Here is a 144179-nt window from a genome sequence, read left to right on the forward strand (position 1 = left end):
TGGACACATGGGGGACTGGATAGATTTATGGGGTGGGGCAGGATGGATAGATGGGGGGGTGCTAGGATGGATATATAGGGGTGGGCAGGTTGGACACATGGAGGCCAGGATGGATATATGGGAGGGGGCAGGCTGGACACATGGAGGCCAGGATGGATATATGGGGGGCCACGCTGGACAAGGGACTTTATTACTGCTTGGGGGCCAGATTGAGGATCTTTATTAGTTTATGGTGGCGAGAGGGGAACATTTTTACTTTAGAGTCCAATTAGGGACATTATTACTTCTGTAATATAATTTACTATTTAGGAAACGGTTTTCCATGGGATGGGACAAAAGGGGGGTCCTGTTACTGTGCAGGGCGGCAGTACGTTGCTTTATTTCTTCAACTGGTGTGGTGTAGAAGCCCGGGGAAAAGTGGGAATGTGCTCTAAAAGAGATCAGTTATTGATAACTGTGTTATTTTCTGCAGAGATGAATCCTGGCTGGAAGAAGTGATGGCAGACTGTGCCAGATGAAGAAGAAAAGCGAAGATGAAGAACTTCACCTAGAGACATCACTGGTGAGTCAGTGTATTACATGTACACTTACACTATATAGTATATACAGAGCTCCTATGTTTGTCACTGGTGACCAGTGTATTACCTATACACTATATACAGAGCTCCTGTGTCTAATGTCACCCGTGATAACTGTATTATCTGTACACTATATACAGAGCTCCTGTGTATAATGCCACCGGTGATCACTGTATTACCTGTACACTGACACTATATACAGAGCTCCTGTTTATAATGTCACTGGTGATCACTGTATTACCTGTACACTATATACAGAGCTCCTGTTTATAATGTCACAGGTGATCCCAGTATTACCTGTACACTGACACTTTATACAGAGCTCATGTGTATAGTGACAGTTTTGTCAGTATTGTGGTTTGTATTCCTGATCAGTATTGTATTATTTGGTCACTATGTAGTGGTAATATGTGGTCTGGTCATGGTGTGGCGATATTTGTCCCTTTTGTATGTGGTATTATTGGTGTTGGTATAGTGGATTATGTTGTGTATGGCGGTCATTTGTTCTTGCTGATATTAACTAGGAAAATATTTTTTGCCATAAGGCCACGGCCCCACTATCAGTATTTGGTCATTATTTTTTCTCAGGAGTGGGAGCCAAAACCAGGAGTGGGTGAAAAATGCAGAATTGTTGACTTGTTTCTATTATACCTTTTCTCTGATTGTTCTGCTCCTGGTTTTGGCTCCCACTCCTGAGAAAAAATACTGACCAAATACTGACCAAATACTGATAGTGGGGATGTGGCCTTAGAGATTAAATACTTGGACCAGAGCGTCAGAGATGCACTTACAGGGGTTCTCCGGTGAAAACAAGTAATCACCTCTCCACAGGATAAGTGATAACTTATTGATTGGTGGGGGTCTGACTACTGGGACCTGCACCGATCGGCAGAATGTGGAGCTTTTATCCCCATTAGACTGGAGCTCATGTGCGACTCGACCACTGATCCACTCATTCCCTCAGTGGCTGCAAGCGCTGCTTTTTTTGGAAGCCCCCAAGAGAACGAATGAGGCTGCGGTCAGACGTCCCACCTGTCGCTGCATTTTAAAATGGGGATAAGTGTCCTGTCAGGGATAAAACTTCCCCATTCCTCCGATAGGTGCGTTTTCCAATGTTCGGACGCAAACGATCAATAAGTGATCACCGATCCTGTGGAGCCCATGGATCGGTGATAACTTGTTTTAAACGAAGAAGCTCTTTCATGCAAACTACAGTAATTGTAGATCCGTTATAGTATGTGCACAGTAGATGTGCAGGAGACGCCAGGAGACGCTCCACTATAACAGGGATAGCGGATAACAGGTATTTGCATATAGCTGTAGGGTGGGCCCCTAGAGTCAGTTCCCCCTGTGGGCCCCAGACACCCCAGTCCGACCCTGTGTAGAGGAATTCAGTGTAAGTAGGGTGAGATTTGATTAGTTTGCCCTGGTTCTCCCAAACCAGTTGTTGAAATAACAGTTGGTTTGTCAAGCCAGGGGAGCTGCAGGGTACGAGCCGGTTCCCCTTTAATAAATTCAATTGTATCAGCGTATGTAAGAGATCTGCAGGCACTCACTGCCGGGGCAGAGGAGCCCTAATCAGCTTCCTGCCACATATAGTAGTCTTTCTAAGTGACGTGATGAGGTCCTCTCATGGTGCTGCTGGAGTCCTGCTGCAGAGGCTAGAAAGGCAGTGAGAAAGGTAAGTACTCCTCTTGAAGAAGAAAACGGTGTCATTTTTATTTCCATTTACTTTTCAGTGTTGAGAGGGGTCATACTGGGGAGGGGACAGCATGAGGGGCATGAAGTGGAGCGTAAACTGCGTCTGGTGGACAGATTAGAGGACAGCAGTGGGATAGTATGTAGCAGAGTGAGTGTGGAGGTGACAGTGGGGGAGAGCAGTGGAGTGGGGACAGCATAAAATGGACAGTTTGATGTCATAGTTCATAAGGGGGGTGGTGTGGAGGACATAGCTTATGAGGGGGAATAGTGTGGCATCATAGTTCATAAACAGAAGGCATGATTATCACAGTTCATAGGACGGATGGTGTGGAGGTCATAACTCATGGGACAGATTGTGTGGCATTTGTAGGTCATAAGTAGGATGGTGTGTAGAGATTATTTTGTAGGAGAGGAAAGAATGAGGCTGCGTGCCCACTATGCGTTTTTCAAGCGTTTTTGCCGCTGAATTTCCGCAGCAAAAACGCTTAAAAACGCTTGGTAATACGTGCCCCATGGTCCCCAATGATAATCCGCATGTGCTGTGCACATGCTGCGGAAATTTCCGCTGCGGATTATCATTGCGGAAATATCCGCAGCATGTCCATTAATTTTGCGAACACGCAGCGTAATTGCCGCCATTGACTTGCATTGAATCGCATAATATCCGCATGACTACAGTGCCTACAAGTAGTATTTAACCCCCTGCAGATTTAGCTGGTTGACACATGCGGAATTAACTTGGCATGGTGACATTTGTACTGTAGATCAGCCTGGAAGTGGGAAATGCACTGCAGCAAATTTTGTTTTTGTTTTTTTTTTTATTTTTTTTAAAAACGTTAAAAGTTAATTCAGAGTGTCATTTATAATTCAACCCCTCAAACCACAAGAATTCTGTTTGGTCCCCCAAAAGTATTAAGAAGTAGTTCAGGCACCAAGAATAATGAGCTTCACATGTGTGGATTAAAGATCTCTTTTGCCAGCCTTTTCTGACTATTTAAGACCCTCCCCAAACTTGTGAACAGCACTCAGACATGGTCAACATGGGAAAGACAAAGGAGCATTCCAAGGCCATCAGAGACAAGATCGTGGAGGGTCACAAGGCTGGCAAGGCGTACAAAACCCTTTCCAAGGAGTTGGGCCTACCTGTCTCCACTGTTGGGAGCATCATCCGTAAGTGGAAGGCTTATGGAACTACTGTTAGCCTTCCACGGCCAGGACAGCCTTTGAAAGTGTCCTCCCGTGCTGAGGCCAGGCTTGTCCGAAGAGTCAAGGCTAACCCAAGGACAACAAGGAAGGAGCTCCAGGAAGATCTCATGGCAGTGGGGACATTGGTTTCAGTCAATACCATAAGTAACGTACTCCACCGCAATGGTCTCCGTTCCAGACGAGCCCGTAAGATACCTTTACTTTCAAAGCGTCATGTCAAGGATCGTCTACAGTTTGCTCATGATCACTTGGAGGACTCTGAGACAGACTGGTTCAAGGTTCTATGGTCTGATGAGACCAAGATCGAGATCTTTGGTGCCAACCACACACGTGACGTTTGGAGACTGGATGGCACTGCATACGACCCCAAGAATACCATCCCTACAGTCAAGCATGGTGGTGGCAGCATCATGCTGTGGGGGTGTTTCTCTGCCAAGGGGCCTGGCCATCTGGTCCGCATCCATGGGAAGATGGATAGCACGGCCTACCTGGAGATTTTGGCCAAGAACCTCCGCTCCTCCATCAAGGATCTTAAGATGGGTCGTAATTTCATCTTCCAACAAGACAACGACCCAAAGCACACAGCCAAGAAAACCAAGGCCTGGTTCAAGAGGGAAAAAGTCAAGGTGTTGGAGTGGCCTAGTCAGTCTCCTGACCTTAACCCAATTGAAAACTTGTGGAAGGAGCTCAAGAATAAAGTCCACATGAGACACCCAAAGAACCTAGATAACTTGGAGAAGATCTGCATGGAGGAGTGGGCCAAGATAACTCCACAGACCTGTGCCGGCCTGATCAGGTCTTATAAAAGACGATTATTAGCTGTAATTGCAAACAAGGGTTATTCCACAAAATATTAAACATATGGGTTGTATAATAATTGACCCACACTTTTATGTTTAAAATGTAATAAAATTCAACTGAGCAACATAACTTTTTGGTTTGTGAGATTTATGCTTCTGTTCATAAAACCTACTCTCGTTTGCAGTTTGAAGGCTCTAACTTATTTGCATCTTATCAAACCAGCTAAATCTGCAGGGGGTTGAATACTACTTGTAGGCACTGTACATGTGGATATCATGCGGTTCAATGTGCGGATGGTACCCGGGTCTGGAGAAGAGGAGACTCTCATCCAGACCCAGATACCATAGTACCTGTAAAAAAAGAATTTTAAATAAAAAATATATATTATACTCACCTTCTGATGTCCCCCGGTCTCCTGTACGATGCGTCCTGGCTCCCTGGCGGCTCGTGATGGTATAAAAGGACCTTCCATGACGGCCGTGACCTAACTAACATGGTTCACTGATTGGTCGCGGCCACCAGCCACGACCAATCAGCGATATTGGCGCCAAATTTAAACACCGCTCTGCTGATTGCGCCCGGTTGGCCGCATACATATTCTAGAATACCTGATGCGTTAGAATCGGGCCACCATCTTGTATATATATATACATATATTTCACTTGGAATTCTAGCTCATTTTACTGTCCGATGTCCTTTAGGGTATGTGCACATCTTTAAGACAATGTTTTCCTAGGTGAAGCTGCTTCAGGAAAAAAATTGGCGGTCTTTTTCCTGAAGTTTAAATTATAACTAACTTCCGGCACCTTATTCGATGCCACCCTAAGAATGGAAATGCTTCTTCTTTTAATTGCTTCATAGTTTTTGAAGCATGAACTTGTTAAAAGAAGTAATGAAAGACTGAACATGTGCACAGCAATATCGTTTTGACATTTTTTTGGTGAGTTTGCGTCATTTTTTTAGTTGGAATCCAGGTGGAAATTGCCAGAAAAAGATGTTGTGTGTGTATACACTTAAAGAGGTTTTCCACTTTAAAAAAAAATGGTCCCCAAATGCTAGAACTTGTGTAAAATAACAAAATCAGATCGTATTCACCCTCCTCCTAGTGCTACTGCTTTAATTAGAGTTACCTAATTGTTTTATTCTGGAAACGCTTCACTGTTTTCTTTTCTTTGTGCATTCATGACTGAACCGTCCAATTTTTTCTTTTTACGTCCAGAACACTTTATTCTAAACACTTTCAAGCTGATCAAAGTTTTATTTTGCATAATTTAGAATACAGTCACGGTGAAAGTTTCCTTTAGACAGAATACTGTTGTGTAAGCATGTCTCTACTGTGTCTTTCTGGACTACCATGTAAAGAAGATCTGCCTGTCGGCTGCCAATATGTTTCTACAAAAAGACTTGTTCAATAGGTAGAAATACAATAAACAAGAAACACAAAACAGAGCAGAAGATATACAATACATATACACTCACTTTTGACTCTGTTAGATTGTTATCAGGGCCAGAATGACCATCTGGCCATTCTGACTGCATTGGCCTGCAACACCTTCAACACTATAAGCATCCTCAGGATGTGGATACTGTTAACACTTGTGGTGGAGCAGACAGCCACTGGCTCCCTGCTCCGCCTCTTATTCAGGCAGACCCCAGGCTGTTTCTCCTTGTCTTAACTCCTGCATGAGTCAATATGGGGGAAGGGGCAGTACAGCTGATTCACATTACAAACCTTTCAAACAGTCTGCAAGTGGCCTGTACCACACAACAACAGACATCAGGTGGTGCAATGACATCATAACATCACACAACATCACACAACATCACAGCAACTGTGCCGCTCCAGATACTCCAAATGAGGAGTGTACCATACTTAGTGTGGGAGCGGGATGAGTAATATTATGTATTAGTATTGTCATGGTTAACAGGCACAGTGTAAGCACTATTGTTACCATAAATAAGCACAATGGGGAAAGGGGAGTCATTAAAAGGAAGCTTAACTGGGGTTCACTTTTTAAAGGAGGCACACTAGGGTCATTACTACAAGGTGGTACAACAAGAGGATGATTTTTAACAGGAGGCACTATAGGGTCATTATTTAAAGAAGGCACAATGGGGGGTGAGGGCATTATTAAAAGGAGGCACATTGGTGGACATTATCAATATAAGTGTTATGCATCTGCCCCGGCTCTGCAGGGCTTCACCTTCCCCTATGGCTGCTACCCTGTGCTGTGCTCCACAACGGGTTTTACACAACCTGCTTTTCTGTGTCGTGTCTGCCTGCAGCCTCCAGTCAGGGGTGGATTAAGAGTAGCAAGGGCCCCGGGCAGTTTAGAAGGCGCGGGCCACCCCCCCCCACACACACACACACACACACACACCTGATTTATCACGTGACATGTCACATGATCCTCTGTGATAGATCATGTGATAGTTCACGTGAAATTAATTTGGCACAATATTAATTATAAGATTTTTTTTTAGGCTGTGTGCCCACTATGCGTTTTTTAAGCATTTTCGCAGCGGCAATTCCGCTGCAGAAACGCTTAAAAAACTCTTGGTAGAAGGTCTGCCATGTTCCCCAATGATAATCCGCATGTGCTGTGTACATGCTGCGAAACTTTCCGCTGCGGATTATCATTGCGGAAAAATCCGCAGCATTACCAATTATTTTGCGGAAGCGCGGCGTTTTCGCCGCCATTGACTTGCATTAGAACGCATGGAATCCGCATCCCTGCATCTGTAGATGCGGAATCCATGCGTTTCAATGTGCGGATGGTACCCGGGTGTGGAGGACAGGAGACTCTCCTCCGGACCCGGGTACCATAGAACCTGTAAAAAAAGAATAAAATAAAAAATAAATATTATACTTACCTTCTGATAGCCCCCGGTGTCTTTATTCGATGCGTCCTGGCTTGACGGCAGCTCGCGATGGTCTGAAAAGGACCTGCCGTGACGTCATTTAGTCATGTGACGGGTCACGCGACCGCTGACGTCGGCAGGCCATCAGAAGGTAAGTATATATTTTTTATTTTTTACCATTCTTTTACGGTCACACTATATAAATCCATGCCGGTTGCATGGATTTATATAGTGTGACCAAGTTGTCAAGCACTTTCCAAGTGATGCTAAAATCGCTTGGAAAGCGCTTGTCAAACCGCATGCGGAAATGCAAGTGAAGAACGCTTCACATCCGCATGTCCCTGGCAGGAAAACGCATGTACAATCCGCATGTAAAATCCGCATGCGTTTTTTCTGCCAGGGAGATGCAGAAACGCTCAAAAAAAATCCGGAACATTTCTGTATGGTGGGCACATAGCCTTACATTAATTGTATGTCTCAATATTGAGCACACGTAGCCATCTATACACAGCGGGAGGCTGTACGGTGCCATCTATACACAGCGGGAGGCCGCACGTAGCCATCTATACACAATGGGAGGCTGCACGTAGCCATCTATACAGAGCGGGAGGCCGCACAGCGCCATCTATACACAGCAAGAGACCGCACGGCGCCATCTATACACAGCGGGAGGCCGCACGGCGCCCCCCCCAGAGACAGCAGGAGGCCGCACGGCGCCATCTATACTCAGCAGGAGGCCGCATGTAGCCATCTATACACAGCAGGAGGCCGCACGGCGCCATCTATACACAGCGGGAGGCCGCACGGCTACCCCCCCCAGAGACAGCAGGAGGCCGCACGGCGCCATCTATACCCAGCAGGAGGCCGCACGTAGCCATCTATACACAGCAGGAGGCTGCAATGCGCCATCTATACACAGTAGAAGGCCGCACGGCGCCATCTATACACAGCAGAGGGACGCACGGCGCCATCTATACACAGCAGACGGCCGCACAGCGCCATTTATACACAGCAGGGGGCCGCACGGCGCCATCTATACACAGCGGGAGGCCGCACGGCGCCATCTATACCCAGCAGGAGGCCGCACGTAGCCATCTATACACAGCAGGAGGCTGCAATGCGCCATCTATACACAGTAGGAGGCCGCACGGCGCCATCTATACACAGCAGAGGGCCGCACGGCGCCATCTATACACAGCAGAGGGCCGCACAGCGCCATTTATACACAGCAGGGGGCCGCACGGCGCCATCTATACACAGCAGGAGGCGCCCCGGCGCCATCTATACATAGTGGGAGGCCACACGGCGCCATCTATACTCAGCAGGAGGCCGCACGGCGCCATCTATACACAGCAGGAGGCTGCACGGCGCCATCTATACACAGCGGGAGGCCGCACGGCGCCATCTATACACAGCGGGAGGCCGCACGGCGCCATCTATACATAGTGGGAGGCCGCACGGCACCCCCCCCAGAGACAGCAGGAGGCCGCACGGCGCCAACTATACTCAGCAGGAGGCCGCACGGAGTCACGCATGCAGTCACGCACACACACAAACATATACAGACATATACATACACGCATAAACACATTTGAAGCACAAAAATACATATAAACAGACATCACACAATGATATCTGCCTGCACACACACACACACACACACAGACTCACCATACCCCGGCTCCATTCCTCCTGCCTACTCTGACTTCTCCGTTGCAGCAGTGCAGGCCGGGCGCGCACTGCGTGACGTCACAGCTAGGATCCACCTCACAGAGAGCTTAATAACAATAAGGAGGCATGGAGGGGTTTGTTATTGTAAATACTATTATTATAAGGAGGCATCAAAGCAATTATTGTTATGAGGCACAAGGGGTCATTATTATCATTATTATTATGAGGAATTATTTTTATTAGTATTATAAGTCCTAAATGGAAGAAGTGGTCATGGCGGTCTGGGCTTAATGGAAAAGAAAAGGAAAGTGAATGACTGGGATCACCGAGAATGTCACTGGTGAATCACCTACCTACTATTGCACGTTCACTGTGTAATTGTAATATCTGTCTTACTACAGTAGTTTTGGCTAATGACTCGTATTGTGGTATTATACACAGTCAGCCAAGCAGCAGCTGTGACAGTGACAAATGATGCTGCTGCTCAGTGTGCCAAGCTTCCGCGCTGGATGTTTTAGGTTTAGTAGGAAGTCCCACCGTTCAATTCTATGGTGTGTTTTGTAGGCTCGTCTGCTAGTCATCTGCTACATTTGCAGAAAGGAAAATAGTATACTTGTAATGTTTATTACTGTTACTTTTATTCTTACAGTTGTGGAAGGGGCATGTAAATGGGTGTGTTCTGCCGAAATGGGCATGGTCTGCAAAAGAGGGGCATTGATTTCTAGCAAACAAACAGGGCACCTGTTGTTAAAAACTTTAATTTTCCCCTACCAATAGGAGGACAAAAAAGTCATTCTTTATCTGCTAGAACAGACAGAACTTTTGACTGAAGTCTAGCCAAAATACCACTAAGAAACATCTTCTCCAACTATGTTGTAGAATATTTAACTACGCAAGGCTATGTGCACACTTTCAAGTTTTGCTACTTTTTGCAGGAAAAACATTGCGTAAAATATGTGTGGTTTGGTTGCAGTTTGCATGCATTTTTTTAAATGTTTTTTCCCATTCAATAAAATGGGTCAAAAATGCTGCAAAAACATTGAAAGAATTGATATGCTTTAAATCTCCAAAGAAAAAAATAAGCAACATGTGCATGGGGTTTCATAAATCTCATTTACTTTGCTGAGACAGTAAAATGCTGCATTTTTCATGGCAAACATACATGGACGTGTGAACATAGCCTAAAAGTAACCCATGACCCCTGTTTTCTATTAATCCTGTGTAGAATGTATTGATGGCATTAATTTTTGTGCTGGGGATTCTATATTCAAAAAGCATCAAAGACTATCATATCATTTTATATTCCAATGATAAGCTCATAAATATCAGAAGCCAAGGAGAGAGATGAAAAGCTATGGGTTCAGCCTCCGCTCCGAAGGAGAGCACTTCATGGTGTTCAAGTCCTTGTGGTGAGACTACTGTATAAGAAAAACAAGAACTCTTATATTATTTTTCTAAAAAGGTATCCCAAATTAGTTCTACAAGGTCCAAAAGCTCTTTGCGCCTCTTAACCGTGACAGATATGGGAATACCTAAATCTAGTTTATTTTTCAGTATGGCACATCTATCTAACTATATCCTGCTCACTGTCTGATAACCTTGCCTTGGGATGACAAGCTGTGTATCTAATTAATTAGAAACAAAACCAGCATTCATCTAATGGACCATTATTTAAATTTTGACAGGTAATTACCAGCAAAGAAATGATAAATCCCAAGGAACAGTGTTTGTTTTCAGCAGATGCATCAATAATGCGCCTGTGTTTCACTGCGCCTCAGGAATATTAACCTGAGCCAAGCTGCTGTAAGCTCTGCCTGCCCCGGCTCCGAGTGTGAGCTACTTCTCTATAATTAATTCTTCATGTATCTCAAAATAGTCCAAGATGCTGTTCAGAGATGCTGCATCATAGCCTTCTATTTGTACTGTCAGTCCATGCAAAAATTGCACATAGGAATTTAAAGTGATATTAAATGGCCAACAATTAAAAAAGAGACTTCCAGATTAATACACTGGTAGTCGAGGATAAAAAAAATACCTAGATATTTGCTGACTAAGGGTAACTCCCGAAAGTGTACAGTGCTCCGCCATTGGTATAGCTGTATTAGAGGTTACAAGGGTACATGGATCCTGGTGCCTGGGGGTTTTATCTACCACATATGTGGACACTAGTAGAAGAGATGCAGGTGATGTTGTGGGTCCAGGTACAGGTTTTACTCAGGAATCTGGAGCTTTAGGGTGAAATCGCCCACATGTGATCAACACTTCGTCCACTGAGATGGCCTATTGCCACACAATACTATTTCACATTCATGAGGTCGCACCATCTAGCAGTACCCTCAAGCTACAACTTTGATTTACACCAAACCATTTAATTCCTTAAAGGAATTGTCCACTTCTCGGACAACCCCATCTCAAACAAAATGTTTGTACCAGTAAAATAACAACTCTCACACTCAATTGCAGTGTGGCGCCGTTCCAGCAGTTTCAGCATTGACTCTACCGCGGCTCACGTGATTTTGTTATGTTACATAATCCGTGCGCTCAATCAGCGCTGGCTTCACTGTCCCCACCTTTGGATGAATCAGGCATGAAAAGGAAGGCAAATCTGCGGCTGATGCTCACTTCCTCTTGATGTCTGAACATCCGAAGGTGGGAACAATGAAGCAAGCGCTGATTTAGTGCAGGGATCGCATGACATACTGTGGCATGTAAAAGTTTGGGCACCCCTGGTCAAAATTACTATTATTGTGAACAGTTAAGCCAGTTGAAGATGAAATGATTTCTAAAAGGCCTAAAGTTAAAGATGACACATTTCCTTTGTATTTTAGGCAAAAAAAATATATTGTAATTTTTTTCATCTTAAAAATTACAAAAAGGAAAATGGGCTGATGCAAAAATTTGGGCACCCTTGGAGATTTGTGTGTTCAGATAACTTTGACCAAGGTTTCAGACCTTAATTAGCCTATTAGGGTTATGGCTTGTTCACTATCATCGTTAGGAAAGGCCAGATGATGCAAAATTCCCAGCTTTATAAAAACCCAACCTCCTATAACCTTGTGCCAAAAACAGCAGCCATGGGTTCTTCTAAGCAGCTGTCTAGCACTGTGAAAATGAAAATGGTGGAGGCCCACAAAGCAGCAAAAGGCCATAAGAAGATAGCAAAGCATTATCAAGTTGTCCTTTGCTCAGTTTGAAATGTAATTAACAAATGGCAGTTAACAAGAACAGTGGAGGTCAACATAAGGTCTGGAAGACCAAGCTAAATTTCAGTGAGAGCTGCTCATAGGATTGCTAGAGAAACAAATAAAACCCCCTGCTCTTGACTGCAGAAGACCTTCAGAAAGATTTAGTAGACTCTGGAGTTGTGGTACAGTACAGGCCAAAAGTTTGGACACACCATCTCATTTAAAGATTTTTCTGTATTTTCATGGCTATGAAAATTGTACATTCACACTGAAGGCATCAAAACTATGAATTAACACATGTGGAATTATATACTTAACAAAAAAGTGTGAAACAACTGAAAATATGTCTTATATTCTAGGTTCTTCAAAGTAGCCACCTTTTGCTTTGATGACTTCTTTGCACACTCTTGGCATTCTCTTGATGAGTTTCAAGAGTTAGTCACCGGAAATGGTTTTCACTTCACAGGTGTGCCCTGTCAAGTTTAATAAGTGGGATTTCTTGCCTTATAAATGGGGTTGGGACCATCAGTTGTGTTGTGCAGAAGTCAGGTGGATACACAGCTGATAGTCCTACTGAATAGACTGTTAGAATATGTATTATGGCAAGAAAAAAGCAGCTAAGTAAAGAAAAATGAGTGGCCATCATTACTTTAAGAAATGAAGGTCAGTCAGTCCAAAAAAATTGGGCAAACTTTGAATGTGTCCCCAAGTGCAGTTGCAAAAACCATCAAGCGCTACAAAGAAATTGGCTCACATGAGGACCGCCCCAGGAAAGGAAGACCAAGAGTCACCTCTGCTTCTGAGGATAAGTTTATCCGAGTCACCAGCCTCAGAAATCGCAGGTTAACAGCAGCTCAGATTAGAGACCAGGTCAATGCCACACAGAGTTCTAGCAGCAGACACATCTCTTCAACAACTGTTAAGAGGAGACTTTGTGCAGCAGGCCTTCATGGTAAAATAGCTGCTAGGAAACCACTGCTAAGGACAGGCAACAAGCAGAAGAGACTTGTTTGGGCTAAAGAACACAAGGAATGGACATTAGACCAGTGGAAATCTGTGCTTTGGTCTGATGAGTAAAAATTTGAGATCTTTGGTTCCAACCACCATGTCTTTGTGCGACGCAGAAAAGGTGAAGAAATGGACTCTACATGCTTGATTCCCACTGTGAGGCATGGAGGAGGGGGTGTGATGGTGTGGGGGTGCTTTGCTGGTGACACTGTTGGGGATTTATTCAAAATTTAAGGCATACTGAACCAGCATGGCTACCACAGCATCTTGCAGCGGCATGCTATTCCATCAGGTTTACGTTTAGTTGGACCATCATTTATTTTTCAACAGGACAATGACCCCAAACACACCTCCAGGCTGTGTAAGGGCTATTTGACCAAGACGGAGAGTGATGGGGTGCTACGCCAGATGACCTGGCCTCCACAGTCACTAGACCTGAACCCAATCGAGATGGTTTGGGGTGAGCTGGACCGCAGAGTGAATGCAAAAGGGCCAACAAGTGCTAAGCATCTCTGGGAACTCCTTCAAGATTGTTGGAAGACCATTTCCGGTGACTACCTCTTGAAGCTCATCAAGAGAATGCCAAGAGTGTGCAAACCAGTCATAAAAAGCAAAAGGTGGCTACTTTGAAGAACCTAGAATATAATACATATTTTCAGTTGTTTCACACTTTTTTGTTAAGTATATAATTCCACATGTGTTAATTCATAGTTTTGATGCCTTCAGTGTGAATGTACAATTTTCAAAGTCATAAAAATACAGAAAAATCTTTAAATGAGAAGGTGTGTCCAAACTTTTGGTCTGTACTGTACATTGTTCTACTGTTCAGAGATACCTTCACATATATGGCCGTCACGGAAGAGTCATCAGAAGAAAACCTCTCCTGCATCCTCACCGTAAAATTTAGCATCAGAAGTATGCAAAAGAACATCTAAACAAATCGGATGCATTTTTGGAAACAAATCCTGTGGACCGATGAGGTTAAAATATAACTTTGGCCAAATGATCAAAGATATGTGTGGAGAAAAAAGGGCACAGAATTTCAGGAAAAGGACATCTCGTTAACCATTAAGCATGGGGGTGGATCAATCATGCTTTGGGGTTGTGTTGCAGCCAATGGCATTGGGAACATTTGACAGGTAGAGGGAAGAAAGGATTCAATGACATTTCAACAAATTATTGATGCAGACCTAACACCACCTGTAAAAAAAGCTGAAGTTGAAAAGAGGAAGGCTTCTACAAATGGATAATTATCCTAAACACACATCAAAATCCACAATAGACTACCTCAAAAGGCACAAGCTGAAAGTTTTACAATGGCCCTTACAGTCCAATGATCAGAACAGCACTGAAAATCTGTGGCTAGACCTCATAATAGCAGTGCATGCAAGACGACCCAGGAATCTCACAGAACTGGAAGAATTTTCCAATGAAGAATGGATGAAATAACTCAGACAAGAATTGAAAGACTCTTGCTGGCTACATAAAGCATTTACAAGCTGTACAAGCTGTGATACTTTCAAAAGGGGGTGCTGCTATGTACCGATCATGCAGCGTGCCCAAACTTTTGCATCGGCCCATTTTCCTTTTTCTAATTATAAAATTGTAAAAGTTGAAAATATTTTTTTTTTTCCTAAAAAATAAATGAAATGTCATCTTTAACTTTAGGCCTTTTAGAGATCATTTCATCTTAAATCTGCCCAAACTTTTACATACCACTGTAACAATCTCACGAGAGCCTCGGGAGAGTGAGTGCCGACACCGCTGGAACAGTAGCGGCACCGCAGATGAGTGAGCTGATTGAGAAGGGGTTGTCCGAGTAGTAGACAACCCCTTTAATGAGCATTCTATCTTGCGCCCTAAAGGGTTCACCAGATACTTATTTTTTACCCTTTTTTAAGAAAATAAACAAGGCTCAAAATAGTGGTGAATAGTGAAATAGGTAATACTTACTGATCCCCTGTTGTTCCAACACTTTCCGCATTTCCCAGCTGTCTCTATTCCAACAGGATTGACTGTTGCAACACTACAGTACAATATGTCCCCAGTGGTGTCCAGAGCTGCACTTACAGTTCTACTGCTTGCTATAAGAACTAGTTGATGGCTTTTTGACAGACCTAACAGCTTGGCTGAATTCCTATGTGCAGACTTACAGTTAATTTTGTTACTGAGTGCTATGTATTGCTTGAAGTAAAACTATACTTTCCAGAATAACACTAGAGCAATTTCTGTGCCGACAACGAACAAACAGGTACTGATAAGAAATTTCATCTAATCATCATTGAGAATTCTGAATTGTGGTGCTGAAAAGGTTTAAAGGAAATCTGTCACCAGGTTTTTGCTGCCCCATCTGAGAGCAGCATAATGTAGGGGCAGGGACCCTGATTCCAGTTATGTGTCACTTACTTTACTGTTTGCTAAAGTTTTAATTAAAAACTGTTTTATCTTCTACAGATCTACCAGTTCTTTGAATGCTGAACTTTGTATAGCCTGCTTAAAAAAACAGTGATTTTATAAAAACTACAATGAGCCGACCAGTAAATGACACATTGCTGGAATTGGGGCCTCTGTCTCTGACGCGCCCCCTGAGTTTTGGGTTACTCACTAGCCGGGCCGGTCGATGCTGGGGGATGTCACAGTGGCAGTGACCCGGTCCGTGACCCAGGGAGGTCAATTAAAGGAAAAGAAAAGGGGAATAAAGTTTTTATAGAGATAATGTTCGTGACGCCACCTGTGGTATGCGGCTATATGGGGCTGCCGCTGCGGTGCAGAACCACTGGAGCTGATGGTGACGCAGCAGAGTTGATTCAGCTCTCCACAGGCAGAGCTTAGCTCCAGGGCAGTATATGTAGAATGGTGGAGGTAGATGTTGTTGGTGCGATGTAATGCTGGTGATGGCGCAGATAATGACCACTCCACAGCTTAATGGCGGTTTCCTCTTATCTTTACTTGCGGTTTGATAAGCAGACTGGAGCACGGGTACTAGCTGGTAGTAGAGGTCCGGTCATCCTGGAAGCAAGTTGGGGATCCACCTCGCCAGGTGAAGTTGTAGGCCTTCCCTCTGTGCTAATCTCTTTGGCCCTGCTGCTTGAAGCTATGCTGCGTCCCTCGTCCCTGAGTAAAACGTCTATTCCTCACCTGTATGGCAGGCAGCTCGGGCCTTCCTTAAGTGTCGCTCCCATGTGGTGGTGCTGGGCCCTATGGTGCTGCTGTGCCACCGGGAATCTTGTAGGGCCAGGAGATCTGCAGTCTCCTGCCCTCCGGATTCTGCTGCTGAGCCTTCAGTGCCCCACAACCACTGACTCCGGTGTCCGGTTACTTTACGCTTCTCTCTGGGGCGAGCTTGTGACGCGCCCAGAGGGATATGGGGGGGAACTCGGTACCCGGGCCTTTACCTTCTGGGGATGTCACGGCGGCCGGCCCCCGGGCCCGCACCCCGGGGCCACCCCCCAAAAGGGGGTTTGCTAACAATTTTGTCTCGTGACGCCACCTGTGGCTCCCGGAAATGGGCATCAGCGCTGCTGCAGACCTCCGGGGGTGATGGGATGGCAGCTGGGATGTTTCTGCTCCCCACAGGCGGAGCGGGCCCCCGGGGCAGGGTTGATGCAAGTGATGCAGATGGCGACGCTGGGCGCTGCAGCGCGGGAGGGACAGCGTGGCAGAAACAACCGACAGAAACAGTGAGGCGCAGCCATCCGAGTCCACCCACAGTCCTCCAGGTTCCCCAGGCGCAATGCACAGGTGTCAGCCTCCCACGTCACACCGCGCCCGCCAGGCAGGGGACCAGCACTCCCCCAAGTATATCAAAAGCACCCAACGGGACCCCCCTTCCTCATGTTCCTTCCCTAGCGGACTTCCCGTGCTGGGTCTTCTCCCTCCTGCCCCGCGCCCCACCACACAAAGTCCCGATCGGGTACGCTGAGATCCCTCTGGGCAACTTGGAGTTCCCGGACCTGACTTGGTGCCCTTCACGGCGGCTTAGGTGCGGTTGTGGCAACTGCAACTTGAAAGTGCAGAAGCCTCCGGTTTTCCAGCCGAGACCTGGAGTAACTCGGCTAGCCCAGGGACCGGTTCCCTTCTTGCGGCCTGATCCATCTGACACTTGGCAGATTCGGGCGTACGGGTGCCGTCCTGCACTCACCGTACCCCCTGGGATCCCTTCTGTTCCTGGAGCCTGACTCCCCTCTCACTCTTGGGCCTCTCCTACCAGGCCCCACTCTGGAGCAGAGCTCCTGAAGAGACTCTGCTCCTCTCCTCTTCTCTCTCACTGCATAACTAACCTGCTACTCTAAGATGACTCCCCTTTATATACACCTCTTATTCAAGTGCTCCCCTGTTCTACGTCCTCCACCCACACCCACTACTGGTTCCCCCTCACTTTTGGTTCCCCCCACTCCAGCCAGGGACAGGGCAGAAGAAGAAGTGCATAATGCCTTTCCAGCCGGCCTGGAGTAGTGTAGTGTTGAGTGCAGGTGCTGGGGTCCCGGGCAGTACTCCGTCCTTACCTGAGAGAAGGAGATGCCACACCTCTGGGTGAGGTGCAGTACCTCTGTGGCGACTGAACCCTCAGGGGCACCACACTTGTACGCAGCTCCCTTCCCCAGGTCCTTCCTCGTCGCTCCCCTGTCTCCAACTCCTCTCAACTCACTCTTACTAACCCCGCCTCCAGATTTCAGTTTGAAGGGGAGGAGCTCCCCTTCCTGGTCTGGAGCCAGGAAAGTGTTGAATGCTGGTATACCTGATTAGGGGACCCCTCTGTGCTTCCAGGCATGGCATCACACCCTGTGAGGGAGGCAATGCTACTGTGGCAACCGGACCCCTGAGGTGCCACACTCCCCCCTAGTTAAATTCAGTACTCCCGGACTGAGGACACCTTTTGAATTAAAAAATTAACAACAATAACAATTCACATTGCAAATAGTTTACAAAGTCACTAAAAGGTAAAAATTGCAGAATAACAAAAACCAAACTAGAATTGAGAGTAGTCATTGCGGCGCTTAGTCTTTGCACCACTACCCAGGAATTGCCTTTTTTTCCGGATACCTGAAGGTTGGTTGGTGGGAACGGCCTCAACCCACTTTGTGTATCGTCCCTGGGCGTGGCTTCAGGGCACTCGGTGGGCCTGGTTTTTGGCCATGCCTGCAATTTATTTTCAAGGCCAACAATTAACTTTATTCATTATTGTCCTGACCACACCTAGTCCTGTGGTCCATTTGTCCATAAATTTAATAACTATATACACTCACGATTACTTAAAAGTTCTTACAGGAAGTATCTGTAGGCACTCATACTTAACGGTTGCAAACATATACTATACACCATTATATTATTTACACTTTAGTCCCTATAAAGGGTAGGGAGCTGACCTATGGTACTACAGGTTGATCTACGCAGTACATTTGTTGCCAATGACCTACCCGGGTCTTTAGTGTCTACTGCTGGTGTGGTGGGTTCAGTGTGGACTACACTACGGTTAGTCTGAGGTAATACCGGTAGGCTTGGTAGTCTTCTACGACTTCTTTGACTCACCATGGGTATGACAGATTCACCGCTAGCAGAGGGTAGATTCTCCTGATTTGCTGCTGATGAAGCATTTGATTCTGGGGCCGACTGGTCTCTCTGCTGTTCTAGAGTCTCTGCGGCTTCCGGTGAGGCTACTTGGGGAAAGGTCAGGACAGGTACTACCATTGCTTGGTTCACCTGCGTCCAAGACCGGGGAAATTCTCCAAGGATGGTTTGAACCGTTTCTTCCACCTTTTCTGTGTGCTGGGGGGCTATTTTGGTCTTCAGGTGACTGCCGCTGAAGTCTCTCCTCCATCTTTACTGATGAGGCATACCTTGGTGTTGTCGAAAGTAGAAGGTAAGACGGTGTATGGCTCAACCTCCCACTGATCATCTAATTTGTGAACTCGTCTTTTCCTTTTGAGTACCTGTCTCCAGGTGACAAGGGAACTGCAGGTGCGTGCTGATTATAAGTTCTCTCCTGCTTCTGTCTCGCCTGGGACAAACTTCTCTCTACACATTCTTGCACCTTGCGGTATTGTTGCTGCCGCTCCGTATCCCAGTCTGCATCTGGTGATGTCGTCTCAGGTGTGAAAACTCCCATGTCTAAATCAATGGGTAACTTGCCAGGTCTTGCTCTCATCAGGTAGGCGGGTGTACAGTTGGTGGAGTTCACTGGGATGTGGTTATATACAGTACATACCAAAAGTTTGGACACACCTTCTCATTTAAAGATTTTTCTGTATTTTCATGACTATGAAAATTGTACATTCACACTGAAGGCATCAAAACTATGAATTAACACATGTGGAATTATATACTTAACAAAAAAGTGTGAAACAACTGAAAATATGTCTTATATTCTAGGTTCTTCAAAGTAGCCACCTTTTGCTTTGATGACTGCTTTTCACACTCTTGGCATTCTCTTGATGAGATTCAAGAGGTAGTCATCGGAAATGGTCTTCCAACAATCTTGAAGGAGTTCCCAGAGATGCTTAGCACTTGTTGGCCCTTTTGCCTTCACTCTGCGGTCCAGCTCACCCCAAACAATCTCAATTGGGTTCAGGTCTGGTGACTGGAGGCCAGGTCATATGGCGTAGCACCCCATCACTCTCCTTCTGGGTCAAATAGCCCTAACACAGTCTGGAGGTGTGTTTGGGGTCATTGTCCTGTTGAAAAATAAATGATGGTCCAACTAAACGCAAGCCGGATGGAATAGCATGCCGCTGCAAGATGCTGTGGTAGCCATGCTGGTTCAGTATACCTTCAATTTTGAATAAATCCCCAACAGTGTCACCAGCAAAGCACCCCCACACCATCACACCTCCTCCTCCATGCTTCACGGTGGGAACCAAGCATGTAAAGTCCATCCGTTTACCTTTTCTGCATCGCACAAAGACACGGTGGTTGGAATCAAAGATCTCAAATTTGGACTCATCAGACAAAAGCACAGATTTCCACTGGTCTAATGTCCATTCCTTGTGTTCTTTAGCCCAAACTTGTCTTTTCTTGCTTGTTGCCTGTCCTTAGCAGTGGTTTCCTAGCAGCTAGTTTACCATGAAGGCCTGCCGCACAAAGTCTCCTCTTAACAGTTGTTGTAGAGATGTGTCTGCTGCTGGAACTCTGTGTAGCATTGATCTGGTCTCTAATCTGAGCTGCTGTTAACCTGCAATTTCTGAGTCTGGTGACTCGGATAAACTTATCCTCAGAAGCCGAGGTGACTCTTGGTCTTCCTTTCCTGGGGCGGTCCTCATGTGAGCCAGTTTCTTTGTAGCGCTTGATGGTTTTTGCAACTGCACTTGGGGACACTTTCAAAGTTTGCCCAATTTTTCGGATTGACTAACCTTCATTTCATAAAGCAATGATGGCCACTCGTTTTTCTTTACTTAGCTGCTTTGTTCTTGCCACAATACAAATTCTAACAGTCTATTCAGTAGGACTATCAGCCGTGTATCCACCTGACTTCTGCACAACACAACTGATGGTCCCAACCCCATTTATAAGGCAAGAAATCCCACTTATTAAACCTGACAGAGCACACCTGTGAAGTGAAAACCATTTCCGGTGACTACCTCTTGAAGCTCATCAAGAGAATGCCAAGAGTGTGTGTAGCACCCTGAGGATTCGGCTGCTACAGGGGTATTGCACCTCAACCCAGAGGTGTGATATTCCACTCCCGGGTAAGGATGGAGTGTGGAACTGAGCTCAGTTAGCTGCATGCACTACACACATCCCATTTCCGGGGAACAGACCGATGGTACTCCCACTAGAGAAATGTGCAGGTACGACAGTGTCTGTTCCTGGCTGGAGTGGGAGGGGGGTGGAACATCCCAGTAGTGTAGGGGCAGATAGGGGGAGCAGCCTGGGTAAAGCTAGGAGCTCATTAGGTGCTGGTCACCTGAGCTCACACATAGAGGGAGTATATAAGGTGGGAACCATCTTAGATCAGGGTCAGTCTGTGAGACGTCAGTCTTTTGTAGAGGTTTGGTCAGTCTGAGAGAGCCTGAGAAGCAGAGAGAGAGGAGAAAGAAGGACCCAGAAGGGGAAGAAGAGGGAACTCCAAGAACCCAAAATTAGATCAGAGGGTGAAGAGTTGGCAACAGGGTACCGGATCCCAAGCTGGTGGAGGCTACAGCACACCTTAGCCAGAGACCGGAGGTCGTGGGCAGGATCTGCCACGACCACCCACTAAATCCACCCGGAAGGCAAACCAAGAATAGGGTCAGGGAACCCAGAGACAAGGGTTTACCAACAAGAGGCCCGAGGGAGCCGGACTTAGGTGGATCCCTGGTGGGGAAGGCCAGAGAGAAGGACAAGTCAGAAAGGGAGCTCAGGACTAGAGATGAGCGTTGTTCTACTCGAACTGTTCGCCAATCTCAAATTCGAGCTGTTTTGGGCGGTGTTCGAGCCGGTCGGCGAACACGAACAATTTGAGAAAAATTCGGCTGTTCGAGGTTATGTTCGATAACTGTTCGTGCACCAAAATCATAACTGGATTTTTTCTCAGTAATGATGAAAATTAATGTTAATACGCAGTTTGAGTGTACAGCGGGGCGGGGGGAGGGGCAGGGGATGGATCTCTGCAGGAACAATGAAGATCTCCATTTTTTTTTCTCTTTCCCGCATTTGCAGTGGGGAGGTGCAATCTGTCAGCCTATCAGCAGCGCACACACGGAGCGAAGTGCTTTTTTTCACACAAGCAAGGGCATGTGTGATTGGCAGTGTATGTCACATGTCCTTGCCCTATAAGACCAAGCCATTTTCCCCGTCGCCACCATTTTCTCACTGCTGCAGCTGCGTGTTAGACGGCACCGCTGTTGCTGTGTGCGCTATACCTTGTTAATTTCAAGCCAATTTTCGCACAAATATACAGATAGCTTGGGAGTAGGGAATAGTTGTGATTGCAGTCCTTTTAAGGACTAGGTTACAGCATTTCCTACGACTTTTATCAGGCAGGTCTGTGCTCTTAAATAGATAGATTGTGGGAGTAAAGACTAATTGTAATTGGAGTCCTTTTCAGGACTAGGTTACATCAGTTCCTATCAGTTTTTGCCAGGCAGGTCTGTGCCAGTGCTGTGCAAGTTTTTTTCACAGCATTTGGCTGAATCTAGCAAAGCTAATCCTTTTTGGCCTATTGCAGAGTGTGTTAGTCAGTGGAGTAGCCTATCTGTGTTGCAAGATATACCACCTGTGTATAGAATACCAATTTTTTTACTGCACCTAGTGAAGTAAAATCTTTTGGGCATCGCATCATTCTATTAGTCCATCTATACTGACCTCCATCAGGTTGCAAACTGAATATAATTTTTTTCTGCATCTAGCTCTGAAAAAATATTTGGGCTTCTAGCAGTGTGTGGGACTTGGTCTATTAGTCCATCTATACTGACCTCCATCAGGTTGCAAATTAAAAATAATTTTTTTCTTCATTTAGCTCTGAAAAAATATTTGGGCTTCTAGCAGTGTGTGGGACTTGTTCTATTAGTCCTTCTATACTGACCTCCAGCAGGTTGCAAATTGAATATAATTTTTTTCTGCATCTAGCTCTGAAAAAATATTTGGGCTTCTAGCGGTGTGTGGGACTTGGTCTATTAGTCCATCTATACTGACCTCCATCAGGTTGCAAATTAAAAATATTTTTTTTCTGCATCTAGCTCTGAAAAAATATTTGGGCTTCTAGCAGTGTGTGGGACTTGGTCTATTAGTCCATCTATACTGACCTCCATCAGGTTGCAAATTAAAAATAATTTTTTCTTCATTTATCTGTGAAAAAATATTTGGGCTTCTAGCAGCGTGTGGGACTTGTTCTATTAGTCCATCTATACTGACCTCCATCAGGTTGCAAATTAAAAATAATTTTTTTCTGCATCTAGCTCTGAAAAAATATTTGGGCTTCTAGCAGTGTGTGGGACTTGGTCTATTAGTCCATCTATACTGACCTCCATCAGGTTGCAAATTAAAAATAATTTTTTTCTGCATCTAGCTCTGAAAAAATATTTGGGCTTCTAGCAGTGTGTGGGACTTGGTCTATTAGTCCATCTATACTGACCTCCATCAGGTTGCAAATTGAATAAAAAAATTTTCTGCATCTAGCTCTGAAAAAATATTTGGGCTTCTAGCGGTGTGTGGGACTTGGTCTATTAGTCCATCTATACTGACCTCCATCAGGTTGCAAATTAAAAATAATTTTTTTCTGCATCTAGCTCTGAAAAAATATTTGGGCTTCTAGCAGTGTGTGGGACTTGGTCTATTAGTCCATCTATACTGACCTCCATCAGGTTGCAAATTAAAAATAATTTTTTTCTTCATTTAGCTCTGAAAAAATATTTGGGCTTCTAGCAGTGTGTGGGACTTGTTCTATTAGTCCTTCTATACTGACCTCCAGCAGGTTGCAAATTGAATATAATTTTTTTCTGCATCTAGCTCTGAAAAAATATTTGGGCTTCTAGCGGTGTGTGGGACTTGGTCTATTAGTCCATCTATACTGACCTCCATCAGGTTGCAAATTAAAAATAATTTTTTTCTGCATCTAGCTCTGAAAAAATATTTGGGCTTCTAGCGGTGTATGGGACTTGGTCTATTAGTCCATCTATACTGACCTCCATCAGGTTGCAAATTAAAAATAATTTTTTTCTGCATCTAACCCAGCCAATAGTTTTGGCCTAATACCACAGTTTGGCCACTCAGCTCTGCTCGGTTACCATCCATTGTTTTTTTGTGCAAACAACTCCAGAGTTGTGAATTAGTTAACCACCAAAATGAGTGGAAAAAGGCCTGCTGCTGGTGGAAAGGGGAATAGGCGTGTTGGGAAGGGGAAAAAAGGTTGTGTCCGTGGGGTAGGTGCAGAAGAAAGACCATCTTCCAGCCAAACTAAAATGTCTACTTCTTTTAGCGGACAATGTGATAAGATCCCTTTCTTACGGCCACGCCAATCGCTACAAATTCCAGATGAGGCACAAAAACAGCAGGTGCTTCAACGGATATCAAGTGCTCCTTTAAGTGGGCTCTCCTCCACATCAACTTCAACATCACAAATACTCCAGTCCTCAAAGGTGTCACCCAAATCGCACTTGCTTCCTCACAGCTCCCAAATCTCCAGCTGCCCGTCTGAGTATGAGGTAGAACAGATGGTTGAGTCTGCAGAGCTGTTTACTCATACTATAGCCTGGGAATCAGAGGTCGACTCCAGCGCTTCTGTGAATCCAGAAGAGGAAATGATCTGCACTGATGCCCAGAATCTTTATGAGTCGGATCCAGGACCAGACGCAGAAGGTTCTGACCATAATGTAGACCCTCATTCCCAAACTGTAACTCCTGTTGGTGGAGACAATGAGGAAGACGATGATAAGACTCAAATACCTGATTGGAGCGACAACTTTAGTTTTTTGTCAGGGCAGGAACAGGTTGGCTCTGAGGACGACGGGTGTGATAACGCACAGGGTGATGATGATGAGGTCGGAGATCCCACTTACTGTCAACCCACAGTCAGCCAAGAGATGAGGTCAGCAGAGGAGGTGGAGGAAGATGCTAGTGACGACGAGGTCAGGTTGCGCCTTCCTGGACAGAGACGTAGTACTGGAAGCACGTCAACAACTGCATCCTCAAACACAACTCTGCCTCTCACCACAAGTCGTGGTGGCTCTTCAGGTCGCATGGGTGCTAAGCCTTGCATAGCCTGGGCATTTTTTCAGATCGATAAAGATGACCCAACTCGTGTAATCTGTAACATTTGTCAGCAAAAGCTAAGTAGAGGCCAAAAAATACATAGTTTGAGTACTTCATGCATGAACCGGCACATGGACATGAAGCATAAGTTGCAGTGGGAAGCTCAGTGTGCTACAATGCGGTCTAGCCGGCCGGGCCAACCACCGTCTGCCATATCTTGTGCATCCGCGGCCTCTTCATCCTCTGTGACTGGGGGGACAGCAGTCACACCTGTTTTGGGGCGCAGACCTGCCACCTCTTTACCCGCAACAGCCAGCGTGATTGGCAGGTCATCATTTTCTTTGGAGGTGGTAACACCAGCTGGTCTTGAGCGCTGTCCGACATCGATAGCACCACCTTTGGATCAAGGCAACCTAACATGTCCGCCTGCATCTTCCTCACAGACCGGCAGTTTGCCGGGGACACCCTTATCAACCCCGTCTAAGCACAATAGCCAGCCCTCGGTCCCTCAGATGTGGACAAGTAAAAGACCATTTCCTCCTAGCCATGAGAAAGCTAAGAGGTTGAATTTCACCATCTGCAAGCTCTTGGCTACAGAAATGCTGCCTTTCCGCCTGGTGGACACAGAGGATTTTCGAGACCTTATGTCCGTCGCAGTGCCCCAGTACCAGATGCCCAGTCGGCACTACTTCTCAAAGAAAGGTGTGCCTGCGCTCCACCAGCATGTCGCACACAACATCACCGCTTCTTTGAGAAACTCTGTGTGTGACAGGGTGCATTTCACCACAGACACTTGGACGAGTAGGCATGGACAGGGGCGTTACATGTCGCTGACTGGGCACTGGGTAACTATGGTGACAGCAGGACAAGGGGCTGCTGTCCAAGTCTTGCCGTCCCCACGAGTTGTGCGTCAATCCTCTTTATGTCATGTTTCCTCCACTGCTTCTGCCTCCTCAACCTCCTCTCGGTCTTCCACCTGCACCCAAAGCCTGTCTGGTCATGCCACAAGCTTTCTAACTGCGCAGAAGGGATCCTGCACACCTCCTTACTATGCTGGCAGTAGGGCTCAACGTCATCAGGCGGTTTTTACATTGAAATGTCTGGGAAATGTGAGTCACACAGCTGAGGAGTTGTGGTCAGCTCTGGAGAACCAATTTCATGAATGGTTGTCTCCACTGGACCTGAAACCAGGGAAGGCCGTGTGCGACAATGCTGCAAACCTGGGTGCGGCCCTTCGCCGGGGCAAGGTCACACACGTGCCTTGTATGGCTCACGTGTTGAACCTGGTTGTCCAGCAATTTTTAGCCCACTATCCCAGACTAGATGGCCTTCTGCAGAGGGCACGGTCGCTGTGTGCTCACTTCCGCCGTTCGCATCCCGCAGCTCAGCGACTTACATCTCTACAGAAGTCGTTGGGCCTGCCACTTCACCGGCTAAAATGCGATGTGCCTACCCGGTGGAATTCAACTCTGCACATGTTGCAGCGACTGTGGCAGCACCGACAAGCCCTGGTGCAATACGTTCTGACGTATAGCCTGGGCCAACGAGATTCAGAGGTGGGGCAAATCACGCTGGAGGAGTGGTCTCAGATCAGGGACCTATGCACCCTTCTGCACAGTTTTGAAATGGCGACGAAGATGTTTAGTGCTGACGATGCCATTATCAGCATGACTATTCCGGTGATTTACATGCTGGAGCACATGTTAAACAGAATTCGGAGTCAGGTGGTGGCACAAGAGGAGGTGGAGGAAGTAGAGGAGGAGGAGTTGTATGCGGAAGGGCTAACATCTGCAAGGTCCAGACGGTCGGCAGCACCAGGGCGGCAGGCATGTGAGGGTGGGGGAGATGATTTTACCAGGGCGCATGGTAGCAGCCAAACTAGTGAGGAAGGTGCAGGAGCCCAGGAAGAAGTGGAGGACGAACTGATGGAAGACTCATCAGATGAGGGAGACCTTGATCACATTTCTGTTGTGCGAGGTTGGGGGGAGAGGACAGAGGAAGGAAGCATGATTGTTACCTCGCCACCAACACAACAGGGACTTGGTGCTCCTGGATGCGCAACACACATGAGTGCCTTCTTGCTGCACTACCTGCAACATGACCCTCGAATTGTGAGAATTAGAAATAATCCTGACTACTGGGTTGCCACAATGTTAGATCCCCGGTACAAAAGTAAATTTGCAGAAATTATTCCTGCCATAGAAAGGGATGCACGCATGCAGGAGTATCAGCAGAGACTGTTGCAGAATCTTACATGTGCTTTTCCACAAAATACCAGTGGTGCACGTAGTGAATCTCACAGTTCCAACTTGCCAACCGTGGTCTGTATGGAATTGTTCAATAAAGGGCCCAAAATTAAGATAACATAGATGGGAGAGGTCTCTATGAATAGGAATTCCTAAGTATTTGATACCCTGTGAGGGCCAGGCAAAGGGAAAGTTGGACTGGATGGAATCCTATATGGATTTAGGGAGGGAGACATCGAGGGCCTCAGACTTCGCTGCATTGATTTTAAAATTTTACCATGTAACAAAGTGATCTATTTCAGCCATAACAGCAGGGATGGATATATGTGATTGAGTGATATATACTAGGACATCATCAGCAAATAGAGAGCACTTGTACTCGGTGCCTCCCACCTCAATCCACCTAATATTGGGGTTATGGCGAATTGATGAGAGCAGGTGCTCCGTCACTAGGATGTATAAGAGAGGGGACAGAGGACATCCCTGCCTTGTCCCATTGGTGATTGTGAAAGGTGATGAAAATGTTCTGACGCACCCCCTGGGCCTTGGGACACCCGGAGCCGGACCCTTTTTGGTGGATGCTGGTGGTTGTAGTCTTCGTGGCGGCGATCCGGTTCCGTGGCTCAGGGCGGTCAAACCAGTGGCGGAACTATTTATGTGGTTTTGATGTTTAAATGTCCGACTACGCCACCCGTGGATTGCGGTCAGAGTGAACCGCCGCTACAGGGCAGACCGCTAAGGCTGGTGTTGTGGGTGCAGCAGAGCGTAGCATAACTCCCCACGGGAGGAGTATAGCCTCAGGGCAGTGTATGCGGAGGATGGGGGTGATGGTGCAGGGCAGCAGCAGTAACGACACGGAGTCAGTGATGCAGTTCAGGGCCTTTACTCACAGTTCTTATTATCCAGACCACGTCTGCAGGTAACGGCTGCCCACGTCGTACTGTGCTCACCAGGTGAGGGGCTCAGACAACTCCCAGATAACTTTGGAGCGCTTCACAGGACCCCCTTTGTGTGTCCTTTGTCTGGCCTTTCTTACCAACACTTCTGTCCGGCTGCCTCGGGCCTCCTCTTGGTAAACTTGGCGCCAGTTTCCCTGACCCTATGTGGTGCCTTCCTAGCGGGTGGAGCAAGGGGCTGCGCCACATAAAATGTCAGAGCCTCCGGTTTCTAGCTGAGGGTCGTTTCCTGCCTCCACTAGTTCGGGGACCGGTCTCCCCCTTTGGCCTGACCCCTCCACGCAGGTGGATTCGGGCGTGCGGTGGCGACTCGCCCGTCCGCACCCCTGGGATCCCTTCATTCCTCGTTCCTGGAGCCTTCTCCGCTCCTCTTCCTTCCTTCTCCCTCTTGCAGGCCTGGGCCTCTGTTACTAGGCCCGCCTCCGGAGCAGAGCTCATGCAGAGCCCCTGCTCCCTGCCACTTCTGCTCAGACTTCTCTGCACTGAACTAAGATGGTGCCCACCTTTTATACTCCCTTCTCAATGCACCCAGGAACTGCTTCCTCCCTGCTCCTGCACTGCAGGATTCCCCTTCCTCAGTGTTCCCTCCCCCCACTCCAGCCAGGGACAGGGACTGTCGTGCCCATCTCAGGGGCATATTGGTCGCCCTGCCCCACGGCAATGTGGTGTAATGCATGCAGGTGTCGGGTCCTGATCCACACTCCATCCTTATCTGAGAGTGAGATATCACACCTCTGGGTGAGGTGCAATACGTCTGTAGCAACCGAGCCCTCGGTGCTACAGTTCCATTTATCTTCAGCCTAGGTGACGTATTGTGATACAGGGCCGTGATTTTGGCTATAAAAGGGTCCCCTAGACCCCTACCCCAAGCTTTTTAAGAGAATCATATATGGCGTGCCAGGAGACTCTATGGAATGCTTTCTCAGCATCCAACGAGAGTATCTACTTACAAATTTTTAACTGCATCTAGCCCAGGAAATACTTTGTGCCTAGTAGCAGTGTCTGCTAGTCAGCGGATTATCCCGGCTGTTAAGCAAGCTACACCACCTGTAGTTTGGACACTTAATTTTTTCAAAGGAAATGCTTCGGGACCACGGGATACTTAGTGAAGAGCATCAGGAGGCACCCCAAGGCATAGGGGCTGGGACTGGCACTAGGATGCCTTGCGGTGGACAGCCGAGCTCGATCCTTATAAAAGCTTTTTAACTGCAGCAGCTTTAGTGGACGCTACTGGAGCTGGAATTACGCGGCTGCTGGCATGAGACTTGCCCTCCAAAAGATCCTTGTAAATGGATTTAAAGTGTATTCATTCAAATTAGAGGGACAATTTAAATTAAAAAGCTTAGAGCTGCCTCCACCACAGGGGGGCTCTCTCGACCCACCAGCGGACAGGCACCAGTATTGGGAGAGGGGGGCTGGCCGTCAGGGTTCACCGCGGCTCTGGCACAAACCCGGCGACACGGAGGTGGCACGGGCAGGAGCGGACTGGCCGTCTCGGCTTCTCACTTTTTGGATTTTAGAAGGGCATGACATGCCTATATCTGTGTCTCCCCCTCCTTTTACTCCTCCACCTCTTTTCTTTTCGCATGACTATATGTACTTGTCACTTTTCCATGTGTTAGTTGTGTTTTCTGAGCAGTTTGTCAGCTTTTGGACACCTTTGAAGGTGTTTTCTATGTGTTTCTATGTGTTTTTGTTTGCCTGCCATTGGTTTTAACGGTGTTCGAAGGTGTTCGACGAACAGTTCGACGAACAGTTCGGCGAACACACGGGTGTTCGACGAACCGAACCGAACTCGAACACTACGGGGGTGGCTCAACACTACTCAGGACCACGCACCAGAATCACCTGGGGGTTGGCCGAGTCCAAGACCTGGTGGACGCAGCGCGGCTCGGGCGGTCACTTAAGGCCAGAGTGACCACAAGAACAGCAGTAAGTAAAAACCCTGAACTGCACAGCCCGGCTCGGAGTCTTCTTAACATCCACACTGCACCACCACTACCACCATCCTCTACACCTGACCCCCTGAGGCTATACCCCTCCCGTTGGGGGTTATACTACCCGAAGCTGCACACATACCACCAGCCTCAGCGGGCCCTGCTGCAGCGGCGGCCGTATTGACCGCAAATCAACGGGTGGCGTAGTCGACACAAAGAACTCTAATAACATCTGTAGGACTGCCACACACTGAGTTTGACACCCTGGGCACGGACCGGGTCACAGCCACTCGGAGACTACAACCCCCATCTGATCCGGCTCCGGGTATCCCTAACAACATGGCCCAGGGGGCGCGTCATGTGCAAAGCAGTCATCACAGCAAAAGGTGGCTACTTTGAAGAACCTTGAATATAAGACATATTTTCAGTTGTTTCACACTTTTTTGTTAAGTGTATAATTCCACATGTGTTAAGTCATAGTTTTGATGCCTTCAGTGTGAATGTACAATTTTCAAAGTCATGAAAATACAGAAAAATCTTTAAATGAGAAGGTGTGTCCAAACTTTTGGTCTGTACTGTAGGTCCACCAAATCTGGTAACTTCTCTGGCCACAGGCTACGTTCTTCAAGGGGCAACGTCTTCAACAGGTCTATTATCACCTGGTTAATTTTCTCGCACAACCCGTTGGTCTGGGGATGATACGGCGTCGTCCTCATTTTCTTGCAGCCGTACAGGTTACAGAATTCTTGAAACACTTCAACTTCAAAGGCTGGACCTTGGTCGGTCAGCACTCGTTCAGGGTAACAGTGCGGGCGACAAAAGTGTTGTTGAAACGCTTTGGCTGCCGTCTTAGCCGTCTGATCTTTCACTGGCACTACTACCAGGAATCGGGAGTAGTGGTCACTGTCTTTCCATCTCAGGTTGCATGGACCACATTCTCAACACCATCTCTTGATTGCTTTCCTCATGCTAGCCCTGTAGAATCGCTCACGTAACAGGACTTCCAACTTCTTCCACCCGAAGTGTCCTGCTCCATCATGGTACGCCTCTAAGACCTTTGGCGCATCTCGCTTCGGGACTACCACCTGCCAGACCAGTTCATGTGTCCGGGAGTTGATTATTCTTCGGCACAGCTTTCCCTCATAGATGAACAGCTTGCCCTTCTCCTTCCACAACTGTTGGGTCTCCTGTGGAGCAGCTGGATCAGGGTGCGAGTCAGCTTGTGTCAGCAACTCCTTTACTAGGTGGACAGCCGGGTTGCTATCCTGCGTCTCTGCCCATCCATGGTGGGGCAATGGGTTAAACATGGCCTCCCTGTTTGCGGAGCACTTGTTCCTCACACAGTGGGAGCACTGGGTCACCCCGTGACGATGGAAAGTGGGTAGCTCTATCTCCTCCAGCTCTTCTGGGTCTTCTCCCCCATCTGGCAAGTTGGGCATCCTGGACAGCGCATCAGCATTAGCGTTTTTATGCCCTGCCCGATACTTGATGGTAAACTCGTAGTTGGAGAGTCGAGCCATCCATCATTGTTTTAGGGCACCAAGCTTCGCAGTCTCCAGGTGCTTCAGCGGGTTGTTATCCATGAAGACTGTAAATCTGGAGGAGGCGAGGTAGTATTTGAAGCACTCTGTTACAGCCCAGACTATGGCTAAAAACTCCAACTTAAAGGAAGTATAGTTGTCGGGGTTCCTTTCCATAGGACGGAGCTTCCTGCTGGCGTAGGCAATCACTCTCTCTGCCCTGCTGTACCTGGGACAGCACCGCTTCCAATCCCATGTTGCTGGCATCCGTATGGAGTATAAAGAGTTGGCCATAGTTGAGGTAGGCCAGGACTTCATTTTCCATAAGAGCCACTTTCAGTCGAGTGAAGGATTCTTCGTCTGTTTTACTCCACTTGAACGGAGGATTCGGGTTCTTGGTCTTCTTGGACTGGCCCACTAGGAGATCCTGCATTGGTGCCGCTATCTTGGTGAAACCCTTGATAAATCTCCTGTAGTAGCCTACCAGCCCGAGGAACTTCCGCACTTCCTTGACAGTGGAGGGTCTTGGCCAGTCCTTGATCACAGTGACTTTTTCAGGGTCTTGTGCTACACCTTCAGCACTTACCACATGACCTAGGTACTGCACCTTGGGCTTCAACAGGTGGCACTTGGACGGCTTTACCTTCAGGCCATGACCAGATAGGGCTTCGAACACCTCGGCCAGGTGCTCCAGGTGGTCTTCGTATGTCTTTGTGTAGACGTTTACGTCGTCTAGGTACAGCAGAACGGTTTTGAAGTTTTTGTGTCCTAGGCAACATTCCATTAACCGCTCGAAAGTTCCCGGGGTGTTACAGAGCCCGAATGGCATGCATTTGAACTCGCTGAGGCCCATTGGTGTCGTAAACGCGGTCTTCTCTCTGTCTGCCTCTGCTAGGGGAACCTCCCAATACCCACTGGTGAGATCCAAAGTGGAGAAGTAGCTAGCGGATCTTAGTGCAGCTGGTGATTCCTCAATTCTGGGTAATGGGTAGGCGTCCTTATGTGTAATGCGGTTAATCTGCCTATAATCAACACACATCCTCATTGTACCGTCTTTCTTTCTAGCGAGGACTAATGGAGCTGCCCAGGGGCTACAACTATCTCTGATCACACCAGCCTCCTTCATCTCCCGTAACATTCCTTTGGCACATTGATAGTGAGCTGGGGGTACAGGCCGGTACCTCTCTTTAACCCTTTTGCAACCTTGGGTTTTGTCGTTTTTGCATTTTCGTTTTTTGCTCCCCTTGTTCCCAGAGCCATAGCGTTTTTATTTTTTGGTCAATATGGCCATGTGAGGGCTTATTTTTTGTGAGACGAGTTGTATTTTTTAACGCCATCACTAGTTTTACCATATCGTGTGCGGGAAAACGGGAAAAAAATTACAAGTGCGGTAAAATTGCAAAAAAAGTGCAATACCACAGTGTTTTTTTTTTTTTTTCTTTTATCACATTCACTGAATGCTAAAACTGACCTGCCATTCTTATTCTACAGGTCATTACGAGTTCATAGACACCAAACATGTACAGGTTCTTTTATATTTAAGTGGTGAAAAAAAATTCCAAAATTTGGTTAAAAAAAAATAGCGCCATTTTCCGAGACCTGTAGCCTCTCCATTTTTTGTGATCTGGGTCTGGATGAGGGCTTATTTTTTGCACGCCGGGCTGACGTTTTTATTGATAACATTTTGGGGTAGATCTGATGTTTTGATTGCCTGTTATTGCATTTTATTGCAATTTTGCGGCGACCAAAAAACGTAATTCTGGCGTTTAGAATTTTTTTCTCGTTATGCCGTTTACTGATCGAATTAATTCTTTTTTTATATTGATAGATCGGGCGATTCTGAACGTGGCAATACCAAATATGTCTATGTAGGGTTTTTTTTTATATATTTTATTTTGAATGGGGTGAAAGGGGGGTGATTTAAACTTTTATATTTTTTTTATTTTTTTTATATTTTTAAAAACTTTTTTTTTTCACTTGTTGCATGCTTCTATAGTCTCCGTAGTAGACTAGAAGCAGCAACTATCCGATCGGCTCTGCTACATACAGGGGACGAGCAGATCCCCTGCATGCAGCAGAAATGGTCCTGTGCTATGAACGCCGACCACTAGGTGGCGCTCATAGCGACCAGATCATGACAACCACAGGCGTCTGCTGCAGACCCTGGGTTGTCATGCCCACCCATCGGTGACCCGCGATCATGTGACGGGGTCGCCGGTGGGCGGGGCTTAGGACGCGCTTCCAGGAAGCGCGCCTTAAATGCCGCTGTCGGAGATTGACAGCGGCATTTAACATGTTAACAGCCGCGGGTGGATCGCGATTCCACCCGCGGCTGTTGCGGGCACATGTCAGCTGTAAGAATCAGCTGACATGTGCTCAGTTCAGTGCGGGCTCAGTGCAGCAGCCCTCACTGAACGGGGGGAGGAGCCCTATGACGTCATGGGTTGCAAAGGGGTTTTAATGGGCGGATGATCTCCTGTGAGGATATGATGTTGGACCCCTTTTACCTGCCCAAAGTCTAGTGGGTGTTTGCTAAAGACTCGCTCATATTCTTGGACCACCCGGTACCCCCCATACTTTTGGTGAAAAGGGGTGGAGTCAGTACCTACTTGTAGCTTCTGACACCAATCCTCCACCTGCCCCTTGGTGCCTGTTTGGATGGAGGCAAGGGTTCAACCGCCTTTATTGCATTGTTACTGACAGTGAACAGCTTAGCAAGGGTGGCATACCGAGGTAAATGGACCTCTTTTTCCCCACAATTCTGGATGCGTATCGGTACTCTTCCCTTGCGGAGTACACGGGTTCTACCAGGGCCTGATAATCTTGACCCCTGAGACCTATTGCTGCCCGACACCATATTAACATTTCACTCCTAGGGGGCAATGCAATGGGGAATGGATCACTCATTCTGACACTGCCGACTTCTCCACCAGACAGCTCTACCTGTTGTCTCTGCATCAGGGCTTTGAACTCCTTCTGCAGAACTCGCTGCTGAACGGAACTGGCAACAGTCTCTGCGACCTGTTGCAACAAAACAATAATTTCCCCAAGACAATTCTCTATCACATTGGTGCCTAAGGTTATCATAGGATGGCTTTCTCGGCGATCAATATCTACAATAATCATCCCTTGTGATAGCAATTCTACTCGGCCAACCTTTATGGTCACCTCTTTATACCCCACCTGAGGCAAGGGCTGACCATTGCTGGCATAGATGTTAATATGTTCATCTGGACTGCGGGTAATGTCTGAATCAGTCCAGTATAATTTGCAAAGGATATATGGCATCGTTGTCACTTGGGTACCAGTGTCCAGTAACGCGTTCATCGGGATGCCATCAAGCACGACAGGTAGGACTGGTCGTCCTCCCACGTACTTGTCTCGCCATCTTTGTGGGCCTGGTCGTCTTACTCTTGGGGGTTGGCCCTCTGCCCCAGGGGTTGCTCGTTTAAATTGCAGAATCTTGCAAGGTGCCCCGCCTTTTGACAGTGGCGGCAGATGGGTTGTCCATTCTGGTCGTAGCGATCGCTGTTTCTCCCTCTGGTCAGTGAAATTCTTCTCTGTCGTCGCCACGGGACGTCATCTGGACTGGAAGCCAGCTGGATTTTTTCCTTTGGAGACACTTGCATGGCCTGCACGGTTTTGGTTAGTGTAGCCACACTTTTGGTCAGCTCCTGGACCTGAAGGCGTAGATGTGCAGAGGGGTCATTATGTAGGGTCTGCGCGTCAGCCTCCACAGGTGCCAGGGTAAAGGACGCCACCTCCTGGTGGTATGTGATAGCTGGGCGCCGGAGGGGTGCAGTGCCACTTGGGGTTGGTTCTCACAGCACCCGGATGGCTCGGTCTTTAAATTGCTCAAAGTCCAGATCAGGGTTTTGCAGAGCCATAATGAGCAGCTGTGTCTGGTGAGCGTTAGATAGGAGCCCCTCGATAAACTGCTCAGTTAGCAATCTATCCTCGGCTCGCACACTGTCGGGGTCTACCTTTTTAATGGCTCGCAGCGCCTCCAACAGGTTTAGAGCATAGTCCCGTACACTGTCCTGCACCCTTTGTTTGCACTCGTAGAACTTCATTTTAATCTCTGCTGCTGTGCGGGTGTCAAAAGTATCCTTCAACCTGGCCAGTATTTGCTAAACAGTGCTTTTGTCTCTGCCCGGCCAGGACTTCACCTCCCTCTGGGCTGCACCGATTAGCTGGTCTATGAGGATACTAACTTTTTGCTCCTCAGACAGGGGGTACACTTGAAACAAACTGCTCAGTCTCTCCTCAAATTCGCTCAGGGTGGGCGACTCCCCTGAGTACTGGGGCAACCACGCCGCCCCTGGTCTGGAGCCAGGAAAGTGTTGAATGCTGGTATACCTGATTAGAGGACCCCTCCTTGGTTCCAGGCATGGCATCACCCCCTGTGAGGGAGGCAATGCCACTGTGGCAACCGGACCTCTGGGGTGCCACATCTCTACAATATGCTGCTCTCAGATTAGGTAGCAAAAACCTGCTAATAGATTCCCTATACATAGAATTTCCATACGTGAAGAGAATCTGTCAGTAGGATCAACTCTTTTAAGCCTTCTACATGGACATGTAGGTCATAGAAAGCTGAATAAAATGATACCTTGATATCTGCAATCTGATGTTTTATTCCAGAGAAATCCATGTTTTCCTTAGTATGTAAATGATCTTTTCCAGGCTATGGGCAGCGCAATGATCTCCCTGAGAATCTTACTCCAAGGCTTATATTAAATGAAAGGTGGTGTTACCAGTGTGAGACATGTAATGACTCACAGTCTGCTCTCCTGATTTACATGTCTCACACTGGTAACGCTCCCTTTCATTTAATATAAGCTCTGGAGGCAGATTCTTAGGGAGATCTGTGTCCGGCCCATAGATCTTACCAATTCATTTACATATTGAAAAAAATTTGAATTTCTCTGGAATAAGACATTAGATCGCAGATATTAAGGTATCATTTTATTCAGCTTCCTATGACCTGCATGTCCATATAGATGGCTTAGGGGGGTTGATCCTACTGACAGATGCCCTTTAAGAAAAAAATCTGCACTCTGTGAGACGGCAGACTGCCATATTGAGACTGTGTACAAGGTGCACACACGCTGTCGAGATTCCCCTCTATTTTAGTATGACATTTCCTTACTTGTTGTGATGTACCAACTAGATTTCCATCTGCTTCTCTCAATCCGTATGATGGTAAAAAATTTTGGTTCATGGCCTCCTGCAGTAATAACAATACATTCAAACAGGGTAGAAATGTGTAGGAGAGTTGAAAATTAGACTGCCACCCTCTTAAAAAAATAATGACCTATTCCACCTAAACCCCGCTATTATGTTCAGGACTGTCTGAAACTGTTTTCATTAGCTGGTTGCTATTCACCACATTTGATCGTGTAATGATTGAGATACCACCCTGTTTACCTTTAACCCCTTAACCCCCGAGGGTGGTTTGCACATTAATGACCAGGCCGATTTTTACAATTCTGACCACTGTCACTTTATGAGGTAATTACTCTGGAACGCTTCAACGGATCCCCCTGATTCTGAGATTGTTTTTTCGTGACATATTGTACTTCATGATTTTGGTAAAATTTCTTCAATATAACTTGCGTTTATTTGTGAAAAAAACGGAAATTTGTCGAAAATTTAGAAAATTTTGCAATTTTCAAAATTTGAATTTTTATGCCCTTAAATCAGAGAGATATGTCACACAAAATACTTAATAAATAAAATTTCCCACATGTCTACTTTACATCAGCACAATTTTGGAACCAAATTTTTTTTTTGTTATGGAGCTATAAGGGTTAAAAGTTGACCAGCGATTTCTCATTTTTCCAACAAAATTTACAAAACCATTTTTTTAGGGACCACATCACATTTGAAGTCACTTTGAGAGGTCTTTATGACAGAAAATACCCAAAAGTGACACCATTCTAAAAACTGCACCCCTCAAGGAGCTCAAAACCACATTAAAGAACTTTATTAACCCTTCAGGTGCTTCACAGGAATTTTTGGAATGTGGAAGAAAAAAATGAACATTTAACTATTTTCACAAAAATGTTACTTTAGACCCAATTTTTTTTATTTTCACAGGGATAAAAAGAAAAAATGGACCCCAAAATTTGTTGTGCAATTTCCCCTGGGCACGCAGATACCCCATATGTGGGGAAAAAACACTGTTTGGGCGCACTGTAGGGCTCGGAAGGGAAGGAGCGCCATTTGACTTTTTGATTGTAAAATTTGCTTGAATAATTAGCGGACACCATGTTGCGTTTGGAGAGCCCCTGATGTGCCTAAACATTGGAGCTCCCCCACAAGTGACCCCATTTTGGAAAGTAGACCCCCCAAGGCACCTATCTAGATGCATAGTGAGCACTTGGAACCCCCAGGTGCTTCACAAATTGATTCGTAAAAATGAAAAAGTGAAAAAAAAAACACTTTTTCATTTTTACGAATCAATTTGTGAAGCACCTGGGGGTTCCAAGTGCTCACTATGCATCTAGATAGGTGCCTTGGGGGGTCTAGTTTTCAAAATTGGGTCACTTGTGGGGGAGCTCCAATGTTTGGGCACACAGGGAATCTCCAAATGCAACATGGTGTCCGCTAACAAATTGAATGGAAAATCGGCTCAAATTGTTAGCGGACACCATGTTGCGTTTTGAGAGCCCCTGTGTGCCCAAACATTGGAGCGCCCCCACAAGTGACCCCATTTTGGAAACTAGACCCCCAAAGGCACCTATCTAGATGCATAGTGAGCACTTGGAACCCCCAGGTGCTTCACAAATTGATTTGTAAAAATGAAAAAGTGAAAAAAAAAACACTTTTTCATTTTTATGAATCAATTTGTGAAGCACCTGGGGGTTCCAAGTGCTCACTATGCATCTAGACTATTTTTTTATATTACTTTATCCCCGTTGCTCCCTTTCATTATTTCAAAGATAGTTTTACTTTTTGTTTTTTTTCATTACATGTTATAACAAACTTTAACAAACTCAAGGGAGGAGAAAGGATTGGTGATGGGACAAAAAAGGGGCTAGAGAAGGGTAAAAAGGTGTAAAGGGGAAGGGATATGAATAGAGATAATCATAAGCAATGAGTTAAATTATATTATTGTTATTTCTTACGTAATATTGATTTTTTTTATAAATTACTATATATTATCTATTCTTATCTTTTATAAAAAAAATATTTTTTTAATTTAACTGGTTTATTATTGATATTTTTATTTATACTTAGTTTGTTCTGGTGCTTTACATAGTCGAATGAGATTACGTGAGGGTTTTCCCCACTTGAAGGGAATTCTTTATACCATAAGTACCATCTAAATGCTTATGGCTTACTGAAAAAAATAATTTGTATACTGTATATATTGTGGTTTGAGAAGTTATCAATATTGTTTGCTTTTGTGGGTATTTTGGATTTGGATAGAATGGGAATATATCTAGCCTTATATCTTTAGCTTTCAATGAGAATAAGTTAGGGAGTTAGAGGTACAGTACAGACCAAAAGTTTGGACACACCTTCTCATTTAAAGATTTTTCTGTATTTTCATGACTATGAAAATTGTACATTCACACTGAAGGCATCAAAACTATGAATTAACACATGTGAAATTATATACTTAACAAAAAAGTGGGAAACAACTGAAAATATGTCTTATATTCTAGGTTCTTCAAAGTAGCCACCTTTTGCTTTGATGACTGCTTTGTACACTCTTGGCATTCTCTTGATGAGCTTCAAGAGGTAGTCACCGGAAATGGTCTTCCAACAATCTTAAAGGAGTTCCCAGAGATGCTTAGCACTTGTTGGCCCTTTTGCCTTCACTCTGTGGTCCAGCTCACCCCAAACCATCTTGATTGGGTTCAGGTCTGGTGACCGTCTTGGTCAAATAGCCCTTACACAGCCTGGAGGTGTATTTGGGGTCATTGTCCTGTTGAAAAATAAATGATGGTCCAACTAAACGCAAACCGGATGGAATAGCATGCCGCTGCAAGATGCTGTGGTAGCCATGCTGGTTCAGTATACCTTCAATTTTGAATAAATCCCCAACAGTGTCACCAGGAAAGCACCCCCACACCATCACACCTCCTCCTCCATGCTTCACGGTGGGAACCAGGCATGTAGAGTCCATCCGTTTACCTTTTCTGCGTCACAAAAAGACACGGTGGTTGGAACCAAAGATCTCAAATTTGGACTCATCAGACCAAAGCACAGATTTCCACTGGTCTAATGTCCATTCCTTGTGTTCTTTAGCCCAAACAAGTCTCTTCTGCTTGTTCCCTGTCCTTAGCAGTGGTTTCCTAGCAGCTATTTTACCATGAAGGCCTGCTGCACAAAGTCTCCTCTTAACAGTTGTTGAAGAGATGTGTCTGCTGCTAGAACTCTGTGTGGTATTGACCTGCTCTCTGATCTGAGCTGCTGTTAACCTTCAATTTCTGAGGCGGGTGACTCGGATAAACTTATCCTCAGAAGCAGAGGTGACTCTTGGTCTTCCTTTCCTGGGGCGGTTCTCATGTGAGCCAGTTTCTTTGTAGCGCTTGATGGTTTTTGCAACTGCACTTGGGGACACTTTCAAAGTTTGCCCAATTTTTCGGACTGACTGACCTTCATTTCTTAAAGTAATGATGGCCACTCGTTTTTCTTTACTTAGCTGCTTTTTTCTTGCCATAATACAAATTCTAACAGTCTATTCAGTAGGACTATCAGCTGTGTATCCACCAGACTTCTGCACAACACAACTGGTGGTCCCAATCCCATTTATAAGGCAAGAAATCCCACTTATTAAACCTGACAGGGCACACCTGTGAAGTGAAAACCATTTCTGGTGACTACCTCTTGAAGCTCATCAAGAGAATGCCAAGAGTGTGCAAAGCAGTCATCAAAGCAAAAGGTGGCTACTTTGAAGAACCTAGAATATAAGACATATTTTCAGTTGTTTCCCACTTTTTTGTTAAGTATATAATTCCACATGTGTTAATTCATAGTTTTGATGCCTTCAGTGTGAATGTACAATTTTCATAGTCATGAAAATACAGAAAAATCTTTAAATGAGAAGGTGTGTCCAAACTTTTGGTCTGTACTGTACCTCTAACTCCCTAACTTATTCTCATTGAAAGCTAAAGATATAAGGCTAGATATATTCCCATTCTATCCAAATCCAAAATACCCACAAAAGCAAACATTATTGATAACTTCTCAAACCACAATATATACAGTATACAAATTAATTTTTTCAGTAAGCCATAAGCATTTAGATGGTACTTATGGTATAAAGAATTCCCTTCAAGTGGGGAAAACCCTCACGTAATCTCATTCGACTATGTAAAGCACCAGAACAAACTAAGTATAAATAAAAATATCAATAATAAACCAGTTAAATTAAAAAAATATTTTTTTTATAAAAGATAAGAATAGATAATATATAGTAATTTATAAAAAAGGTGTGTCCAAACTTTAGGTCTGTACTGTATAATATTTATAACTGTATTAAGACTGATACTTTTTGCCTTAATGTTTTTATAATTGGGCATTTCCAGAAAATGTGAAATATGCTTCCTTCTACTTTACAGTAACTCCAACACAGTGGGGTTTGGGTTTTAAAGATTTTGCTCAGTCTTGTATGAACAAAATACCACCTGGATATTATCTTAAAGTGCATTTCTTATAGAGATGCTTATTTGGTGGCTAAAAATGAATACTTTAGGGCTTTCTATATTTGGTCTACTGTGAAAGTGTTATTTAAATCTTTTTCCCATTTTATTACATCTTTGGATAGTTGATTACGTGAAATAAATTTGGAGTACATTGTGTTAATTTTCCAACGAATTTTGTTTGAGGTGCTGTTAATAAGATTTGTCAGTTCTTTACATAGAAGTAATGGGAATTTGTATTTTTCACTGATACAGTTCCTTGAAAATATATTCATATCCTATGAACTTTTCCATATTTTTTTCACGTTACAACCACAAACTTAAATGTATTTTATTGAGATTTTATGTGATATACCAACACAAATTAGCAAGTATTTGTGAAGTGTAAAGGAAATGATACATAGTTTTCTAATTATTTAAAAAATATAAATCTGAAAATTGTGACGTGCATTTGTATTCATCCAACCGTAGTTTGATACCATTAAATAAAATGGTTAGTGACCAATTGTCTCCAGAAGTCACCTAATTAGTAAATTGAGTTCACCTGTGAGTAATTTATTCTCAGTATAACTACAGCTGTCCTGTGAATACCTCAGAGGTTTGTTTGAGGACATTAGGGATCAAAAAGTATCATGAAAACCAAGAAACACACCAGACAGGTCAGGGATAAAATTGTGGAAAGTAGTAAAGCAGATTTAGGTTATTAAAGAAATAGTACAAGATCTGAACATCTCATGGAGCACTGTTCAATTCATCATCTAAAAATGGAAGGAGTATAGAACAATTGTTAACCTACCAAGACATGGCTGTCCACCTAAACTGACATCGCAAGCAAGGAGAACACTAATTAGAGAAGCCGCCAAGAGGCCCATGGTGACTCTGGAGGAGGTGGAAAAATCTACAGGACAACTATTAGTCTTATACTCCACAAATTTGGCCTTTCTATAACCTGGCAAGAACAACCCCATTTTTAAGACAATCTATAAAAAGTTCCATTTTGCAGTTTGCAAAAAGCCATGTAGGAGACACAGCTAGCATGTAGAAGAAGGTGCTCTGGTCAGATGAGAACAAAGTAGAACTTTTGGGGCTATATGCAAAACCTTATATGTTGTGGAAAACCCATACTCAATATCACCCTGAAAACACCATCCCCACCATTAAATATAATGAATATAGTCATGGCAGCATGATGCTGTGGGGATGCTTTTCTTCAGAAGGGACAGAGAAGCTGGTCGAAGTTAATGGGAAAAAGAATGGAGCTAAATACAAGGCAATCCTGGGGAAAAAACTGTTAGAGGCTGCAGAAGGCTTAAGATTGGGTCATAGGTTCACCTTTCAACAGGACAATGACCCTAAACATACTGCCAGACCTTCAATGGAGTGGTTTAGATTAAAGCTTATTCATGTGTGTGAATGGCCCAAACTCCAGACGTTAATCCCTCTGAAATCTGTGGCAAGACTTGAAAATTGCTGATCACAGATGCCTCCATCCAATGAGCTGGAGATTATTTGCAAAGAAGAATGGGCAAAAATTTCAGGTTCGAAATGTGCAAAGCTGGTAGAGACATACCCCAAAAGACATGTTGAAGTAATTGCGGTGACACGTGGTCATATACAGTATCGACTCAGGGGGGCTGAATACAAATGCATGTCATAATTTTCTCTGCTCCTCCTCACTGCTGGCGATATCTCCCCAAATCCTGGCCCTCCTTACCACATGTCCACAGTCACTTCCATCTCCTATCACAAACTCTCACAACCCTTCTAACCTCATACACATCCGCCCAGCCCCCGCTTCCCCAGTTCCACTAACAGGAGCTCTATGGAACGCGCACTCCATCTGCAACAAACTTTCCTACATCCACTATCTTTTCATCACTAATCAGCTTTACTTCCTCAGGATTACCGAAACCTGGCTCACACCCTCTGACATGGCCTCTCCAGATGCACTTTCGTACGGTGGATTCCACCTTTCCCACACACCCCTGCCCCATTGGCAAGCATGGTGGAGGAGTAGATTTTCGCCTGCCAGATAACTGCTCCTTCACCCAAATCCCACTGCCATCCTCCATTATTCTCCCCTCTTTTGAGGTGCACTGTGTGCGCATCTACTACCCCTCCAACCTCCAACTGGCTATCATTTACTGTCCCCCAGGACCAGCCACCACTTTCTGAGACTACTTCACCACCTGGCTACTTCATTCCCTTTCCGCTGACATCCCCACTATCATCATGGGTGACTTCAACATCACCATCGACATTTCCCTCTCAGCTGCCTCTAAGCTTCTATCCCTCACTTCCTCCTTCGGTCTGTTAAATATTAATTACAGATATTAATTTTTCTTAATTATTGTTAAATATTAATTATGGATATTCATTTTATTCTTAACTCTGAGTTCTGTACATAAGATTGCATCAGCCATCGTTTCTAGCTGACATGCGCTGTTTGTGTATTTTTGGTTCAGCACCATAATTAGAAGAACAGGTGCCATATGACCGGCCTATAAAAGCCCATGCTGCAGAAAGGGGGGTCTCTTGCCATTCCACAGAACACAGGATGAGGATCCGTGTGTAAACCAGCAGCTAATGTAGGCCCAAGGAAACACGTTCTTTACCCGGACACACGTGCTGGATCCCAGGAAAAGATGGGTGAATCTCAACAATTAAGCTAATTATGGACAAATGGACAATCACTCTGTAACTATCTAATTATCTAATTATTGTATGTACCTGCTGCAATCTGATTCTTTTTAATGGACAATCCAAGAATAAATCGATACATTTTTTATAAGAAAATCTTGATATTGATACTTTGCGAAGTCCTCGATAGAGAAAAATAATACAGAAAGAAGTATTTATTTAACAATGGCGAGCCAAACCAGTCCTGATTTTTGTGTTTTTAAGTGAATTTCCTTCTTGAACAAAGGGGGGAGAGAAGAGAAGAGACGAGCTGAACAGCTGTTGTTCACGTGTCAGGAAATCCACTAACTGGTCACAAGAATCAGAAAGAACCTACAGATTGAGGACTGCAGACAGACTAACAGGAACCAGAGGTACTACAAGGATCAGATCAGACAAACTGAGAATAAGACGTGCTGATCATCAGAAGCTAAAAAATCTGAAGGTAAGCAAAATATGGATATAATTTCTTCTTTTGCTAAACAAAGTAATATTAATTTCAAAGTTAATGAAGGAAATGACTTAGATGTTTTGTGGCTTAGTTTATATAGAGAATGTGAAATGCAGAATTTACAGTTAACTTCTAAATTAGTAAATAGACATAAACACAAATTGCAGAATATTCTACATTTGATACATGTATTTCATAATTTTGTTCTTGACCGGACTAAACAGGACAGTAGTGTAGATATAGTGTCAAATGGTGATACTGATTTTGAATGTAATATGGAAATTGAGCAAGATTTGAGATACGTGTCTGTAACTGAAGGTGACCTTAGGTCTGACCAAGAGACGGACATACAAAAAACTGATATGGGAGGAGACATGAGTGACATACGGGAAACTGACATATTAGGTGATTTGGGAGGAGACATGAGTGACGTAGGAGGGACGGACGTACAAGGGCCACTAAAAATAGCAGAAAATTCAAAAGTAGCTACTGAGGCCCAATTTCAAAGTAAAATGAGGAAAAATTTGCTAAAATTATACAAAATCATGCCAAAATATGTCAAAATCCATGTCTGTAGAAATTCAGAGACATTTGAGAGCTTCTCTGATAAGTTTGATTTATCCAATGAGGAGAGGAATCAATTATTTAAAATGTGGATTCCTGTGACATTTTCCAGACGTTTAAATTTAATGCCCTGTGAAAATGACCCTCCTAATGAATGGGAAAATGATTCGGACAGATTAAAGTATTTAATTTACTGTGCCACAAAGGATTTCCCCAACATTAATGACTTACAAAAATTAAGGATTGGTAGGAAAGAATGTACATATACATTCATGTCCATATTTGAACGGTTGTACAAAGCTCTCATCAAAAATGGAAAATTACAACAAATGATAACAGCTTTTGTACAAAAATTCAAATTCTTAAATCCAGTATCTCGAGTTGTTGTGTTACACAAAGATCTTTATTTAAATGTGCGCAGTTGCTGGATCTTGTTAGAAAACATGAAACTCGTGAAAAGAAAATAAATCAAGCTAAATTTATAAAACCAGAAAAGGTAAAATCTTCTCAAAAGCCAATATCAAACTCTCCTAGACTGAGTCATCCCCAAAATGAAATCTATGAAATACGTAGAATATTTCATATATGTTATAAGCCATATCAGATGATTCAAAAGTCAATTTCTCCACAGAAAGAGTTAAAAATTCAAAGCTGTGACTTCTCCCTAGAAAAGAAAATGGCCAAAATTGACAGACAGAGACAGATGAGACGACCAGCTGAGAGTGACGTCATGGAATGTGGACAGAAGAAAAGGCAGTTATCTGAGCTTTTGAATGAAAGAATGTCTTTCCTAAATAGGGCGTTTATGGAGATTTTTGACAGAGACAGAAGATTTGGTCTAGGGAGTGGCTAAGAAAAAACTGTAATTATAATGTTGTATCATCATTATTTATATATAATCTTATACAGTAAAATTGTAGTTACATAGTTTCTAATAGTTCATATATATATATATATATCTACAATATATATATATATACACTAATCTAAGTAGAGATTGTGTATAATTGTGTATATATATATATACAGTACAGACCAAAAGTTTGGACACACCTTCTCATTTAAAGATTTTTCTGTATTTTCATGACTATGAAAATTGTACATTCACACTGAAGGCATCAAAACTATGAATTAACACATGTGGAATTATATACTTAACAAAAAAGTGTGAAACAACTGAAAATATGTCTGATATTCTAGGTTCTTCAAAGTAGCCACCTTTTGCTTTGATGACTGCTTTGAACACTCTTGGCATTTTCTTGATGAGCTTCAAGAGGTAGTCACCGGAAATGGTTTTCACTTCACAGGTGTGCCCTGTCAGGTTTAATAAGTGGGGTTTCTTTCCTTATAAATGGGGTTGGGACCATCAGTTGTGTTGTGCATAAGTATGGTAGATACACAGCTGATAGCCCTACTGAATAGACTGTTAGAATTTGTATTATGGCAAGAAAAAAGCAGCTAAGTAAAGAAAAACGAGTGGCCATCATTACTTAAAGAAATGAAGGTCAGTCAGTCCGAAAAATTGGGAAAACTTTGAAAGTGTCCCCAAGTGCAGTTGCAAAAACCATCAAGCGCTACAAAGAAACTGGCTCACATGAGGACCGCCCCAGGAAAGGAAGACCAAGAGTCACCTCTGCTTCTGAAGATAAGTTTATCCGAGTCACCAGCCTCAGAAATCACAGGTTAACAGCAGCTCAGATTAGAGACCAGGTCAATGCCACACAGAGTTCTAGCAGCAGACACATCTCTTCAACAACTGTTAAGAGGAAACTTTGTACAGCAGGCCCATAGATGCTAGGAAACCACTGCTAAGGACAGGCAACAAGCAGAAGAGACTTGTTTGGGCTAAAGAACACAAGGAATGGACATTAGACCAGTGGAAATCTGTGCTTTGGTCTGATGAGTCCAAATTTGAGATCTTTGGTTCCAACCACTGTGTCTTTGTGCGACGCAGAAAAGGTGAATGGATGGACTCTACATGCCTGGTTCCCACCATGAAGCATGGAGGAGGAGGTGTGATGGTGTGGGGGTGCTTTGCTGGTGACACTGTTGGGGATTTATTCAAAATTGAAGGCATACTGAACCAGCATGGCTACCACAGCATCTTGCAGCGGCATGCTATTCCATCCGGTTTGCGTTTAGTTGGACCATCATTTATTTTTCAACAGGACAATGTCCCCAAACACACCTCCAGGCTGTGTAAGGGCTATTTGACCAAGAAGGAGAGTGATGGGGTGCTACGCCAAATGACCTGGCCTCCACAGTCACCAGACCTGAACCCAATCTAGATGGTTTGGGGTGAGCTGTACCGCAGAGTGAAGGAAAAAGGGCCAACAAGTGCTAAGCATCTCTGGGAACTCCTTCAAGATTGTTGGAAGACCATTTGCGGTGACTACCTCTTGAAGCTCATCAAGAGAATGCCAAGAGTGTACAAAGCAGTCATCAAAGCAAAAGGTGGCTACTTTGAAGAACCTAGAATATAAGACATATTTTCAGTTGTTTCACACTTTTTTGTTAAGTATATAATTCTACATGTGTTAATTCATAGTTTTGATGCCTTCAGTGTGAATGCAGAATTTTCATAGTCATGAAAATACAGAAAAATCTTTAAATGAGAAGTTGTGTCCAAACTTTTGGTCTGTACTGTATATATATATATATATATATATATATATATATATATATATATTTATAGTAATAATTAAAAAATAAATTAATAAATTAGAACTTCATATATAAATTAAAGTAGCAATATTTTGAATTACATTAGAACCAACCAATATATGTATAAGATATTTAAATAATTCTGTTTCTGTATGAATTTGATGTTTAATTTTATTTTTTTTACATTTCCTTAGAGTTTTCATTCCAAAGCAGGATTTGATCAAACAACTCTAAAATGGATTTATTTCTTTATTCATACAGGAAGTTGGAAAAAATTGCATGATTTTATGTGTATAACATTTTAAAATAATAACAATAAAACTAGTTGAATTATTATGTGTAACACTTATTAATTAATATTTTCTGTGCATGAAGTGTTCGTGCTAATTAAAGTAGCTTTACAGCATGACGTGTGACAGCTGCAGCCTTTGAACTTTGAATAAATAGTATAGAATCCCATTCATTCTATTTTCAGCTGCTGAGTATTTTTTTTCAAGTGTCTTAAATTTCAGTGACTTACTCTCATATTATATTATAGGTACGTGGGGAATATTCAAAGAAATAATAAAACATTTAATAGTTTACTATGCACATTGATAATTAGGATACAACAAATTTTGGGTTAAATATATATATATATCTATAACTTTGTATGTGGAACAGTGAATATGACAGATGAGTAAATCAGCAGCTGCTAAGTAGAGATGAGCGTTGTTCTACTCGAACTGTTCGCCAATCTCAAATTCTAGCTGTTTTGGGCGGTGTTCGAGCCAGTCGGCGAACACGAACAATTTGAGAAAAATTCGGCTGTTCGAGGTTATGTTCGATAACTGTTCGTGCACCAAAATCATAACTGGATTTTTTCTCAGTAATGATGAAAATTAATGTTAATACGCAGTTTGAGTGTACAGCGGGGCGGGGGGAGGGGCAGGGGATGGATCTCTGCAGGAACAATGAAGATCTCCATTTTTTTTTCTCTTTCCCGCATTTGCAGTGGGGAGGTGCAATCTGTCAGCCTATCAGCAGCGCACACACGGAGCGAAGTGCTTTTTTTCACACAAGCAAGGGCATGTGTGATTGGCAGTGTATGTCACATGTCCTTGCCCTATAAGACCAAGCCATTTTCCCCGTCGCCACCATTTTCTCACTGCTGCAGCTGCGTGTTAGACGGCACCGCTGTTGCTGTGTGCGCTATACCTTGTTAATTTCAAGCCAATTTTCGCACAAATATACAGATAGCTTGGGAGTAGGGAATAGTTGTGATTGCAGTCCTTTTAAGGACTAGGTTACAGCATTTCCTACGACTTTTATCAGGCAGGTCTGTGCTCTTAAATAGATAGATTGTGGGAGTAAAGACTAATTGTAATTGGAGTCCTTTTCAGGACTAGGTTACATCAGTTCCTATCAGTTTTTGCCAGGCAGGTCTGTGCCAGTGCTGTGCAAGTTTTTTTCACAGCATTTGGCTGAATCTAGCAAAGCTAATCCTTTTTGGCCTATTGCAGAGTGTGTTAGTCAGTGGAGTAGCCTATCTGTGTTGCAAGATATACCACCTGTGTATAGAATACCAATTTTTTTACTGCACCTAGTGAAGTAAAATCTTTTGGGCATAGCATCATTCTATTAGTCCATCTATACTGACCTCCATCAGGTTGCAAACTGAATATAATTTTTTTCTGCATCTAGCTCTGAAAAAATATTTGGGCTTCTAGCAGTGTGTGGGACTTGGTCTATTAGTCCATCTATACTGACCTCCATCAGGTTGCAAATTAAAAATAATTTTTTTCTTCATTTAGCTCTGAAAAAATATTTGGGCTTCTAGCAGTGTGTGGGACTTGTTCTATTAGTCCTTCTATACTGACCTCCAGCAGGTTGCAAATTGAATATAATTTTTTTCTGCATCTAGCTCTGAAAAAATATTTGGGCTTCTAGCGGTGTGTGGGACTTGGTCTATTAGTCCATCTATACTGACCTCCATCAGGTTGCAAATTAAAAATAATTTTTTTCTGCATCTAGCTCTGAAAAAATATTTGGGCTTCTAGCAGTGTGTGGGACTTGGTCTATTAGTCCATCTATACTGACCTCCATCAGGTTGCAAATTAAAAATAATTTTTTTCTTCATTTAGCTCTGAAAAAATATTTGGGCTTCTAGCAGTGTGTGGGACTTGTTCTATTAGTCCTTCTATACTGACCTCCAGCAGGTTGCAAATTGAATTTAATTTTTTTCTGCATCTAGCTCTGAAAAAATATTTGGGCTTCTAGCGGTGTGTGGGACTTGGTCTATTAGTCCATCTATACTGACCTCCATCAGGTTGCAAATTAAAAATAATTTTTTTCTGCATCTAGCTCTCAAAAAATATTTGGGCTTCTAGCAGTGTGTGGGACTTGGTCTATTAGTCCATCTATACTGACCTCCATCAGGTTGCAAATTAAAAATAATTTTTTTCTTCATTTATCTCTGAAAAAATATTTGGGCTTCTAGCAGCGTGTGGGACTTGTTCTATTAGTCCATCTATACTGACCTCCATCAGGTTGCAAATTAAAAATAATTTTTTTCTGCATCTAGCTCTGAAAAAATATTTGGGCTTCTAGCAGTGTGTGGGACTTGGTCTATTAGTCCATCTATACTGACCTCCATCAGGTTGCAAATTAAAAATATTTTTTTTCTGCATCTAGCTCTGAAAAAATATTTGGGCTTCTAGCAGTGTGTGGGACTTGGTCTATTAGTCCATCTATACTGACCTCCATCAGGTTGCAAATTGAATAAAAAAAATTTCTGCATCTAGCTCTGAAAAAATATTTGGGCTTCTAGCGGTGTGTGGGACTTGGTCTATTAGTCCATCTATACTGACCTCCATCAGGTTGCAAATTAAAAATAATTTTTTTCTGCATCTAGCTCTGAAAAAATATTTGGGCTTCTAGCAGTGTGTGGGACTTGGTCTATTAGTCCATCTATACTGACCTCCATCAGGTTGCAAATTAAAAATAATTTTTTTCTTCATTTAGCTCTGAAAAAATATTTGGGCTTCTAGCAGTGTGTGGGACTTGTTCTATTAGTCCTTCTATACTGACGTCCAGCAGGTTGCAAATTAAAAATAATTTTTTTCTGCATCTAGCTCTGAAAAAATATTTGGGCTTCTAGCGGTGTGTGGGACTTGGTCTATTAGTCCATCTATACTGACCTCCATCAGGTTGCAAATTAAAAATAATTTTTTTCTGCATCTAGCTCTGAAAAAATATTTGGGCTTCTAGCAGTGTGTGGGACTTGGTCTATTAGTCCATCTATACTGACCTCCATCAGGTTGCAAATTAAAAATAATTTTTTTCTGCATCTAGCTCTGAAAAAATATTTGGGCTTCTAGCAGTGTGTGGGACTTGGTCTATTAGTCCATCTATACTGACCTCCATCAGGTTGCAAATTAAAAATAATTTTTTTCTTCATTTAGCTCTGAAAAAATATTTGGGCTTCTAGCAGTGTGTGGGACTTGTTCTATTAGTCCTTCTATACTGACCTCCAGCAGGTTGCAAATTGAATATAATTTTTTTCTGCATCTAGCTCTGAAAAAATATTTGGGCTTCTAGCGGTGTGTGGGACTTGGTCTATTAGTCCATCTATACTGACCTCCATCAGGTTGCAAATTAAAAATAATTTTTTTCTGCATCTAGCTCTGAAAAAATATTTGGGCTTCTAGCGGTGTGTGGGACTTGGTCTGTTAGTCCATCTATACTGACCTCCATCAGGTTGCAAATTAAAAATAATTTTTTTCTGCATCTAGCTCTGAAAAAATATTTGGGCTTCTAGCAGTGTGTGGGACTTGGTCTATTAGTCCATCTATACTGACCTCCATCAGGTTGCAAATTGAATAAAAAAATTTTCTGCATCTAGCTCTGAAAAAATATTTGGGCTTCTAGCGGTGTGTGGAACTTGGTCTATTAGTCCATCTATACTGACCTCCATCAGGTTGCAAATTAAAAATAATTTTTTTCTGCATCTAACCCAGCCAATAGTTTTGGCCTAATACCACAGTTTGGCCACTCAGCTCTGCTCGGTTACCATCCATTGTTTTTTTGTGCAAACAACTCCAGAGTTGTGAATTAGTTAACCACCAAAATGAGTGGAAAAAGGCCTGCTGCTGGTGGAAAGGGGAATAGGCGTGTTGGGAACGGGAAAAAAGGTTGTGTCCGTGGGGTAGGTGCAGAAGAAAGACCATCTTCCAGCCAAACTAAAATGTCTACTTCTTTTAGTGGACAATGTGATAAGATCCCTTTCTTACAGCCACGCCAATCGCTACAAATTCCAGATGAGGCACAAAAACAGCAGGTGCTTCAACGGATATCAAGTGCTCCTTTAAGTGGGCTCTCCTCCACATCAACTTCAACATCACAAATACTCCAGTCCTCAAAGGTGTCACCCAAATCGCACTTGCTTCCTCACAGCTCCCAAATCTCCAGCTGCCCGTCTGAGTATGAGGTAGAACAGATGGTTGAGTCTGCAGAGCTGTTTACTCATACTATAGCCTGGGAATCAGAGGTCGACTCCAGCGCTTCTGTGAATCCAGACGAGGAAATGATCTGCACTGATGCCCAGAATCTTTATGAGTCGGATCCAGGACCAGACGCAGAAGGTTCTGACCATAATGTAGACCCTCATTCCCAAACTGTAACTCCTGTTGGTGGAGACAATGAGGAAGACGATGATAAGACTCAAATACCTGATTGGAGCGACAACTTTAGTTTTTTGTCAGGGCAGGAACAGGTTGGCTCTGAGGACGACGGGTGTGATAACGCACAGGGTGATGATGATGAGGTCGGAGATCCCACTTACTGTCAACCCACAGTCAGCCAAGAGATGAGGTCAGCAGAGGAGGTGGAGGAAGATGCTAGTGACGACGAGGTCAGGTTGCGCCTTCCTGGACAGAGACGTAGTACTGGAAGCACGTCAACAACTGCATCCTCAAACACAACTCTGCCTCTCACCACAAGTCGTGGTGGCTCTTCAGGTCGCATGGGTGCTAAGCCTTGCATAGCCTGGGCATTTTTTCAGATCGATAAAGATGACCCAACTCGTGTTATCTGTAACATTTGTCAGCAAAAGCTAAGTAGAGGCCAAAAAATACATAGTTTGAGTACTTCATGCATGAACCGGCACATGGACATGAAGCATAAGTTGCAGTGGGAAGCTCAGTGTGCTACAATGCGGTCTAGCCGGCCGGGCCAACCACCGTCTGCCATATCTTGTGCATCCGCGGCCTCTTCATCCTCTGTGACTGGGGGGACAGCAGTCACACCTGTTTTGGGGCGCAGACCTGCCACCTCTTTACCCGCAACAGCCAGCGTGATTGGCAGGTCATCATTTTCTTTGGAGGTGGTAACACCAGCTGGTCTTGAGCGCTGTCCGACATCGATAGCACCACCTTTGGATCAAGGCAACCTAACATGTCCGCCTGCATCTTCCTCACAGACCGGCAGTTTGCCGGGGACACCCTTATCAACCCCGTCTAAGCACAATAGCCAGCCCTCGGTCCCTCAGATGTGGACAAGTAAAAGACCATTTCCTCCTAGCCATGAGAAAGCTAAGAGGTTGAATTTCACCATCTGCAAGCTCTTGGCTACAGAAATGCTGCCTTTCCGCCTGGTGGACACAGAGGATTTTCGAGACCTTATGTCCGTCGCAGTGCCCCAGTACCAGATGCCCAGTCGGCACTACTTCTCAAAGAAAGGTGTGCCTGCGCTCCACCAGCATGTCGCACACAACATCACCGCTTCTTTGAGAAACTCTGTGTGTGACAGGGTGCATTTCACCACAGACACTTGGACGAGTAGGCATGGACAGGGGCGTTACATGTCGCTGACTGGGCACTGGGTAACTATGGTGACAGCAGGACAAGGGGCTGCTGTCCAAGTCTTGCCGTCCCCACGAGTTGTGCGTCAATCCTCTTTATGTCATTTTTCCTCCACTGCTTCTGCCTCCTCAACCTCCTCTCGGTCTTCCACCTGCACCCAAAGCCTGTCTGGTCATGCCACAAGCTTTCTAACTGCGCAGAAGGGATCCTGCACACCTCCTTACTATGCTGGCAGTAGGGCTCAACGTCATCAGGCGGTTTTTACATTGAAATGTCTGGGAAATGTGAGTCACACAGCTGAGGAGTTGTGGTCAGCTCTGGAGAACCAATTTCATGAATGGTTGTCTCCACTGGACCTGAAACCAGGGAAGGCCGTGTGCGACAATGCTGCAAACCTGGGTGCGGCCCTTCGCCGGGGCAATGTCACACACGTGCCTTGTATGGCTCACGTGTTGAACCTGGTTGTCCAGCAATTTTTAGCCCACTATCCCAGACTAGATGGCCTTCTGCAGAGGGCACGGTCGCTGTGTGCTCACTTCCGCCGTTCGCATCCCGCAGCTCAGCGACTTACATCTCTACAGAAGTCGTTGGGCCTGCCACTTCACCGGCTAAAATGCGATGTGCCTACCCGGTGGAATTCAACTCTGCACATGTTGCAGCGGCTGTGGCAGCACCGACAAGCCCTGGTGCAATACGTTCTGACGTATAGCCTGGGCCAACGAGATTCAGAGGTGGGGCAAATCACGCTGGAGGAGTGGTCTCAGATCAGGGACCTATGCACCCTTCTGCACAGTTTTGAAATGGCGACGAAGATGTTTAGTGCTGACGATGCCATTATCAGCATGACTATTCCGGTGATTTACATGCTGGAGCACATGTTAAACAGAATTCGGAGTCAGGTGGTGGCACAAGAGGAGGTGGAGGAAGTAGAGGAGGAGGAGTTGTATGCGGAAGGGCTAACATCTGCAAGGTCCAGACGGTCGGCAGCACCAGGGCGGCAGGCATGTGAGGGTGGGGGAGATGATTTTACCAGGGCGCATGGTAGCAGCCAAACTAGTGAGGAAGGTGCAGGAGCCCAGGAAGAAGTGGAGGACGAACTGATGGAAGACTCATCAGATGAGGGAGACCTTGATCACATTTCTGTTGTGCGAGGTTGGGGGGAGAGGACAGAGGAAGGAAGCATGATTGTTACCTCGCCACCAACACAACAGGGACTTGGTGCTCCTGGATGCGCAACACACATGAGTGCCTTCTTGCTGCACTACCTGCAACATGACCCTCGAATTGTGAGAATTAGAAATAATCCTGACTACTGGGTTGCCACACTGTTAGATCCCCGGTACAAAAGTAAATTTGCAGAAATTATTCCTGCCATAGAAAGGGATGCACGCATGCAGGAGTATCAGCAGAGACTGTTGCAGAATCTTACATGTGCTTTTCCACAAAATACCAGTGGTGCACGTAGTGAATCTCACAGTTCCAACTTGCCAACCGTGGTCTGTATGGAATTGTTCAATAAAGGGCCCAAAATTAAGATAACATAGATGGGAGAGGTCTCTATGAATAGGAATTCCTAAGTATTTGATACCCTGTGAGGGCCAGGCAAAGGGAAAGTTGGACTGGATGGAATCCTATATGGATTTAGGGAGGGAGACATAGAGGGCCTCAGACTTCGCTGCATTGATTTTAAAATTTTACCATGTAACAAAGTGATCTATTTCAGCCATAACAGCAGGGATGGATATATGTGATTGAGTGATATATACTAGGACATCATCAGCAAATAGAGAGCACTTGTACTCGGTGCCTCCCACCTCAATCCACCTAATATTGGGGTTATGGCGAATTGATGAGAGCAGGTGCTCCGTCACTAGGATGTATAAGAGAGGGGACAGAGGACATCCCTGCCTTGTCCCATTGGTGATTGTGAAAGGTGATGAAAATGTTCTGACGCACCCCCTGGGCCTTGGGACACCCGGAGCCGGACCCTTTTTGGTGGATGCTGGTGGTTGTAGTCTTCGTGGCGGCGATCCGGTTCCGTGGCTCAGGGCGGTCAAACCAGTGGCGGAACTATTTATGTGGTTTTGATGTTTAAATGTCCGACTACGCCACCCGTGGATTGCGGTCAGAGTGAACCGCCGCTACAGGGCAGACCGCTAAGGCTGGTGTTGTGGGTGCAGCAGAGCGTAGCATAACTCCCCACGGGAGGAGTATAGCCTCAGGGCAGTGTATGCGGAGGATGAGGGTGATGGTGCAGGGCAGCAGCAGTAACGACACGGAGTCAGTGATGTAGTTCAGGGCCTTTACTCACAGTTCTTATTATCCAGACCACGTCTGCAGGTAACGGCTGCCCACGTCGTACTGTGCTCACCAGGTGAGGGGCTCAGACAACTCCCAGATAACTTTGGAGCGCTTCACAGGACCCCCTTTGTGTGTCCTTTGTCTGGCCTTTCTTACCAACACTTCTGTCCGGCTGCCTCGGGCCTCCTCTTGGTAAACTTGGCGCCAGTTTCCCTGACCCTATGTGGTGCCTTCCTAGCGGGTGGAGCAAGGGGCTGCGCCACATAAAATGTCAGAGCCTCCGGTTTCTAGCTGAGGGTCGTTTCCTGCCTCCACTAGTTCGGGGACCGGTCTCCCCCTTTGGCCTGACCCCTCCACGCAGGTGGATTCGGGCGTGCGGTGGCGACTCGCCCGTCCGCACCCCTGGGATCTCTTCATTCCTCGTTCCTGGAGCCTTCTCCGCTCCTCTTCCTTCCTTCTCCCTCTTGCAGGCCTGGGCCTCTGTTACTAGGCCCGCCTCCGGAGCAGAGCTCATGCAGAGCCCCTGCTCCCTGCCACTTCTGCTCAGACTTCTCTGCACTGAACTAAGATGGTGCCCACCTTTTATACTCCCTTCTCAATGCACCCAGGAACTGCTTCCTCCCTGCTCCTGCACTGCAGGGTTCCCCTTCCTCAGTGTTCCCTCCCCCCACTCCAGCCAGGGACAGGGACTGTCGTGCCCATCTCAGGGGCATATTGGTCGCCCTGCCCCACGGCAATGTGGTGTAATGCATGCAGGTGTCGGGTCCTGATCCACACTCCATCCTTATCTGAGAGTGAGATATCACACCTCTGGGTGAGGTGCAATACGTCTGTAGCAACCGAGCCCTCGGTGCTACAGTTCCATTTATCTTCAGCCTAGGTGACGTATTGTGATACAGGGCCGTGATTTTGGCTATAAAAGGGTCCCCTAGACCCCTACCCCAAGCTTTTTAAGAGAATCATATATGGCGTGCCAGGAGACTCTATGGAATGCTTTCTCAGCATCCAACGAGAGTATCTACTTACAAATTTTTAACTGCATCTAGCCCAGGAAATACTTTGTGCCTAGTAGCAGTGTCTGCTAGTCAGCGGATTATCCCGGCTGTTAAGCAAGCTACACCACCTGTAGTTTGGACACTTAATTTTTTCAAAGGAAATGCTTCGGGACCACGGGATACTTAGTGAAGAGCATCAGGAGGCACCCCAAGGCATAGGGGCTGGGACTGGCACTAGGATGCCTTGCGGTGGACAGCCGAGCTCGATCCTTATAAAAGCTTTTTAACTGCAGCAGCTTTAGTGGACGCTACTGGAGCTGGAATTACGCGGCTGCTGGCATGAGACTTGCCCTCCAATAGATCCTTGTAAATGGATTTAAAGTGTATTCATTCAAATTAGAGGGACAATTTAAATTAAAAAGCTTAGAGCTGCCTCCACCACAGGGGGGCTCTCTCGACCCACCAGCGGACAGGCACCAGTATTGGGAGAGGGGGGCTGGCCGTCAGGGTTCACCGCGGCTCTGGCACAAACCCGGCGACACGGAGGTGGCACGGGCAGGAGCGGACTGGCCGTCTCGGCTTCTCACTTTTTGGATTTTAGAAGGGCATGACATGCCTATATCTGTGTCTCCCCCTCCTTTTACTCCTCCACCTCTTTTCTTTTCGCATGACTATATGTACTTGTCACTTTTCCATGTGTTAGTTGTGTCTTCTGAGCAGTTTGTCAGCTTTTGGACACCTTTGAAGGTGTTTTCTATGTGTTTCTATGTGTTTTTGTTTGCCTGCCATTGGTTTTAACGGTGTTCGAAGGTGTTCGACGAACAGTTCGACGAACAGTTCGGCGAACACACGGGTGTTCGACGAACCGAACCGAACTCGAACACTACGGGGGTGGCTCAACACTACTGCTAAGTAAGATTGGTGTGACAGAGGCCTCATGAGTGTATGGAAAAAAAAAATGTTTCTTTATGTGAAGGTACACAAATATATTTAATTCTGAGAAAATTATGATACATAACTAAGTATTATCTACATTATATATATGTATATATATATATATATATATATATATATATATATATATATAATTCCTTTAGTAATTATTATTTCTTGACTTAGCTAATAGTGGATAAGGGCAACCACACATCAATATGGTTTACAAAGCAAATTTACATTTAGAATAATTTTTCCACATGATAATTTTATAGTATGCAAGGATATTATTATTTTTAATGGTTACCTAAATAGGTACACACCTCTTCAGACAAATATATGCTACACATTGATATGAAATTTATGCAAAATATTTATAGAAGAATAATTATTTTTAATTTGGTTCTGATATATACATAAATTATTTTATAAAATAATATTTTTTGATATTAAAGGGGGAAAATGTGTTTTTGATCCTGATTATATAATCACTTTTGATCAATACTTATTTTTCACACATCTTAGTGAAGAAGAAATATTAATAAGGTACAATGGTATAATTAAGAAGGGTATTACATGCAAAGTTGCATCATTTAATCATTTTTGGTAATACAAGGTTATGACAAATATGAAATCATCCAGATAATGGAAATATAAGGGTATTTTTATGAATAATATAATTACTCTACATTTGTCATCAACATATAAAGGCCTTATTTTTATTTTTATTCTTATTTTTACTCTTAATTTTATTTTTCATTTTTACATTTTATTCTTACTTTTTATTTTTCATTTTTAATACTCATTTTTTTATTTTATTTCAGTTCAATATCTCAATTGAGAAAACACATTAATATTTAATAAAGTAATGTCTAATACAAGAATATTGCTTCATTAAATATAATGATGATATGAATTAATATAAGAAGGAAAATGTTTCAATTTTCTGTGTAAACACAACAACTCATTCATTCATTCATTCATTCATTCATATATTTATTCATTTTGGTCCATGAGTATACATTCTTTGGTATTATTAGTTTAATAAAGATATAAACACTTGTTGTTTCAAAACACACTGACACCTATGAGTTGGAAAAGGTAATTACACCTATGACATAAAATTATTCTATCACATGGAGAACTTGATTAATAATGAATTACTATCTATTATTGTTTATTATTCTGAACATAATTTATGTAATATTTTGATAATAATTAGATGGATATTATTGATTTCTATGGTACCCTGTGATATTATAGGTTAGGAAAATTGCCAGATTTGGTATCAGATTAGGGAATGAAGACTTCAATCAAGACATCGCAATTATGGATTCTATCTCAATAAAGACTTTTAATATTTATAAATCAAAGAGATTCTCAAAAGTTACAAGAAGAAGCAACCGATATCCGGAAATCTCAGAAGGTAAACATGTTGTGAATGCTGCATGATAATAGACTGTGTCAAATACAATTCACACCACTGATAACCACAACTGCAGAAGAAGATGATCCTATATGAACTGTGTTGTGTTCAAGTTTCATCACGTTCCAGTGGTTTCTTATCACCTGCAAGGCTTCAATGAAAGCTGGTGAATAATAAAGGAGTGTCAGGATTCTGCCAGCCTGACATATGTGTCCTGTACATTACGGACTGAGTACTGGTTATGGTGCTATATAAAGCAGGGAAGTGTCAAGTTAACCCTTGCTTTGCTGACCAAAGATGTCACATCTGTTCCAAAAGTGACACGAGACCAGTGCAGACGACACGGAGGATTCCAGAATTATCCAAAGACAATCTACGTAAGTCCAGGTGACACTGCACAGATATTAAAGCTACATTTCATCCATGGACTTTGTTTTCTTATCAATTGACACACATGATCTTTCTAATAAAGAGTACAGTTTATGGACTGAACAATAATGAACACAATTATGGACTGTACAATATCTACACACTGTAATTTATTTCAAAGGAGTTTTCATCTAAAGACTGTTATAAAAGAACCAAGAAGAAGACAAGACAAAGACCCGATGACATCAGATGATGACGATTGGACCCGTGATTACTTCGATTTAGATTTAGGGAAGTATAATTATATATGTTAAATGAATATTAGTCACGGCTTACCATAACATGAATTCACATCATTATATAACAATAATCCGATATTATTATTATTATTATTATGGAAATTAAATGATATTATCAAGGAAGAAAAGGAAAAATGATTCTGTTATCCTAAGGATGAACCTATCTACTTTGAGGATTTCAGTGGATGTCTTTCATCCTCAAAAGGGGGAATTGTTAAATATTAATTACAGATATTCATTTTTCTTAATTATTGTTAAATATTAATTATGGATATTCATTTTATTCTTAATTCTGAGTTCTGTACATAAGATTGCATCAGCCATCGTTTCTAGCTGACATGCGCTGTTTGTGTATTTTTGGTTCAGCACCATAATTAGAAGAACAGGTGCCATATGACCGGCCTTTAAAAGCCCATGCTGCAGAAAGGGGGGTCTCTTGCCATTCCACAGAACACAGGATGAGGATCCGTGTGTAAACCAGCAGCTGATGTAGGCCCAAGGAAACACGTTCTTTACCCGGACACACGTGCTGGATCCCAGGAAAAGATGGGTGAATCTCAACAATTAAGCTAATTATGGACAAATGGACAATCACTCTGTAACTATCTAATTATTGTATGTACCTGCTGCAATCTGATTCTTCTTAATGGACAATCCAAGAATAAATCGATACATTTTTTTTATAAGAAAATCTGATATTGATACTTTGCGAAGTCCTCGATAGAGAAAAACAATACAGAAAGAAGTATTTATTTAACACGGTCTTACCCAATGGTCTTCCGCAGCCAGTCACGAAGATGACCACACTCTGGACCTCATCTTCACCCGTCTCTGTTCCCTGTCTAACTGTTATGATCTGCAACATGTACTAAGGAAAGATAGGGGAAAGCTGTCCCTACAGTAAGACTAAGCTTAATCCCTGCGATGTAGCGGGCTGCCTGTTCCTAGTGAACAGACCCACCTTAGTCCTCAGCTAGTCTGAACGAAGACCTATAGAATTAAGGGAGGGGTCCCTAAAAGAACTAAGGACTGGGACAATAAAGGGACACCTCCTAAACAGAAGTTGTTGCAGAACACAAAAGACAAACTGACAAAAAGTACTAGAGGTCCCAGATGACCAAGCGAACTTGACAGAGAAAGGCACAGAAGCACCAGGCTAGCGAAACAGTAAAAGACTGAAGTCCAGTACAGCCAGAAGGACGGAGCAGGAATATAAAGGCAGAGGGTTCGGCCGCTACAGGGGTATTGCACCTCAGCCCAGAGGTGTGATATTCCACTCCCGGGTAAGGATGGAGTATGGACCAGGGCTCAGTTAGCTGCATACAGCACACACACCCCATTTCCGAGGGACAGCTCAACGGTGCTCCCACTAGACAGAAGTGCAGGCATGGCCGACTATGTCCCTGCCTGGAGTGGGGAGGGGGTGGAACACCCAGTGCTGTAGGGGCAGATAGGGGTTGGTTCCTGAGCGTAGGTAGGAGCCCATTGGTTGCTGGTCACCTGGGCTCATGGTCAGAGGGAGGTATAAAAGGTGGGCACCATCTTAGATCTAGGTTCGTTCGTTCGTTCAGCCAGAGGAGAAGACTGGGATTGGAGGCTCTGTAGGAGCTCCACTCAGGAGCGGGCCTAGAGAGAGGCCGAGGAAGAGAGAGAGAAGAGGTGAAAGGGAGCTGTGATTAAGTCTCATCCCAGCTCCACGAGAAAGGAACAGAAAGGAACAGAGAAAGAGAAGGAGAGACAGAGAAACAGAAGGGATCAGGAACAAGAAGGTGGAAGGGACCCTAAGAATCCAGGGTGAAGGGTCAGGCAGATTAAGGGTACCGGATCCCAAGTTGGTGGAGGAAAAACTACCCTCAGCCAAAGACCGGTCGTCGTGATCATCTATTGATGCGACACCTCATCAAACCTGCTAGGAAGGCACCATATAGGACAGCGGAGGACGGGGCCCACGTTTAACCGCACAAGTCCGCGGCAGCTGGACAAAAGTGGGTCACTGGTGAGGCAGGCCAGAGAAGGGATTAAAGGGGGTCCTGTGCCATGCTCCTGACCTGCCTGGGAGTTGACCGAGCCCCACACCTGGTGGACGCAGCACGGCTCGGGCGGTCACTGCTGACAGAAGTGACCCGGAACAAATGAACTGTGAGTAAAGACCCTGGACTGTAACTTGTTGTCTGTGTGCTCCTTCGCGCCTCCAGCACTACCGGTACTGGGACTCTCACCATCATCACTCCCACCATCCACTACACTGCCCTGGGGCCGCACTCTTCATCAGCCCAAGCGGACTGCCTTGCAGCGGCGGTTCCTAATAGCAGCAATCCACGGGTGGCGTAGTCGGACATTATCTAAAGTGCATAGCAGACTACCATTGGTCTGACCACCCTGAGCCGCGGGACCCATGGCCCAGGGGGCGAGTCAGTCATGTGACCGCAAACCACAAGATAGAAAAAACAAACAGGAGGGTTCTAACACTAACCTCTCTAACTCACCTCTCCCTCTTTCTGACCACAACCTACTTACATTCTCTACCCTCTCCTCTCCAGGCAACAATCCCCACTCCACAAACTTGCATACCCTCGCAGAAATCTTAAACACCTTGACCTACACTTACTCTCTGAATCCCTCCCTCTTGCAGACATCATTTCCTTACATGACGCAGATGTTGCTGCCGCCAAGAACTGCGACAGGCCTCCAGGGTTGCTGAGCGTAGATGGAAAAGGTCCCACTCCAATGAGCACTTCATCGCATTCAAACAGTCCCTCACTACATTCAAGTCCACACTCACTGCAGCAAAACATACTTCTCATCTCTAATATCCTCCCTGTCTCACAACCCTAAACAGCTATTTAGCACTTTCAGTTCTCTCCTCTGCCCCCAGCGCCTCCTGCCTCTCTTCTCATCTCAGCCTAAGACTTTGCCTCATTGCTCAAGCAGAAGATTGACACCATCAGACAAAGCTTTTGTCTAAAATCCCCCCAGCCCCTCCTCACACCTTCTCAATCCTCCTCCTCCAAAACCAGCTTCTCAACCATTACAGAAGATCAACTTTCCTCTTTACTCTCCAACTCACACCTTACCACCTGTGAACTTGACCCAATCCTGTCCCACCTCATCCCCAGCCTTACCACTATCTTCATCCCAACCCTAACACACCTCTTCAACCTGTCACTAATAACTGGTGTCTTCCCGTCATGCTTCAAACATGCCTCGATTACACCGATCCTTAAAAAGCCCTCCCTTGACCCATCCTCTCTGACAAGCTACCACCCCATATCACTTCTCCTCTATGCCTGAAAACTACTGGCACAACATGTCCACTGTGAACTGTATTCCTACCTCTCCTCCTGCTCTCTCTTTGACCGCCTTCAATCTGGCTTTCAGCCACACCATTCTACTGAAACTGCCCTGACTAAAGTCACCAACGGCCTACTAACCACTAAATCCAAGCGTCACTAATCTGTCCTCCTTCTCCTAGACCTATCATCTACCTTTGACACAGTGGACCATTCCCTCTTACTATTGACTCTGTCATCTCTCGGCATCACAGACTTGGCCCTATCTTGGATCTCTTCATACCTAACAGACAGCACATTCAGTGTCTCCCACTCACACACCACCACCTCATCTCGCCCCCTATCTGTCCGTGTCCTCCAAGGTTGAGTTCTAGGACCCCTGCTCTTCTTCATCTAGACCTTTGGCCTGGGACAGCTTATAGAGTCTGACGGCTTTCAGTATCACCTATATGCTGATGACACACAGATCTACCTTTCTGGACCCGATATCTCATCCCTACTAACCAAAATCCCACAATGTCTGTCTGCTATCTCATCCTTCTTCTCTGCCAGATTTCTAAAACTTAACATGGATAAAACAGAATTCATCATCTTTCCAACTTCCCATTCATATCCCCCATCTGACCTATCTATCAACGTCAATGGCTGTTCATTCTCCCCAGTCCCGCAAGCTCACTGCTTTGGGGTAACTCTGGACTCTGATCTCTCCTTCAAACCACATATCCAAGCACTTTCCACTTCCTGCCAAGTCCAACTCAAAAATATTTCCCGGATCCGCACATTCCTCGACCATGAATCTGCAAAAACACTAGTGCATGCCCTCATCATCTCCTGCCTCGACTACTGAAACCTCCTGCTCTGTGGCCTCCCTTCCAACACTCTTGCACCACTCCAATCTATCCTAAACTCTGCTGCCCGACTAATCCACCTGTCCCCCCACTATTCCCCGGCCTCTCCTCTCTGTCAATCCCTTCACTGGCTCCCCATTGCCCAGAGACTCCAGTTCATAACCCTAACAACGGCATACAAAGCCATCCACAACCTGTCTCCTCCATATATCTGTGACCTAGTCTTCTGGTACATACCTGCACGCAACCTTCGATCCTCACAAGATCTCTTGCTCTACTCCCCTTTTATCTCCTCTTCCCACAATCGCATACAAGATTTCTTCCATGAATCGCCCCTACTCTGGAACTCTCTACCCTAACATATCAGACTCTCGCCTACCGTGGAAACCTTCAAAAGGAACTTGCAGGCCCACCTCTTCCGACAAGTCTACATCCTGCAGTAACCATCACTCCACCATACCGCTGCACAACAAGCTCTGCCCCAACCTACTGTACCCTTACCCATCCCTTGTAGATTGTGAGCCCTCACGGGCAGGGTCCTCGCTCCTCCTGTACTAGTCGCCGTCACGTTTTGTTAAAGATCATTGTAATTGTTTTTGTATGTGTACCCCCTTTTTCACATGTAAAGTGCCACGGAATAAATGACGCTATAATAATAAATAGTAATAATAATTTTAAAATTTATATTTTTTAAATATTGAGAAAGCCATGTATCATTTCCTTTACACTTCACAAATACTTTCTATATTACATTGTGTTTGTATATCACATAAAAATGTTAAAAAATGTGGAAAAGTTCACAGGGTATGGATACTTTTTCAGAGAACTCTATACTTGTAGTTCTAAGTGGATATAAATCGCTATCTAAAAGGTTGTATTTATTTTTGAAGTTGGAGAAAGTGAGAAATATTCCTCTATTTCTGTTTTCCATAATATTTGATACATTTGATTTGATATACCTCTTCTTGTCCATTGTTTTAAAGGTATTTTGGTACTGCTACATCTATGGATGAGATCGGGATCCAGTTAATAAGGATTTCTACTAATTGTCAGTTGGATATTTGTGATAATGCTTTCCATATGGTGATTACTGCTTCTAATGTTGGGGCTCTTGATATTGAGAGAAATGAGTCTAAAAGATGGACTATTGGTAATGATGAAAGCAGTAGGTGATTTATTAATGGATTGTTAAAGTTATATCCAACCAATTTTATTATCATTTGTAAAAGCTGTGTTTTTGGGGTAATAATATTAGTTTGGTAGTAGCCTGTCAGATTTAGTAGTTCATTGCCCCTTCTAATTTTGTGTTTAATTAATATTTTTCTTTGGGATTCTGGGGGGTTTGGATTTCCATATGTAGTCAGATGGCTGTTTTGTAGCTTGTTGAGCCAGACTGTAGGAATGAGTATAAGAATAGTCCTAAAAGTATATTGGACCTTGGTAGTAAGATCACCTTGTACAAAATGATTTTTCCTAACCAGGATGTTTCTAACTGTGAAAAGCTTTTCATTTGTTTCTGTAATTCCTTGTAGATAAAAGATAGATTTTCTTCTACTAGTTTTAGATTTAGTTTTGTTAGTTTGATACCAAGGCAATCTAGGGATTTAGTTTCCCATTAAAATTGGAATTCTGTTGTCATTAGCTGGCTGCAATTCACCACATTTGATCATGTGGTGGTTGAGATACCACCTAGTTACCTAAAATGCTTTAAAGTAGTTTTCCCACGAAAGAACGTTTAATTTAATCTATAGATCTTGGAATAATAATGACTTCCACAATTGGATTTGTTTAAATAAAATGTTCCTGTGCTGAGATAATCTTATAAATGCTCCCCTGTGTAATGGCCGTGTCTGATCATGTACGGAGCATGGTCTGATCATACCACAGCTCCTTCGCAGGGGAGGAAGGAAAAGAGTATACAGACATTTCAGCACAGGATCACAGCTGATTCTTTTTGTGAGGTAGAACATTTCCCTGCCTGTTTTTAAACAATGTTTTACTTTAAAGAAAGAATCAGCTGCAATCCCATTCTGTAATGTCTTTATACTCTTTTGTCCGTCCCCCCCCGTCCAGGAGATGTGGTATGATCAGACTATGTCCCTGTATGGTCAGACACAGACATTACACAGTACACAGCAGGGGCACATTTATAAGATTATCTCAGCACAGGAACATTTTATTTACATACATGCAATTGTGGAATTTATTATTATTCCAAGATGTATTGATGACAAAGAACTTTTACTCGTGGTAAAACCCCTTTAAATGGAGCTGTCACCAAGTGAAAAGTTACTAGTTTTTTATATTTGTTTATTCCCGCTGCTCCCTTGAGTTTTTGTGTTTTGTTTTGTTTTTAAATCGGCCTTACAGTTTGAGAGATACGAGCCTTTTTATTTAGTACAATTTTCTGTAGCCTTTACCAAGGTGGAATTTTTCTCAGGTTAATGATGCAGAGAAGTCTAAAGACATGCCCCAGAGAAACCCATCAGCATCGCCCCCTTAGTAAAGTCCATAACAATTGGAACTAATTAAAAAAGGCCCGTATCTCTGAAACCATATAGTGAATTAAAAAAAGAAGAAGCACAAAATAGAATACTCAAAGGAGCAGTGGCAATAAAATAAGAGTAAAAACTGGCTACTTTAGACCTGGTGACATGTTCTCTTTAAAGGGAACCTGTCACCAGATAAAACACTATTAACATGCAGATATGGCGTTAATCAGCAGGTTAATAGAGCTATCAATCTGTGCAGAGCTTGCACTTAGCCTAATGCTGCAGGGAGAAAATTAACTTTATTCTTCCTGACAGCATTCAGTCTCAGTCACAGGGTGCCGCCGTGGGATCAGTCACCGCTCTGCGTATACAGAGTGGCGTCTGTAACCACGCCCCCAGCACTGATTGACAGCCGGCCCCAATGCAGAGCCAGTGTCAGTCAGTGCAGAGGCACAGTTACAGCCGGTGACTGAAACGCGAATGCTACTGGGGGGGAATAAAGTTCATTTTTCTCCCCGCAGCGTTCGGCTAAGTGTGGGCGCCGAACAGGTTAGTAACTCTATTAACATTCAGATTAACCCCATATCTGAAGGTTAATAATGTTTTTTTCTGGTTCCCTTTAATACTAAACAAATGTCATATTAATGCTAATATGTGCTAGTATATGCTATGCCATGTGATATATTGTGGTATATTATTCCTGTTATATACCACCAGCAACGTGTTAATGCTAGGTAGTATTAGGTACACCTGCTTACAATGCCAATTTTTTGCATACAATTGTCACACAATAAGTGTGGGTTTATCCTAGCCAACTGTGGCCATCAACTACAATTTGGCTACATGTTTACTAATAGCCTGTCACTTAATGGCATGCTTAGACAGGCTAACCTGGCTTCAATGCACACAGAATGATCAGTAATATTGTTCTCGGCAGAACATGTTCTGTTGATAATGTTCTAAGCAGCACCTGTCCTGTTTATGGAGGAAGATGTGTTACGAAGAACGATGATTTCTAAGCAAGTTTGAAAATCATTTCACCCAACCAACAAGCATTTTATTCATTCGTCAGGTGATTGGCAGCCTGTATGTACACTGCCCTATTATTGGGAAACAAACAATCCAAGGAACGTTAGGTCACAATAATCGGCCAGTGTTTATGCACACTAAGGTCTAGTCTTTGCTAGCTAAAAAGTGGGGTGGGTGGCAGTTGCTATTAAGATGCACTGCACAAGGGCTTAAGACATGGCCATAGAGTAGCATGAAAAAGTATAGCCTGAGATGCCTCCACCCTGGGACCACATAGGGAAGCATTGTGGCTTATTTCTGTGAGTGAAATGTATTAGCTGACATTGCGAAGATTAGCAGCCTTAGGGTAAGCGCACATCACGTCCTTTTCAGGCGGATTCCGTCTGAAATCCACAGGAAAAAGTGCTTAAATGGAATCTATCAGTAGGGTCAGCCCTCCTAAGTTGTCTATATGGGGATGTACAGTACAGACCAAAAGTTTGGACACACCTTCTCATTTAAAGATTTTTCTGTATTTTCATGACTTTAAAAATTGTACATTCACACTGAAGGCATCAAAACTATGAATTAACACATGTGGAATTATATACTTAACAAAAAATTCTAGGTTCTTCAAAGTAGCCACCTTTTGCTTTGATGACTGGTTTGCACACTCTTGGCATTCTCTTGATGAGCTTCAAGAGGTAGTCACCGGAAATGGTCTTCCAACAATCTTGAAGGAGTTCCCAGAGATGCTTAGCACTTGTTGGCCCTTTTGCCTTCACTCTGCGGTCCAGCTCACCCCAAACCATCTCGATTGGGTTCAGGTCTGGTGACTGTGGAGGCCAGGTCATCTGGCGTAGCACCCCATCACTCTCCTTCTTGGTCAAATAGCCCTTACACAGCCTGGAGGTGTGTTTGGGGTCATAGTCCTGTTGAAAAATAAATGATAGTCCAACTAAACGCAAACCGGATGGAATTGTTAGAATTGTTAGTTTTTGCTATCTTGTGTTTTGTGCTCACTTGACCAGCTGCCTATATATTCCAGCTCCGCCCTTCTGGCTTTGCTGGACTTCAGTGTTTTTTGCCTGTCTCTCTAGCCAGGTGCTTCGGTGCCTATCTCTGTCTAGTTTGCTTGGTCCTCTGGGACCTCTAGTACTTTTTGTCAGTTTGTCTTTATGCTCTGCAACAACTTCTGTTAGGAGGTGTCTATAGGTCTCTGTTCAGACTAGCCGAGGACGAAGGTGGGTCTGTTCACAAGGAATAGGCTGCCCGCTACATCGTAGGGATTCAGCTTAGTCTTACTGTAGGGACAGCTTTTCCCATTCTTTCCTTAGTTTATGTTGCAGATCATAACAGTAAGTCCAGCCCAAAAAAAAAAATAACTAAAAGGAAAGAAATTCGGGGATCAATATGGTTTCCGTCCAGGAGTTGGCTCAACGCCTGCAGAGATTGTCTCTGGAGGTGGCCGAGCTTCAGCAACACGTGAGTAGCTGTCCTGGAGCGCATTTTGTGGAACCGAAGGTAGGACTGCCTGATATTTTATATGGTAAACAGCAAGATTTTTTTTCCTTTAAAAATGTTTGTTTGTTATTTTTTCGTTTGAGACCGAGGTCCTCTGGGAATGAATCACAGCGCATTGGTTTTATTATGTCACTTTTGCACAAAGAACCACAGGGTTGGGCCTTTTCTCTCCTACCTAATGATCCGTGTTTAAGTTCTGTTGAGGATTTTTTTTCTGCTATGGGGCTATTATATGACAATCCTGATCGAATCTCATCTGCTGAATCAGAACTTAGACGTTTGAATCAGGGGTCAGATGATGTTGAAATTTATTGCACACACTTCAGGAGATGGGCTTCAGAAGTTAAGTGGAATGATTCGGCGCTGAAAAGTTTATTTCTTGCTGGTCTGACTGAAAGGGTTAAGGATTTGCTAATTGCATTCCCTTCACCTGAGACTCTACAGGAAGCTATGCAGTTAGCTGCTCGTGTGGACAGGAGAATAAGGTCCAGGGTCAATGATGTAAAAACTTCTGTAAGTTCAGGTCCTAGTTTCCAGAAAATCTGCTCTGACAGCGGAGAACCAGTGGAGGTTGGGGCGATGTCACTCCGCTCTCAAGAAAGAGATCGGAGACTCGCCGAAGGTTTGTGTCTTTATTGTGGTAAAGATGATCATTTGATTAAGTATTGTGAGCGTTGTTTAAGTAAAGAAAAAAAAAAGGTCAGTTACGCACGTATAGCTTGTTTACGCTCTGCAGGAGTGTTCCTTTCTGGGTGTACTACTCTGAAGGGAGACTTGATTGAATTTCAGGTATTTGTGGATTGTGGTTCAACATTTAATGTGATTGATAAAGGGTTTTTGGAAAAACTTAAATTGAAATCCAAACCTTTGTCATCTCCTATTTCTGTGGTTGCAATTGATAACACTCCTTTGAAATGTATTACTCACAAGACTGCTGCATTTTCCCTCACTATCAATGGTGTTCACCAAGAAATTTTGGACTTGGTTGTTTTGGATAATTTGCCCTCTCCAGTTGTTCTAGGATTGCCTTGGTTAAAACTGCACAATCCTTTGTTGGACTGGTCTACTAATGTGATTAAGTCTTGGAGTACGAAGTGCTATGATAAATGTTGTAATGGTCGCATTGTGGCTGTAGAAAAAGGGGAATTACCAGTACCTATTCAAGATTTTTGGAGGGTTTTTTCGGAGGAGGAGTCGCAAGTTTTACCTCCTTATAGGGATTATGATTGCGCCATTGAGTTTGTTCCAGGTGTTACTCTTCCCAAAAGTCGCTTGTTTAATCTTACTATCCCTGAAAGAAAGGCCTTGGAGGAGTACATAGAGACTAGCCTGGCTGCTGGTCACATTAGACCTTCTAAATCACCTGTGGCAGTCAGATTCTTCTTTGTTAAAAAAAAGGACGGCGGTTTACGTCCATGTCTGGATTTTCGTGAAATTAATAAGATTACCATACGCAATTCCTACCCATTGCCGTTAATTCCTGACTTGTTTAACCAGTTAGCGGGGGCCAAGTGGTTCTCAAAAATTGATCTCCGAGGGGCATACAATTTGTTACGTGTGAAGGAGGGTGATGAATGGAAAACTGCTTTTAACACTCCGGTAGGTCATTTTGAGAATCTGGTGATGCCCTTCGGTCTTACCAATGCACCTGCATTTTTTCAGCACCTTATTAATGACATCCTGCGACCTTTGATTGGTAAGAATGTGGTTGTGTATTTGGATGACATTTTGATTTATTCACCAGATTTAGAGTCCCATTGGCAGAGTGTACCTGAAGTTTTGCAGTTATTGAGTGATAATTCACTCTTTGCTAAGCTGGAGAAATGTGAGTTCGCTGTGCAGAAAATTAGTTTTTTGGGCTACATTGTCTCCAGCGAGGGCTTTGAGATGGACCCTGTGAAAGTTCAGGCTGTGCAGGAATGGCCTAGGCCTATTGGTTTGAAATCTATACAGAGGTTTTTGGGTTTTGCCAATTATTACAGGAAATTCATTAAGAATTTTTCTGTAATTGTTAAACCTCTAACCAATCTCACTAGGAAAGGTGCGAATACGACCCAGTGGACTACTGAAGCCATTGAAGCGTTTGAGTATCTCAAAGAGAGGTTCAGTTCAGCCCCTATCCTTATACAGCCTGATGAGACCAAACCTTTTTTGGTCGAAGTCGATGCTTCATCGGTGGGGGTCGGAGCAGTTTTGTCTCAGGAGAACAAGGGTGGAGTACATCCTTGTGCCTTCTTTTCGAAAAAATTTTCGGAAACCGAACAGAATTATGATGTTGGAAATCGGGAGTTGCTGGCTATTAAACTTGCGTTTGAACACTGGCGTCATTTTTTGGAAGGAGCTAGATTTCTTATTCAGGTTTTCATAGATCATAAGAATTTGATCTATCTGGATGCTGCCAAGCGCTTGAATGCCCGTCAAGCTAGGTGGGCACTTTTTTTTTCTCGGTTTCATTTTTCTGTTACCTATATCCCTGGTACTAAAAATGTTAAAGCCGATGCTTTATCTCGCAGCTTCTCTCCTACGGTCGGTACCAAGGAGGAGGAGAGCATTTTGCAGAAAGGAGTTGTGGTGGACTCCGATTTTGAGAATGGGATTCTGAATGCTCAAGATGATGCTCCATCTAACACTCCCCATGGGAGGTTGTTCGTGCCTAGAGCCTTTAGGAGAGATTTGTTTGTGGAGTGTCATGAGTCTCGGTTGGCAGGTCATCCAGGAGTTTCGGAGACTAAGAGACTTATCAGTCGCAGTTTTTGGTGGCCTGGATGGCAGAAGGAAGTCATCAAGTGGGTGCATCAGTGTACTGTGTGTGCTAGGTCAAAGGCTTCACATACTCCTGCTGCGGGGTTGCTTTGCCCTCTGGAGGTTCCTAATGCACCTTGGACGCATCTCTCTATGGATTTTATTACTGATCTTCCTGTGTCTGATGGTTTTACTGTCATCTGGGTGGTCGTAGACCGTTTTAGTAAGATGTGTCATTTGGTTCCATTCATTAAGTTGCCCGGCACCAAGACACTCGCTAAGACGTTTGTTAAGGAGATTGTCAAGCTCCATGGCGTTCCCACGCATATTGTTTCTGATAGAGGACCTCAGTTTGTGGCTCGCTTTTGGTGTGCTTTTTGTGACAGGTTGGGAGTTCATTTGTCATTTTCGTCTGGTTATCATCCTGAGTCTAATGGACAGACTGAAAGAAAGAACCAGGATGTTGTACTGTTTTTGAGTTGTTTTGTGGCGGACAATCAAGAGGTGTGGTCTGAGTTTCTGCCTCTCGCAGAATTTGCTCTTAACAATCATACATCCTCCTCTGCTGGGTGTTCTCCTTTTTTTTGTTGCACTGGGAGACATCCGTCTTTTGGTTCGTTCTCCAAATTGGGGTCGGCGGTGCCGGAGGAGGATAATTTTTCCGGTGATTTGGAGAGAGTTTGGACTAATGTACGTTGTAACCTTCAAGAGGCTAACAAGAAGTCCAAGAAGTATTTTGACAGGAAACGTAAAGAGGTTTTGTTTACTGTGGGTGACATGGTTTGGTTGTCCTCAAAGAACTTGCGGTTGTGGTTTCCCTCTAAAAAACTGGGTCCTAAGTTTTTGGGTCCATTTAAAGTGCTTCAGGTCGTTAACTCATCTGCTGTTAGGTTGGATGTCCCTACTTCCTGGAAGATTAATTCTGTGTTTCATGTTTCCTTGTTGAAAAAGGCTGACGTTTCTAATAGGGACGCCACTGTCACAGTTCCTCCTGTGGTGGAAGACGGGGAATATGACATTTCTCGTATTTTGAATTCAAGATGGCATAGAGGGATATTACAGTATCTTGTCTCCTGGAAGGGTTTCGGTCCCGAAGACAACTCCTGAGTAAGGACGGATGATGTCTCCTAGGCTTGTTAAAGCTTTCCACAGGAGGTTTCCAGATAGGCCTGGGCCTGGCAGATCCGGAGGATCCTCATAGAAGAGGGGGTACTGTTAGAACCCTCCTGTTAGTTTTTGCTATCTTGTGTTTTGCGGTCACATGACCAGCTGCCTATATATTCCAGCTCCGCCCTTCTGGCTTTGCTGGACTTCAGTGTTTTTTGCCTGTCTCTCTAGCCAGGTGCTTCGGTGCCTATCTCTGTCTAGTTTGCTTGGTCCTCTGGGACCTCTAGTACTTTTTGTCAGTTTGTCTTTATGCTCTGCAACAACTTCTGTTAGGAGGTGTCCCATTTTTGTCCCAGTCCTTAGTTCTTTTAGGGACCCCTCCCTTTATTCTATAGGTCTCTGTTCAGACTAGCCAAGGACGAAGGCGGGTCTGTTCACAAGGAACAGGCTGCCTGCTACATCGTAGGGATTCAGCTTAGTCTTACTGTAGGGACAGCTTTTCCCATTCTTTCCTTAGTTTATGTTTCAGATCATAACAGGAATAGCATGCTGCTGCAAGATGCTGTGGTAGACATGCTGGTTCAGTATGCCTTCAATTTTGAATAAATCCCCAACAGTGTCACCAGCAAACCACCCCCACACCATCACACCTCCTCCTCCATGCTTCACGGTGGGAACCAGGCATGTAGAGTCCATCCGTTCACCTTTTCTGCATCGCACAAAGACACGGTGGTCGGATCCAAAGATCTCAAATTTGGACTCATCAGACCAAAGCACAGATTTCCACTGGTCTAATGTCCATTCCTTGTGTTCTTTAGCCCAAACAAGTCTCTTCTGCTTGTTGCCTGTCCTTAGCAGTGGTTTCCTAGCAGCTATTTTACCATGAAGGCCTGCTGCACAAAGTCTCCTCTTAACAGTTGTTGTAGAGATGTGTCTGCTGCTAGAACTCTGTGTGGCATTGACCTGGTCTCTAATCTGAGCTGCTATTAACCTGCGATTTCTGAGGCTGGTGACTCGGATAAACTTATCCTCAGAAGCAGAGGTGACTCTTGGTCTTCCTTTCCTGGGGCGGTCCTCATGTGAGCAAGTTTCTTTGTAGCGCTTGATGGTTTTTGCAACTGCACTTGGGGACACATTCAAAGTTTGCCCAATTTTTCAGACTGACTGACCTTCATTTCCTAAAGTAATGATGGCCACTCGTTTTTCTTTACTTAGCTGCTCTTTTCTTGCCATAATACAAATTCTAACAGTCTATTCAGTAGAACTATCAGCTGTGTATCCACCAGACTTCTGCACAACACAACTGATGGTCCAAACCCCATTTATAAGGCAAGAAATCCCACTTATTAAACCCGACAGGGCACACCTGTGAAGTGAAAACCATTTCCGGTGACTACCTCTTGAAGCTCATCAAGAGAATGCCAAGAGTGTGCAAAGCCGTCATCAAATCAAAAGGTGGCTACTTTAAAGAACCTAGAATATAAGATATAGTTTCTGTTGTTTCACACTTTTTTGTTAAGTATATAATTCCACATGTGCTAATTCATAGTTTTAATGCCTTCAGTGTGAATGTACAATTTTCAAAGTCATGAAAATACAGATAAATCTAGGTGTGTCTAAACTTTTGGTCTGTGCTGTAGGTCATAGAGAGATGAATAAAATGATACCTTGATATCTGTGATCTGATGTCTTATTCCAGAGGAATTCACATTTTTTTATGTGTATATGGGTTTAACAAGTTCTATAAGTTTCCTATTACAAACTTCAGGATTTTTTTTTCACCATTAAAAGATAAAAAAAATAGTATTGCCATAATCATGCTGATCTGGAAGATCATATTGTCATGTCATTTTAACAGCACGGTGAACATTGTGAAATCAAAACTCTAATAAAAATTGCAGAATTGTGTTTTTTTCACCATTTTTCCCGTTTTTTAGTACATTATAAGGTAAAATAAATCGTGTCATTCTAAAATTGTTCTTGCTAAAACAACAAGACCTCATATGGCCATGTTGAAGAAAAAAGTTATGGCTCTTGAAAGAACAGTAGAAAACAAAATTAAAGTGCAAAAAACGAAAAATTGCCAGGTCTTGGAAGAGTTAAACGAAGATCTAGCTTGAGTATAATGAAGAACTCAAATACAGAGACAGTGCCATTTTTTCACATAGAGTTACTTTGTGTTTCTAGTGACTTCAGCATGTTTTGATTTTCATTGCAAACTGCAAAGGGAATATTTCATTAAAAGTCCTTAAATTGCTGTATTAACCCTGCATGAATGTGTGTGATTCTGTATTTTACTCTTCAATGGGAGATGTCTAACTAGAGCGTCTGTTGTAATGCAAATGTGCACCCCATGCTAGAGATGTTATCAAGAGAGCTTGACAGGTGCTGTATAGACAGAGAATGGCAGTGTAATCTTAGGCGTAATTTATTGTACGGCGTGGCTCAATACAAAGTTTCTCAACTCTTCCTCAATTGCCTTTCACAATATGCACTGACATTTCTAATAAAGCATGTATTAATTTAATTGATCGCCAGAAAAATTGAACCACACATCATCACAAGAAAATAAAAGGAAAAAACGGAATGCTGAAAAAACTATTTCATTGCTTTAGGCAGTTCAAGATAAAAGATTAATAGAATTTATATAGTTTATCAATGGTGCATAAAGCCACAAGACAATAGACATCTAGCGCCCAATTTATTATTGCATTTCCGACAGTTTTTTTGTGAATACCTCTCAATTAGTAACTTTTTGATTTGCGACAAATTGATCAAACGATTTGTGCCTCTTTTTCCAAGTGGTCTTTTGTGGTTTAGTTTTTTTTTTTTTTTTTCTGATTTTTACGTCAATGTGACTTTTCCAGATGTTTTAGACAGATTCATTAAATGCGACTTTTTTTCTAAAAAATCACCAAAATTTTGTTTAATTCTACTCCAGCTTCCCTCTGGAATGATTTCATGTACGTCATTTATTTTGGTGCCTTTTTGTTTTGAGACATTTTGCGAAACGTAAGACTTTCCCTGCTAAAAAGTCACCAAGCCAGTTAGAGAAGAAAAAAATTACAATTTTTGGCTGACATGCGGCATTTGGATGAATTTAGAGCAAAAAAAAATCAGCAAAAAACACAAGTCAAAAAAGAAAAGTTACTTACAAAAAAACCCAAATGAGGAATCTGGCCCTTTCTATTTTATTTTGCTTATATAGCAAAAGTCAGCAGTGCTTTATATTCATTACATAGGTCTGTAAAAAATTACATTTTAAGAGCTGTTTTGGTTATTCCACATAATTTTCATGTTTTTTGGTGCGCTGAATCCGAAAATGACCTCCGTTTTGTCATAGGACATCACGTTTCCTGACAATTTAGGTAACTATGTTAACCTTCGTCCGGCTGAGTAGGTACAATTGTAACTATACCGATTTAAAATTGCAATAACTTTTTTTCGAAAAGCCGTAGAGGGCTGAAATTTCATGACATCTCTGCAGTTTTGGTCCAGAATATATTGGCCAAATTTCAATAAGATATCTCCACCCCCTTCCGAGATAAGGGGTCGAGATATTTTTGCATCCATAACAAGCTGCATAGGTACAAATGTACCCTCATACATTTTGAATGAAGATAATGCAAGGAAAAAAGAATAATATTTTTTTTAATGATAATGCTATTTTATTATTATAAACAAGTAAAAAAACTGTTCATTTACATTATAAAAGAAAATGTAAGAAACTTTTTTTATTGATTTTCTTCGCAAGTAATGCATGTTGTCTTTGCTACCGAGTGTTCATCGCAAATGGGTTTCACACAAACCACACAAGACTTTCTAGTCTTACGTTGTTTTCGCCTCAGGTCTCGGCAGACATAGCAACTACCAACAACAGGGGAGGGTCCACGACTACCATGAGGTATTTGAGGGCCAGCTGCTGCTTGCGATGCTACCAGAATGCATCGTCCAAGCACCATTTCTACTGCACCTTGAAGAAAATGGTTTCTCATCATCATTTGGTTTGTACTACGATCTTCAATTGCAGGCATACACAGCTGATTTGCGAGATCTTTCAGGAACTTTCTTCGTTGATCCTTTGTCCTGAAGCTTGGATTGTGTTCTCTGTAGATGATGTAAGATGCTAACCCAGTGACGTCAATCATATTGTAGAAAAATGCCAGAGGCCAACGTAATGTTCGTCGTTTCACAGTGTACTCTCCCAACATTTTATCCATAACATCAACTCCGCCTTTTGTTTTGTTGTAGTATTTTATTATCTCTAGCTTGGCTGCTAGTGTCTCTTCAACTTCTCCCGTCATGTGCATAGATGATAGAAGCACGACTGATTTGTTTTTCTTTGGTACATATGAACAGACTGTTGCATCATGATTGTAGGCAAAATTTGTCGAGTTTACAGGCCTTTCTTTGGCAGGCTACATGTTGCTAGGTAGGAACCTTTTGTTTTTTCTCACTGTACCAACTAGTGTCATGTTCCAGGAGTTCAATACCTTAGCTAGTTCCATGGTTGTAAAGAAGTTATCGGTGGTGACATTTCTTCCAGAGCCTTTATATGAGCTCACTAGGTCCAATACTGTTCGTTCACCAATGTTTACTTGTCGAGGACCATCAGTTGGTTTCCCAGTGTAGAGCTGACCTTATAATGGGTAGGCATTTGACGAGTCACAAGCCCAGAAAATCTTTATGCCATATTTAGCTGGTTTTGAAGGTATATACTGGGTAAATTTAGTATGGCCTCTAAATGGAAATAATTGCTCGTCGACGGTGATACAATTTTATGGCTTGTAGGCTCTCTCCAGATTTCTGTTCAGCATTGTCCAGATGTCCCGTATTGGTGCAGCTTTATCAGTTTGCACACGTTCTGCATGTGTATTTTCATTGTCAAATCTGATAAATCTGAGTATCATCTTGAAGCGGTCACGAGACATGGCTGCACGTATAAGAGGCAGAGCAGCAACATTCCACATTTCCTCCAGATTCTCTTTGTTGTCTTTGTGCACACCAGCAGCAATCAGTATGCCCAAAAATGCATGGAGTTCAGTTTCAGTAAATTGCTTGAATGTTTTTTGTGGTGGCCGTTCAGAAGAATCAGGAAAACGTTGTACCAGTTCGTTGTTGTAAGCATCACAAACTCTCTTGACCTTTCGATTCGTTTCTCGTAATATGATGTCACACATCTCGGGAGTCATGATTGACTTGAATAGCTCTTTTGCTGTATACAGGTTGCTGATTGCTGCAGGGCCACCTCTCTGTCATAGGACATTATGAGATTTTGTTTGTGCATTTGGCAGTGGATCACTACACCATTGAGTTTTATCCTTTGCAGTCCAAATGTCGCCTGCACTTTGAGGCACAGACTCATCCTCAACACTTTCATCTGAGTCGTATTCTTTTTCCTGCTCTATGACCATTTCTTGTTCAATGTCTGAATCTTCTTCAGTAACATCCACTTGTGGTACATAGTTTTCATCATCAGATGCAACATATGGTTCTTCCTCATGCTCAGAATCAGATTCTTCTAGCATTCGCATTATTTCGTCAGACGTAAATCTGTAAATATGAAAAAATGAAAAATAAATAATTTTCCGAAATACTACACAATACTTCATTATTGGCTTTTCACAAAATGATACTAACCTGCAAACATGTTTTCTTGGATTATGGCGGAAACTAGATCCAGCATCACTATCACTCATGATGACTTGGTAGATGAATTTTGGCTTCGTAATTTAGTTCAGTAACACGTGGCAAGTAGAATGAAACTCGATTCTAAGGTGCAGATAAAAATGTAAATTATTTCTAGTGATAATTATTTATAAATGTAATTTATATATTATGTAAACCGTACACGGTTTCAGAATTTTCATTCCATCTTCGACTGTTTTATCGACCAATAGGAAAATTGTAACAGAGCCACCATCTTTATTTTGTGCTGAATATAAGTAAAACATCGGAAAACAATATGTAGATACTAATTATTATGCACTTTTCGTATAAAAATCATACCTATAGTGATAAGTTTCATACAAAATATATGTAAGCCAAGTCCAGGCTCAAAGACAATTTCTGACTGTTCTGTCCCCACATAAGGCGAATGAAGGTATAACTGGCTGTTAGATGCTGTGAGACTTCCCTACCTTCGTATCCAAGAAATTGAAGACTTCACAAGCCTAGAAATATGTGTGCTCAAAGCAATGAGATGAACAGCAAAATGGCTACTGAGAGGAGGGAGGCAGGAAGAGAAGTAGAAGCCACTCCCAGTTTGAATCAACTTAATTGACAGCAACATAAGTGAGCAGTAACAACACTGGCCAATAGATATCAGCATAACATTTGCAGCTGAATGAACTTTAGTTTCTGAAACCAAGTAAAGGAGAAAGTCTTCCCACAGTGGAGGTATATATGAAGGTACAATTGTACCTCTGCAGCCTGTTAACATTGTAAAATTATGCAGCCTGACGAAGGTTAAATAAGGCAATACCACGAAATAAATGAAAATAGACTTATAAAATTAATTTTTTTATTACTAATTTTTTCATGAAAATCATTTTTGAACTGAATTGAGCTCACTAACACTCACTAAAAAGATTTTTTTTTCCCTGTGAGGCTCCTCTTGGTACATTTATGCTTGTGAGTAGCATCTGGAATGTTTCTCTGAAGCAGCCAACAGTAATCTGCCATCATTGTAATGCTCCATTTTCCCTGGTATCTTCTTTCCATCTCTTTAATGTCCTGGTGGAATCGTTCACCCTGCTCTTCACTCACAGCTCCCAAATTTTCAGGAAGGTCAAGGTGGGAATGGAGGAAATACACTTTCAAACTCATTAGGCAACCTAAAGCTTGAAATGCGTTCAGCATTCGCCCGACGATCTTTTTGTAGTCAGGATCTTTTTTATTGCCTAAAAATTTCTCTACAATCTCTTTAAATGTAATCCACCCTTCTTTTTGAGGATCCATCATGGTATTGACAAACTCTTTATCAGCTATAAGCCTTCTAATGTCTGGTCAGACTAACACACCTTCCTTCAATTTTGCCTCTGAGGGGCTTGGAAACTTGGTGACCAAGTATTTGAAACATTTCCCATCTCTTGGAAGTGATTTTACGAATTGCTTCATCAAGCCCAATTTTATGTGGAGAGGTGGTAGAAGAACTTTATATGGAGGTACCAAAGTTTTTTCACCGACTGTGAGCACCCTCGGCTGCCAACTCTTCTTGGTCCAGTGATTTTGTTGGTCTCACCTGTCCCACAGACTAAGAAAACAAGGGTATTTGGTATACCCAGCTTGTTGCCCGAGCAGCATGTACAAGACCTTCAAAATCCCCACACACTTGACAATCGTGGTCTTCATATTAAAGTTTACAGAGAACCAATTCCAAGTACTCGTAGATTTCCTTCAAGTGTACGGAATGACCTACAGGGATGGAAGAGTAAAAAACGCCGTTGTGGAGTAAAACTGCTTTGAGACTTCTTTTTGAAGAATCTATAAAAAGACGCAATTGCGCTGAATCATATTGGATTTTGAATTGACCCATCAAACCTTCAACATTGATGCAAGAAACCAACTTGTCTTCCTGGGCAAAGTAAGGAACGAACTCCTTTTCACAATGTCTGAACCATGAAAAAGACACTCCTGGTAACACTAAATTCCTGCTTTTGAGCCTTGATCCAAGTAACTCAGCGGCATCTTTGGGAAAATTCAAGTCTCTTACTAAATCCTTCATCTCCCCCTGGGAAAAAATTTTGGTCTTGTATCATCTTCAAAGTCAGAACTTGTATTGTCATCTGGTTCAGATATGATTCCACCCTCATCAGAGCTAGGTATCTATTCCAAGGTACCAGGGGCCTTGGGTACTGGTATATCTGTGCCATGGGGTATGGGACAAATTGCTGAGTGAAGATTGGGGTATGAAATAGAATGCTTCCATTTGGAATTATACCCTTTCACATTGCATGAACAAAAGTAACAGTCGTCACTATGGTTCTTTTGCTCTCACCATACCATAGGAATCCCATAATAAAAACCTTTTTTCTTACCCTTGAACCAATTTGGGAGGTCCTCAACACACCATTTGAACACTTTATGTGGCGCCCAAATGTTATCTTGATCTCCAACTTTTAGTCCGAAGTATGCGAAGTATACTTTTTTCACAAAGTCTGTAATCTTCATCTGCTGATTCAACACTGTATATTCACCACAAATGAAACAGGAACGGTCAGGTGAATTAATACACTTCTACAAACCCATAACGCTAATTTGGGGAAACACGGTTGATGAATGAAATTCCAATGCAAGTTTCTTGAAAGCATAACAACCTTTCATTATGTCACTATCTACCTGACTGCCACCAGCCAATCACACAGTTCCTATTGATGTTAATGGGTAAAGAAAATAAGCTGTCTGCTGATGATTCACACCAGAGTTGTGGCAAGTCCTGACGTTTAGGATTTTTTCAATATTTTTTTCGTTATCAAAACACCAAAATACATGGAAATTATCAAACAGCTGTTTAGTATCAGACATGTGTCATCACTGTCCCCATTGGGGCTCACAATCTAAATTCCCTATCAACATGTCTTTGGAGTGTGGGAGGAAACCCACGCAAACATGGGTAGAATATACAAACTCCTTGCAGATGTTGTCCATGGTGGGATTTGAACCCAGGACCCCAGTGCTGCAAAGCTACAGTGCTAACCTCTGAGCCACCTTAGCATTTCAGTTAATTTTAATCAACATTTTAATAAACAGATCTTGGAATAAAAATAATTTTCACAATTGAATGTATTTAAAAAATGTTCCTGTGCTGAGATAATCTTATAAATGTGCCCCTGCGGTGCACTGTGTAATGTCTGTGTCTGAGCGTGCAGGAACATGGTCTGATCATACCACATCTCCTGGGCGGGAGGTGGGGGAGCAAAACATTAAGCTGACAGAACAGCATGTGATCACAAATGATTCTTTCTTTGAGGTGTAAAAACAGGCAGTGAAATGTTTTGCTTCTCAAAAAGTATCAGCTGTGATCATCATCCTGCTGTCCTGTCTGTATACTCTTTTGCTTCTTCCTCTGCCCAGGAGATGTGGTGTGATCAAACCGTGTCACTGCACGATCAGACACAGCCATTACACAGTACATAGCCGGGGAACATTTAATATTATCTCAGCACACGAACATTTTTTTAAACACATCCAATTGTGGAAATTATCATTACTCAAAGATCTATAGATTAAAATAATTCACGGGAAAACTCCTTTAAGTAAACTTTTTGCTAAGCCATATCCAGCACTGTCAAAGAAGAGAGATGAAGCTTGAGCTGAAGGTGCTAATTCATATCATTCAAGTGTCCAGCACATTCTCACCCAGCAAATGGAGTGTGCATTGACAATTTATACATGCAGTTTTTCTTTTAAAGGGAATCTGTCACCAGGTTTTTGCTACCCTATCTGAAAGATGCATAATGTTGGGGCTGAGACCCTGTTTCCAGTAATGTTTGGCTTACCAGGCAACTTGCTGCAGTTTTGATATAATCTTTATTTTATCTTCTGCAGGTCTAGCAGTTCTCTGAATGCTGAGCCCTGTATAACGCCACCCATATTACTGATTGGCAGCTTTCTGTGTACACAGTGCATAGGCAGAAAGCTGCTAATTAGTGGTGGATGCTGGGTAATACAGAGCTCATGAATGGAATGTTTACTAGTCCTCTAGTGATAAACTCCTACTGATATCAGTGATTTTATCAAAACTAAAGCAAGCAGCCCTGAAAGTGATGCATTGCTGGAATCAGTGTCTCTGTCTCTATATTATGCTCCTCTCAAATTAGTTACAGAAGACTGGTGACAGATTCCCTTTAAATATTGTGAATTTTTTAGTATCTATGTAACTAGGACAAATATTGATTAACTTATTTTTGAGAATTGAAAAACATGATCACAATAATAATGAAATGTATAATTCATTTAAAGGTTCTTCCAATATTAAGCAAAATGATCTATTGTTTTATTTAGAAACAGCACCACATCTTTTTACAGGCTGTGTGTGGTATTGCATGTTTCCACTAAACTGAATGGGATTAAACTTCAAATAAGAAAAAATACCTATGGACAAATGTGGCATCATTTCTATGAGAAAAAACATCATTTTTGTATAAAATGTTTAGCTTTTCAACAATATCTAAATATTTCTTAGTCTGTGAAAGTGGATCTGTCATAAATTACACATATTAGTAAATAGATATATCAGACCCGATGAGCCTGGTGTACTTACAATGAAAATCCATGTCAGAATGGTTGCTAGTCCAAGTGTATTCAGTCTCCACCCACCTCCATCAACCTGACAGCTGCATCTTCTACTGAGCAGTGTTAGATCTCCGCAGTAGGAGGGACACTGAGGAGCTGTCAATCAGTTTAATCGAGTTTAAACTTTATAAATCAGGGACGTTGCTAGGCACTTAGACACCAGTTATAGCAGAGGATTCTTGTTTCCATGCGCAGAGTGACTGCATAGTGACCCCTTTTCACATGTAAAGCTCCATGGAATAAATGTTGCGATAATAATAAATAATAATAATAATTATACTACTTGTACTGTGGATCAATTGATGCCACTTTTCCTGGTGTCTGCCCCTAATTTGAGGTGTATTGGCAGCTTTTGGGCCCCTTTGAAGGTGTTGTGTATGCATTTGGTTTTGCCTCACATTGAATCCAAAGGGATTTGGATATGTTCTACTAACTGTTCGACGAATTGTCCAGAGAAGATTGGGAAGTTCGCTGATCTGAAACGAATCTAACCTTGAGAGGTTCGCTCATCTCTAGTCCTCAGGAAAGGGGTGAGAAGTGACAGTCCTGAGGAGAGGGGAGAGAAGTGACACTCCTGACAAGAAGGGAGAATAGTTACAATTCTGAGGAGAGGAAAGAGAAGTGACCATCCTGATGAGAGGAGGGACAAGTGACAGTCCTGAGGAGAGGGGAGAGAAGTGACAGTCCTGAGGAGAGGGGAGAGAAGTGACAGTCCTGAGGAGAGGGGAGAGAAGTGACAGTCCTGAGGAGAGGGGAGAGAAGTGACACTCCTGACAAGAAGGGAGAATAGTTACAATTCTGAGGAGAGGAAAGAGATGTGACCATCCTGATGAGAGGAGGGACAAGTGACAGTCCTGAGGAGAGGGGAGAGAAGTGACAGTCCTGAGGAGAGGGGAGAGAAGTGTGACGCCCTGCTGTGCTTGGTATCACAACTCCAAGAAGGGTGTATTGAAGGATTCCTCCACAAGAGGCCCCCATAACCACACACATCTCCACCTTCCACCTCAGACCACCAGAGGGAGCCCGTTAGGGAGATATAAAAGGGAAGGTGGAGCCAGGCAGCAGTTAGTCAGTTGGAGTTAGAGTTCAGTCTGGTTTAGCCGTGAGTCCAGTTCAGTCTGAGAGGAGTTACCTCAGAGGGCTAAAGTCCGTTCCAGCTCCTGCAATTGCTATCCTGCAGTGGAGCTTCCAGATCAAGACTCCGTGTAGCTCAGAGAGGTGAGCTTTAGGTGTGCCGGCGCCATAAGATCGGTGAAGAGCAGCACGCTGCCGTTAGTGTGAGTAGCCTATTGAGGGTCCGAGTAGGCCGAAGGCGAAGAGTAGAGAGAGTTAGTTCATAGGGGGCAGAGGAGCTTAACTAGCTCACCCCGAAGAAGCAGTTACCGGACACCGGGTCCGAAGCTTACCGGGATCTCCATGACCCAGTAAGATAAACCGGAATCCCTGGAGGACTACAGGTCCCAGGATCGCTAAAGTGCTGATACATACCAGAGCCAGGAGACACATAGGCCCCGTAGGTCGGGAGCGTGCACTCCAAGAGAAGGCCCTACCACAAGGTCAGCCAGCGCAGGACAGAGACAAAGTTAGGCCTAGCTCCAGGCAGGTCAGAAACTTATTATGCAGCAGCAAGAACCAGGAGGCCCAAAACCTGCTCATTGGGGAGGATCCGGACATACACCCTTCACCCTACAGTGCTCCGTGGAGTGCCTGAATTTCCATCAGTAAAAGGTACTGAAGTGACTTTTGTGTCCGTCCCTGTTCTTGCTCCGACTCGGCTGAGTCTCCTTGTCCTGCATCCCCGTTCTTACACTGCCCTGAGGCCCAGCTCCACCTGTGGGGAGCTATACCATCAAGCTACCTTATCATCAGCCTCAGTGGACTGCGCAGCACTGGTGATCCTCACCAGAAGCCACAGGTGGCGTCACAAACTTTTTAATAAAACTTAACATCTATCAACGCCTTTTTAAAGAGAGACCCCAGAGTACGGGCCCGGGAGCCGACCACCGCGACCTCCTTAAGGCTAAAGGCCCGGGTAACCAAGTCATCCCTCATCCCCTGGGCTAGTCAGAAGTGACAGTCCTGACGAGAAGGGAGAATAGTTACAATCCTGAGGAGAGGAAAGAGAAGTGACCATCCTGATGAGAGGATGGACAAGTGACAGTCCTGAGGAGAGGGGAGAGTAGTGACAGTCCTGAGGAGAGGGGAGAGAAGTGACAGTGCTGAGGAGAGGGGAGAGAAGTGACAGTCCTGAGGAGAGGGGAGAGAAGTGACAGTCCTGAGGAAAGGAGAGAGAAGTGACAGTCCTGAGGAGAGGGGAGAGAAGTGACAGTCCTGAGGAGAGGGGAGAGAAGTGACAGTCCTGAGGAGAGGGGAGAGAAGTGACAGTCCTGAGGAGAGGGGAGAGAAGTGACAGTCCTGAGGAGAGGGAAGAGAACTGACAGTCCTGAGGAGAGGGGAGAGAAGTGACAGTCCTGACGAGAAGGGAAAATAGTTACAATCCAGAGGAGAGGAAAGAGAAATGACCATCCTGATGAGAGGAGGGACAAGTGACAGTCCTGAGGAGAGGGGAGAGAAGTGACAGTGCTGAGGAGAGGGGAGAGAAGTGACAGTCCTGAGGAGAGGGGAGAGAAGTGACAGTCCTGAGGAGAGTGGAGAGAAGTGACAGTCCTGGGGAAAAGAGAGAAAAGTGACAGTCCTGAGGCGAAGGGAGAGTAGTGACAGTCCTGAGGAGAGGGGAGAGAAGTGACAGTCCTGAGGAGAGGGGAGAGTAATGACAGTCCTGAGGAGAGGGGAGAGTAGTGACAGTCCTGAGGAGAGGGGAGAAAAGTGACAGTCCAGAGGAGAGGGGAGAGAAGTGACAGTCCAGAGGAGAGGGGAGAGAAGTGACAGTCCAGAGGAGAGGGGAGAGAAGTGACAGTCCTGAGGAAAAGAGAGAAAAGTGACAGTCCTGAGGCGAGGGGAGAGTAGTGACAGTCCTGAGGAGAGGGGAGAGAAGTGACAGTCCTGAGGAGAGGGGAGAGTAGTGACAGTCCTGAGGAGAGGGGAGAGAAGTGACAGTCCTGAGGAGAGGAGAGAGAAGTGACAGTCCTGAGGAGAGGGGAGAGAAGTGACAGTCCTGAGGAGAGTGGAGAGAAGTGACAGTCCTGAGGAGAGGGGAGAGTAGTGACAGTCCTGAGGAAAGGAGAGAGAAGTGACAGTCATGAGGAAAGGAGAGAGAAGTGACCGTCCTGAGGAGAGCGGAGAGAAGTGACAGTTCTGAGGAGAAGGGAGAGTAGTGACAGTCCTGAGGAGAGGTGAGAGTAGTGACAGTCCTGAGGAGAGGGGAGAGAAGTGACAGTACTGAGGAGTACAGTGTCCATTTTAGTACATGATCAGATATCAAAATCAAACATCAGAATGATGTCAGTTTGAGGCTAAATACACTGTCTGAAAACTGATTCTGACAAGTGATTTTGATGAGCGATTCTTACAAGTGATTCTGACAAGTGACTTTTACAACTGTAATAATAAAAAAAACTCTTTGCTGATGGGACTTGAACTCAAAATTCTGTGTCCCAAAGCCAGTGCACTAACCACTGAGCTATAAACTCAGTTGTGAAAACCTAGGAGTTCTATTTGGTTATATGATTTTCAGTGCAAACTTGTCTAAAACTCATTGGGACATATGTACAGACTGCAAGCAAGCCATAGTTGATCTCATAAGAGAAGAAAAGCTATCAGTTAGTATCACTTGACTGGATAGTGCAATGGTAAGGCATCAGTCTTTGAAGCTACAGTGTTAAGAGTTCAATTCCTGATAGGAGTAAATTTATTTTTTTTAATTATGACTGTTTAGCACACAAACTACAGGTTTGTTTTACTTTTAATATCTGACATGTGTTAAGAGTTTCAGACACGCTGTCTATTTGCATGATAAATTACATAGCAAAATCAAAATCAGTTCTCAGACAGGGTATTTAGCCTCAAACTGACATCATTCTGATGTTTGATTTTGATATCTGATCATGTCCTAAAATGGACACTGTAGAGGAGAGGAGAGAGAAGTGACAGCACTGAAGTGCCACCACCTATAGAAAGTAGCAATCCTAAAAGTCAATATTGACTTTTCAAGGAGCCTTATCACATGACTTAGGATAATAGCTAAAACCAAAATCTCAATTTGCAGACACTGTATTTCGGGGTACTGTCCCTCATCAGTGCAAAGCTTCAGACATGGTTTGGCTGAGTGAGAGGCATCTGACCGGTATCCAATTGGTAACGTTTATTCTTGTAGAGAGTGACATGGTAAGATTGCTACTTCCTGTAGGTGGCACTAGAGTTCTAGTTCTCTTCCTTTCTGAAGGGAAAATTTGCATATTTCCCAAAGGAGCTTTGTGGCTTAAAAGTCTCCTCACCATGACATTCCTAACACTCTCTCCGCAAGGAGAAACGTTACTCCTTTGATATAGGACTGCAGGTAACATCTACTCTGTACTCTGAGAGTTATCTTTATGTATTTTCTGTGGTGTTACATTTTTTGTTTGGCAGGGGCAGTAGGCTGCAAAACCTACCCCTCAGGTCTTGGACTACTGATATTTTCTGACCCTAGCGACGCCTCAGACATCCATTCTGACATGGATTTTTAAAGTAAATTCCTTAAAAAGTGTGCTTTGCCTAAAGGGATCAGGAAACCATCTAGAGAAGAAATAAATGTGCTTAGCTTATTCATTTTAGAAATTGAACTTTTTATTTGTTAGCATCATTGAATGCGATATGAAAAAATTGCAACAAAAATACATTGCTAGGTGTTTCTGTTTCCTCCATCCCCTGTGTATGTGAGACATAGATAAGGTCGCTCAGGTGTAAATCTATTTGTGTAATGTTGCAAACAAAATTTAATACAGCCAATGAAAATGAAAGCATAACCTTCCAAATTCTATAGGCAAGGTACTTCAAAGTACTTGAATCATCAAAAAGAATAAAAAAACACCTCCCTAGGCCAATGCACAAACAATTACTCTAAACAATATCCACAAAAATTCATTTTTCTAAAATCGTGTCATTTTTTTTCTGCTGACATTTTTATGATGCGGATATCAAGGCTACAGAGAACAACTATTTTACTTGATTGAAACAAACAGAAATGTGAAAATAATTGAAATTATTGATGTCCCAGTTTCTTAAAAGAATGAAAGTGCTGTTTTAATACGAGACAGTCAATTATATGAACAATTTTCTTGTTTATGCAATAATTAAATTCCACCGCTAAGAGCTACAGTCACAGCCCCTTTTAGAGATATCTAGAAGTAGAAAAGAGAAAAAATAATAACTTTTCCAACTATGTTGGTCTATTTGCATCCCAATCATTAAGCTAAGTACAAAGGTGAAGCAGGAAGCCTTTTTTGTTGTTTCCTTCTGCATTTGGAGTAGAAAGGAAGCGTAATTAAAGGGATTCTGTCTGCCCAAACTGACAGTATAATTGAAAACTTGTGCCCCGATTCATCAAAGTGTTTATACTCATAAAAAATTATGAAAAGTCATAAAAATTGTGTGTAACCTTGGGTTTTTATACAAGTTTTGGCCAGGTATGTAAAATTTACATGCACCAAAATGGCCCCTGACACCCCCGCACGAGCGCAATAGCATCTATCGCTTGCCGATAGATGCTACTGCGCAAGTGCTGCTAGCGGCGCCATTTTGCTGGAGGAAAAAGAAATTTGCCTGCAGCAATATGGCACCGTTGCCCACACTTGCGCAGTAGCATCTCTTGGCAAGTGAAAGATGCCATTTTGGTGCATGTAAATATCAGGTTTGGAAAACAACTACACCGGCAGTATTTAAAATAGTAGGCAAGTCACTGAAAGCACAGTGACCTGTCAAAAGTAGTGTTGAGCGAATTTGTTCGGCGAATGTTCGAAAGTTTTCAAATTTGGCATGAATATGGCACATTTGGATTCGTGATCGCAAAGGCAAGCAAATTTTCTTAAAATCGGAAAAGTTCGACGAACTTACGCGGGATCGGGAATACAGGGCAACCACGGCATTTTGAACAGTTTTGTTGGCATAGTGCAAGTGTATGATGAGTGGTGACATGCAAGGTGAGTGTGGGGGCTGTGGAGAGCTTAGAACAGGTCAGATCAGCAGCGCAATGTTTTTTTTTTTTCCTGTGGGCGGTAACTTTAACTGAGGAAAGCACATCCAGCCAATAATAGCGCAGGAAGCATCTACACTGTCCAGACATAAGGGTTTCTGCAATTGGCTTCAGAAATCACATGTTCTCTCAATATAAAAAGTGGCTATGTTCCTTCAGCGACATTATATCCATGTCACTGCTGGAGACAGACGCAGCTCAGTGTTCTCCTGTGTAATGAGAGATATCAGCTAGATAGATGGGCGCTTGTGTGGTAGTCAGATAGTGTAGATAATTCCTGGCCTTGTGTACCTCTGCAACTGCTGGTGTAGCACATTTTTGGTGTTTTTCTTGCAAGTACTGAGATTCTGACAGAAACAGAGGGCCCATGTCATAGAATAGTGCTGTGCACCACTGGTATAGAGTTCCATGTCTCTGTATACCTTGAATGTTTTTTTGCACTTGCTAATGTGATCAAGCAAGCGCAGTGCACCTTTTCATTTGTGGGGTTGAAATTGTGCTCTGCACAGTCTGCAGAGCTACTTACTGCAGAGCACAAAATCAGTTTTTTTTCTGTTGCTATTGTGATATTGAAAAGCTGTGTGCACTAAAGTTTTTTTTAGTGTCAGATACTATTTTAGTGGAGTTGAACTTCAGGTGGTTTCAGAGTAAAAAAATACATTTTTTTTCTTGCTACGCCCAGTCCAAAAAATATTTTTCCTGTGCCAAAAGTCATACAAGTCTATAAGCCAGCTACTACGCCAGTGGCAGTCAAATTCAGCTTGTATGCACAGTCAAACCTATATATACACTGCTCAAAAAAATAAAGGGCACACTAAAACAACAGAATATTGTTACGAGTCCGGGTGGTGAAACCTCGGTGCTTCGGTGCAAGGACGGACCAGAGGGGCGTGACTAAGTGCCTACTCGGCCCGACCAAGGTCACACGGCGGCTTAGTCAACTCCGTGAACCAGGGAGGAACCGGGCAGGTGGACCAGGTGCCACTCTGGGACCGACCTTGTGTGAGAGCAGGTGACTCCCACGGGTCAGATGGCAAGAACTGACCGGTACAGTGGATAAGCACGGTCGGAAGGCTGATGGGTGGTCCGGGTAGATAAGCAGGCTGGTTCGGCAGATAGCCAGATGGATGCTCCGGGTAGACAAGCAGGCGGGCACGGCAGGTAACTGGCAGGTGCTCCGGGTAGGCTGGCTGGCGGGCATGGCAGGTTACAGACAGGTGCTCCAGGTAAGCAGGATGGCGGGCACAACTGTAGACAGACTGGAGAACAGAACTGTTAGACAGACTGGTGGGCTGGACTGACAGACAGACTATCAGGCAGGCCTGACAGGCAGCGGGACCTGAGAGCTGGAGCAAGTGTTTAGCACACGGAACAACAACCTTGCTCCATTTTGGAGGAGGTGCCTTATATAAGGGAAGTCCTCCGGCCATTGGCCCAGGGACCCTATAGGATGGAGCACGCGGCCCCTTTAAGAGGGAGGGAGCGCGCGCCCTAAGCACAGTGAGCGGGAAGCTGCGCGCGGTGCGCGCCACAGCAGCGGGGGAGCGTGAAGACGCCGGACCTGGACCACAGCGGTGAGGGGAACGGTGTCTCTGCCCGGCAGGAGGCAGAGACGCCGATGCTACAGTAGCCTCCCCCTTTACGCCCCCTCTTCTTCAGGCCCGCAAGAATTTTTTTAAGAAGATGAGGGGCATGAATGTTCTCCCTGGGTTCCCAAGACCTCTCCTCAGGGTCCAACCCCTTCTAATCCACAAGAAAGAAAGTCTTTCCTCTTACCCTCTTGGTGGCCAAAATGTTTTCTACCTCAAAGACGTCCTCAGCAGAGACTGGAGCTGGAGCGGTACCTGGATCGTCAGAGAAAGAATTAAGGACAACAGGTTTGAGGAGGGCTACATGAAAGGAGTTGGGAGTTTCAGCTTGTAAGCCACGGGATTGATTTGGTTCAGAACCTTGAACGGACTGGTGAACCGCGGACCCAACTTATAGGAAGGTATCTTGAGACAAACATATTTGGAAGAAAGCCAGACCTTGTTTCCCGGACGGAATTGAGGCGGATCCTGACGTCTCTTATCAGAATGCTTCTTCATCCGCTCTGAGGACTGAAGAAACGCAGATCTAGTGTCTTCCCAAATAGCCAAAAATTCGCAGACCAGAGACCCTGCGGCAGGATTGTCCACTGTAGAGGAGACGGGAAACGGAATCCGATGATGTTGACCGTAGATCACAAAGAACGGGGATTTAGAAGAAGACTCGCTCTCATGGTTGTTATAGGAGAACTCGGCCCAGGGCAGGAGCTCAACTCAATCATTATGGTGAGCGTTGACAAAGAGCCGAAGAAAGCTGGTAAGGACCTGGTTGATATGTTCCACTTGACCATTGGATTGAGGATGATAAGCAGAGGATAAATCCAAGGAGACATCCAGCAGCTTACACGTAGCTCTCCAGAAGCGCGAAGTGAACCGAATCCCGCGATCAGACATAATGTGGAGGGGTAGGCCGTGAAGACGAAAGATGTGATGGATGAAGTCCTTAACCAGCACAGATGCAGACGGAAGACCGGGCAGTGGGATGAAGTTGACCATTTTAGAAAAGTTGTCAGCGACCACCCAAATGACAGTACAACCGGCAGAAACAGGGAGATCAGTAATGAAGTCCATTGCAATGCGTTGCCATGGAGCGGAAGGCACGGGGAGAGGAAGGAGACGACCGGATGGATAGTGCCTGGGAACCTTGTTATGGGCACAGGAGGAACAAGCCGCGATGAAGTTCGCAACATCCTTGCGCAGGGAAGACCACCAGTAATGTCGGGCGATGAGCAGAAAGGTCTCGCCTGGCCAGCATGACCGGCTAGTTTGGATGAATGGCCCCAGAGTAGAACCTTCTTACGATCCGGAACCGCTACAAACGTCTTACCGGGTGGAAGATGAGACAGGTCTGACAGAGCCACAGTCATTACTTTGGAGGGGTCAATGATATGTAGAGGCTCCTCCTCTTGGTCGGAAGACAGAAATGAGTGGGATAGAGCATCAGCGTTAATGTTATTGTCCGCCGGGCAGTAATGCATAGTGAAGCAGAATAGAGCAAAGAATAGAGACCACCCGGCCTGACGCGGATTTAATCTTTGGGCATTCTGCAAATAAGCAAGGTTTTTGTGGTCAGTGTAGATGACCACCGGGTGCAGAGCCCCCTCCAGCAAGTAGCGCCATTCCTCCAGCACTAATTTGATGGCCAACAGTTCACGATCTCCTATGGAGTAGTTGCGCTCGGACGAGGAGAAGAGCTTGGAGAAGAAGCCGCAGGTTACCATTCTCCCAGATGAGGATTTCTGGGTGAGCACCGCTCCGGCTCCGGATGAGGATGCATCAACCTCCAGGATGAACTGCTTGTTGCAATCCGGACGGTGTAGCACAAGAGTGGAGGAGAAGGCTTGTTTTAGAGAGACGAAGGCCTCCTCCGCTTCGGAAGTCCATTCCCTGGGATTTGCTCCTTTACGGGTGAGCGTGGAGATAGGAGCAGTCTGGGAGGAGAAATGAGGAATGAAGAGGCGGTAATAAATTGCGAAGCCCAGGAATCGCTGAATCGCCTTCAACCCCTCTGGTTGGGGCCACTTTAAGACAGCTGAGACCTTCTCGGGATCCATCCGCAGACCAGTCTCGGAGATAATATAGCCCAGGAACGGTAGAGCGGTCTACTCAAAGAGGCATTTCTCGAATTTAGCGTATAGGCGAGTCTGCCAGAGCCTTAGCAGAACCTGACGAACATCCCTCCTGTGAGAGGGCAGATCCGGAGAGAAGACCAAGATATCGTCCAGGTACACTACCACGCAAGAAGACAGGAGATCACGGAAGATGTCGTTAACCAGCTCCTGGAAGACGGTTGGAACATTACAGAGACCAAAGGGCATTACGGGTATTCGTATTGAACTTCTCGGGTGTTGAATGCCGTCTTCCACTCGTCTCCCTGGAGGATCCAGATCAAATTGTATGCCCCATGAAGATCGAGCTTGGTGAAGATCTTCGCGCCTTTAAGGCGGTCGAACAGCTCCGAGATGAGAGGCAGGAGGTACTTATTTTTGATGGTAATCTGGTTAAGACCCCTGCAATCGATACAGGGACGTAGAGAGCCGTCTTTCTTCTTGACGAAGAAGGATCCTGCTCCAGCCAGAGAGGTGAATTTCTGGATAAATCCCCTAGCAAGATTCTCCTCTATGTACTCAGACATGGCCCGGGTCTCAGCCAGCAACAAGAGGTAGATACGCCCGTGGGGAGGAGAAGCACCAGGGACCAGGTCGATGGGGCAATCATACGGCCTATGAGGTGGTAGTTTCTATGCTTCCTTTTTGTTGAAGACGTCTGCATAGGACCAGTAGGGTGCCGGCAGACCAGGTAGATTAGCCGGAGTAGACGGGGGTCGAGCAGGACGAACCGGAACCACACAGGACTCATGGAATTCCTGACCCCAACAGAGCACTTCACCAGATCTCCAATTCAGGACGGGCTCATGTTTTTGTAACCAGGGTAGACTAAGCAAGAGGGGGTGAGAGAAACCGACTGCACATGAAAGGAGATCTCAGAGTGCAGCATTCCCACCTGAAGGGTTACAAGCTCTATGACGAGCAAGATGGTCTCCGGAAGAAGCCTCCCATCCACGGAGGCAACCGCCAATGGTTCAGCCAGACGTACAGTAGGAATCTGATACCACTCCACAACAGCCTGTTGAATGAGATTCCCAGCGGCTCCAGAATCCAGATGGGCAATCTCGAAGAAGCGGGTCTCACCACTGGAAATAGAAACAGACAGAGTCAAGGATGGAGAGGATTTACTCTTGCCTAGGACGACCTCTCCTAGCGGTCCTAGACACTGGAGTTTCCCGGCCTCATCGGGCAGGAACGGATCAGATTCTCTTTACTGCCACAGTAGAAGCAACTCCTCTCGGCTTGGCGCATCTCCTGGCGAGACTTGACCGTCTTGGTTTGGCCATTTTGGAGGAGGTGCCTTATATAGGGGAAGTCCTCCGGCCATTGGCCTGGGACCCTATAGGGTGGCGCGTGCGGCCCCTTTAAGAGGGAGGGAGTGCGCGCCCTAAGCACAGTGCCCGGGGAGCTGCACGCGGTGCGCGTCACGGCAGCGGGGGGGCGGGAAGACGCCGGAACTGGACCGCGGCGGTGAGGGGAACAGCGTCTCTGCCCGGCAGGAGGCAGAGACGCCAATGCTACAAATATAACTCCAAGTAAATCAAACGTCTGTGAAATCAAACTGTCCACTTAGGAAGCAACACTGATTGACAATCAATTTCACAAGCTGTTGTGCAAATGGAATAGACAATAGATGGAAATTATTGGCAATTATCAAGACACCCTCAATAAAGGAGTGGTTCTGCAGGTGGGGACCACAGACCACCTCTCAGGAGATGTGGAGGGGGCCATAGGAGGGCAACAACCCAGCAGCAGGACCGCTACCTCCACCTTTGTGCAAGGAGGAACAGGAGGAGCACTGCCAGAGCCCTACAAAATGACCTCCAGCAGGCTGCAAATGTGCATGTGTCTGCACAAACGGTTGGAAACCGACTCCATGAGGGTGGTATGAGGGCCCGACGTCCACAGATGGGGGTTATGCTCATAGCCCAACACCGTGCAGGACGCTTGGCATTTGCCACAGAACACCAGGATTGGCAAAGTCGCCACTGGCGCCCTGTGCTCTTCACAGATGAAAGCAGGTTCACATTGAGCACATGTGACAGACGTGACAGAGTCTGGAGACGCCGTGGAGAGCGATCTGCTACCTGCAACATCCTTCAGCATGACCGGTTTGGCAGTGGGTCAGTAATGGTGTGGGCTGGCATTTCTTTGGAGGGCCGCACAGCCCTCCATGTGCTCGCCAGAGGTAGCCTGACTGCCATTAGGTACCGAGATGAGATCCTCAGACCCCTTGTGAGATCATATACTGGTGCGGTTGGCCCTGGGTTCCTCCTAATGCAGGACAATGCCATGTGGCTGGAGTGTGTCAGCAGTTACTGCAAGATGAAGGCATTGAAGCTATGGACTGGCCCGCCTGTTCCCCAGACCTGAATCCGATTGAGCACATATGGGACATCATGTCTCGCTCCATCCGCCAACGTCACGTTGCACCACAGACTGTCCAGGAGTTGGCGGATGCTTTAGTCCAGGTCAGGGAGGAGATCCCACAGGAGACCATCCGCAACCTCATCAGGAGCATACCCAGGCATTGTAGGGAGGTCATACTGGCACGTGGAGGCCACACACAATACTGAGCCTCATTTTGACTTGTTTTAAGGACATTACATCAAAGTTGGATCAGCCTGTAGTGTGTTTTTCCACTTTAATTTTGGGGGTGACTCCAAATCCAGGCCTCCATTGGTTAATAAATTTGATTTCCATTGATGTTTTTTGTGTGATTTTATTGTCAGCACATTCAACTTTGTACAGAACAAAGTACTCAATCAGAATATTTCATTCATTCAGGATATTTTATTTGAGTGTTCCTTTTATTTTTTTGAGCAGTGTATTTTTGGTTGGCAGGCAGTCCACCAAAGGCTTTTTCCTGTGGCAAAGTTGATCCAGTATGCTAAAAGGCAGATCCTATTTTATTGGCGTTGAACTTGTCCTGGTTTCACAGTAAAAAAAAGCAAAACTTCTCTTACTAGGTCCCGTCCAAAAAATACTTTTTCCTCTGCCAAAAGTCATACAGTGCTATAAGCCAACTACGTCAGTGGCGGTCAAAGTCAGCTGGACGCAGAGCTTATGTAGAGTAACCCAAAAATATTTTTTGCTCTGAGTAAAGTGATACAGCTGGCTAGATCTGAGTTTGAAATATTTTGGAGCATATATTCTATGTAATACTGGCCACAGCCACATTAAAAAAAAAAATGTCTTCTGTTCCTAAAGTAATACAGCAGGGGACATCTCAGTTTGGAATTGTTTGGAGAATATCCCGTAGGTTTTATTAGCCTCATGCACACTAACAAATTTCATTTGTCTGTTAGTAACGTTATATGGCAGGCCATATCTTACTTTGTCATTTAGTGTCGCTAAAATTCAGGTGTGTGCTGAGCTATTGCACAGGAAAAAACATATTTTTCTTTAGTTAATTGCGTGCTCCTACCACTGTATCTGACCAACATGAGTCGGAAAAAGAGAGGGCTTGGTGGCAGGGGAAATAGCCTTGGTGCTCAAGGTGTACGTGGGGTACTTGGTAATGTTAGTGAAAGCACTAGTAAACCAACACAAACAGGTCCTATCCAAAGACAACTGCCAACTTATGTTAGTGGACGGCCTACTGCACTTCCTTCCTTTGGCAGCTGCACAGCGATACGGCTTGTTGATAAGGCCCAGAAAGAGCAGGTGCTCCAGTGGATGGCAAACTGTGCTTGTAGTGCCCTCTCCTCTTCTTCCTCCACCTCAACATCACACTCAGTACAGTACACAGAGGTGGCACCCCAAATACCCATGCTTCCCCTCGACTCGCAACTGGCCAACTGCCCAACTGACTGTAGTGAACCACAGATGGGCGAGTCTGTAGAACTTTTCACCCATTCTACACCATTGGCATCAGAAGTGCACTCCAAACAGTCAGAGTCAAGGGGAGGAAAGCATCTGCACCGATGCCCACATTTTTTTTAGCTTGGATTCGGGGCAGGACGAAGTAGGGTCTGAGCAGTTACCTGACCCTCGTCACCAGACGCAGGGGAGGGAGGTGATCCCGATGAGACTCAGATACCTTAGGCTCATGTGGACTGTACTGTACTGTCAGGGCAACGAGAGGAGAAGGGTCACTCTGAGGGCGAGGAATGGGATAACACATTGGATGATGACGAGGTTGAAGATCCTATTTGGTGTGAACCCAGAGTCACGCAGCCAAGTAGCTCATCTGAGGAGGTGGAGGAGGAAGACGAGGAGGTTAAATTGTGGCTGTGGCCAGCAGCGGTCATGGGTCTGCAGCTCGTAGGGGCAGCAGGGGTTGCCTAGCATGGGCCTTTTTTTCACTGCAAAGGATGAGCCAACTCACGTTATCTGAAATCTTTGCGATAAAAAACTCAGTAGAGGGAAAAACTGCAATAATTTGACTACTACATGCATGAACGTTCATATGCTCAAACAACATTCTTTACGCTGGGAATCTTACCGGGCTGAAATGCGGACCAGTGCACCTCAACAACCATCAGCTGCCCCATCAAACGCATCCGCTGCTTCTTCCTCCTCCTCTGTTACCGTGCGGTTCCTTACCCGCTCCAGTCAGGCTGAGTGACAGCCTGTCGGCTGTAACGGAAGCGGACACGCCTGCTGTGTTTGTTTCACCGAGCACACCGCATGTTTCCCAATCCACCGTAACATCTGCACCTCACTCACTCTCCACCAGTTTTTCCGGTTCACTATACTCCGCCCTCTCTCAGCACCTTAGCCAGCCCTCGGTCCCGCAGTTGTAGTCACATAAAAGATTGTTTCATCCTACGCATGACAAAGCTAAGAGGTTGAACTCCACCATCCTCAATCTGTTGGCCACGGAAATGCTGCCTTTCCACCTGGTAGATACAGATGGGTTCCGAAAACTGATGGCCGTCGCAGTCCCCCAGTACCAGTTGCCCAGTCGCCATTACTTGTCTAAAAAAGCTGTGCCTGCGCTACACCAGCATGTCGCAGACAACATCACCCGTTCCTTGTCTAAATCTACGTGTGCCAGGGTGCATTTCACCACAGACACTTGGACAAGTAAGCATGGCCAAGGGCGTTACATCTCGCTTACTGGGCACTGGGTGACTCTGGTGGCTGTGGGGGCAGGCGGGGAAGGGGCTGCTCCACAAATCTTGGAATTACCAAGGCTTGCAGAAGAAACCTCTGTATTTCCCATTTCCTCCGCTGCTTCTGCATCCTCCACCTCCTCTAGGGCCTCCACCTGCGCACTCAACCTCTGCCTTAACGAGACACGCGTTCCAAGGCTGCAGAGCGAATACACACCACCTCCGTACTGCGCAGTCAGGGCTCACCGTAATCAGGCAGTCTTCAAATTAATATGCCTTGGAGATCGCAATCATACAGGTGAAGAGTTGTGGGCTGCTCTCCAGGCTCAGTTTGAGCAATTGCTGTCTCCGCTGAACCTAGAGCCAGGGAAGGCCGTGTGCCATAACGGTGCGAACCCATTAGCGGCCCTAGGCCGAGACAAGCTCGCACATGTGCCTTGCATGGCTCACATCCTCCACCTGGTGGTACAGCGATTTCTCCGTCACTATCCTGGCCTGGATGAGCTTTTTCACAAAGTACGGAAGCTGTGTGCTCACTTCCGCCATTCATACCCCTCATGTCATCGACTTGCATCGATACAGAGGTCTTTATTAACAGGTTGATCTGCGATGTGCTGATGCGGTGGAATTCCACTCTGCACATGTTGCAGCGACTGTGTCAGCAGCAACGAGCTCTGATGCAGTATGTCATGACGTATAGCTTGGGGCAATGCAGTACGGACTTGGGACATATCACGTTTGCGGAGTGGGAACAGATTAAGGACCTCTGCACCCTTTTGCACGGTTTTGAAATGGCTACTAAACTGGTTAGCGCTGACGATGCCATCATCAGCATCACTATTGTCATATACATGCTGGAGAAAACATTGAATAACCTGCGGCAAGAGGTGGTGGCCATAGAAGAAGAGGAGGATGCGGAAGGGATACCAATGTCTCAAATTTCCAGACTGTCGTCACACAGGCGGATGCCAAGTGACAGTGGATTACAGCGATCGAGGGGGTTTGGTGAAACCAGGCAAACTGTTAGTGAAGGTGCAAGAGCCAAGGAACTAATGGAGGAGGAAGAGGTGATGGGCGAGCAGCTGTCAGAGGATGAAGAGGATAATCATCCCCTCTCGTTTGAACATGGTTGGCATGAGGGGACGGAGGAAACAATCATCAGTGTTAAGCAGCCCACAATACAGCCTGGCTTTGGACCTCCTGGAAGAGCCCGACATATGAGCGCCTTCTTGATGCACTATCTGCAACATGATCCCCATTTAGTTAGGATTCGAAATAATGCTGACCACTGGGTTGCCACTCTGTTAGATCCACGTTATAAGAGTCAATTTTACCAGATGCTTCCCGCCCTGGAAAGGGACCCGCTTATATTGGAGTATCGAAACAAGCTTTTAAGCAACCTTAATAGAGGTTTCCCCCAAGATAACGGTGAGGCACACAGTGTGCATCACAGCTGTAGTCTTTCAACCTCCAGCACGTCAGTTCGCCGACACCAAAACATTAGCAGCAGCAGCAGAGTAAGTGGCAGAAGCAATTTCTGGGAGTCCTTTTACACATTTTTTGCACCAGCTCATGCACCAGTACAACAGAGTACAAGTCTGACACGTGGTGAACGACTGGAGAGGATGGTGCAGGAGTATCTAGAGTTCAATACCAATACCATCAGGGAGGGTTTGGACCCTTTTACATTTTGGTCTTCAAAAATGGATGAATGGCCTGAGCTCGCCTCTCATGCCTTGGAGGTTTTATCATACCCGGCAGCCAGCGTTCTTTCTGAACATGTCTTCAGCGCTGCTGGTAGTTTCTTGACGGATAAGCTCACCTGGCTGGCCCCTGAAAGTGTAGACCACCTAACTTTCATCAAGATGAGCAAGTCATGCATCTCCAAGGACTTTTGCACCCAATTGCAGACTGTACAGAATAGGCGATGTTGTCGTTTTGAATGTGCTGCATTGATCTCTTGAATTTGCAGTCTGTGATATGGCTTCTGTGCCTGCTCTTGCTGCTGCTGCAGGTTTTAGGCCCTAATTTTGGGAAATGTGGAGAATTCTGATTGTCTGTCCATTCATTGGGTTGGCTGTAGTGGGACAGGTTTGGGTCTGCGTTAAGCTACTTTTAGTCTGATGACATTGATGCCACTTTGGTGGTGTTAGGCCCTCATTTAGGGCAATGTGAACACTCCTGGTTAGGTCTCCATCTCCTGGGTTGGCTGTACTGGAAGAGGTGTGGGTCTTATTTACACTATTTGTACAGTAGTGAAATTGATGCCACTTTGCTGGCGTCTACCACTAATTTTTTTAAAAGTGGGGAATCTTGATTGGGTCTCCATCTATTGGGTTAGCTGTAGTGGAACTGGTTTAGGAATCCTTTGCAATACTTATACTCTAGTGAAATTGATGCCACTTTGGTGGTGTTAGGCCCTCATTTAGGGCAATGTGAACAGTCCTGGTTAGGTCTCCATCTCCTGGGTTGGCTGTACTGGAACAGGCGTGGGTCTAATTTACACTATTTCTACTGTAGTGAAATTGATTAGACATTGCTAGTGTCTGCCACTATTTTTTTGAAATGTGAAGAATCCATCTATTGAGTTGGCTGTAGAGGAATACTCTAGTGAAATTGATGCCACTTCGGTGGTGTTTGTTAGGCCCTCATTTAAGGCAATGTGTACACTTCTGTGTCCATCTCTTGGGTTGTCTGTACTGGAAGAGATGTTGGTCTCATTTACACTATTTCTACTGTAGTGAAATTGATTACTGGCGTCTGTTGCTAATTTTTGGAGATGTGGGGAATCCTGAATAGGTCTCCATCCATTGGGTTGACTGTAGTGTAAGAGGTTTTGGTCTCCATGCATTTCTATAGTTATACTGTAGTGAAATTGAGCATTTGATGCAGATATTATTCTCCCCAAACGGGTACACAAACATGATAAACTCTAAATTGATTTTCAATAAACAACCATCAGCCACCCCATCAAATACCTCTGCTGCTTCTTCCTCCCCCTCTGTTACCGTGCCAAGTTGTGTCACACAATTGTCCGACAGAACCAGCTGTATACCCGCTGCAGTTAGGCTGAGTGACAGCCCGACAGCTGTAAGTGAAGCGGACATGCCTGCTGTGTTTGTTTCTCTGAGCACACCACAAGTTTCTCAACGTGCACCTCACTCACGGTCTATCGGTTTGTCCGTTTCACCGTACTCTGCCCTCTCTCAGCACTGCAGTCAGCCATCAATCCCGCTGTTGTGGTCATGTAAAAGATTGTTTCATCCTACACATGACAAAGCTATGAGGTTGAACTCCACCATCTCCAATCTGTTGGCCACGGAAATGATGGTCTTAGGCCCTATTTTTTTAAATGTAAACACTTCCGATTGAGTCTGCATCTTCTGGGTTGGCTGTAGTGGGACAGGTATGGGTCTGCGTTAAACTTCTTGTAGTCTGGTGACATTGATGCCACTTCGGTGGTGTTAGGCCCTCATTTAGGGCAATGTGAACACTCCTGGTTAGGTCTCCATCTCCTGGGTTGGCTGTACTGGAAGAGGTGTGGATCTTATTTACACTATTTGTACAGTAGTGAAATTGATGCCACTTTGCTGGCGTCTGCCACTAATTTTTTTAAATGTGGGGAATCCTGATTGGGTCTCCATCTATTGGGTTGGCTGTAGTGGAACCTTCCTGTTCTGCAGTCTAAGTTGTGTAAGGTTGCGTACCAGTCCTTGCTGCACTCCTGATACAGACTCTGCCTGCTGCACTCCTGATACAGACTCTGCCTGCTGCACTCCTGATACAGACTCTGCCTGCTGCACTCCTGATACAGACTCTGCCTGCTGCACTCTGATACAGACTCTGCCTGCTGCACCATGTAGTCTGTCCTATTGAGTCTAGCTGCTACGCGTCCATTGTCCTGTCCTGGAGTGGCACCTGGCATTCATCGGGAGCCAAGTCTAACCTCACCATCAGAGGCTCTAGTGAACAGTCCGGTGTTCGCTTAGTCACGCCCCTCCAGGCTCTTCGGGGTCCGTGGCACAGTGGTTCCACAAACCTAGTCCGTGACAGTGCGCCCTCGCAGGCAGGGTCCTCTCTCCTGTTGTACCAGTCGATGACCCCTTTTGACATGTGAAGCGCATCTGAATAAATGTCGCTGTCACAGTAATAATAATTATAGTACTTGTACTCTGGGTCAATTGATGGCACTTCCCTGTTGTCTACACCTAATTTGATGTGTTTTGGCAGCTTTTGGTCCCGTTTTTAGGTGTTGAATATACATTTTTTTGGTCTCTCCATTGACTCCTATGGGAATCTGAAATGTTCGACGAACATTCGGCGAATAAATTCGGCGAATATCAATTTGTTTGGCGAACTTTTCCGAACTGAACATTGAAATAGGAATACATAAGCAGAGCACCAGTTAAAGCCCCTACCCAAAGGCCCACCCTGAAGCATGAGCATCTCATTATGTCAGAAATGAAATGAAAGATTATAAAAGAACCTCTGGATAGATTTCATCAACAAAGGTATGACAGTGTATGTGGTTTACTGCGCACAATCCTGCTGACAGGTGTGCTTTAACTCTGAAATTTGTTTTAGGAGAAAAGACATAGTTTAAAAGTTGCAGGGGACCAAGCCAGGAGACTAGTCAGACAGGCGGGTCTCTGATAGCTTCTCCCCACCCACTGCCCTGGATTGGCAGGTCTCTCCCTCAGTGTGTGTATAGGAAGTGTCTGGTGACTCAAGGGCAGTAGGTCCTTGGTGGCTATTAAACTATGTTTTTCTCTGAAATTCCACAGCGTTTCAAAGTAAATAATATATGGTTAAGATCATCCAGGCAGTGTCTGATGTATGCCGCCTGTGGATTGAGCAGCATGTATCAACTGTAAGTTTCCCTTTAATACAGCAATAGTGATATGTACAGTTGTGCTCAAAAAAGTTTACATACCCCGTTAGAATTTTTCCTTTCTTGGCCTTGTGTAAGAGAATATTAATGATAACAAAAAAACTTTTTCTCCACTCATGGTTATTGGTTGGGTGAAGCCATTTATTGTCAAACTACTGTGTTTTCTCTTTTTAAATCTTAATGACAACCAAAAACATCCAAATGACCCTGATCAAAAGTTCACATAACTTGGTGATTTTGGCCTGATAACATGCACAGAATTTGACACAAATGGGTTTGAATGGCTACTAAAGGTAACATCCTCACCTGTTTGCTTGTAATCATTGTGTGTGCATAAAACCTGAGTGAGTTTCTGGGATCCAGACAGACTCTTGCATCTTTCAACCAGCCACTGACGTTTCTGGATTGTGAGTCATGGGGAAAGCAAAAGAATTGTCAAAGGATCTACAGGAAAAGGTAGTTGAACTGTATAACACAGGAAAGGGATACAAAAAAATATCCAAGGAATTGATAATGCCAGTCAGCTGAGTTAAAACTGTGATTAACAAATGGAAAATCAGGGGCTCTGTAAAAACCAAACCACGGTCAGGTAGACCAACAAAACGTTCGGCCACAACTGCCAGGAAAATTGTTCGGGATGCAAAGAAAAACCTACAAATAACATCAGCTAAAATTCAGGACTCTCAGAAAACTAGCGGGGTGGCTGTTTCACGATGCAAAATAAGGAGGCTATTGAAGAACAATGGGCTGCATGGTCGAGTCGCCAGAAGAAAGCCATTACTGTGCAAATGCCACAATGTATCTCGCCTACAATACGCCAAACAGCACAGAGACAAGCCTCAAAACTTCTGGAACAAGGTAATTTGGAGTGATGAGACCAAAATTGAACTTTTTGGCCACAACCATAAACGTTATATTTGGAGAGAGGTCAACAAAGCCTATGATGAAAGGAACACCATTCCTACAGTAAAGCAAGGTGGTGGATCACTGATGTTTTGGGGATGTGTGAGCTACAAAGGCACAGGAAACTTGGTAAAAGTTGAAGGAAAGATGAATGCAGCACGTTATCAGAAAATACTGGAGGCAAATTTGCACTTATCAGCCCAGAAGCTGTGCATGGGACGTACTTGGACGTTCCAACATGACAACAATCCAAAACACAAGGCCAAGTCGACCTGTCATTGGCTACAGCAGAACAAATTGAAGGTTTTGGAGTGGCCATCTCAGTCTCCTGACCTCAATATCATTGAGCCACTCTGGGGAGATCTCAAGCGCGCAGTTCATGCTAGACAGCCCAGGAAATTACAGGAACTGGAGACTTTTTGCCAAGAAGAATGGGCAGCTTTACCATCTGAGAAATTAAAGAACTTCATTCATAACTGCTACAAAAGACTTCAAGCTGTCATTGATGTTAGAAGGGCAATACACGGTATTAAGAACTGGGGTATGTGACCTTTTGATCAGGGTCATTTGGATGTTTTTGGTTGTCATTAAGATTTAAAAAGAGAAAACACAGTAGTTTGACAATAAATGGCTTCACCCAACCAATAACCATGAGTGCAGAAAAATTTTTTTTTGCTATCATTCATATTCTCTGAAACAAGGCCAAGGAAGGAAAAATTCTGCCGGGGTATGTCAACTTTTGAGCACAACTGTAGCTGCTTTTTGACCTTCACGTGAGCAATGACAACATATATGTAATGGTTACTAAGTCTTGCAAAGATTTCTCTAGTTTCCAACACAATCTAAAAAAATCAAAGGGCCACTTTGATGCACATCTGGCAAATGTATACTGATTTTGTAGCTTTTAAGCATTGCTGTCTCTTGTATGCCACAGTTACTGAAGTAGATCACAGAGGAAATAAATTAGTTTTAAACTCCAGTTTTGCAAATCAAAGGACAATGGAATAATAGTAAATTGCAAAAATGACTGGCGTGAGAAGGCACAATATAAACAATTTTCGCTTTTAAGCAAATTCATAAAAACTTTACCTTTTTTTGAAGCAAGTCTTTTCATTCTGCGTTCACAATTCTGCAAACTATCAAGCACAAGTCTAGCAGCATGACTTGCTTATTCAGTTGCTGTAGTGTGCTCATTTTATTGAATAACCCCTGGACGAAACATTTCCATGCGAAAGGCGCGTCTTCTTCCTCTGTTGCCTTTATGGTATCTTATGTTATTTGTTAGTATGTATCCTATTTAGGCTGAGTTCACACGATGCGTTTTTAATGCGTTTCCGCTGCGTTTTTGCAGCTGCGGAAACGCATTAAAAACGCATGGTAGAAGGGCAGCAATGTTCCTCAATTGAAATCCGCATGTGCTGTGCCCATGATGCGGATTTTTCCGCAGCGTAAACGCTGCGCTCAAAAATCCGCAGCATGTCAATTAATTTTGCGTAAACGCGGCATTTTCGCCGCCATTGACTTGCATTAGAACGCGCCAATTCCGCAAGACTGCATTTGTACTTGCGTTATTGGCGCGTTCTAATGTGCGGATGGTACCCGAGTGTGGAGAAGATGAGACTCTCCTCCACACCGAGGTACCATTTAAAAAGCTGTAAAACAAGAATAAAATAAAAAATAAAGATATATTCACCTTCTGACGGCCCCCGGTCTCCTTCCCTCTGCTCACGTGCAAGACTGAAGGACCTTCGGTGACGTCACAGTCATGTGACCGCAGGCCCTTCAGCGCAGTGTCTCGCGATATCCCGGCAGCCAGGAACAAGCCAGGAACGAACGCGGCAGCACACACCGGGGCATCAGAGGGTAAGTATAGCTTTATTTTTTTATTTTTAAACATTCTTACGGCTGTTTGCATGGATTTATATAGTGTGACCTAGTTGTCAAGCACTTTCCAAGTGATGCTAAAATCGCCTGGAAAGCGCTTGTCAATCCGCATGCGGAAACGCATGTGAATCCGCATGTATTCCGCAGGAAAAACGCATGTACAATCCGCATGCGTTTTTTCTGCCAGGGAGATGCAGAAATGATGCAGAAATTTTCTGCTTAATTTCTGCATCGTGTGCACATACCCTTATTCTTTTAAATACTCTAAGATATTTGTATTTACTATATAGCCTCTGCATATATACTGTATGTGTATATTTTTTATGGTTTGGGTATTTGGTTTGGTCGATCTTCTATTGATCCACTCCATGCCATACTTACCACTTAACTTATGGGTACAGTCCAGACCAAAAGTTTGGACACACCTTCTCATTTAAAGATTTTTCTGTATTTTCATGACTATGAAAATTGTACATTCACACTGAAGGCATCAAAACTATGAATTAACACATGTGGAATTATATACTTAACAAAAAAGTGTGAAACAACTGAAAATATGTCTTATATTCTAGGTTCTTCAAAGTAGCCACCTTTTGCTTTGATGACTGCTTTGCACACTCTTGGCATTCTCATCATGAGCTTCAAGAGGTAGTCACCGGAAATGGTTTTCACTTCACAGGTGTGCCCTGTCAGGTTTAGTAAGAGGGATTTCTTGCCTTATAAATGGGGTTGGGACCATCAGTTGTCTTGTGCAGAAGTCTGGTGGATACACAGCTGATAGTCCTACTGAATAGACTGTTAGAATTTGTATTATGGCAAGAAAAAAGCAGCTAAGTAAAGAAAAATGAGTGGCCATCATTACTTTAAGAAATGAAGGTCAGTCAGTCCGAAAAAATTGGGAAAACTGAAAGTGTCCCCAAGTGCAGTTGCAAAAACCATCAAGCGCTACAAAGAAACTGGCTCACATGAGGACCGCCCCAGGATAGGAAGACCAAGAGCCACCTCTGCTTCTGAGGATAAGTTTATCCGAGTCACCAGCCTCAGAAATCGCAGGTTAACAGCAGCTCAGATTAGAGACCAGGTCAATGCCACACAGAGTTCTAGCAGCAGACACATCTCTTCAACAACTGTTAAGAGGAGACTTTGTGCAGCAGGCCTTCATGATAAAATAACTGCTAGGAAACCACTACTAAGTACAGGTAACAAGCAGAAGAGACTTGTTTGGGCTAAAGAACTCAAGGAATGGACATTAGACCAGTGGAAATCTGTGCTTTGGTCTGATGAGTCCAAATTTGAGATCTTTGGTTCCAACCACCGTGTCTTTGTGCGACGCAAAAAAGGTGAACGGATGGACTCTACATGCCTGGTTCCCACCGTGAAGCATGAAGGAGGAGGTGTGATGGTGTGGGGGTGCTTTGCTGGTGACACTGTTGGGGATTTATTCAAAATTGAAGGCATACTGAACCAGCATGGCTACAACAGCATCTTGCAGCGGCATGCTATTCCATCCGGTTTGCGTTTAGTTGGACCATCATTTATTTTTCAATAGGACAATGACCCCAAACACACCTCCAGGCTGTGTAAGGGCTATTTGACCAAGAAGGAGAGTGATGGGGTGCTACGCCAGATGACCTGGCCTCCACAGTCACCAGACCTGAACCCAATCGAGATGGTTTGGGGTGAGCTGGACCGCAGAGTGAAGGCAAAAGGGCCAACAAGTGCTAAGCATCTCTGGGAACTCCTTCAAGATTGTTGGAAGACCTTTGCCGGTGACTACCTCTTGAAGCTCATCAAGAGAATGCAAGAGGGTGCAAAGCAGTCATCAAAGCAAAAGGTGGCTACTTTGAAGAACCTTTTTTGTTAAGTATATAATTCCACATGTGTTAATTCATAGATTTGATGCCTTCAGTGTGAATGTACAATTTTCATGAAAATACAGAAAAATCTTTAAATGAGAAGGTGTGTCCAAACTTTTGGTCTGTACTGTATGTGTTTGGAAATAATTGTATTCAAGATTTGTTGCCATCTAAATCAAAGCTGGAAGATCATATTTCATATGTGGTAATCAGGCATCTCACGCCATTGGTACCCCGGCAGGCATTTGACCCAAGGTAGTAAAAGGTTAACCATGTTTGCTTGTATGGAGACATCAAAGTAAGTTCTTCAACATAACGACTAGTGTTGAGCCACCCCCGTAGTGTTCGAGTTCGGTTCGGTTCGTCGAACACCCGTGTGTTCGCCGAACTGTTCGTCGAACTGTTATCGTGGGCAGCCGTTACCTGCAGACGTGGTCTGGATAATAAGAACTGTGAGTAAAGGCCCTGGACTGCATCACTGACTCCGTGTCGTTACTGCTGCTGCCCTGCACCATCACCCCCATCCTCCGCATACACTGCCCTGAGGCAATACTCCTCCCGTGGGGAGTTATGCTACGCTCTGCTGCACCCACAACACCAGCCTCAGCGGTCTGCCCTGGAGCGGCGGTTCACTCTGACCGCAATCCACGGGTGGCGTAGTCGGACATTTAAACATCAAAACCACATAAACAGTTCTGCCACTGGTTTGACCGCCCTGAGCCACGGAACCGGGTCGCCGCCACGGAGACTACAACCACCAGCATCCACCAAAAAGGGTCCGGCTCCGGGTGTCCCAAGGCCCAGGGGGTGCGTCAGAACATTTTCATCACCTTTCACAATCACCAATGGGACAAGGCAGTGATGTCCTCTGTCCCCTCTCTTATACATCCTAGTGACGGAGTACCTGCTCTCATCAATTCGCCATAACCCCAATATTAGGTGGATTGAGGTGGGAGGCACCGAGTACAAGTGCTCTCTATTTGCTGATGATGTCCTAGTATATATCACTCAATCACATATATCCATCCATGCTGTTATGGCTGAAATAGATCACTTTGTTACATGGTAAAATTTTAAAATCAATGCAGCGAAGTCTGAGGCCCTCGATGTCTCCCTCCCCAAATCCATATAGGATTCCATCCAGTCCAACTTTCCCTTTGCCTGGCCCTCACAGGGTATCAAATACTTAGGAATTCCTATTCATAGAGACCTCTCCCATCTATGTTATCTTAATTTTGGGCCCTTTATTGAACAACTCCATACAGACCACGGTTGGCAAGTTAGAACTGTAAGATTCACTACGTGAACCACTGGTGTTTTGTGGAAAAGCACATGTACACTGCGTTCCAAATTATTATACAAAAAGTGTTTAGGAGTGATAAGGGAAGAATTTGTTTGTTTGTCAGTTAAACTCATTGATGGTGATGTGTGTCAGGGCTCTTTATATCACTGTAAGCAATTGCAGACACCTGTGCTAATTAGTTTGGCAGGTGTGTCCAATGAAAGGCAAGACTACTTAAGAAGTCTCTCTCACATTATTAAGCAGCCTACATTTTCTGCCAAAATGGGAAAGAAAAAGGATGTGTCGGCTGCTGAGAAGCAACAAATTGTGGAGTGTTTAGGTCAAGGCATGACTACAATCAACATTGTGCGATGATCAGGATGAAGTGTCTTGGCAATCAAGAAGTATGTAGCTGATTCACAGTACACACGTGTGCGTGCTGATAAGGGCAAATTGAGGACTCTTTCCTACAGGCAATTACGTCAGGTTGAAAGAGCAGCGGCAAAAAAGCCTTGTCATAACAGCAGACAAGTTTTTGAAGCTGCTTGTGCCTCCAACGTCCCCCGAACAACAAGATGCAGGGTCCTTCAGAGGTTTGCAGCTGTGCATGCGCCATCCTGTCGACCTCCTCTATCCACTTCACACAAGCAGAAACGGCTCCAGTGGGCCAAACATTACATGAAGACTGATTTCAAAACTGTTTTGTTCACGGATGAGTGCCGTGCAGCGCTCGATGGTCCAGATGGATGGAGTGGAGGATGGCTGGTTGATGGACACCCCACGCAAACACGGCTACAGCGCCAACAAGGAGGAGGTGGAGTAATGTTTTGGCCTGGAATCATGGGGAGAGAGATTGTCGGCCCCTTTAGGATCCCTGAAGGCGCTAAAGATGAACTCCATAATGTATGTGGATTTTCTCAAACAGCACTTCCTGCCATGGTTCAAGAAGAAGAACCGTGTATTTCACAGCAAGATCATTTTTCTGCATGATAATGCACCATCTCATGCTGCACATAAAACATCTGCATCTCTGGCTGATATGGGCATAAAAGGGGACAAACTTATGGTGTGACCCCCATGCTCCCCTGACCTCTACCCCATTCAGAACCTTTGGAGCATCATTAAAAGGAGTGTCTATGATGGCGGGAGGCAGTTCACATCTAAGCAACAGCTCTGGGAGGGTATTCTGTCCTCATGCAAAACAATTGAAGCAGAAACCATCCAAAACCTGACAAATTCAATGGACGAGAGAGTTCAGAAGCTCCTTTCGAACAAGGGGTCCTATGTGAAAATGTAACATCACCTAGAATAAAGTTTTGAGTTGAAAACTGTTTGATTTCAGTTTCTAACAACCTGCTAATGCTTATAATTTCAAAAATGACCATTTTTTTGGTCTTTATTAAAATGAAAAGGTTGATCGAAAAGTTTGGGGGATCTAAGAGTGTGGCAACCCAGTAGTCATGATTACTTCGAATTCTGACAATATGAGGGTCATGCTGCAGGTAGTGCAGCAAGAAGGCACTTATGTGCCTTGCGCATCTCGGAGCCCCAAAATTATTTTCCGGGCTAGATGCAGCTAAAAATTATTTTTAATTTTAAATCTGGTGAAGCTTTAGTATAGATGGCCTAATAGGATCAGTGCTGCACACTGCTACAAAGCCCAAATTATTTTCCAGTCAAGATACAGATAAACATGATTAGTAATTTGAAAGCTTAAAACGGTTGGTAGGGTGATTTTAACCAATCATCAAGCTTTTACTCTCCCCAGGATGACACAGGGGTAGAAAAGTCGTTTCGGATCCATGATTTGTTCATCTTTATGAACGTGAGTCTGTCTACATTATCAGTGGAGAGCCGCGTGCGCTTATCTGTCAGCACACCACCAGCAGCGCTGAACACACGTTCAGACAGAACGCTGGCTGCGGGGCATGACAAGATCTCCAAGGCGTAAGTGGCTAGCTCCGGCCATTTATCCAGATTGGAAGCCCAAAAAGAGCAAGGGTCCAGTGACACAGTCGTGGCTTCAATGTTTACTTGGAGATACTCCTGTACCATCGTCTCTAGGCGTTGACTATGTGTCAGACTTCTTGTCTCCTGTGGCCTTGCAAAGGATGGGCTAAAAAAGTGGTGAAATGATTCCGCAAAATTGATGTTACCAGCAGATACTGTGGTTCTGTCACGGTTTGAGTGCTGAACACTTGACGGTCCCACGGTTGGCAAGTTGGAACTGTGAGATTCACTACGTGCACCACTGGTATTTTGTGGAAAAGCACATGTAAGATTCTGCAACAGTCTCTGCTGATACTCCTGCATGCGTGCATCCCTTTCTATGGCAGGAATAATTTCTGCAAATTTACTTTTGTACCGGGGATCTAACAGTGTGGCAACCCAGTAGTCAGGATTATTTCTAATTCTCACAATTCGAGGGTCATGTTGCAGGTAGTGCAGCAAGAAGGCACTCATGTGTGTTGCGCATCCAGGAGCACCAAGTCCCTGTTGTGTTGGTGGCGAGGTAACAATCATGCTTCCTTCCTCTGTCCTCTCCCCCCAACCTCGCACAACAGAAATGTGATCAAGGTCTCCCTCATCTGATGAGTCTTCCATCAGTTCGTCCTCCACTTCTTCCTGGGCTCCTGCACCTTCCTCACTAGTTTGGCTGCTACCATGCGCCCTGGTAAAACCATCTCCCCCACCCTCACATGCCTGCCGCCTTGGTGCTGCCGACCGTCTGGACCTTGCAGATGTTAGCCCTTCCGCATACAACTCCTCCTCCTCTACTTCCTCCACCTCCTCTTGTGCCACCACCTGACTCCGAATTCTGTTTAACATGTGCTCCAGCATGTAAATCACCGGAATAGTCATGCTGATAATGGCATCGTCAGCACTAAACATCTTCGTCGCCATTTCAAAACTGTGCAGAAGGGTGCATAGGTCCCTGATCTGAGACCACTCCTCCAGCGTGATTTGCCCCACCTCTGAATCTCGTTGGCCCAGGCTATACGTCAGAACGTATTGCACCAGGGCTTGTCGGTGCTGCCACAGTCGCTGCAACATGTGCAGAGTTGAATTCCACCGGGTAGGCACATCGCATTTTAGCCGGTGAAGTGGCAGGCCCAACGACTTCTGTAGAGATGTAAGTCGCTGAGCTGCAGGATGCGAACGGCGGAAGTGAGCACACAGCGACCGTGCCCTCTGCAGAAGGCCATCTAGTCTGGGATAGTGGGCTAAAAATTGCTGGACAACCAGGTTCAACACGTGAGCCATACAAGGCACGTATGTGACATTACCCCGGCGAAGGGCCGCACCCAGGTTTGCAGCATTGTCGCACACGGCCTTCCCTGGTTTCAGGTCCAGTGGAGACAACCATTCATGAAATTGGTTCTCCAGAGCTGACCACAACTCCTCAGCTGTGTGACTCACATTTCCCAGACATTTCAATGTAAAAACCGCCTGATGACGTTGAGCCCTACTGCCAGCATAGTAAGGAGGTGTGCAGGATCCCTTCTGCGCAGTTAGAAAGCTTGTGGCATGACCAGACAGGCTTTGGGTGCAGGTGGAAGACCGAGAGGAGGTTGAGGAGGCAGAAGCAGTGGTGGAAAAATGACATAAAGAGGATTGACGCACAACTCGTGGGGACGGCAAGACTTGGACAGCAGCCCCTTGTCCTGCTGTCACCATAGTTACCCAGTGCCCAGTCAGCGACATGTAACGCCCCTGTCCATGCCTACTCGTCCAAGTGTCTGTGGTGAAATGCACCCTGTCACACACAGAGTTTCTCAAAGAAGCGGTGATGTTGTGTGCGACATGCTGGTGGAGCGCAGGCACACCTTTCTTTGAGAAGTAGTGCCGACTGGGCATCTGGTACTGGGGCACTGCGACGGACATAAGGTCTCGAAAATCCTCTGTGTCCACCAGGCGGAAAGGCAGCATTTCTGTAGCCAAGAGCTTGCAGATGGTGAAATTCAACCTCTTAGCTTTCTCATGGCTAGGAGGAAATGGTCTTTTACTTGTCCACATCTGAGGGACCGAGGGCTGGCTATTGTGCTTAGACGGGGTTGATAAGGGTGTCCCCGGCAAACTGCCGGTCTGTGAGGAAGATGCAGGCAGACATGTTAGGTTGCCTTGATCCAAAGGTGGTGCTATCGAAGTCGGACAGCACTCAAGACCAGCTGGTGTTACCACCTCCAAAGAAAATGATGACCTGCCAATCACGCTGGCTGTTGCGGGTAAAGAGGTGGCAGGTCTGCGCCCCAAAACAGGTGTGACTGCTGTCCCCCCAGTCACAGAGGATGAAGAGGCCGCGGATGCACAAGATATGGCAGACGGTGGTTGGCCCGGCCGGGTAGACCGCATTGTAGCACACTGAGCTTCCCACTGCAACTTATGCTTCATGTCCATGTGCCGGTTCATGCATGAAGTACTCAAACTATGTATTTTTTGGCCTCTACTTAGCTTTTGCTGACAAATGTTACAGATAACACGAGTTGGGTCATCTTTATCGATCTGAAAAAATGCCCAGGCTATGCAAGGCTTAGCACCCATGCGACCTGAAGAGCCACCACAACTTGTGGTGAGAGGCAGAGTTGTGTTTGAGGATGCAGTTGTTGACGTGCTTCCAGTACTACGTCTCTGTCCAGGAAGGCGCAACCTGACCTCGTCGTCACTAGCATCTTCCTCCACCTCCTCTGCTGACCTCATCTCTTGGCTGACTGTGGGTTGACAGTAAGTGGGATCTCCGACCTCATCATCATCACCCTGTGCGTTATCACACCCGTCGTCCTCAGAGCCAACCTGTTCCTGCCCTGACAAAAAACTAAAGTTGTCGCTCCAATCAGGTATTTGAGTCTTTTCATCGTCTTCCTCATTGTCTCCACCAACAGAAGTTACAGTTTGGGAATGAGGGTCTACATTATGGTCAGAACCTTCTGCGTCTGGTCCTGGATCCGACTCATAAAGATTCTGGGCATCAGTGGAGATCATTTCCTCGTCTGGATTCACAGAAGCGCTGGAGTCGACCTCTGATTCCCAGGCTATAGTATGAGTAAACAGCTCTGCAGACTCAACCATCTGTTCTACCTCATACTCAGACGGGCAGCTGGAGATTTGGGAGCTGTGAGGAAGCAAGTGCGATTTGGGTGACACCTTTGAGGACTGGAGTATTTGTGATGTTGAAGTTGATGTGGAGGAGAGCCCACTTAAAGGAGCACTTGATATCCGTTGAAGCACCTGCTGTTTTTGTGCCTCATCTGGAATTTGTAGCGATTGGCGTGGCCGTAAGAAAGGGATCTTATCACATTGTCCGCTAAAAGAAGTAGACATTTTAGTTTGGCTGGAAGATGGTCTTTCTTCTGCACCTACCCCACGGACACAACCTTTTTTCCCCTTCCCAACACGCCTATTCCCCTTTCCACCAGCAGCAGGCCTTTTTCCACTCATTTTGGTGGTTAACTAATTCACAACTCTGGAGTTGTTTGCACAAAAAAACAATGGATGGTAACCGAGCAGAGCTGAGTGGCCAAACTGTGTTATTAGGCCAAAACTATTGGCTGGGTTAGATGCAGAAAAAAATTATTTTTAATTTGCAACCTGATGGAGGTCAGTATAGATGGACTAATAGACCAAGTCCCACACACCGCTAGAAGCCCAAATATTTTTTCAGAGCTAGATGCAGAAAAAAATTATTTTTAATTTGCAACCTGATGGAGGTCAGTATAGATGGACTAATAGACCAAGTCCCACACACCGCTAGAAGCCCAAATATTTTTTCAGAGCTAGATGCAGAAAAAAATTATATTCAATTTGCAACCTGCTGGAGGTCAGTATAGAAGGACTAATAGAACAAGTCCCACACACTGCTAGAAGCCCAAATATTTTTTCAGAGCTAAATGAAGAAAAAAATTATTTTTAATTTGCAACCTGATGGAGGTCAGTATAGATGGACTAATAGACCAAGTCCCACACACCGCTAGAAGCCCAAATATTTTTTCAGAGCTAGATGCAGAAAAAAATTATATTCAATTTGCAACCTGCTGGAGGTCAGTATAGATGGACTAATAGACCAAGTCCCACACACTGCTAGAAGCCCAAATATTTTTTCAGAGCTAGATGCAGAAAAAAATTATTTTTAATTTGCAACCTGATGGAGGTCAGTATAGATGGACTAATAGACCAAGTCCCACACACTGCTAGAAGCCCAAATATTTTTTCAGAGCTAGATGCAGAAAAAAATTATTTTTAATTTGCAACCTGATGGAGGTCAGTATAGATGGACTAATAGAACAAGTCCCACACGCTGCTAGAAGCCCAAATATTTTTTCAGAGATAAATGAAGAAAAAAATTATTTTTAATTTGCAACCTGATGGAGGTCAGTATAGATGGACTAATAGACCAAGTCCCACACACCGCTAGAAGCCCAAATATTTTTTCAGAGCTAGATGCAGAAAAAAATTATTTTTAATTTGCAACCTGATGGAGGTCAGTATAGATGGACTAATAGACCAAGTCCCACACACTGCTAGAAGCCCAAATATTTTTTCAGAGCTAGATGCAGAAAAAAATTATTTTTAATTTGCAACCTGATGGAGGTCAGTATAGATGGACTAATAGACCAAGTCCCACACACCGCTAGAAGCCCAAATATTTTTTCAGAGCTAGATGCAGAAAAAAAATATTTTTAATTTGCAACCTGATGTAGGTCAGTATAGATGGACTAATAGACCAAGTCCCACACACTGCTAGAAGCCCAAATATTTTTTCAGAGCTAGATGCAGAAAAAAATTATTTTTAATTTGCAACCTGATGGAGGTCAGTATAGATGGACTAATAGACCAAGTCCCACACACCGCTAGAAGCCCAAATATTTTTTCAGAGCTAGATGCAGAAAAAAATTATTTTTAATTTGCAACCTGATGGAGGTCAGTATAGATGGACTAATAGACCAAGTCCCACACACCGCTAGAAGCCCAAATATTTTTTCAGAGCTAGATGCAGAAAAAAATTATATTCAGTTTGCAACCTGATGGAGGTCAGTATAGATGGACTAATAGAATGATGCTATGCCCAAAAGATTTTACTTCACTAGGTGCAGTAAAAAAATTGGTATTCTATACACAGGTGTTATATCTTGCAACACAGATAGGCTACTCCACTGACTAACACACTCTGCAATAGGCCAAAAAGGATTAGCTTTGCTAGATTCAGCCAAATGCTGTGAAAAAAACTTGCACAGCACTGGCACAGACCTGCCTGGCAAAAACTGATAGGAACTCATGTAACCTAGTCCTGAAAAGGACTCCAATTACAATTAGTCTTTACTCCCACAACCTATCTATTTAAGAGCACAGACCTCCCTGATAAAAGTCGTAGGAAATGCTGTAACCTAGTCCTTAAAAGGGCTGCAATCACAACTATTCCCTACTCCCAAGCTATCTGTAGATTTCAGAGAAAATTGGCTTGAAATTAACAAGGTATAGCACACACAGCAACAGCGGTGCCGTCTAACACGCAGCTGCAGCAGTGAGAAAATGGTGGCGACGGGGAAAATGGCTTGGTCTTATAGGGCAAGGACATGTGACATACACTGCCAATCACACATGCCCTTGCTTGTGTGAAAAAAAGCACTTCGCTCCGTGTGTGCGCTGCTGATAGGCTGACAGATTGCACCTCCCCACTGCAAATGCGGGAAAGAGAAAAAAAAATGGAGATCTTCATTGTTCCTGCAGAGATCCATCCCCTGCCCCTCCCCCCGCCCCGCTGTACACTCAAACTGCGTATTAACATTAATTTTCATCATTACTGAGAAAAAATCCAGTTATGATTTTGGTGCACGAACAGTTATCGAACATAACCTCGAACAGCCGAATTTTTCTCAAATTGTTCGTGTTCGCCGACCGGCTCGAACACCGCCCAAAACAGCTCGAATTTGAGATTGGCGAACAGTTCGAGTAGAACAACGCTCATCTCTACTTAAGAAGGCTGTCTCACATTATTAAGCAGCCTACATTTTCTGCCAAAATGGGAAAGAAAAAGGATGTGTCGGCTGCTGAGAAGCAACAAATTGTGGAGTGTTTAGGTCAAGGCATGACTACAATCAACATTGTGCGATGATCAGGATGAAGTGTCTTGGCAATCAAGAAGTATGTAGCTGATTCACAGTACACACGTGTGCGTGCTGATAAGGGCAAATTGAGAACTCTTTCCTACAGGCAATTACGTCAGGTTAAAAGAGCAGCGGCAAAAAAGCCTTGTCATAGCAGCAGACAAGTTTTTGAAGCTGCTGGTGCCTCCAACGTCCCCCGAATAACAAGATGCAGGGTCCTTCAGAGGTTTGCAGCTGTGCATACGCCATCCTGTCGACCTCCTCTATCCACTTCACACAAGCAGAAACGGCTCCAGTGGGCCAAACATTACATGAAGACTGATTTCAAAACTGTTTTGTTCACGGATGAGTGCCGTGCAGCGCTCGATGGTCCAGATGGATGGAGTGGAGGATGGCTGGTTGATGGACACCCCACGCAAACACGGCTACAGCGCCAACAAGAAGGAGGTGGAGTAATGTTTTGGCCTGGAATCATGGGGAGAGAGATTGTCGGCCCCTTTAGGATCCCTGAAGGCGCTAAAGATGAACTCCATAATGTATGTGGATTTTCTCAAACAGCACTTCCTGCCATGGTTCAAGAAGAAGAACCGTGTATTTCACAGCAAGATCATTTTTTTGCATGATAATGCACCATCTCATGCTGCACATAAAACATCTGCATCTCTGGCTGATATGGGCATAAAAGGGGACAAACTTATGGTGTGACCCCCATGCTCCCCTGACCTCTACCCCATTCAGAACCTCTGGAGCATCATCAAAAGGAGTGTCTATGATGGCGGGAGGCAGTTCACATCTAAGTAACAGCTCTGGGAGGGTATTCTGTCCTCATGCAAAACAATTGAAGCAGAAACCATCCAAAACCTGACAAATTCAATGGACGAGAGAGTTCAGAAGCTCCTTTCGAACAAGGGGTCCTATGTGAAAATGTAACATCACCTAGAATAAAGTTTTGAGTTGAAAACTGTTTGATTTCAGTTTCTAATAACCTGCTAATGCTTATAATTTCAAAAATGACCATTTTTTTGGTCTTTATTAAAATGAAAAGGTTGATCGAAAAGTTTGGGGGATCTAAGAGTGTGGCAACCCAGTAGTCATGATTACTTCGAATTCTGACAATATGAGGGTCATGTTGCAGGTAGTGCAGCAAGAAGGCACTTATGTGTCTTGCGCATCTCGGAGCCCCAAAATTATTTTCCGGGCTAGATGCAGCTAAAAATTATTATTAATTTTAAATCTGGTGGAGCTTAGTATAGATGGCCTAATAGGATCAGTGCTGCACACTGCTACAAAGCCCAAATTATTTTCCAGCCAAGATACAGATAAACATGATTAGTAATTTTAAATCTGGTGGAGCTTATTATAGATGGCCTAATAGAATCAGTGCTGCACACGGCTACAAAGCCCAAATTATTTTCCAGCCAAGATACAGATAAACATGATTAGTAATTTGAAAGCTTAAAACGGTTGGTAGGGTGATTTTAACCAATCATCCATCTTTTACTCTCCCCAGGATGACACAGGGGTAGAAAAGTCGTTTCGGATCCATGATTTGTTCATCTTTATGAACGTGAGTCTGTCTACATTATCAGTGGAGAGCCGCGTGCGCTTATCTGTCAGCACACCACCAGCAGCGCTGAACACACGTTCAGACAGAACGCTGGCTGCGGGGCATGACAAGATCTCCAAGGCGTAAGTGGCTAGCTCCGGCCATTTATCCAGATTGGAAGCCCAAAAAGAGCAAGGGTCCAGTGACACAGTCATGGCTTCAATGTTTACTTGGAGATACTCCTGTACCATCGTCTCTAGGCGTTGACTATGTGTCAGACTTCTTGTCTCCTGTGGCCTTGCAAAGGATGGGCTAAAAAAGTGGTGAAATAATTGCGCAAAATTGATGTTACCAGCAGATACTGTGGTTCTGTTATGGTTTGAGTGCTGAACACTTGACGGTCCCACGGTTGGCAAGTTGGAACTGTGAGATTCACTACGTGCACCACTGGTGTTTTGTGGAAAAGCACATGTAAGATTCTGCAGCAGTCTCTGCTGATACTCCTGCATGCGTGCATCCCTTTCTATGGCAGGAATAATTTCTGCAAATTTACTTTTGTACCGGGGATCTAACAGTGTGGCAACCCAGTAGTCAGGATTATTTCTAATTCTCACAATTCGAGGGTCATGTTGCAGGTAGTGCAGCAAGAAGGCACTCATGTGTGTTGCGCATCCAGGAGCACCAAGTCCCTGTTGTGTTGGTGGCGAGGTAACAATCATGCTTCCTTCCTCTGTCCTCTCCCCCCAACCTCGCACAACAGAAATGTGATCAAGGTCTCCCTCATCTGATGAGTCTTCCATCAGTTCGTCCTCCACTTCTTCCTGGGCTCCTGCACCTTCCTCACTAGTTTGGCTGCTACCATGCGCCCTGGTAAAACCATCTCCCCCACCCTCACATGCCTGCCGCCTTGGTGCTGCCGACCGTCTGGACCTTGCAGATGTTAGCCCTTCCGCATACAACTCCTCCTCCTCCTCTACTTCCTCCACCTCCTCTTGTGCCACCACCTGACTCCGAATTCTGTTTAACATGTGCTCCAGCATGTAAATCACCGGAATAGTCATGCTGATAATGGCATCGTCAGCACTAAACATCTTCGTCGCCATTTCAAAACTGTGCAGAAGGGTGCATAGGTCCCTGATCTGAGACCACTCCTCCAGCGTGATTTGCCCCACGTCTGGATCTCGTTGGCCCAGGCTATACGTCAGAACGTATTGCACCAGGGCTTGTCGGTGCTGCCACAGTCGCTGCAACATGTGCAGAGTTGAATTCCACCAGGTAGGCACATCGCATTTTAGCCGGTGAAGTGGCAGGCCCAACGACTTCTGTAGAGATGTAAGTCGCTGAGCTGCGGGATGCGAACGGCGGAAGTGAGCACACAGCGACCGTGCCCTCTGCAGAAGGCCATCTTGTCTGGGATAGTGGGCAAAAAATTGCTGGACAACCAGGTTCAACACGTGAGCCATATAAGGCACGTGTGTGACATTGCCCCGGCGAAGGGCCGCACCCAGGTTTGCAGCATTGTCGCACACGGCCTTCCCTGGTTTCAGGTCCAGTGGAGACAACCATTCATGAAATTGGTTCTCCAGAGCTGACCACAACTCCTCAGCTGTGTGACTCACATTTCCCAGACATTTCAAAGTAAAAACCGCCTGATGACGTTGAGCCCTACTGCCAGCATAGTAAGGAGGTGTGCAGGATCCCTTCTGCGCAGTTAGAAAGCTTGTGGCATGACCAGACAGGCTTTGGGTGCAGGTGGAAGACCGAGAGGAGGTTGAGGAGGCAGAAGCAGTGGAGGAACTTTGACATAAAGAGGATTGACGCACAACTCGTGGGGACGGCAAGACTTGGACAGCAGCCCCTTGTCCTGCTGTCACCATAGTTACCCAGTGCCCAGTCAGCGACATGTAACGCCCCTGTCCATGCCTACTCGTCCAAGTGTCTGTGGTGAAATGCACCCTGTCACACACAGAGTTTCTCAAAGAAGCGGTGATGTTGTGTGCGATATGCTGGTGGAGCGCAGGCACACCTTTCTTTGAGAAGTAGTGCCGACTGGGCATCTGGTACTGGGGCACTTCGACGGACATAAGGTCTCGAAAATCCTCTGTGTCCACCAGGCGGAAAGGCAGCATTTCTGTAGCCAAGAGCTTGCAGATGGTGAAATTCAACCTCTTAGCTTTCTCATGGCTAGGAGGAAATGGTCTTTTACTTGTCCACATCTGAGGGACCGAGGGCTGGCTATTGTGCTTAGACGGGGTTGATAAGGGTGTCCCCGGCAAACTGCCGGTCTGTGAGGAAGATGCAGGCAGACATGTTAGGTTGCCTTGATCCAAAGGTGGTGCTATCGATGTCGGACAGCGCTCAACACCAGCTGGTGTTACCACCTCCAAAGAAAATGATGACCTGCCAATCACGCTGGCTGTTGCGGGTAAAGAGGTGGCAGGTCTGCGCCCCAAAACAGGTGTGACTGCTGTCCCCCCAGTCACAGAGGATGAAGAGGCCGCGGATGCACAAGATATGGCAGACGGTGGTTGGCCCGGCCGGCTAGGCCGCATTGTAGCACACTGAGCTTCCCACTGCAACTTATGCTTCATGTCCATGTGCCGGTTCATGCATGAAGTACTCAAACTATGTATTTTTTGGCCTCTACTTAGCTTTTGCTGACAAATGTTACAGATAACACGAGTTGGGTCATCTTTATCGATCTGAAAAAATGCCCAGGCTATGTAAGGCTTAGCACCCATGCGACCTGAAGAGCCACCACGACTTGTGGTGAGAGGCAGAGTTGTGTTTGAGGATGCAGTTGTTGACGTGCTTCCAGTACTACGTCTCTGTCCAGGAAGGCGCAACCTGACCTCGTCATCACTAGCATCTTCCTCCACCTCCTCTGCTGACCTCATCTCTTGTCTGACTGTGGGTTGACAGTAAGTGGGATCTCCAACCTCATCATCATCACCCTGTGCGTTATCACACCCGTCGTCCTCAGAGCCAACCTGTTCCTGCCCTGACAAAAAACTAAAGTTGTCGCTCCAATCAGGTATTTGAGTCTCATCATCATCTTCCTCATTGTCTCCACCAACAGGAGTTACAGTTTGGGAATGAGGGTCTACATTATGGTCAGAACCTTCTGCGTCTGGTCCTGGATCCGACTCATAAAGATTCTGGGCATCAGTGCAGATCATTTCCTCGTCTGGATTCACAGAAGCGCTGGAGTCGACCTCTGATTCCCAGGCTATAGTATGAGTAAACACCTCTGCAGACTCAACCATCTGTTCTACCTCATACTCAGACGGGCAGCTGGAGATTTGGGAGCTGTGAGGAAGCAAGTGCGATTGGGGTGACACCTTTGAGGACTGGAGTATTTGTGATGTTGAAGTTGATGTGGAGGAGAGCCCACTTAAAGGAGCACTTGATATCCGTTGAAGCACCTGCTGTTTTTGTGCCTCATCTGGAATTTGTAGCGATTGGCGTGGCCGTAAGAAAGGGATCTTATCACATTGTCCGCTAAAAGAAGTAGACATTTTAGTTTGGCTGGAAGATGGTCTTTCTTCTGCAGATGTTACTGTTGCTTTAACACCTACCCCACGGACACAACCTTTTTTCCCCTTCCCAACACGCCTATTCCCCTTTCCACCAGCAGCAGGCCTTTTTCCACTCATTTTGGTGGTTAACTAATTCACAACTCTGGAGTTGTTTGCACAAAAAAACAATGGATGGGAACCGAGCAAAGCTGAGTGGCCAAACTGTGGTATTAGGCCAAAACTATTGGCTGGGTTAGATGCAGAAAAAAATTATATTCAATTTGCAACCTGATGGAGGTCAGTATAGATGGACTAATAGAGAAAGTCCCACACACTGCTAGAAGGCCAAATATTTTTTCAGAGCTAGATGCAGAAAAAAATTATATTCAGTTTGCAACCTGATGGAGGTCTGTATAGATGGATTAATAGAACAAGTCCCACACACAGCTAGAAGCCCAATATTTTTTCAGAGGTAGATGCAGAAAAAATATATTCAGTTTGCAACCTGATGGAGGTCAGTATAGATGGACTAATACAACAAGTCCCACACACAGCTAGAAGCCCAATATTTTTTCAGAGGTAGATGCAGAAAAAAATATATTCAGTTTGCAACCTGATGGAGGTCAGTATAGATGGACTAATACAACAAGTCCCACACACAGCTAGAAGCCCAATATTTTTTCAGAGCTAGATGCAGAAAAAAATTATATTCAATTTGCAACCTGATGGAGGTCAGTATAGATGGAGTAATAGAACAAGTCCCACACACTGCTAGAAGGCCAAATATTTTTTCAGAGCTAGATGCAGATAAAAATTATTTTTAATTTGCAACCTGATGAAGGTCAGTATAGATGGACTAATAGAGAAAGTCCCACACACTGCTAGAAGGCCAAATATTTTTTCAGAGCTAGATGCAGAAAAAAATTATATTCAGTTTGCAACCTGATGGAGGTCTGTATAGATGGATTAATAGAACAAGTCCCACACACAGCTAGAAGCCCAATATTTTTTCAGAGGTAGATGCAGAAAAAAATATATTCAGTTTGCAACCTGATGGAGGTCAGTATAGATGGACTAATACAACAAGTCCCACACACAGCTAGAAGCCCAATATTTTTTCAGAGCTAGATGCAGAAAAAAATTATATTCAATTTGCAACCTGATGGAGGTCAGTATAGATGGACTAATAGAATGATGCTATGCCCAAAAGATTTTACTTCACTAGGTGCAGTAAAAAAATTGGTATTCCTGCACAGGTGGTATATCTTGCAACACAGATAGGCTACTCCACTGACTAACACACTCTGCAATAGGCCAAAAAGGATTAGCTTTGCTAGATTCAGCCAAATGCTGTGAAAAAAACTTGCACAGCACTGGCACAGACCTGCCTGGCAAAAACTGATAGGAACTGATGTAACCTAGTCCTGAAAAGGACTACAATTACAATTAGTCTTTACTCCCACAATCTATCTATTTAAGAGCACAGACCTGCCTGATAAAAGTCGTAGGAAATGCTGTAACCTAGTCCTTAAAAGGACTGCAATCACAACTATTCCCTACTCCCAAGCTATCTGTAGATTTGTGCGAAAATTGGCTTGAAATTAACAAGGTATAGCACACACAGCAACAGCGGTGCCGTCTAACACGCAGCTGCAGCAGTGAGAAAATGGTGACGACGGGGAAAATGGCTTGGTCTTATAGGGCAAGGACATGTGACATACACTGCCAATGACACATGCCCTTGCTTGTGTGAAAAAAAGCACTTCGCTCCATGTGTGCGCTGCTGATAGGCTGACAGATTGCACCTCCCTACTGTAAATGCGGGAAAGAGAAAAAAAAATGGAGATCTTCATTATTCCTGCAGAGATCCATCCCCTGCCCTCCCCCCACCCCGCTGTACACTCAAACTGCGTATTAACATTAATTTTCATCATTACTGAGAAAAAATCCAGTTATGATTTTGGTGCACGAACAGTTATCGAACATAACCTCGAACAGCCGAATTTTTCTCAAATCGTTCGTGTTCGCCGAACGGCTCGAACACCGCCCAAAACAGCTCGAATTTGAGATTGGCGAACAGTTCGAGTAGAACAACGCTCATCTCTAATAACGACTGTTGTCTCGTTGTTACCTGGGCAAAAATGAATGGTTCAATAGGGGGGTGTTTCTCCTTACAGTCATGAGAGACCCAAAATAGTTGCAACCAAGAATAGGCTAATAATAAATGAGCATCAAGCTTTTCACACAAAACTATCAGCATTTTTCAGTTGACCTTAGATTGCAGAAAAAATAATTATGTTCACTAAATAGTTCTTATGTCAAACATCAACTGCTACCACACAAAAAAGTCCACCTCAGAATGTTTCTTTCATAAGCTGTAAAAGTTATGGAAAACACAAAGTTGCCAAATCTTTGCCTGTGTTTGGTCTCCCTTATTGAGCAGTGAGGAGGAAGCTTTATGCTACAGCAAGCTTCATCCTGTAGTTCATTACAGTACTAGGTATTGTGGGGTTATTACTCACTTGAGTGCGACAGGAGGCAAACAGGAAGCATGTTTCTTTAAATGTTCATGTTGGTTTATTACTTCATAAACCAGTCAAAAGCAAAAGGAATACAAAGAACCTTTAGTTCAGGCACAAACAAAGTAAAGAGTCCTTAAGGCAAAGTCCCTGATTATCCAGTCCTGTGGGCACACAGACTGGATAACATCCCGGTCACTGACTCAGTTGGGAGACCACAACACAAAGGAGGCCTTCTCCCTCCTAACACACAGACCATGTGCCAAACAACGGCCTCCATGTTATATTTTAACCACACCCAGAGGTGAGGTATGCGGGTAGCTAGACCCGCCCATTTCTCCAACTACCCGTAACCCGGCCCCAGTTGCAACAAACAGTCCTCTTAGTGCTTACGTGCACTAGAGCAACATTCCGGGTTACATCACAGAGGACAGCCACCTCTGTGATACATCACCATCAACTATGTATCCATTAGCCACCTTACAGTATGTTGTCATATTTATTGTTTGTTCCTTCCTTCGTAGCTTGACTCACCTGAATAATTTTAATTATAGTGCTATTATGCGTTTTCTAGATCAGTGATACAAGATTAGATATGACCAAAAATATTGTTGTACTACCCTTCTCCAATGTCCACTTTTGTTCTAGAAGACAGCTAAAGCAAGGCAGTGCAAACTTGCTCAGTTGGCACTCAAATGCTGGCATCCTCGGTGTCTTTTGTACTGTAATTACAAAGCCCCCATGATGTCATGACAATGCGAGAGCTTGGTAATCCCAAGAATCATGCAGGATTCTGGCATTCGAGTGCCATCCAAGGAAGTTTGTGCCGCTCTGCTCCCGATGCTACAAAGAATCCAAGTGGACACCGGACCAGGGTAGCGTGAATCATCTCTATATGAGATATAACATCTACTTTGTGAAACCATGTATAATGCGTAAAGGGTAAGCCATAAAAATATGCAATTGAAGTTCTAAAGAAATATTACTAAGGCATTAAAAAAGTAACAAGGTCTTCAATATTTTAGAAAGTCTACACTGATAGTTCTGCATTCAGCCATCCCCAATCATTTTCCAGAAACGGCTTACCTCAAGCAGGATTATCCCTTATCCACCCTTATTTTTATGGCTTAGTCTTTCTCTATTTTTTTACTTTTAGTGTTTTTAAATTAAGCTCTAAATTTGTCCACTCCGAATTCTGGCAGAATAAGACTCAGCTAATAAAAGTTTAAAGATAGGTCAGTCTCAGAGCAGGATGCTTTTAGTTTTCAATTTCCCCAGTGGATTAATGAGTCTACAATATTTCATAGAACTGGGGAAAAAAATAATCCAGAAACAGAGCTTGTATTTGCGTTTCCATAGACACAGAAGGAACTGTCGTTCCTCTGTATTTATTTGTGCAGTTTATATTTATCAATAAAATTGTAAATCTTCCCTAATCATTAGTACATGCGATACAACTTCTCTCTAAATTCATCTCTACTGCGGGGTCGGAAGAGCAGACAGCTGCCTTGTGTCTCTTTCATCCCCATCTTTATCTTTTTATGTGTTTTAATATTCTAGTTACTTTTCTAACATGTTCTCCATTACGTAAAAACAGTTTTCAGCGATTCTGAGCCAGAAGAATTGAGACATTGATCATGACTGACATTCACTTACACAAAGACGGACATAGCAGGGTGTTTTTTTTCCAAGATACCAAAAATTGGTAGTAAAACAATGGCAAAAGTTTCAGTAAGGCTGATGGTAAAAATCATGAAATGTCAAGTTTCCGTATTGAAGGATTTCTATGTATAGTAAGTACTGATGGTAACATAATACAGAACTAAGATAGACTTGATAAGCTCTACAACTACTTAGGTCTTATGCACATGGTAATATTCCAGCTCCACACTAACTCAGAATTTTATTTTTAAACAGAGTATATGATTAGAAAATGACTTATTGTTTAAATCATTTTTTGAATCATATTTTTGTAAAAAAAAAAATTTTTCATATCACAATCTGCATTAAAAAATATATAGAAATCTTGCAATGTTCATACTTTCTTTTCAGAAGTCTGGTTATCATCAGAGGCAGGATTGCAATGACAGGTAACACCTCTATACACAGATAATAACTTAGGAGCCACCAATCACAATAGGCGATGTCACTGTTGACCCTGCTCCCCCCTCACTTCACAATGACCTTTGTACACGCTCATTAAATGCCTCAATACAAAAGATAGGGTGTGAAAACGTCTACTACTGCTAATGTATGTGTGGATTTCCTGAAAGAACAGGAAGTATGGCCCTGATTCATCAAAGCAATTACGACAGAATTCAGGCATAAATCCCTTTGAAAATAGTCTGGTGTAGGACAGAGAAATAGAAGTGTGGTTTTGCAGCTCCATGGTTCAAACCTCTGTATTATCCACTTTTGGGCCAGTTTTACCTAAAAAAAAACAGTTTGAGTGTGTCGCTCACTGTTCAGCCGCAAATATATCTATTTAAAAAAGTCTGGTATACACCAGTAAATTATAACTGTGGTTTTGCCGTTCCACTGTAAAAAATCTCTATTATCCTGCTTTTGGCATTTTTTGCCGTAAAGAAAAACAGTAATAGTGTCTCCTGATTGATCAGACACAAATATATCTGTTTAAAAGAGTCTGGTGTAGGCCTGAGAAATAGAAGTGTGGTTGTGCAGTTCCACGGGTCAAATCTCTGTATTATCCTGCTTTTGGCATTTTTTGCCATAAAGAAAAACAGTAGTAGTGTCTCCTGATTGTTCAGACTCAAATATATCTGTTTCAAAGAGTCTGGTATACACCAGTAAATTATAACTGTGGTTTTGCCGTTCCTCGGTAAAAAAAACTCTATTATCCAGCTTTTGGTATTTTTTTCATAAAGAAAAACAGTAATAGTGTCTCCTGATTGTTCAGACACAAATATATCTGTTTAAAAGAGTCTGGTGTAGGCCTGAGAAATAGAAGTGTGGTTTTGCAGTTCCACGGGGCAAATCTCTGTATTATCCTGCTTTTGGCATTTTTTGCCGTAAAGAAAAACAGTAATAGTGTCTCCTGATTGTTCAGACACAAATATATGTGTTTAAAAGAGTCTGGTGTAGGCCCGAGAAATAGAAGTGTGGTTTTGCAGTTCCACGGGTCAAATCTCTGTATTATCTTGCTTTTGGCATTTTTGCCGTAAAAAAAAAACTGTAATAGTGTCTCCTGATTGTTCAGACACAAATATATCTGTTTCAAAGAGTCTGGTATACACCAGTAAATTATAACTGTGGTTTTGCCGTTACTCGTTAAAAAAACTCTATTATCCAGCTTTTGGTATTTTTTCCGTAAAGAAAAACAGTAATAGTGTCTCCTGATTGTTCAGACACAAATATATCTGTTTAAAATAGTCTGGTGTAGGCCTGCGAAATAGAAGTGTGGTTTTGCAGTTCCACGGGTCAAATCTCTGTATTATCCTGCTTTTGGCATTTTTTTCCGTAAAGAAAAACTGTAATAGTGTCTCCTGATTCTTCAGACACAACTCGTATATCTGTTTAAAATAGTCTGGTATACACCAGTAAATTATAACTGTGGTTTTGCCGTTCCACTGTAAAAAATCTCTATTATCCTGCTTTTGTCATTTTTTGCCGTAAAGAAAAACAGTAATAGTGTCTCCTGATTGTTCAGACACAAATATATCTGTTTAAAATAGTCTGGTGTAGGCCAGAGAAATAGAAGTGTGGTTTTGTAGTTCCACGGTTCAAACCTCTGTATTATCCACTTTTGGGCCATTTTTACCTAAAAAAAAACAGTTTGAGTGTGTCGCTCACTGTTCAGCCGCAAATATATCTATTTAAAAAAGTCTGGTATACACCAGTAAATTATAACTGTGGTTTTGCCGTTCCACTGTAAAAAATCTCTATTATCCTGCTTTTGTCATTTTTTGCCGTAAAGAAAAACAGTAATAGTGTCTCCTGATTGTTCAGACACAAATATATCTGTTTAAAATAGTCTGGTGTAGGCCTGAGAAATAGAAGTGTGGTTTTGCAGTTCCACGGGTCAAATCTCTGTATTATCCTGCTTTTGGCATTTTTTTCCGTAAAGAAAAACAGTAGTAGTGTCTCCTGATTGTTCAGACACAAATATAACTGTTTAAAAGAGTCTGGTATACACCAGTAAATTATAACTGTGGTTTAGCCGTTCCACATTAAAAAATCTCTATTATCCAGCTTTTGGTATTTTTTCCATAAAGAAAAACAGTAATAGTTTCTCCCTGATTGTTCAGATTGTTTAAAAGAGTCAGGTGTAGGCCAGAGAAATAGAACTGTGGTTTTCCTCTTCCACGGTTCTAATCTCCTTTTTCCATTGATAGTGCGAGTGTAAGCTATTTTACTTGATTTACAATGGGCAAGGCGATTGGCAAGGAACGTGGAACTGGACGTTCTGGTGATGGTGCGTGCAGAGGACAGGGCCGTGGCAAAGGTGAAAATGTGACACAACCAACAGCCACATCTTCTCACTCCCAGTTCTTGACCGAATTACTAGGGAAGCACAGAACAACACCAGTATTGCGACCTGATCAGTGTGAACAGGTTATTAATTGGATAGCAGATAATACTTCCAGTTACCTTGGCAACACCACCTCCGGTCTATTTTCCACATAGTCAAATCTTAATAGCCGTGAATCTCGACCGCATGCTCCTCCTCACCCTGATGCTCCTTCCTCCCACCATGCCGATTGTCGTCAGACAGCAACTGATCCCACACTTGGACACTCTGAAGAGCTGTTCACTGGTCCATTTCCAGATTTGTGCCCCTCGCCTGCTCCGCTTGAAGTGGTGGAAGAGGAGATCCCATGTAGCGATGCCCAAATATTTGAACAGACACGGCCACAGGAAGTCGACGACGGCAATTTGTCACAAGAGGTGGACGATGACGAGACACAATTGCCAGGAAGTGAGGAGGAGGATCGTGGTGCGCAAGTGGAAGAGGAGGAGATGGTGGATGAATCTAGTAACTGACCCAACGTGGCAGGAGGACATGCAGAGCAAGGCCAGCAGCACACAGGGTGAGGGAGGCAGAGTACCCCAACAGGTAGGAAGAAGCAGTGTGGTGGCCGCACACAGAAGGCAGGCAACAGTTCCCCGTAACACCAACACGAGGGACGTTGCCAGAACAACCTGTAGGTCTTCCAGAGTCTGGAATTTTTTTAAAGACTCTGCTGATAACCCCAAAAAGGCCATTTGTACCACCTGCCATGCCAGCATCAGCAGGGGTGACAAAACTACCAGCCTGACCACCACCAGCATGATCAGGCACATGGCAGAAAAGCACTCGACTTTGTGGGGCGAACCCCAGGGTCCACGACCAGTGTCAGTGGGTGTCACCACTGCTCCTTCCGCTGTTGTGCGTGCAATAGAATCCCCTGTTGTGTGTGCAAGGAAATCTCCTGTCCATACTGCATGCAAAGATGCCCCCTCCTCTCAGTCTTCACTTGTTATGGCAGTTTCTCAAGAAACAGCATCAACATCCACGTCCACGTCCCACCGCAGCGTTCAGTTGTCCATATCCCAGACCTTTGTGCGAAAGCGGAAATTCGCAGCCAATGCCCCACAGGCCACAGTCCTAAAATCGCACATTTCACGACTACTTGCGTTGGAAATGCTGCCTTTTAGGCTGGTGGAGATGGAATCCTTCCGCAACCTTATGGCGGTGGCTGTCCCTCGATACTCGGTCCCCAGTCGACACTATTTTGCCTGGTGTGCCATCCCCGCACTACACAAGCACGTGTCCCAAAACATCTGCCGTGCCCTCAACAACGCAGTTACTGGGAGAGTCCACCTGACAACGGACACGTGGACAAGTGCTTGTGGCCAGGGACGGTACATCTCCCTGACGGCACACTGGGTAAACATAGTGGAAGCCGGGACCCAGTCGGACCTTGGGACGGAACACATCCTCCCCACACCGAGGATTGCGGGCCCTATGTCAGTCAGAGTTGCGCCCACAGTGTACAGCTCCTGCGCATCATCCTCCTCCTCATGTTCAGGCTCCATCTCAGATATCACCACATCAGTTACAAGCTGGAAGCACTGCAGTACTGCCTCCGCCAAGCGGCAACAGGCTGTGCTGAAACTCATAAGCTTAGGTGAGAAACCTCACACTGCTTGTGAGTTGTGGACAGCTGTGAAAGAGCAGGCAGATCTGTGGCTGAGACCGCTGAACCTACATCCAGGCATGGTCGTGTGTGACAATGGCCGTAACCTGGTGGCGGCTCTGAGGCGAGGTGAGATCACACATGTACCATGCCTGGCTCATGTGCTTAACCTCATGGTTCAGCAGTTTCTTAAATCGTACCCCGAGTTGCCAGATCTGCTCGTCAAAGTACGTCGACTGTCAGCTCATTTTCGCAAGTCGGCTACAGCTTCCGCCGCCCTTGCTGTGTTGCAGCAGCGTTTGCAACTTCCGTCACACCGACTGGTGTGTGATGTCCCCACACGTTGGAACTCTACCCTCCACATGTTGCAAAGGATTTGTGAGCAGAAGAGAACAGTTGTGGAGTACCAGCTGCAACAAGGCCGTCGATATTCAGGTCATACTCCACACATAAGACCTCAGAAGTGGACCTGGATGTCTGACATATGTACCATCTTGAAAAACTTTGAGGAGTCCACCAAGATGGTGAGTGGCGATGACGCCATCATTAGCATCAGCATTCCACTTGTCTGTCTTTTGCAACGCTCTCTGCAGAGAATTAAAGAGGAGGCATTGCAGCCAGAGTATGATGAGATGGATCAAGAAGCCATAGCGGTCAATTACACACAGCCCAGCCTCATCTCATCCCAACGTGCATTGGGGGATAATGAGGGAGAGGAGGAGGAGGAGGAAGAACAGGAGCTGGTATCATGCGCTGTAGATGGTAGTACCTGTACAACTGTCATACCGTCGGTTCAGCGTGGGTGGCCTGAGGACAGGGGGGAGGAGGAGGAGAGCATGGTCAGTCGTCATCTTGGTGAGGACACGGAAATCTTGCCCGTTACCAGTCTGGCACGCATGACTGACTTTATGTTACGTTGCCTTAACCGTGACCCTCGCGTTGTCAAAATGTTGGGTGACAGTCATTACTGGTTGGTGACACGTTTAGACCCCCGCTACAAGGAGAACTTTCACTCTCTTATTCCTGAGGTGGAGAGGTCTACAAAAATGGGGCAGTACCAGAAGGCCCTTGTTGCGGAACTGTTAAAAAAATTCCCATTTGAACACGCTAGCGGCAGAGGTCACAGTTCGTTGCCCAACCAAGGCGTACATGCGAGAGAGACGCAACTCCAATCCAGCAGAGGCAGGGGAACACTGTCAATGTTCTGGGACAGTTTTCTCAGACCCTCCCTTCGGACAGACCCTGAGGCGCGGGGTACTCTCACAAGGAGTGGAAAGTTTCAAAAGATGGTGAGGGAGTACCTTGCCGACCGTACCAGCGTCCTCCGTGATTCCTCTGTGCCTTTTAATTATTGGGTATCCAAGCTGGACACTTGGAATGAACTTGCTCTGTACGCCTTGGAGGTCCTGGCCTGCCCTGCCGCTAGCGTGTTATCGGAGCGCGTTTTTAGTGCCGCTGGGGGAATTATAACTGATAAGTGCACTCGCCTGTCAACTGACAATGCTGACAAGCTGACCCTTATCAAAATGAACAAGGGCTGGATTGGGCCAGACTTCTCATCACCACCAAATGACAGCAGAATAACATAAAGTCAAATCCACTGTGTTATTTCGGGAGGTGTATTCCCATGCACCGCTTCACACCCACACATGGGTATACGCTTCCTTATTTTGGCTGTTTTATGTTCTTCTCCTTATCCTCAGCCTCCACCACCACTATACCACCAGGGTGACCGTGGTCCGTGTTGCCATTATTGAAAGTTCCTCCGTCCTTATTTTTGGCAGCTTTTGCTTGGAAGGCATAAGCAAAGACTGTGGGAGACTCACTCCCCAATAATGGGAATAATATTTTTAAGATGCTGTACTGTATGGCTCTTGTAAGGGGCATTAAAACCGTCTTGTTAAGCTACTGTGACCTCCACCACTTTTCCAAGGGGCATTAAAACCGTCTTGATAAGGTACTGCGACCTCCACGTCTCTTCCGAGGGGCATTAAAACCGTCTTGTTAAGCTACTGCGACCTCCACCACTTTTTCAAGGGGCATTAAAACCGTCTTGTTAAGCTACTGCGACCTCCACGTCTCTACCGAGGGGCATTAAAAGCATCTTGTTAAACCACTCTGAACTCCACAGCTCTTCCAAGGGGCATTGAAATGTTGTTTTTAATTAACTCCAACCTCCACGACTCTTCGAACGGGCATTGCATTTCCTCCTAATTTTTGGCAGCTTTTGGTTGGAAGGCATAAGCAAAGACTATGGGAGACCCACTCCCCAATATTGGGAATAATGCTTGTAATTTGCTGTACTGCATGACTCTTGTAAGGGGCATTGCAATTTCCTCCGTCCTAATTTTTGGGCAGATTTTGCTTGGAAGGCATAAGCAAAGACTATAGGAGACCGACTCCCCAATAATGGGAATAATGTTTGTAATATGCTGTACTGCATGGCTCTTGTAAGGGGCATTGCAAGTTCCTCCGTCCTAATTTTGGGCAGCTTTTGCTTGGAAGGCATAAGCTAAGACTATGGGAGACCCACTCCCCAATAATGGGAATAATGTTTGTAATATGCTGTACTGCATGGCTCTTGTAGGGGGCATTGCAAGTTCCTCCGTCCTAATTTTTGGCAGATTTTGCTTGGAAGGCATAAGCAAAGACTATGGGAGACCCACTCCCCAATAATGGGAATAATGTTTGTAATATGCTGTACTGCATGGCTCTTGTAAGAGGCATTGCAAGTTCCTCCGTCTTAATTTTTGGCAGCTTTTGCTTGGAAGGCATAAGCAAAGACTATGGGAGACCCACTCCCCAATAATGGGAATAATGTTTTTAAGATGCTGTACTGTATGGCTCTTGTAAGGGGCATTAAAACCGTCTTGTTAAGCTACTGCGACCTCCACCACTTTTCCAAGGGGCATTCAAACTGTCTTGTTAAGCTACTGTGACCTCCACCACTTTTCCAAGGGGCATTAAAACCGTCTTGTTAAGCTACTGTGACCTCCACCACTTTTCCAAGGGGCATTAAAACCGTCTTGTTAAGCTACTGTGACCTCCACGTCTCTTCAAAGGGGCATTAAAAGCGTCTTCTTAAACCACTCTGAATTCCACAGCTCTTCCAACGGGCATTGAAATGTTGTTTTTAATTACCTCTAACCTCCACGACTCTTCCAACGGGCATTGCATTTCCTCCTAATTTTAGTCAGCTTTTGCTTTTCAATGCAAAGGCGAAAACTAAGGGAGACCCACTCCCCAATAATGGGTAGAAGGTTTTTAGTACGCTGTAATCCACGTCTGTTTCAAGGGGCATTACAGTTCCTCATAATTTTTGGAAATCCTTCCATTCACTGCTTAGGCCAACAGTGTACAAGAGACCCAGTTGCTATAAATGGAAAAAATGGTTTAGTTAAGGCCCTCTGACCTCCATGTCACTTCCAAGGGGCATTGGAGTGCTTCGAAATTTTTGGTAGGCATTGCACTCACTGTATGCCCTATAACTGTGTAGCCGAACCGCTCCTTTTGGTACAGAAACATATCCTACAAGACATGTGTGGTTGACTGGCCTGATATTGATGTGAATGGTCCCTGTTCCTCCTGCTCTTTCTCCTTTGCCACCACCTCATCCATCATTCATCACCTGAAGCTTTGTTTTAACGGGAGTCATAGAACTGGGATAGTAGCAGGAAAACATCCAGCAATCCTCGGAGGAGGTAGGATATGCGCCAAAACGCTGACCACCTCAGGCCTAGCCGCTACTACATACATGCGCTTGCATTCCAAGAAAACAAAGCAGATGCTAACTTCTATCATCATCATCATGCTCCTCTACTTGGCACTCTCAACTCCCCTGATGGAGAAGCCCTGGGCCCACCGGAGGAGTCTGGTTCTCTGGTGGACTCGTCCAATGCTGCTCTAAAGCAGGCCAGGCTAAGAAAAGTGTGTGGGAAGGTGACAGGAGAAATAGGGGTGGCTGGGGACCGTTTATGGACATCCGGCCACGCCCAGGCGGCTGGGGACCGTGTGTGGACACCCGGCCGCGGGGCGGCTGGGGACCGAGTATGGACACCCGGCTGCCCCCTGGCGACTGGGGACCGAGTGTGGACACCCGGCCGCCGGGCGGCTGGGGACTGAGTAGGGATATCAGGCCACCAACGCAGCCATGACGTGTTGGCCAGATTCCGCCTCCACATGCCTAAAAGGCCCAATTTAAAGTGCAAGCAAGCAGTATGGTATTGCAGCCTGGGGGTGTGTGGGTGGCAGGCTGCATACTTGCGCTTGCATTGCAAGGAATGGGAGAGGTACAATTGAACACTGCCCTGGGACAAGGACTTGAACGGGGATAGTTGCAAGTCTGCAACGACAGGTGCAGGGTGGGAGGCATCTTCGCATGTGCCATGAACAGGGGGTTGGCATGCACACACTACAGCGGAATAGGCTGTCCTTCCCACTAAATGCACTGGGGAGGTCACAGGTAATGTTTTGGTATGCGCGCTTAATCTTATGTATAAGGCACATCGGGACAAGTAGGGGCGGCTGGGGACCGCGTATGGATACCTCGCTGCCGAAGCAGCCATGAGGTAGTGGCCAGCTTCGGCCTCCTCCAAACTAAAAGGCCCCATTTCAAGTGCAAGCTAGCAGTATGGCATTGTAGCCTGGGGGTGCGTGGGTGGCAGGCTGCACACTTACGCTTGCATTCCAAGAAAACAAAGCAGATGCTAACTTCTATCATCATCATCATGTTCCTCACCTTGGCACTCTCAACTCCCCTGATGGAGAAGCCAGGGCCCACCGGAGGAGTTTGGTTCTCTGGTGGGCTCGCCAAATGCTGCCCTAAAGCAGGCCAGGCTAAGAAAAGTGTGGGGGAAGGTGACAGGAGAAATAGGGGCAGCTGGGGACCGTTTATGGACACACGGCCGCCCCAAGGCGGCTGGGGACCGTGTGTGGACACCCGGCCGCGGGGCGGCTGGGGACGGAGTATGGACACCCGGCCGCCCCCTGGCGGCTGGGGACCGAGCGTGAACACCCGGCCACCAGGAGGCTGGGGACTGAGTATGGATACTTCACTGCCGAAGCAGCCATGAGGTAGTGGCCAGCTTCGGCCTCCTCCAAACTAAAAGGCCCCATTTCAAGTGCAAACTAGCAGTATGGCATTGCAGCCTGGGGGTTGGTGGGTGGCAGGCTGCACACTTACGCTTGCATTAAAAGAAAACAAAGCAGATGCTAACTTCTATTATCATCATCATGCTCCTCACCTTGGCACTCTCAACTCCCCTGATGGAGAAGCCAGGGCCCACCGGAGGAGTCTGCGGGTGGGTGCGTGGTTGGCTGCATATTTGCGCTTGCATTGCAAGGAATGGGGGAGGTACAATTGAACACTGCCCTGGGACAAGGACTTGCAAGGGGATAGTTACAAGTCTGCATCTTCTGATGCGGCAAGGATCACTTCTGATGGGCACACTTTGAGGCAGTGACCTGGGAGTCAGAGATGCTTCCAGGGGTCTTCCCCATGCTGTTCCCATGTATTTTCATCACTGTATGCATGTGTCACACAGCACATGGCCAGATAAGGTTGTAAAATGTTAAAATGACATTTCCTGGTGAATGCATTTGTCACGGTTGAAAGCGATACAAAAGTGCAAAAACGCATGAAAAATGCTACTTATGAACATAGCCCAAGGTGTGGAGGAGTATTTTTGTTTTTGGTTATTTATTTTACCTTATACACAAGTCTTTACCCTGGAAAGGAAATTCCTTAACATATTTCACAGGAAAACTGTTTCAGTTTAGTTTTTGAACGTTTTATTGTGAGCCCGTAAAAGTGGCTTAATACCTCTGACCACGTTGTTGACAGCAGTGACCTGGAGGTAAGAAATGCTTCCTGGGGCGATCCCCATGCTGCCCCATGTCTTTTGAGCACTGTCACTATCGTTTTGGGCACTTTTTAGGCTTTCTACAGACTGCCGGGGGTGCTGCCGCAAAAATGCTCTGTCTCCCATAGACTAACATTGGGCTTGTTGCTTGGGTTGAGCACCAGAGTATCACGGTGAGCTCGGCCCGAGCTTCGAGCACCCAAGCATTTTAGTGCTCGCTCAACACTATTTCTAACCATTTGTGCAGACACATGCACCTTTGTGGCCTGCTGGAGGTCACTTTGCAGGGCTCGGGCAGTGATCCTCCTGTTCCTTCTTTCACAAAGGCGGAGGTAGCGGTCCTGCTGCTGGGTTATTGCCCTCCTATGGCCCCCTCCACATCTCCTGGTGTACTGGCCTGTCTCCTGGTAGTGCCTCCAGCCTCTGGACACTACGCTGACAGACACAGCAAACCTTCTTGCCACAGCTCACAATGATGTGCCATCCTGGATGAGCTGCACTACCTAAGCAACTTCTGTGGGTTGTAGAGTCCGTCTCATGCTACCACGAGTGTGAAAGCACAACCAACATTCAAAAGTGACCAAAACATCAGCCAGAAAGCATTGGTACTGAGATGTGGTCTGTGGTCCCCACCTGCAGAACCACTCCTTTATTGAGGGTGTCTTGATAATTGCCAATAATTTCCATCTATTGTCTATTCCATTTGCACAACAGCATGTGAAATTGATTGTCAATCAGTGTTGCTTCCTAAGTGGACAGTTTGATTTCACAGAAGTTTGTTTTATTTGGAGTTATATTCTGTTGTTTAAGTGTTCCCTTTATTTTTTTGATCAGTGTAGTTAAAGGATGTGAAAATAGTTAAAATAGAACTTTTATTTTATTTATTATTTTCTTTAGACGTGTACTCTTCTCCTTTGCCTCTTTTTTTGGACAATATTAATTTTAGAATTGGATTTACAGCTTATTATGAAATACTTTATTCTGATAAATTAACGCATTTTAATGAAGAGTATATACATATGTTATTAATTAACATATCTGATAATTAATACATATTAATTTGGGTGATTTAAAATATTAGTGCCATCTACAGTTGAAACCAGAAGTTTAAATCTTCTATATCTATATAAATAAAAATGTAAATGTTTGTTTATTCAAAATCTTAAATCTCCGAAAGTTTTTCACCGATTGCTTTGAAATTTTGACACAACGTTGCATTCGAATACACGCATGTTTTTATATACCTAATATGTTTTTATATACCAGCTGTTGGATGTAAAAGAAACAGCGAGAGGGGGGGTGTTACGAGCTCAGTCCCAGGCTGACTCTCCTCCTCCGCCCGGCATTCTTTCCCCCTTAGTGACATCTCATTCATAAACCCTTCTCCCTCTCCTTCATTCGCCCCAGCTGCTGCCTGTGCTCTGCTCCTTTCGTGTTCCCTGTGGGGGTTGGGGGGAAGGGGAATGACAAGACTGTCTGTTCGAGGCCGAAAGACGCTGCTGCTCATCACCACCACCGCCTGAGAGGCGGCCGCCTGTGCTCTCCTGCACCGCTGCTGCTGCAGCTTATTTTTCTCCGGCAGGTGAGTTTGCACAACAACAAGCGGGGGAGGGAGGGAAGAAGCAAGGGAGGCTGCACGGAGAGGCGCAGACCTTGGCCTCCGCTCTGGGCACTGAGCTGGGCCCTAGCCTCGCAGCAGTGGGCGGATAGCAAGCGAGTGCAAATCCCACTGCACCAATGGCGGGAGCGACGCTGTGATCTGGCCGGTACCGGCCCGGGAAATGTCAAGCGGATCACTCCCTCCTCCTCTGCCTCCGCCTGCCTTCATCTCTGTGTCCCCTCCTGTCACATTCCCTCTGTATTAGGGAATTGCATAACTAGCAATCCCTGACATGACCGGCTCCATTGTGACTCCTGACAGCAAGTACTGACCTCTTTAGTGACATGTGCAGAGTACAGGCCTGCAGGGGTCACAGGGTACAGGCTGCCACCATGCCTGCCTGATGGGCTCAACTATCAACAGCGCCAGCATTGCCCCATCTGATATATATATCTATATCTATATGAATAAAAATGTCAACTGCCTCAACTTGGAAACCGCAAGAGCCATTAAAACTTTGCTTGCCGGATATACCACCGAATCAAATCCGTGAAATTAAATATTTTAGAAATGTGCGCTTTCTCTTTTCTTTATTTTCCATTTAACCAGGCTGAGCCACAGCAACGCATGGCCAGGTTCAGCTAGTACACTATATAAAAAGACACATATGCATGTTTTTTCTCAATATCTGACATGAAATCAGAATAAACCTTTCCTGTTTTAGGTCATATAGGATTACCATAATTTTTAATATATGCCAAATGCCAGAATAATGAGAGAGAGAGAGAGAATGTTTTAAGGCATTTTCATTACTTAGTGCAAAGTCAAAAGTTTACATACACTAAGATTCCTATACAGGCAGCTGTTATCTGCATCACAGCCTGGCAAATCAGGGATGTTCATGGGCAGAGCCGATTTTTTTGGCACGAACAAGACGGAATCCCGAACACGAAGCCGAATTTGAAATGCCGAACAAATTCGCTCGACACTAGTTAGCACTGCAGAATGCAGCCAGATATTTTCCATATTACAGCGATAAAAATCCAGAAATTTGTAGTGAACGTGGAAAATATTGGCCTCCATTTACAGCTTGCTGCAGTGTGTCAGTGAAGCTATTCACACATGGTCGCTGTAAAGAATAGTCGTCAGACGTATCACATATAACTGCCGTCCAAATTCAGCCATTTCTGTCCTCCATTTACAGTTTGTTGCAGTGTGTCAGTGAAGCTACGGCCATGGGCAAGCTGAAATTGTGCTGCAACAAATGCTCACATCTTGTCGCTCGACCTTCCTGTCCCAATTATTAAGGGACCGCAGAACACCACTATTGAACACAGAGCAGTGTCAAAAGGTTGTTGGTTGGATAGCAGATAATACTTCCTTTCACTTTGTCACCACCACCACCACCCTGTCTTCCACACGGTCAACTCTCAGTAGCCATGAGTCTGGACCGCATCTTCCTCACCCTGATCCTCCTTCCTCCCACCATGCCAAGTGCCCAGAGACAACTGATCTCACACTTGGACACTCAGAAGAGCTGTTCACTTTTCCATTTATAGATTCGGGCCTCTCGCCCGGCCAGCTTCAAGCGGGGCAAGAGGAGAATGCGTGTAGCAGTGCCCAAATATTTGAGCAGCCACTGTCACACGAAGGTGACGGTGGATGATGATGATAAGACACAATTGCCAGAAAGTTAGGAGGAGGACCAGGGTGCGGAAGTGGAAGACGAGGTGGTGGATGATGAAGTCACTGACCTAACCTGGCAGAGGGACATGCAGAGCGAGGACAGGAGCACACAGAGAGGCGTAGCACCACAACAAACAGAAACAAGCAGTGTGTGGTGGCCACAGACACAAGGCAGGCAACTGCTCCCCGAAACACCAACACAACAGAAGTTGCCAGTAGAACTGTTAGGTCTTCCCGAGTCTGGTTGTTTTCTAAAGACTTTGCAGATAACCACAAAAAGGCCATTTGCATGACCTGCCAGGCCAGCATCAGCAGGGGTATCAAAACTAGCAACCTGACCACCACCAGCATGATCAGGCACAAGAAAGCAAAGCACCCGACTAAGTGGGCCAAACGCCAGGGTCCAGAAACAGTGTCTGCGAATAACACCACAGCTTGTTCCGCTGTTGTTCATGCACGCCAATTCCCTCTACATGGCGCATGCGATGATGTTTCCCGCTCTGCACCTGTCATTGCACTCTCTCAACTAGCTCCATCGGCAACCACGTCCACGTCCTTGTTCCAGCGCACCGTTCAGTTGTCCCTACCCCGGTCCTTGGAATGCAAGCGCATATACTCAGCCAACGCCCTACAGGCCACACTATTAAACTCAAACAGTTCGCGAATGCTTATGCTCGAAATGTTGCCTTTTAGGCTCGTGGAGACAGAAGCTTTCTGCAACTTGATGGCGGCGGCCGTCCCTCGGTACTCGGTCCCCAGCCGCCACTATTTCTCCCGGTGTGCCATCCACGCATTTTTTCAAGCACGTGTCCCAGAACATGTGTCTTTTTTTGGGAGGTCTAACTCTATTCCCATGCACCTCTGTCTTCACACCCAGACATGGGTATTCACTTCGTACACATTTTGTCTAATTGCTCGTGTCCTCCTCCTTCTCCTCATCCTCATCTTCCACCATATCACCATATCTATGTCTCTTGCAAGGGGCATAGGAGTGCCTCCAAATTTTTTGCAGCCGTTGCATTCACTGCATAGGCAATAACAATATGGGAGACCCACTTCCTAGTAGTGGGAACATTTATTTAATGAGGCCCTCCTCTGCATCTCTTGCAAGGGGCATTGGAGTGCCTCCAAATTTTTGGGAGCCGTTGCATTCACTGCATAGGCAATAACAGTATGGAAGACCCACTTCCTAATAATGGAAACATTTTTTCATGAGGCCCTGCTCTATGTCTCTTGCAAGGGGCATTGGAGTGCCTCCAATTTTTTGGCAGCCGTTGCAGTCACTGCATACGCAAGAACAGTATGGGAGACACTCTCCTTTCTTATGGGAACATGTCATTTCTGAGGCCCTCCTCTACGTCTCTTCAAAGGGATATTGTGATGCATCGAAAATGTAGGCAGCCGTTGCAGTCACTGCATATGCAATAACTGTATAGCAGAACCGCTCCTTTCTAATGGGAACATGTCGTTACTGAGGCCCAGCTCTATGTGTCTTTAAATTGGTATTGGGGTTTTTCCCAAATTTTGGCAGCAGTTGCAGTCACTGTGACGCGCCCCCTGGGCCGTGGGGTACTCGGTAGCCGGGCCGGTCGATGCTGGGGGATGTCACGGTGGCAGTGACCCGGTCTGTGACCCAGGGTGGTCAATTAAAGGGAAAGTAAAAGGGGAATAAAGTTTTTAGAGATAATGTTTGTGACTAGAGATGAGCGGTGTTCGACTAGAACTGTTCGCCAATCTCAAATTCGAGCTGTTTTGGGCGGTGTTCGAGTTGTTCGACGAACCCGAACGATTTGCAAAAAATTTGGCTGTTCGAGGTTATGTTCGATAACTGTTCGTGCACCAAAAGCGTGTCCTGCATGTCTGGCGCTATTTAGAGCACCAATCATGCAGGGATTGTCTGCCACTCACTGTAATGCCACAGCCATGGTGGTTGTGGCATTACAGTGATTGCCCAAATCGATGGGAACAGTGCCAACAGTGAAACATGAAAAGCCGGCAATTCAGCAGCGGCATACACCTGTACCCGACAATTTAGAACCGAAAGAATAGAGCTTCACACATAGATTAGATAGATATAAACATGTCAGCCACATATATACGAAGTACAGTGAAAGTGCTGCTTACTGTACTTGTCATTTAGCGTAAAGGATTTATCAAAAAAAATAATAGTGTTTTCATGCACCGTCTCTTTAAAAAAGCCGGCCGGCAATTCAGCAGCGGTACCCGACAATTTAGAACAGACAGAATAGAGCTTCACACATAGATTAGATAGATAGAAACATGTCAGCCACATATATACGAAGTACAGTGACAGTGTTGCTTACTGTACTTGTCATTTAGCGTAAAGGATTTATCAAAAAAAATAATAGTGTTTTCATGCACCGTCTCTTTAAAAAAGCCGGCCGGCAATTCAGCAGCGGTACCCGACAATTTATAACAGACAGAATAGAGCTTCACACATAGATTAGATAGATAGAAACATGTCAGTCACATATATAATAAGTACAGTGATAGTGTTGGTTACTGTACTTGTCATTTAGTATTAAAATAAAGGATTTATTATTAAAAAAATTGGCGTGGGGTTCCCCTTAATTTTAGGCTCTAGCGGAGGTTAAGCAGACGGCTGGGGCAGATGTTTGAAGCCTGGGAAGGGGGTAATACCCACGGAGCTTCCCAGGCTACTAATATCAGCCCCCAGCTGAATACATAGCCTTTACTAGCTATTAAAATGGGGGACCCCCCAAAAAAAATGACGTGGGGTCCCCCCTAATTTAATAGCTAGCAAAGGCTAGGCAGACAGCTGGGGGCTGATATTAATAGCCCAGGAAGGGAGCCATGAATATTGGCCCCCTCCCAGGCTAGAAACACCAGCCGTCAGCCGCCCCAGAAATGGCGCATTCATAGGATGCGCCAATTCTGGCACTTAGCCTCGTTCTTCCACGCTGCCCTGGTGCGGTGGCAGGGGGTAATAGGGTTGGGGTTGATGTCAGCTTATAATGCCAGCTGACATCAAGCCAGGTTAGTAATGGAGAGGCGTCTATAAGACACCCCCATTACTAACCCCATAGTCAAAGTTAAAAAAAACACAAACACCCAGAATAAAGTCCTTTAATTGAAATAAAGACACAATCCTTTATTGTTCTAAATTAAACCATACTTACCGTCACGCCCATTCCAGCTGAAGCCAACGATCTCCTGCAATAAAAGAAAAATAATAAAGCAACCTCATCCTTACCTTTCCATGGTTCCCACGACAGCTTCAGCTCTGCTACATCGAGATGACAGGTTGGACCGCAGCAGAACGCTGCCATCCAGCCTCTCATCCCGCAGACACTGAGAAGCGCAGGCTTGCTTGCGCTGCTCAGCGTCTCTCTGTGACGACATCCAGATGAGCCGAGTTCATGTCCAATGAACTCGGCTCACCTCATGCACGTCACTGACAGCGTGGGAAAATTCTCACGCTGAAGCGGTGAGTGCAGGAGAATTCTCCCACGCTGTCAGTGACGTGCATAAGGTGAGCTCATGTCCAATGAACTCAGCTCACCTCCTGCACGTCACTGACAGCGTGGGAGAATTCTCCTGCACTCAGCGCTTCAGCGTGAGAATTCTCCCACGCTGAAGCGCTGAGTGCAGGAGAATTTTCCCACGCTGTCAGTGACGTGCATAAGGTGAGCTCATGTCCAATGAACTCAGCTCACCTCCTGCACGTCACTGACAGCGTGGGAGAATTCTCCTGCACTCAGCGCTTCAGTGTGAGAATTCTCCCACGCTGAAGCGCTGAGTGCAGGAGAATTTTCCCACGCTGTCAGTGACGTGCATGAGGTGAGCCGAGTTCATTGGACATTAACTCGGCTCATCTGGATGCCCTCACAGAGAGACACTGTGGAGCGCAAGCAAGCCTGCGCTTCTCAGTGTCTGCGGGATGACAGGCTGGATGGCAGCGTTCTGCTGCGGTCCAGCCTGTCATCTCGATGTAGCAGAGCTGAAGCTGTCATGGGAACCATGGAAAGGTAAGGATGATGTTGCTTTATTATTTTTCTTTTATTTCAGGAGATCGTTGGCTTCAGCTGGAATGGGCGTGATGGTAAGTATGGTTTAATTTAGAACAATAAAGAATTGTGTGTTTATTTCAATTAAAGGACTTTTTTCTGGGTGTTGTGTTTTTTTTAAATACTTTACTAGAAATTCATGGTGGTCATGTCTAATATTGGCGTGACCCCATGAATTTCGGGCTTAGGGCCAGCTGATAATGCCAAGCTGGCCCTAACCCCTTTATTACCCAGTGAGCCACCGCATCAGGGCCCTGGATGAGTTGGGTACAGCGCCAGAAGATGGCGCTTCTATGAACGCGCCATTTTCCGGGGTGGCTGCGGACTGCAATTTGCAGCGGGGGTGGCCCAGAAAGCTTGGGCCTCCCTGCGCTGCGGATTCCAGCCCCCAGCTGCCTAGTTGTACCTGGCTGGACACAAAAACAGGGCGAAGCCCCACGTCAGTTTTCTTTAAATTATTTCATGAAATAATTAAGAAAAAAAGGGCTTTCCTATATTGTTGTGTCCGGCCAGGTACAAATAGGCAGCTGGTGGTTGGGGGCAGCCCGTTCGTGCCTGCTGTACCTGGCTGGACACAAATATAGTGCGAAGCCCCACGTCAATTTTTTTTAAATTATTTCATGAATTTCCTGAAATAATTTA

This window comes from Phyllobates terribilis, unplaced genomic scaffold, assembly GCF_046119375.1.
Source record: "Phyllobates terribilis strain yellow unplaced genomic scaffold, ASM4611937v1 Scaffold_5__5_contigs__length_657084704, whole genome shotgun sequence".
NCBI lineage: Eukaryota > Metazoa > Chordata > Amphibia > Anura > Dendrobatidae > Phyllobates > Phyllobates terribilis.